At 41.2% G+C, this 144179-nt stretch overlaps 1 protein-coding gene across 1 annotated transcript; it reads left to right on the plus strand.

Annotated features, from left to right (window-relative positions):
- Positions 1–57024: 57024 nt before the first annotated feature.
- On the plus strand, positions 57025–94140 carry LOC126332585 (uncharacterized protein DDB_G0283697-like). Its single transcript, XM_049996620.1, has 4 exons — positions 57025–57063; positions 77222–78836; positions 81365–81429; positions 94042–94140. Exons 1-4 carry the CDS (start codon positions 57025–57027, stop codon positions 94138–94140), a joined length of 1818 nt encoding a protein of 605 aa, XP_049852577.1.
- The last annotated feature ends 50039 nt before the right edge of the window (positions 94141–144179 follow it).

Below are 144179 nucleotides of genomic sequence, written 5' to 3' on the forward strand. Positions count from 1 at the left end.
ACAACTAATTGTATCCTTGCAGGAAATAACTATATCTCAGCTATTTGTAGAAAACGTTGACCAGTCTGTGAGAACAGAATTTAAACTGCATCGGAGTTCAAAAGCTTTCTGACATGAGGAGAGAGGTAGGTTTTTCTGTAAAATAAATGCAAATCTGAAATCAAGAAGGATACAGACCTACATGGCACAGCACATATGGGAACAAACAGCAGACCACCTGCAACACCAAGCACTTTGCGCATTTGAGATTGATCTAGTCCTTGCTAGTGCTGCATTTGTCATGTGCCACTTGCCTCATACTTTGCAGAAGTGCAGAAAATTCAGGCAAGCCACATGTAGTGAACACAAACCTATTCTGATGCCCAACAAATTGTTTGCGTAATTGCTTAAAGAATGTTTGTAGGGCTTCTAGTTGCACATCTGTATGCTGTCACGCTTGTCAAAAATCACACCACAGAAATAAAACACACAAAATGGAAAAAGGTAGGGGACTGTCCTAGTGACACAAAATACAAACACAATGGTATACATCCATCAACTGCATTGTGTTATTGCTCACCTAAATCATACCTGGCAAACAAGTATTGCTTACAACAATGACAATATGGTTAAAAGATAGCAGTGGCACATGAAAAACTTATGCTCTCTCAGTTTCTGACTTGCAGACACGATTTATATCTCAACCATGTGCACAGTGCCTCTGACTTCACAAATGGCAGAGTAGAGCAAACTCCAAGAAACCGATGGAATTATACCAGAAACAAAACAGTGGATCTCTGTTCAAGTCGACTCCTGTATAAACATCTTTATTTTACCTTCTGTCTGTTTAATGTTGCTGGAGATAACTGACATCTCATCTCAATCCCAATGTCTCAGATTTGATGAGTATATAAATTGTTGATCCAGAATTTTGGTCACCTTGCAAGATCAACATGGTGTTGGGAGCAGAAGTTTGTCTGTACATTCAGAAGGCAAGGACTCTCTCCATAGTAACTGATCATCATGCACCTCAAGAGACAATTTTTTTTGGGTTATGTATGTCAAAGCAGTATCAATTGGTAGCCACAAAATTTAGTCAAGATAGCCATTCGTGTTGTGTTCTGTGAAAACTTAGGCTGTCTTTCTTGAAGTAACTGTGAAGGACAGAAGGATCAGATAATGTCTGAGCCACAATATCTCCAATCTCAGTGCACAGCATTCCACTTTCATCACTAACTACTTAAGTTGCCAATATTGATTTGATCACATGTTCCAAATTGATCGATGCACAAGTGCGATCGTGCATGTGTGCATGTGTGTCAGTTTGGTGGAGCCTGGAAAACGTTTGGCTGAAGGGCACGTGGCTGGCAAGTTGTTGCTTTTGGGGGACTTCCATTGTCCAGTGCAGGTCCCTAGATGCTGCTGAAGGTCGATTTGGTGAGGGCAAACTGGGCTGCATCACATGAGGACTGATAGCGGTGACCTGCATGAAGACATACGGACGTTGCGTGCAACATGCTTGACAAGTTACTGGCTTATTCTACAAGCTTAAATTTTATCTCTCCTTGATGATCACATGTGGGGGTACAATGCAATAATGCCTTGGTTGGAATCCTGCAAGGCACTGCTCCTTCACAACTAAGTGGAGTTTTAAGTTGTTTTGTTATATTTGAGTAAGGTCATGTCTGCATTACCTGAAACTGCATCTGTAATATTAATGCACCTATGGGTGATTCAGTGCATGATCATCAGTCAATGTTATTAATTGCAATTTGTGTTCTGGGTCATGCATCACGCAAGTGTAAGAGTATTCCGTGTTTTAAGTCTCATGATGGGAATCTACTCCAACACAATCTGTGTCGGAGGCAAAGCAACCTTGGTACATGTGTACACTTGAGCTAATATATCAGCAGGTGCTGAAATTTTTGCTTCTGAATAATACAGATTTTAAAGAGTATTAATTTGTATCTCTAGTCAGTTGTGCCAGACATTCACATTTTCTACTTCCTGGCCCTTATTGTATGAAGCTTTATTTGTGCAGAATACTGTTCCCACTGATGTGTGTCAGCAGGAAATGGTGCGTTCCAGTTACCTGGACCCAGAGCAGAGGTATGTTTACATTTTGCCATGGCGGCACTTCCGTCGTCACGTGGCACTCAGATTGACTGGTAGTCTGCTGCCCTTAGTAGTCACACTGTGGTGGCTCAAGGGAAGTGAAATTGCTAATTTGACATGTGCCCTTGTTGGAGTGTCACCTCTGGGCAGGAACCAATAGTCTGCTCTTTTTGGAGCATCTCTTGAAATTGGGAGATTAAGGAACATTTACCAAGCCTGAGGTTCCTCCACATTATACCTTTAACTACTTGCTTAAAATTTGATTTCTTACTACTAATTCTCAAGACGTAAACTTTAAACCCAGCTAGTTAAAAGTGTAAACTGTCAATCGTTAACCTGATGCATAGTGATTCACTAACTCCACTTGGGGAATTTGGCTGCTTGTTTCTTGTTGACTGTGATAGCTCTCTGCTGTAGCTCTCAGCTTGCTCTGAATTTTGGATGATGGTATATTTATAAAAAGTCATTTTTAATGTGTGTTTGCAATGCAATGTGTAAATTACTACTTAAGGGCTTTTCTTTCTTTTTCTTAAGTGTTATACATTGCTAAGAGCCCTTGCAACAGTTTCAATCAGTGGTGTGACTTGTGAATCTTCCTGTATTTGGAATAATGTTATTCAATTGTCTAAAAGTTGTAAAAGCTGCAAGTTGTTAGCTCATTTTCTGTCTGTCCTTGTAGTTCATTGGACTGATAAATTTTTTTGTTGAACCTGCCCAATCAGTGTGACCTTTCCTTGTTTTGTGACCCGTGTAATTCCAATTTCATGCTCTGTGCAAAATGGTACAATTGACAAAATACAGCTTCCAATTAATTAAGCCTGTTCAAGTTTTGACTGTGAGTATTGTGACTAAGTAGTTTATTAATTTGTAGTTTTAGTAGTAGTATTAATAATAATAACAATAATAATAATTAAAATAATAATAATAATACCCGTGAAGGACCGGGAAAAGAATTGGCCTCTGGTATGTTCAGCCAGTCAAAGGCATCGAACAGAACAAACCACTAATAGGGCTAACCTCCCTTTTAGTGTGATTAGTTGGTTCTGGACACAACTAAAGAAGCCTCGGACAAGCCCACAATGGTAACGACACTGCAAGCCAACTGGAAAATGATTTAAATCCAAATAGAGCTGTTTTCTAGGATATCTTACCTGCAACCACACTAGATGGAAAACAAAGACAGAGGATGAGATGGTCAGATGAAGTTAATCAACACCTCATGTTCTGTTATTACCAAGCAACAAAGATAGGAACAAACACAACTGGATACAGATCACAAGTATACACAACATTTACTACCAGATACCCCATAATACAATTCTTAACAGAACAATGACTAGCTGATCAGATTCGAGTAATGATCAAAAATAACAGGATACCACAGTCAGAATTAGAAAACATCAAACAACAAGTACAACAAATACTGGAACAAAATAATGTGCAATTAGAAGAAGAAGAAGAAAATACAGTAATGGCCTCACACATCCCAGAGCAAATAAACAAAGAACAACACACATCAATTAAACAATCAGAGGAAAATAAAATCTTAAGACTGCCATCAGAACAAGTACAAATAGAACACAAAGAGACGCACATGTTTGATATAGAAGAAAAATTTCAGCTGACATATATAGAATACAAAGACACAAATACAGACATTAGACAATTCTTGCATATACCGCCAAATAACCCACAAGTCGAAACAACAATAAAAACTATCAACACAATCATACACAACAAAATAAATGAAAACACAACTATGGATGAGTTAAAACTACTGGTTTATATAGGAGTACTCACTACACTAAATATACACACTAGGCAGAGATCAGAACCAACCAACCAAAACACAGAAGAAACGCACAACCCGGCATGCCCACACAGGCTACAGATCAGAATAGAAAAACTGATCAAAGACATTGGACAGCTAACACAATTTATAAGACATCAAATGTCAGAAAAAAACGAAAAAGGTTAGGTAAAATCTCACAACAAGAAGCGATAGAGCAATTAGATGAAAAGAAGCAGAAATTACAAGCATTGGCCAAACAACTTAGAAGATACAAAAATGTGGAAATAGAAGGAAACAAAACCAAACATTCAACACAAACCAAAAGATATTTCACCAGACAATAGATAACACACATTAAAATAGACAATCCACCAAACATAACAGACATGGAACACTTCTGGAGCAACATATGATCAAACCCGGTACAACATAACAGGCATGCACGGTGCATAGAAGTAGAAACAGACACATACAAGATGATACCACAAATGGCTGAAGTGATAATTTTGCAACATGAAGTCAACTGAGCAATTAATTCTACGCACAATTGGAAAGCCCTTGGAAAAGATAAAATAGCAAATTTCTGGCTAAAGGAGTTCACCTCAACACATTCACATCTAACTGAATTATTTAACAGTTACATTGCAGACCCATACAGATTCCCTGATACACTTACACATGGAATAATTTATATGAAACCTGAAGATCGAGTAGACACAGCAAACCTAGTGAAATACCACCCCATAATATGCCTACCAACAATATACAAAGTATTACCTTCAGTCATTACACAGAAATTAATGGCACATACAAAAAAGAACAAAATTATGAACGAAGAACAGAAAGGTTGTTGCAAAGGAGCATGAGGATGTAAAGAGCAACTGCTAATAGATGCAGAGGTGACATATCAAGCTAAAACCAAACAAAGGTCGCAACACTATGCATACATTGATTACCTAAAAGCTTTTGATAGTGTACCCCACTCATGATTACTTCAAATATTGGAAATATACAAAGTTGATCATAAATTGATACAGTTCCTAAACATAGTAATGAAAAATTGGAAAACCACACTTAATATCCAAACAAATTCAAATAACATCACATCACAGCCAATACAGATTAAGCGTGGAATATACAAAGGAGACTCATTATGTCCTTTCTGGTTCTGCCTTGCTATGAACCCATTATCCAACATGCTAATTAATACAAATTATGGATACAATATTACTGAGACATACCCACACAAAATCACACATTTGCTATACATGGATGATCTAAAACTACTGGCAGCAACAAATCAACAACTCAACCAATAACTAAAGATAAGGTAAGCATTCAGCAATGATATAAATATGGCTTTTGGAACAGTCAAATGTAAGAAAAATAGCATTGTCAAGGGAAAACACACTAAACAAGAAGATTACATATTGGATAACCACAGTGACTGCATAAAGCGATGGAAAAAACAGATGCCTATAAATATCTAGGATACAGACAAAAAATAGGAATAGATAATAAAAATATTAAAGAACTAAAAGAAAAATATAGACAAAGACTAACAAAAATACTGAAAACAGAATTGACAGCATGAAATAAAACAAAAGCTATAAATAATTGTGCTATACCAATATAGACCTACTCAGTTGGAGTAGTGATATGGAGTAATACAGACCTAGAAGCACTCATTACACTTACACAATCACAATGCCACAGATATAGAATACATCACATACATTCAGCAGCAGAAAGATTCACATTAAGCAGAAAGGAAGGAGGAAGGGGATTTATTGACATAAAAAACCTACATTATGGACAGGTAGACAATTTAAGAAAATTCTTTCTAGAAAGAGCATAAACTAGCAAAATACAGAAAGCAATCACTCATATAAATGCATCGGCTACACCACTGCAATTTCATAACCACTTCTACAACCCTTCAGATCACGTAACATCAACAGTTACAAAGAAAGTAAATTGGAAAAAGAAAACACTACATGGCAATCACCTGTATCATCTAACACAGCCACACATCGATCAAGACTCATCCAACACATGGCTAAGAAAAGGCAATATATACAGTGAGATGGAAGGATTCATGATTGCAATACAGTATCAAACAATAAACACCAGATATTACAGCAAGCATATTATTGAAGATCCCAGTACCACAACAGATAATTGCAGACTTTGCAAACAACAAATAGTTACAGTAGATCACATCACAAGCAGATGTACAGTACTAGCATATACACAACACCCCAGAAGACATGACAATGTAGCAAAAATAATAGATCAACAACTTGCCATCCAACATAAACTAATAAAACAACACGTTCCCACATACAAGTATGCACCACAAAATACACTGAAGAATGATGAATACAAATTATACTGGAACAGAACCCTTATAACAGATAAAAAACCACGACTTAACAAACCTGACATCATACTCACCAATAAAAAGAAGAAATTAACACAACTAATCGAAATATTCATACCCAATACAACAAATATACAAAAGAAAACAGGAGAAAAAATTGAAAAATACATCCAACCTGCTGAGGAAGTCAAGGATATGTATCATCAGGATAAAGTTGACATTATACCAATTATGTTATCAACTGCAGGACTCATACCACACAATATCCACCAGTACATCAATGCAATACAGCTACATCCAAACTTGTACATACAACTACAGAAATCTGTAATTATTGATACATGTTCAATTACCCGAAAGTTCCTAAATGCAATGTAACATATACCACACAGATAAAAGGAAGTCACACTTTATCAAGGTCTGCATCACTTTCCATTTTTAACCAGACATAACGTCTGAGAAAGGAAAGAAATAATAATAATGTTGGTAAGTAATAAAGTGTATTACATAAAACAACAAGGGACATAATATGCGAGTCCACATTCCTTTACTTTTCCTTAAAGCTGTCCCAACCCTAGTTGTGTGGTATCAATGTCTTAATGATGGAAGAAGAGCAGTGATGTGAGTCACACTTCCTGGAACACACAACTGAAGATTCAACAGACAGATTCACTGTTCGTCTTCCATTTCAGGAACAGCCGAGTTTGTTATGCAATTCTTTCCACAATGCAGCAAAATGATTCTCTTAAACCGAACTGAAACTAGCAAGACAATCAATGTTTGTGGTAAGCTACACAGAGTTTATGAGGAAGTATGAAGATTTAAGACATATGGTAATAGTAATCATTACAGATGCCATTTCATATTACACGCCAAATCAGCTATCTTTAAAAAACCAGCTCAACTACTAAAGCAAGAGTAATGTTTGATTGTCTTGCCAAATGAAATACGAATCTGTCACTTAACAGTCTCCCAATGGTAGGACCAACCATGAAATATTATTTGTACACCTTAAGGTTATGCTTCCAAATGCATCACGTTGTCTTCACAGTAGACAAGGAGAATATGTTTCGACAAGTTCTGGTAGTAGATGAAGATCACACTTTCCAATGAATGTTGTGGAAGAGTGATAGATCTGCACCACTTCAGGAATACCAATGAAGGATAAACACATACACAATGACTTGGGCCCCCTTACTTGCAGACGTGTGTCTGTCAATAGCTCACGAAGACAGGGAGCAGAGTTAGGCAGCAAACATTTTCACTAATCATTTCAATATGGACTACTGTATCTCGGGTTGTTATACAGTAAGGGCTGAAATTGATCTCCAGCAAGAACTTCTGAAGGTATTGATTAGAAGTGGATCTTCACTATGGAAATGGTACAACAACAGTGCCAAACTATTCACAAATATCCCCTCAGTGGAGCAAGAAACACAACTACTTTTACTGCTTGGTAATGATGAGGATATTAGAACACCTGGTTTATTCTAGCATCCAGCTAATGATCATTTTAAAATTGTAAACCAGCACCTAATATCTACAGCTTCACAAAACACACATTACTGTGCGACACGTCAAATATCTTTGGTCCTTTTTGATGTATTAGTTCAACTGTGATCACACTTAAAACATTTTTGCAATGTCTATGGCAGCGTAAGTTAATGTGGAATGAGCTCTTGCCCTCGGACTTGCATTCCTTGTGGCAGACACTATACAGTCAAATTCATATGACAGACAGCATGCACGTTGATCGTATAGTCATTGCAGGAGGGACACCTATCAGCATACAGAAGTCAGTACAAGATTTGGAAGACTATCCAAAGATTTATCATTTGATTCTATTTCATGTATCAGAGACCTATCTTAATATTACTGGAAGCAAATCCCAAAAAGCAAAAGCAGCTACACACTTACTTTTACTTCACTCAGCACAATCTGTGATACATGAGCTACCAAACATGAAGTTAGTTTTAATGTATAACTAAGCTACATGTGTTAAAATCTTCACACCCAGAGACAAGATGACCTCTGTATCAAAAACAAAAGATATCTATTTAACAGCCACGTAAATATTCTAAGAAGATTTATTGAAGTTTGTCTGGCTATGATAATAGCAAGAAGTGTGACTCTGCTATCATTTAGAAAGATACTTGATGGGTAATTGCAATAACTAAATATTTTAGACAACTGTATTTATCATATGTACTGTGGTGTAACCAATCACTTGGCTAAAGTTACATATTTCGCAGTGTTTATAGTACCGATGAATGATGGCTGTAGCAATAAAGTCATATTTTAGTTCAAACAGTGCATTTGAACTTTTATTTGCTTCAGGATTTTTTCTCTTGTGAATTAACTTCTTTAGATATGTATGAAGAATTTCCACAGAGTGGGACAATTATAGTTGCTTTATGAGACTTCACCGTACCTGCTGATTTTTGGCTTATTCCACGCTACCTCATTCTGGTTCTGTGGTGTGCCTAGTCCCTAGATCTGTGAGCACAGTGACAACTGTCATTACATCAGGACACAAACGTGAAGTTGAGCTGTCATTAGTATGTAAATATTGTTTGATAATTTTATTGGATTTTTACTGTAGACAAATTTTTGTGATAATGGACTTGATATAACATTTCAGTCACCAGTGTAAATGAAGTTGCATAGGTTGTGGGGACAGGAAGGAGTGGTGTACAAAAAACAATGAGAATGAAGTGGAGATGAATAGGGTACATAGAAAGGAGTTGATTAATTAAAATGAGGTTGTGAAGGGCAGCACACACAAGAGATGAAAACCCTTGGCTGATGAAATTAGTGAGCACCGTAGGAGGAGGCCAGGAAACTGTGTGGTGTTCATTACATGCCACAAAACCAAACTTGTTTCGCTACTGGTGAAACTCACCCATGCTCTGCCAATCTCACAGGTGCTACCCTCTAGTTTCACTCACCTGAGCAACAGGAGGTGGACCTTGCTCCTCGACAGGGCCTGATTGAGAGAAAAGAAATTGTGTGTTAATATAAAAACTACTTTATCTGCAAAGGTAAAACAAACAGGTGATTATATAAGAATGTTACAATATGACATGATAAAGAACAGAATTATTTCAGTCTTTTTACGTGCCTACTGATCAGTGAATAACTGACCATTGATCCACTCAATTATGTACGACAATGAACATTAGTAACCGATTCCAAGAAAGCCAAAACTTTATTCCATTTGGTGGGTGCTATCTGAAGACTGCACAAGGGCAAATAAATGTTTAGTCAACATTTCACATAATTAAGGACCAAATTTTACAATCCTGTAGTAATGTGCTTATTGAAACATACAAATTTATGTTACAGGATTAATTCACTGTGGCAAGAGGAACAGTTAGGAATTGTGTGTATGACTGCACACGCAGCTTCACTCACTGCTGGCATATGCAAACATTATATTCATCAAGTATTTTACAATGAGAGCACTTAGTGACTTGCAGAAACTTCACCCCCAATTTTAATTATGAATTTTTCTCAGGGATACCCCACACAAAGTAATAGCAAAAATGGTTATCACTTAACACATTTTTGCTGTTCATGCAGTCAAAGTGCCACATCAAATAAATAGAATGCAACACTCCTTTCTTAACTTAAAGATGGGTACATACAGCCACAAGAGGGTGTGGCAGATGATGTGGGGTATTTCTCAGGTGCTTTCTTCGTAGAGGTGAGGCGGGAAGTACTTTGATGGGTATGGCAACAGGATGGAGTAGGATACATAATAGGAATGAGGAGGAAGTGAGTGGTGTACCATCTGGATAGTACCTTACAATGCCTTCTTGTGGAATTCAACAGAGGGCTCTCTGTTGCTGGTATGTTAAGAGGCCTGACCAAAGTGAGTGCAACTCATCTTACACATGACAGCCATTGCATAGTGTCTGTACAGGGGCCCATAACACTGGACAATTTTCCAGTACCCCTGCAATGCACAGCCTTTATAGATCACTGCACAGTGGCTTACCAGCCAACCCAAGTCACAAAATCTACATCAACTATCTACTTCGGAGTGCCATGGCTATATTAATTAGGATGCAGCCCTCAATATTGGCATCACCAGTGCAACCTACACTTTAGGTGCCTACAGCAGTGGTTCTCAGTTGGTACTGACGGAGTGCTGAAATCGAGATTCAAGAATAGTACTCATTTAGCAAATATCTTTCAGTGGATCAGCACATTTTCTACCTCACCTTTTGTAGAAGTTTGTTTCATTAGCTGCATGTTGTTAAACACAATCTGTCTTGCAATGAAGACCTATTCCCCTTGGCTACTGAGGAACATCTCTCTTCTTTTGCTTTTTTCATTACTTCTTTGTCTCTGGAAACTTATTACCAGTGTCTTGTGTTGCATTGGGTAGCCTTTATCTCTGTGTCATTCCACCTCACCATCCTCCTTCAATGATCATGTAACCCGATTCCTGTATTATTTTTCAAGGTCTGTGCCTCCTGCATGGCACTGCCGTCGCCTCCATGAGGGTTACAGTCGTCATTTTTTACTGCAGTTACAGACTAGTTTTCCTCTGAGCACAACAACAACATTGGAATCTAGGACACCACCAGTGCAACTTGCAGTGCTCACCTAACACCTTAAAGAATGATCCTCATATTGGTGACAACCTTAGAGCATATCAGAACTATTTTTATGTTGCTTGCACTAAGAAGCTGCTTCACTTGCACAACATTATAATTTGCCTTCTGTGTTGCACTGAATTTCTAAAATGGAGGCATAACTTGCGGTTATTAGATATGATATAGACAGAAGCAGTGATGTAGCCATCTCTGAAGTGGATGACAATATCTATGAAGGTGGCTTGTTGGCTTGAGAAGGTCCAGGTGAAGCAAAGGGGGAGAAGCAGTTGCATTTCTGTGGGGTGTGGATAGGGTATCTTCACTCTCGAACCAGATCACAAAGATGTCTTCAGTGAACCTGAATGAGAGGAGCGGTTTAGTCACCACCACCACCACCACCACCACCACCACCACCACCACTGCCGCCACCGCCTACTCATACTCCAGTTCGGGCACAATCACCACCTATCCCATCAAAGCAAGGCTACCTAGGATATATAAGCTAAGATGCAACCATTGTGCTGCTTTCTATGTGGATACGGCAACAAACAGGCTGCCTGTCCACATAAATGGCCACCTACAAACAGGGCAAGAAACAAGTTTATACCCTGCTGCTGGGCAAGCTGCTTAACTCAACATCCTTCATTTCAATGACTGCTTCACAGCCTGAGCCATATAGATCATGCCCACAAACACCATCTTTTCCGAAACGTGATAGGTGGGAACCCTCCCTGCATCATACTTTATGTTCCTGCGACCCTCCTGGCCTCCACCTCCGTTAGTCACTTTTCTTATCCATCCATATCTTCCTATTCCATCACTGCTCATCCCTTATTCCACAATCACACCCAGTCTTCACTTTTCTCCTTTTCTGGTACCACCAACCACCTGTCCACAACACCCTCCTCCTCTCGCCCCCCCCCCCCCCCCCCTTTCACACAGCCCACCATCATGCGACTGCGCTCATCCGCCCTACTCTCTCCCCACCTCATCTGTGGGAGCTTTCAAGCAGCACTTCACTTTCACCCCACCGCTATCCTACCATCCTCCCTCATCCACCCCCCCCCCCCCCCCCTCAAACACGGCTCTTTAGTACCTCTACTTTTCACTTCAGTGCAGTGCTTCAGTTTTATGAGTCATTCACCCCAGTTGCATAGAGTCCCATTTTGTGTTTAATGAACTATTTCTCCTTTGCAATTTAATTTGATAGAGAAAAAAATTACTTGCCATGCAGCAGCAGAACATACACATGAAACAAGGTAATAGGTGATTAGATGTATTTATCTATCCAAATAAATTACACTGTTCAAGAAGGTTCTATTTCTGATATTTAAGTGTGTGCTTCTAACACAGTTTACCACAGGAAATTCAAATATGCAATCAAAATATCATCGTGTGGGATACTTTTTATGTAATATGTAACGATGTATATATCCATGATTCAAACACAGGGACGTTACAGAGAAAAACGAGTATGTTGCCGCATCCAGTAATAATGGAATATGACAATTGCCTGTTCAACAGCGTGTGAGAAGAATTGGATGTCATTGTGTTATCCCTCCCCCCCCCCCCCCCCCCCCTCGCTCATTTCCCCAATTCCCAGACCACTACAATCTCCCCAATGAAAAGAGTTACTACATCCATCACACCAGACCCCGAAGCTAACGATTCTACGGCACATCAGGCACTTTACATTCATGGTACAAATCGATTTTAGTGACAGAAAGACAATTAAGTTACCGGAAAACAATGAAAATACGTGTACAAAAAATTAGGCCTACTCGTGACAATGTAAACAATGGTTCAGAAGTTTGTTACTGGAAATTACTTAAGAGATGACGATACTCTACTGATATAAAGTGGCAGCAAACGTATTTGGCACACTAAACTACCAGTAAACGCACTTAAAACTGCGGTATGATGTTTAATCTGAAAGCTCAAAAATTTGGCCTGGCCGCGATATGTAAACAAAACGAACTTTGCTAGATTACTGTGAAAATATGCGAGTAAGACAAAAACTTTTAATGGTATGCTTGAAGAGCACTATAATTAACGTAAGAAATTAGTTTAAAGTGTTAGAAACAGTTTATTACTACAAAAATTACTTATCTTGTACGGGAGCTGTGACTCAGACGTCTGTATAGCAGGCGCAGGGCTACCAGATTGTTAAATTTGTCAGGTTAAACACATTCTGTGGTGTAGGGCATTTAGGATTATGTGAAATTATTCAGGTGTTTGATCATGATGTCTATTTAGCTAAAGTTGTTGGTATCAACTGACTAGAGAAGCGAATTACTACAAGCTCAAAATATTACCACTGATGTTGTGGTAAGACACTCGGAGCTTATGAAGTGACTTAAAATATTTTTATGAAAATTGGGGCCCCACTCCCCCTGGACTAAGTTTGCTGCCAGTGCAGTTAATATCAATCATGAATTTCACTAGGTGTTTCTTGATGAAACCAGGAACAGATTTATTCAAGATGAATATATATCTTATCTTATTGACAATCTAACTTTAAAGCCAATATGAAACAGTGAAAACTTTAGATGAAACATTTCCTGAAAGATAGGCCCACTAATTGTCATTGCCAGTGTAACAGGCAGAAGGCTATAATATGCTACCCACTGCACAAATAATGGTGATTTACATGAGAGTGCACTGTTTACTGAAATGTGTGGGCATGTTGGGGAAAGAACGGGGACTCAATACTCCACATCACACCAGGCATTTCATCATCTTACACATAAGTACAATATTTAGTAGTTTTTATAGTGAAGTAGTAAAAGTAATTTTAAAAACTAAATGAAATGGAGCATACATACATTTTACAATAATTCATTACTGAGCAGCATCTGAAGCTGAGCTTGTAAGTTTAGCAGTAATATTTGTTTTCTACCTCATCATGTAGCTCATGGTTGAGCTATCATTCTGTTACCTAACTGTGGTGGTCTCGGGCTCCTGAAAAACTGTCTTCCATCATTACTTTTCCAAATCATATGTTACTATTATTTCTGTCTCCTCCTCCATGAAGACATCACGGTGATAGTACTTTTTATCACTTGCCATGGTTTATCTAGTGTTTGTGCACTTTCCAAGCCACAGTGGGAAACTGGAGTTAGGGTTCATGATTACATTTTTGTTTTGCTATGTTCCAGATAATTTTAATTGTAATAAAATATCATACAAGATCTATCATAATAGCTATTACTAGTTTTCTGAAATAACAGAGGGCATTAAATTAAACATTTTGCTTAAAAATGCAATGTTCATTACTGCATTCTTTTTGTACTTATGCTGGGATTTAATGAAAGGGCTGGAAGTACTTCACAGCAAAGCAAATGAGATATTTAGAGCATCAACTTAGCAAAGGCTCATCATACAGATATGCTATTGTTTTATTTCTATGAAATCATCATAATTAAATACAACTAAAATTGCAAATACAGTTTTAAATGTTATTTAAATTTGTTCATAGCAACATCTAATTCTGACTGAAAATGTGTATGAGTACAAAAGTGTGAATGCAGAAAATGTGCTTGTAAAAAAAAAAAAAATAAATAAATAAATTACTTATTGGAGGCAGCAATTTTAGCTTTCATTGTCAGTTCTGTAATTAGGTCTCCCATCTTTCCATACTATGAGAAGGAAAGCTGCTGCACACCGCATAGTGGAGATGCTGAGTTGCAGGTAGGCACAACAGAGAGACTAGTGTTGATGAAGGCCTTAACAGCGTTTTATGTGGGTGTCTTTTTGTTCTGCCTATGTACGACTCAGCATCTCTGCTATATGGCGAATAGCAACTTTCCTTCTCATAATATTGTTACATTACATCCCAGATTTTCCATTGTTTCTCTTTTGTCTTTCCATACTTTCATAGGGAAACACTCAAGTATTTTTATGCCTGAAATGAAGTAAATAAAGTTTACATATAACACTAATTTCAGTAATTCCTTGTCTCTGTGGGAAGAAATACAGCTAAAGGAAAACATCTAAAATCCGAGTGATGAGCACTATCTCTTGCACAAAAAATGAAGCATTAGGAGACACTGTAGTATTGATTAGTAATGCTTACATCCCTGTCCTCTTTCCAATGAGAAGACTGTCCCACTGCCCACCAATATCTCCTTACCTTTCTTTTTAAAGAAATTTCCATCATTTGACTATTAATAGTTCATTTGTTTCACACAGTCATGATTTCAGCTGTATACCCATTCTCAAGCTCGTATTGAAATTTTGAGATATGTTTGACCTGTCTGTGAGTCATAGAAAAATTGTATTATTGGTCTTATGATGTGTTCTACTGCAGGATATGAGTACATGAGGAGGATATGTAAAATGGCTGTCATTGTGCACAGTTGAAAACCACAAATTAGCCTATAAAGATAGAAATACCTTTTTCCAATAACAGAACAACACAGCACGACAGACATATTAACATCTCAACATGCATCCAAGAATGGCTATAAAGATAATGGAATTATTGTGAAAAATAAAAGCACACTCTACAGTAAATTTATGGAAATTTGTTCTAAAAAATTCCCCACGCTTGTTCCCTCATGTCCATTCCACCATTGGGTAGCATTTGAATGCAATGGAGAACGTTCAACAATGCAGTTTATGAGTACCACAAGCCACATCAGAAAAATTACTGGTTGGCCTTATGTGCATTATCCACTTGCTTATCATCAATTAGTATGTGAACGCCACTGATCATTCCTATCCTGTTTCATTACTGATGACTAGAAAATTTGTCTTTATGTTAATCTAAGGGAAAGAATAGAAAGGTATTCTTTAGTCCAAACAAAGCAGCAATGCCACATAGAAATACTTGTTTGCATCCACATAAGATAGTGTTATGCATCTGGTTAAACAGTGGCCATGTGATGTACTATGAGTTCCTCGCAAAACAGACATCTTGCAGATGCAGTTCCAGAACAACAACCAGGAAGACTGTGCGAAGTGATGCTATTCCACAATAATAGCCACCGGCATTCTACTAGAAACATTATACAACAGTTGGGTTGGGACGTCTTTCTGCACCCACCTTTTTCCATCTGATCTTGCGCACTCCAGTTTCATCTTTTCTGCTCTCTGTTCGATGATCTTCACGTACTCCCTTTTGGAGTGAAAATACAGTTTGAACATGGCTCTGTGTGTTCTTTGCTGCAAAACTAAATGAATTCTACAGTTGTGGATTGAGAAAGTTACCCCTACACTGGAATATGGTAGTGAACAGTGAAGCAGATTACGTTATTTGTGATGACTTAAGTTTCCATTATGTATAGTCTGCGTTTTTTGAGCTTATTGTAAACACTACAGCTTTATTTATTGGACTAAGATGATCCATTGGTCATGAAAGGGTTAATCTGGAAACAAACAGTAAAAGGCTAAGTATGGAATAACATTTGCCACACTCAATCCCTCTGCCGATCAAATAAACAAGCAGGCTAACTGCATGAGGAGTTGTGGTGGACAGACTGAGTGAGAATGTCAGTGAGGGGATGGGGTGACAGAGGGTGTAATATAGGAAGCACAGGGACAGGGATAGAGTTATGCATGTGAAAGGGCAGCATGAGATGAGTATGTGCCAAGCAAGATGGTAAGAGATGGAAAAGAGTCACCATGGTACAACAACCGAGTTAGAAAACTGCTGCGGAAGCAAAGGGAACTTCACAGCAAACATAAACATAGGCAAAGCTTTGCAGACAAACAAAAATTACACAAAGCGAAATGTAGTGTGAGGAGGGCTATGCAAGAGGCGTTCAGTGATTTCGAAAGTAAAGTTCTGTGTACTGACTTGGCAGAAAATCCTAAGAAATTTTGGTCTTACATCAAAGCGGTAGGTGGATCAAAACAATGTCGAGACACTCTGTGACCAAAATGGTACTGAAACAGAGGATGACAGACTAAAGGCCCAAATACTAAATGTCTTCTTCCAAAGCTGTATCACAGAGGAAGACTGCACTGTACTTCCTTCTCTAGATTGTCGCACAGATGACAAATTGGTAGATATCGAAATAGATGACAGAGGGACACAGAAACAATTAAAATAGCTCAAAAGAGGAAAGGCCACTGGACCGGATGGGATAGCAGTTCGATTTTACACAGAGTACGCGAAGGAACTTGCCCCCTTCCTTGCAGCGCTGTACTGTAGGTCTCTAGAAGAGGGTAGCATTCCAAAGGATTGGAAAAGGGCACAGGTCATCCCCGTTTTCAAGAAGGGATGTCTAACAGATGTGCGGAACTATAGACCTATATCTCTAATGTTGATCAGTTGTAGAATTTTGGAACACGTATTATGTTCGAGTATAATGACTTTTATGGAGACTAGAAAAGTAGTCTGTAGGAATCAGCATGGGTTTTGAAAAAGACGGTCGTGTGAAACCCAGCTCGTGCAATTAATCCACGAGACTCAGAGGGGCATATATACGGGTTCACAGGTAGATGCCATGTTTCTTGACTTCCGCAAGGCGTTTGACACAATTCCTCACAGTCGTTTAATGAACAAAGTAAGAGCATATGGACTATCAGACCAATTGTGTGATTGGATTAAAGAGTTCCTAGATAACAGAATGCAGCATGTCATTCTCAATGGAGAGAAGTCTTCCGAAGTAAGAGCGATTTCTGGCGTGGTGCAGGGGAGTGTCATAGGACTGTTGCTATTTACAATATACATGAATGACCTTGTGGATGACATCGGAAGTTCACTGAGGCTTTTTGTGGATGATGCTGTGGTATATTGAGAGGTTGTAACAATGGAAAATTGTACTGAAATGCAGGAGGATCTGCAGCGAATTGACGCATGGTGCACGGAATGGCAATTGAATCTCAATGTAGACAAGTGTAATGTGCTGCGAATACATAGAAAAATAGATCCCTTATCATTTAGCTACAAAATAGCAGGTCAGCAACTGGAAGGAGTTAATTCCATAAATTATCTGGGAGTATGCATTAGGAGTGATTTAAAATTGAATGATCATATAAAGTTGATCGTCGGTAAAGCAGATGCCAGACAGATTCATTGGAAGAATCCTAAGGAAATGCAACCCGAAAACAAAGGAAGTAGGTTACAGTATGCTTATTTGCCCACTGCTTGAATACTGCTCAGCAGTGTGGGATCCGTACCAGATAGGGTTGATAGAAGAGAGAGAGAAGATCCAATGGAGAGCAGCGCGCTTCATTACAGGATAATTTAGTAATCGCAAAAGCGTTACGGGGATGATAGATAAACTCCAGTGGAAGACTCTGCAGGAGAGATGCTCAGTAGCTCGGTATGGGCTTTTGTTAAAGTTTTGAGAACATACCTTCACCAAAGAGTGAAGCAGTATATTGCTCCCTCCTACGTGTATCTCGCAAAGAGACCATGAGGATAAAATCATAGAGATTTGAGTCCACAAAGAAGCATACTAAGAGTCCTACTTTCCACGAACAATACAAGACTGCAATAGAAGGGAGAACCTCTAGAGGTACTCAGGGTACCCTCCGCCACACACAGTCAGGTGGCTTGCGGAGTATGGATCTAGATGTAGATGTAGGGGCTACCAACTACTGAGGGAGGAAGATTGTGGAACTTAAGAACAAGTTAATGGGAAATCCCATATGTTTAAGTTGGTGAAGCTGGTATGGGAGTGGAATGGGTGAGAGGACTGGAGATGGATCTCGAGGATGCTTTACACCTGTTGTGGAGCTATCAACAAGTCAGGCACCTTGTACTCAGTGACATGTTGTCATTAGGTAGTCAAGTACCCTCTTGGCAGACAAAAGATGCAAAATAACTGTGGCACCCAGATGGGCCAAGCTATTTCATATGTCCGTCAAGCGATAAATACCGCTTTGGGAGAAAAGAAGGATTACACAGACAATATTCTCCATTTCACAGCATGATGATGAGATTCCAGATCACTGGCTATGAATGTGGTTAACTTGTTCCAGTCCCCATTAACATTGGCATATTTTCCTCTTTAAGAAACTCAACTATGCTGAGTGATAGTTGTATACTTAAATATATTCATCTGAAGATGCTGATTTTAATATGACCATGACTATGGAATAAGGGGACTGTGGTCTAAACACAACTACAATTAGTAATGTTTGCTGACCTTTACAATGACTTATTTTGAAATGTCAATTTGCTGCTTAAATATTTGTCTTCTTCCTCTTTGATCACATTTCCCTCACAATCTATGACAATAAACATTTAATTGCTACTGCACATTTGTAACCAATCTTTCATAGTTATGATGACAATGAAAATTTTCAGTATGAATTATGTACTACATAATTAATATCCAGTGTCAAGTTCAAGTACACAATTTTGAACAACTATTTGACTAAAATGCTTTAGCATACCACCAATGAAGAATTAGTTTCAAAGAAAAAGATGAAAATAATGTACCACATAAGAAAATATTAAAGTGGCAACTTTAACGTATAATTAAGCTACCGACATAAGCAAAAAACCTCACCTGCTGACTGTTCCTCTAGGAGTACCTCTTGTGCCCCCTGCAAGAAAGTAAAAAAGCTGAATAACTTTACATCAACTTAATTTAAGTGCTAGTCGGACACCTTGAAACATGGCAGTGGTATGTCATCTCACTACACATACTCACCTCGGTGTTAATAGGTTGGTAAACTAAGATAATGATGGAGATTAGGAATCATGTACAGTGGCAAGTTGATAGTTATGAAATGTTATTGAAGTGAGAATGATTAAAACTGCATAAGTATCTAAGTGAAGAAGCACAAAATATTTGAATTTTAAATGAGCTTAACAGTCTGAATTCACTACAGCTGACATCTGCCACACAGCTTCCGTCAGAGAGCAGGACAAAGGTGCCCAAAAAATTCAAGTCAACAAGGATACTGCCAGTGGCCAAAACAGTAGGACAGCACAGTTTGGTGGAATGAACTCCCCTCAACTATTACCTGGTGGAGTAGTCCAAAGGATCATGGAAGGGGAAATGAATAATGCACCATTGCAAAATCACAAATTATAGAAACAGAGATCAAAATAAGGTCCATTTTGACTTCATCTACGTCTGTCATGCCAGAAATTGGAGAATGGTTCTCAGTCCCAGAGATCCAACTGAGGTTGGCCCACACAACAGAAAACTAGGTGGAATTGTTGAAACAACTAGCAAACGAAATCCAGTCAGTTTTTTGCTATCCTGATAAGATGTGACAACACTGAGTACAGAACTGTTTATAATGAAGATAGTTTGCCATTGCAGAATGATGGTTAAAACATTAAGAGCATATCTCTGTATGCGAGTTGGCTCGTGACATACCTCAGTCCACCAAGAGACCGGAACACACCACACTAAAATTGTGAGAGAATGTAACACTGTGGCGGTAAGAATAACATCTGTAAGATATTCTACCTGATCATCACAGATGGGGAAATGATGTCTCTTGAAGGGTGCCAGGGAGCAGTAAATCTCCAGTCATCCTTAAAAAGCTACCATTTGGGTGTTCTCGAGGGTGGGGTAGGAGTCAGAAAGTGGCCAGCAAATGGGAAATGGTTGTTTGAATACTTATCAGAGACAATGGAACATTAGAGATGATGGGCAAACTGGCCAGTGCCAGAGAGCTGTAGATGGGGGTAGGAGTGCACAGAGTTTAGAAGGAATGTGGGTGCTTCCATGGTAAGGCAAATGAGGTTAAGGTAATTGAGGATGTCAGCCAAGACGGCACCTATGACAGGTTAGTGGAGAGCCTAAAAGGGGATGGTGTGCATTACAGTCAATGAGCAGCAGGACGGGGTGAAGAAGATGCCTAATAAGCTGGAAGAAATCTGCCCATGACACTGAATGACTGCGGGATTTAAACAGTACAAATGGAGACGTTCAGGTACGGAAGTAAAATGAGCACTGGAATAGCTTGAAGCTGTGTGTCAGGGAGACTATGATCATCATCCTCAATAAGCAAAATCTGTCTACTACATTACGTATAAGAAGTGTTTGGGGGATGGGGGTGGATCTGAAAGCTGACTAGAAAGAAATGCGAGAGCTCAAATCAGTCATTAGTTTTGTTTTGTGTAGGCACAGAACAAGCAGAGGTTGTGATTCCAAGAGCAGATGGAAGTCCTCTTTTTGGATCAAAGGCCACAAACATTCCATTGGAAGAGTGTCATGATTAGGGAAGGGGAGAGGGGGAAGAAATGGAGGGGTGTCACCTCAGCAGCTATGGAGTGGCAGCTTTCGAAGGATCACTGCTAAAGGGCACAGAGGCTGGATTATACTCCTGTACAGAGTATTTGTCACTCTCCTTCTGTCTGTACTCAGAGTCCAGAGCAGAGAACAAGCAGAAGAGGTGGCATGGTCATTATTGAAACTGATGCAGCAGAGAGGAGAAGGCAGACAGGCTACACAGTTGGCTGGGTGTCGACACGACCTACAAGTGTGGTTGCAATGATTATACTCATAGCAGTGCAGTGGGTTCTGAATGTATTGTCTGACTAAGATATTTTGGGCAACATTTATGCAAATTATGGAATTGAGTGTGAGAGAAATGAAATTTCTGCCCTTTTTGCATATGGGCTTCACTCTTAGATTATTTTCTTAAAGTACCTGTAGCTAAAGTCATGAAAGTTATAATGTCTTGTGATAGAGAAAAGGCCACGGCCTTTGACAGAAGCACCACTCTAATAAAAGTGAGAAAAAGAGTGTGTGTGGTCTCTAACAATGCCTCTGATGATGATGACTGGTTTTCGGGGCACTGAACTACAATATAATCAGTGTCCATACAAAGTCCCAATTTTTACACAGTCCAATTTTTTTACACAGTCCAATCTGGAGACTGTCATGAATGATGATGATGATGATGACAACACAAACACCCAGTCCCAATAGGAATGCGTCTACTTTTTCATCAAGAAATCGACTGTGACGACACCCTCATTGGAGAGCTACGTTTGGATTTCTGCTTCGTTCAGACCATACAGTAGCCCAGTGTAAATAACAAGACATGAAGAATTCTACTTTTGATGGGGCTCAACAAGAACAGGATAGGCGTGGAGGACTGAAGCTGCAAATTTTTGTTGTGCCTGAGAATCTTAAGTAGTCTCCAGATGTGAAGAGCCATTGTGTTAATAGGAGCAGGATTTCACAGTGATGGCAATGACATCAACACCATTCTGAATAATAAATAGATTTACCGTAGCAAAGGACTGATCATCTACAGTTTGAGAAACCACAAAGCACCCTGCTGAAGCTGGGAGGGTTTCCAATCATTAAGCCCAATTCCGTTTATGTTTAGTAGATGCTTACTATGAAGATGATGACTGACTCATCTTAACAATATTCCACATGATCGCTAGCATCTCCAATGGCACAATACTTCAACAGGGGCCCCTCTCAGTGGGGAGCGCATCTGCCTTGTGTGATTGTTCACAACTTAAGTCACACCTCCTGAACACCTGACAGATGGACGGACCAATCTGTAATTTGGGAAGGTAGCAGCTGAGGCAATCACCGCTCCTTGGGCCTTGCCTGTCCTAGAATTTATGTGCAAACCTTACCTGTAGACCTGGGGCTGGGATATGGGTCAGAACATTGTGTTTGGTGGCGTGCTCAGCAACAGGGTGGTACAATCATTTCTTGGCCAAGGTTTATTAGTGGCCATTCATGCAGACAGGCAACTTCTTGTTTATCACCTCCTTGTAGAATGCAGTACATTGGTTACAGCCTAGCTTGTGGATCACATGACTGGTTTCCCAGGTTGCCCACCATTAATGGGATAGATTACGTTCATGACTTGACTTCAGTAGGTGGTCGAGATGGGAGGATGTGTGGCCAAGCCCTGCCTCTAGATCTATTACAAGGGCATGAGACATGAAGCAAGGGAGTTGGAAGCAGATATTGTGTAGGGATGGACAAGGGCACTGTAATAGCATTGGGGGGGGGGGGGGGGGGTTGTGGGAACCATAGTGGGTAGGAAATTTCACATTTCAGGACACAATGAAAGGTAGTCAGAACCCTGGTGGAGAATGTAGTTCACTTGCTTCAGTTCTGGGTGGTACCAAGTCACAAGTGAATGCTCCTCTGTGGCTGAACAGTGGGACTTTGTGAGGTGTGTGGTGACTGGAAAGAAATGCCACAATGTTGGAAGGGTAATTACTGTCTGTAAAGACATGAATGACACCCTTTATATTTTAAGGCTCTGAGGAAGGGGTTTCTTGGTATGGAATGAGTGGCAGGTGCCTATGAGGAGGTACTCCTAGTGGTTGGTAGGTTTGATATGGACAGACATACTGATGAAGTCATATTTCAGGTGGAGGTCACATTGAGGAAGGTGGCTGGTTGGGTAGAGTAGGATCACATGAAGCAAATGATAAAGGAGGTGCTGTGGTTCTGGAAGAATGTAGATAGGGTGTCTTCGCCCTCAATCCAAAGCACAAAAATGTCATTAAGGAATCTGAACCAGGTGATCAGTTTGAGGGTCTAGGTGTTTAGGAAAGATTCCTCTGGTGTTAGCTCTAATCCGAAGACTAACTTTGTTGTGTCTATCTGTGACTCAGAAACTTGACTACATGGTGAGTAGCAACTATCCTTTTCACAATATTGTTGCAAACAAATTTAGTGTTTCAGTCTAGTCCACAGATGTCTAACACTTTCAGACAAAGAGAACCTCGCCAAAGAATTACATCACATAAGAAAAGTGTTACAAAGAATGAGTAGCCACATGATCAAATTGAATGGGTGTTCCAGTCAAATTCAACAACAGCTGAATAAGAAATTGAGAATGAGAGTGTAAGAGAATCCAAAAACTACTCTTTTAGCTTATGTTGACCCAATATATGAGAAGATTGGGAAACTCCTATGGGTACACAGCATCCTGTGTATTTTTTTCTTTTCAGCTAGGATAAGAAGTCTCCTTTGTAATGTCAAAGATGAACTAGATAGAGCACCAGCAACACAACCAAGTGAAACAAAGAAGCAAATCAGATGTCACCAAAGTCTGCTCTGAATATAATCATGAAATGAAATGTGGTGAGACCATTTTCATGTTGGACACTTCAGATAGCTTGAACACAGTCATTAAAGCTCTAGTGGGTGCACCTACGTATAAAGTGCACCATCTGCAAATAACCTGTGAAAGAGAAGACCCAGAGTCTGAGATAGCAGCACAACCCCTTAATGAGGCAATTGCCTATGGGATAATTACTACTTGAATATATGTCTGGCTGGGATCTGATGCAACTGTGCTGTTTGATACTCTGAGTAGGTCATAATTGTGCAACAACACTCTAATGCGGCAACAGAGTTATACAATGAAGATTATTTTGTTATTGTTTAGTTAAAAAGTGACTCAGCTGATATAGCAGGGGTTTATTTTATCATTGCTTGGTTAAATTAAGATTAAACTGTCATTTTTCTCATAAGTGTTTACCACAGTAACAAGACAGCCACCCTTTACATGTGTATAAAGTACGCCACAAGCTTGCTCGTGTTACAAAAATCAGCACAACCGCCAAGGGTTAAGGAGTGTTGAAATAAATATGTCAAAAAATCTAATAAACATAAACAGTCATTTCAATTTAACAAGGCTTGGAGTGCAGTGTTGAATTTATTAAGCTCTCACTGCCAGCCAAATTCACCAGTGCTGAGATAAACACACAATAGTTGCATGTCATGGAATATCGGAGACGATTCCAAACAGTAGTACATTAAAGGGCATAGTGGATATGAGCAATCAAACTTTGTTGTTGGTCATGTACCACTATCAATAACAAAGGCTTCTTTGTCAGGTTGGATACCTAGCACTGAGTTCATGTAACTCCAGACATGCAGCACCTGAAAGGGCCTGCTCAATATGTCATCAAAATATTATGCATAAAATGTTAAAAACTTTGCAGGACTCCTGGAAGCACAGAATTAAACACTGACAAGGCTTCCCCATTAGATATTTTCAAGTAGGTGCTAAGAGATGCTTATGTAAAATTCACAATGTTTCATACTATATTTGTGACACTGCAATAGACTGCATCATCACTTTAAGTACTTGGTCTGGACAGGAGGAGGGGGTTATGCTTTGGAACTTCTGCCAAGGGTGCCACACTACCTTGATGCAGGTCTGTAAATAATGAACCATGCATACAAATTCAAGAACTTTTAGAATTTCCAGAAAATGTAACAAAGTAATTAGAAAATAATACTAAATGCTAGTGGTCCTCCTCAGCCAAATTACAATTTTCCAAAAGATGAAGGAAGATACTTTTCTTGTAATTACTGTAATGTTGGAACCGAACTGACCTCAAACTTCACAGTGATTTGTTAACATGTTCAGAGAAACAGCACATGTATTGACTGTATTGTCTATTCTGTGGATCAATGAAAACAGGTTTGTTACCTGTCTGACACATATTTTTATGTACTTGGTAAGGGCTTGATGCCAAAATCATGACAGTAATGAAAATAAAGAAAAAGAAGAAAAATTGATGAATGAAGTAGGGCATCACTCATCTTACAGAAAAACCAAAACAATTGGTGCCAATCATTTGAAACTAATGTCATCCTACCTTACGAAGCTCCCAAGGGAAGCTCCAAATGGGTATCTCAAAACACAATGTCCGGAAAAAACTGTAGATCTTGTGCTTATTCCACAAAGAAGTACAATGGGAATTATGAATTTGATAGTAGTAAGGAATGGTGAATTTGAAGTCCAACTCCTACCTAATAAAGAATGAAGAGAGACACAAAGGTCACTAAAATTAAATGCAGACAGACTCGTTATACCAAAAGAATCTGCTAAAAGCTATTAGCATGAAATTAAACTGACTAAACATGGCAGCTGGCAAAAAGATATCCACAGCAATCAATAATGGTGCACAAAAAATATTTCAATCTATAAAAAATTAAAGGAAAATATGGGGGAATGAAATATGCAAACAAACCATAGCAGAGGGGCCTAAAAGGCGAGAAACATGGAAAAGCTCAAAGGAAATTCAAGATTATGATCAATTTAAACAACAAAGAAAGAAAATAGCCAGATTAATCAGAAAAACCAATGAGCATTTGAAAATGAGAAACTTTTGCACATAGACAAAACTTTGTAAAAATTGTTCCCATGATATTTAACAAACTTTGAAGAACAAATGACATGGATACCAAATTTCAAATGTGTTTCTAAAATGGAAACGGCCAAACTGGGTTGAGCAATACTGGAAATTATGATATACTGGTAAGATATCATTATCAGCTTCTGAACTGTTCTGAACAAAGTCATACATCTGAATTATGAGATATTAATGAAAATTCTGAAGTTTTACCACCAGCTATGTAAGAACTGAAGAATTACTTAACATCCTCAAAAATAACACAGCTTGTGGAGAAGATTCTATTACAGCTGAACTTTTGAAGTGGTCTTTGCCAAATAAAGCAAATGAGCTAGATTTACTCTTTGATGAAACCTGGAAAAAAGAAAAAAATCCAGAGAATGGAGATTTGCCTTGATACATCCACTGCACATGGAAGATAATAAACAGGATGTAAACAACTACATAGTAATCTATTTACTGTCAGTAGCATCTAAGTATTTTCCAAAATTGTATTAAGCAAAATAACAACAACACTAGATGACCATTCAGGTGAATATCAAGGTTGTTTTAGGAATGGATGGTCATGGTCATAACAAATATTCAATCCCAAGGCAGTAATTCATCATCAGTTACTTAATTCAAAGGACACTGTAGTTATCTTGTGGATAACAAGAAGGCTTTTCATTAAGTTGACAGAATAACTATAGATAAAATAATGTGGCATCTACTACAACACAAATTTCTGTAAGAAATAGGCAGTAGAACTGGCTTAAAGACTTATATAGGACAAAAACAATTTAACAAATGTTAAGAAAGCTAGAAATCACTGAAAAGAGATGTCCAAATAGAGAGGGTAAGAAAAATTAAAATATGTAGGGGAGATAACACAAGAATGTGATTTACAAAATTATGCAGTACAAAAAAATTTGAATACATTGGGGAGAGCATAGATCATCACTAAAGAACTGTGGAATAAAAAGTGCCTCACAAAAATTGTAAAGATAAGGCATTACAACAACAGTAATGAAGTCACAATGCTTATATTCAAGTGAATGCCTAGCATTACACTGCAATTTAGATAAATTAGTAGTATTACAAAGGAGAGTTACAACGAAAATATTACGACCAGAAAACACAGCAGAAGGGTGGAAATTACAAATTAATGTTGATATACAATGTAATACGGAAAATATTTCAAATTTAGCTCAAACTGAAACATGGTCCTGAAATGGTCTATTCACAGGAAAAAAAATAGGTTATCCATGATCTTTATACAAATGTTCTTTTTTTTGTTTGTAAATCATTGTTTTCTTTGCTAAACAATGGAAAATCCAGGTGGAATGTAACACTATATGACAAAGGCCTTACTGGCCAAAAGCTATGAATGTGTGAATCTTTTTATTGTGACTATCAAAATCAGCCCCTCTGCTATACTGTTTTCTTTGTATTTCAAATAACCTGTTTCAGACCCAAGATGTTATAATCATATTTGAGAAAGTCAAATAGTGACAAAAGTAAGAAGATTATAGTTGAGAAGAAATTTTGCAGATTAATATGTGCCAAATTTTTCCCACGACAGTCCTGCGCCATACTGGAATGAAGCAGCATGCAGATTCAGCCAAAACATTCCCTCCACCACACACCGTCAGGTGGCTTGCAGAGTATGGGTGTAGACGTAGATATAGACCAAGAAGGAAGAAATATTCTCTAAGCCAAAGAGGGTGCAATTTTGGAATTACATAGAAGAAACATTGTGGGCACAGTATGTTGTTGCTGTGGTCTTCAATCCTGAGACTGGTTTGATGAAGCTCTCCATGCTACTCTATCCTGTGCAAGCTACTTCATCTCCCTAGTACCTACTGAAACTTACATCCTTCTGTATGTGTTTAGTGTATTCATCTCTTGGTCTCCCTCTACAATTTTTACCCTTCATGCTGCCCTCCAATACCAAATTGGTGATCCCTTGATGCCTCAGAACATGTCCTACCAACCGATCCCTTCTTCTAGTCAAGTTGTGCCATAAACTTCTCTACTCCCCAATCCTATTCAATACCTCCTCATTAGTTGTATGATCTACCCATCTAATCTTCAGCATTCTTCCATAGCACCACATTTCGAAAGCTTCTATTCTACTCTTATCTAAACTAGTTATCGTCCATGTTTCACTTCCATACATGGCAACGCTCCATACAAATACTTTCAGAAACGACTTCCTGACACTTAAATCTATACTCGATGTTTACAAATTTCTCTTCTTCAGAAACGCTTTCCTTGCCATTGCCAGTCTACAGTTTCTATCCCCTCTACATCAACCATCATCAGTTACTTTGCTCCCCAAATAGCAAAACTCCTTTACTACTTTAAGTGTCTCATTTCCTAATCTAATTCCCTCAGCATCACCCGACTTCACTCGACTACATTCTCTTATCCTCATTTTGCTTTTGTTGATGTTTGTCTTATATCCTCCTTTCAAGACACTGTCCATTCCATTCAACTGCTCTTCCAAGTCCTTTGTAATTCTGTCAGACAGCAATGTCATCGGTGAATCTTGAAGATTTTATTTCTTCTCCAAGGATTTAATACCTATTCCAAATTTTTCTTTTGTTTCCTTTAGTGCTTGCTCAATAAACAGATTAAATAATATCGAGGACAAGATACAACCCTCTCACACTCCCTTCCCAACCACTGCTCCACTTTCATGACCCTCGACTATTATAATTGATATCTGGTTCCTGTTCAAATTGTAAATAGTCTTTCACGCACTGTATTTTACCCCTGCCACTTTCAGAATTTGAAAGAGAGTATTCCAGTCAAAAGCTTTCTCGAAGTCTACAAATGCTAGAAACCTATGTTTGCCTTTCCTTATTCTTTCTTCTAAGATAAGTCATAGGGTCAGTATTGACTCAAATGTTCCAATGTTTCTAGGGAATCTAAACTGATCTTCATCAAGGTCAGCTTCTACCAGTTTTTCCATTCATCTGTAAAGAATTCGCATTAGTATTTTGCATCCGTGATTTATTAAACTGATTGTTCAGTAATTTCCACATCTGTCAGCAACTGCTTTCTTAGGAATTGGAATTATTATATTCTTCTTGAAGTCTGAGGGTATTTCGTCTGTCTCATAAATCTTGCTCACCAGATGGTAGAATTCTGTCAGGACTGGCTCTCCGAAGGCCATCAGTAGTTCTAATGGAATGTTGTCTACTCCAGGGGCCTTGTTTCATTTCAGGTCTTTCAGTGCTCTGTCAAACTCTTCAGGCAGTATCGTATCTCCTATTTCATCTTCATCTACATCCTCTCCCATTTCCATAATATTGTCTTCAAGTACATCGCCCTTTTATATACCCTCTTCATACTCCTTCCATCTTTCTGCTTTCCCTTCTTTGCTTCCATCTGAGCTCTTGATACTCATACAAGTGGTTCTATTTTCTCCAAAGGTGTCTCTAATTTTCCTGTAGGCAGTATCTATCTTACCCCTAGTGAGATAAGCCTCTACATCTTTACATTTGTCCTCTAGCCATGCCTGCTTAGCCATTTTGCACTTCCTGTTTATCTCATTTTTGAGACATTTGTATTCCTTTTTGCCTGCTTCATTTACTGCATTTTTATATTTTCCCCTTTCATCAATTAAATTCAATATTTCTTCTGTTACCCAAGTATTTCTACTAGCCCTCGTCTTTTTACCTATCTGATCCTCTGCTGCCTTCACTACTTCATCTCTCAAAGCTACCCATTCTTCTTCTACTGTATTTCTTTCCCCCATTCCTGTCAATTGTTCCCTTATATTCTCCCTGAAACTCTGTACAACATCAGGTTTAGTCAGTTTATCCAGGTCCCATCTCCTTAAATTCCCAACTTTTGCAGTTTCTTCAGTTTTAATCTACAGCTCATAACCAATAGATTGTGGTCAGTGCCCACATCTGCCCCTGGAAATGTCTTACAATTTAAAACCTGGTTCCTAAATCTCTGTCTTACCATGATATAATTTATCTGATACCTTCTAGTATCTCCAGGCTTCTTCCATGTATACAACCTTCTTTTATGATTCTTGAACCAAGTGTTAGCTGTGATTAAGTTGTGCTCTGTGCAAAATTCTACCAGACGGCTTCCTCTTTCATTTCTTAGCCCCAATCCATATTCACCTACTACATGTCCTTCTCTCCCTTTTGCTACTACCAAATTCCATTCACCCATGACTATTAAATTTTCATCTCCCTTCACTATCTGAATAATTTCTGGTATTTCATCATACATTTCTTCAATTTCTTCATCATCTGTACAGTTAGTTGGCATATAAACTTTTACTACTGTAGTAGGTGTAGGCTTTGTGTATATCTTTGCCACAATAATGCATTCACTATGCTGTTTGTAGTAGCTTACCCGTACACCTATTTTTTTTAAATTCATTATTAAACCTACTCCTGTGTTACCTGTAGTTGGTTTTGTATTTATAACTCTGTATTTGCCTGACCAAAAGTCTTGTTCCTCCTGACACCAATCATCACTAATTCCCACTATATAGAAGTTCAATCTATTTATTTCCCTTTTTAGATTTTCTAACCTATCTGCTAGATTAAGGGATCTGACATTCCACACTCCAATCCGTAGAATGCCAGTTTTCTTTTTCCTGAAACATCGTTCTCTTGAGTAGTCCCCGCCCGGAGATCCAAATGGGGGATTATTTTACCTCTGTAATATATTGCCCAGGAGGACGCCATCATCATTTAACCATACAGTAAAGTTGCATGCCCTTGGGAAAAATTACAGCTGTGGTTTCCCCTTGCTTTCATCCATTCGCAGTACCAGCACAGCAAGGTTGTTTTGATTAGTGTTGCAAGGCCAGATCAGAAAATCATCCAGACTATTACCCGTGAAACTACTGAAAAGGCTGCTGCCCCCTTCAGGAACCACATGTTTGTTAGTCCTCTCAACAGATCCACTGAGGCAATGGCAAGGTCCATGGTTCTTGGGAGAGAGGGAGGGGAAGGGGAATGGCACAGTAATAGGACAGCAATTCCAGCATATGTGAAAAGTAGCAAATATGAACCTAGGACAAGAGGGGCTTGATATTTAGGCTCATCACATTAAAAAAAAAAATCAAGAGAAATAGCTGATTGACGAAGTCATTTAACACATTACAATGACTATAAAATTAAAGACTTTTAGCCTTACCTGTATTTGAGCTACACAGCTCCCTCTACAATGAGACAAAGAGAAGATTTTTTCCAAGGTTTCTTAGAACTTATCTAACTTTTCCCTCTAATAAAAATAGGACCTTGGAATAACTGTCTCTTTAACAAGTAATGATGCCTTCTTTATCAAGTGCACAGAAGGTCATGAAATACACTTTTCTGAAGACAAACTGGATGCATTTCTGCAGCCACCAACCTTGAGACATTTCAGTAGTTTCTAGGAGCTTGCTTTGTCTGCATACATAGATAGTCTAAAGCCACACTGATACTGGTATAATTAATTATCCCTATAATTTCAGGAGTCGTCAGTTCACTCCCCCCCACCCTCTTTGTTAGACAACAGTAAGCAGTATGTGTCATTTTTTAAGATGATCAATTGTCGTGTTTAATGAGTATCAACTATGATGTAACCTATCTGTTGTGATAGTGCCACGACATTTAACAGTGCCGCCACAACAGTACGCACAAACGGCGATAGAGGCGCTCCGCAAATCGGATGAGCACGGGAGCGCCACCTAGCTACGAACGGCACCGGCCGCATGTCACGGCACAGCAGTCGAATACGAGAGACTGAGTTGTAATCATGTGATCAGCTATTGTTTCTAAGAGAGAGTGTGAAAATCCACGCAATTATTGTGATTAAAGGTTATAACACTTTTTGGCGACGAGGATGGGATATTTTCACCGCATTGTGGATTTGCGTGTTCGTAACGGGGCAGACATGGAACAGCTTATGTAAGTGCTCATTGAACAACAAACACAGATGACGGCAGCGATTCAGGCGTTGTCGACGTCGCTTACTCATCGTCTGTCTTCCTCTTCTCCGCCTCCATGCCCTCCTTACGACGAGGCCGCTGAAGACTGGGAGGATTATGAGAAGCGTTTGCGGCAACACTTCTTGGCTTTCGGCGTTGTCGACGCTCCTATGTGTAAGTCGTTATTTCTATCTTGGATTTCCCCTCGAGTCTATCAGCTGCTATCTCAGTTAGCCCCTCTGCGGGAACCAGCCTCCCTGTCCTTCCAAGAAATGTGTGACTTATTGTCTGCCTATTATCGGAAAAACACCCACGTCGTTGCCGCCCGGGTGGCGTTCTACCAGTGTCGTAAACAGCCCCATCAATCTTACCGGGCTTGGGCGGCGGAACTACACGGCCTGAGTAGGAAATGTCAGTTTGTCACGGACACTCATCACGAGTCTTATGCTGATTCAATGGTTAGGGATGCTATTCTACGGCTTGCTCCTGATAAAGAAGTTCGGCAACGTGCCCTACAACTGCCAAACCCGTTGTTGTCGGAAGTTCTAAGCATCGCTCAATCCTTTGAAGTGTCTCACGCTGCTGGCGCGCAAATAGACGCGTGGTGTGACGTAGGCGCTGTACAGTCAACTCTCGACAAGGACAATTTGCCTGTTGCACAGGAGAACGAATATGTGGCGGCGGTTCACTCGCGTAAACAACGTCGCGTTGGGCCGCAACGCTCGCAGCGAAACCAGCAACCCCAGAAGCCGGTTCGTTCCGCGCTTCCTTCTTGCCCCCGTTGTTTCGTACAGCACGACAGGGCAGCGTGTCCAAAACGTTGGGCCACGTGTAATTCATGTAGGAAAAAAGGCCACATTGCTTCTGTGTGTCAGTCCCATAAAGTTCCTGTCGACGAGGACGAGGCGTCGGACATGGATGTTCACTGTGTGCTTTCTCAAACAAATAAGTTGTTTGTTACTGTTCGTGTTCTGAATAAAGACATCCGCATGCAAGTGGACACTGGCTCTGCAGTAACTCTCATTAATTCTCGCACGTATTTGGCGTTGGGCTCCCCTCCTTTGTCTCCAGTTACGCGCAATCTGAGGACTTATAATCAACAGAAAATTCCTATCATGGGCCAGTTTGATGCTTCCACTACCTACAAGTCTGTTGTTCGGCCCCTCACGTTTTATGTGGTGGATCATGCGGGCACTGAAAACCTGTTCGGTTATGATGCTTTCCAGTTGTTCGGGTTCTCCATTGATGATGATGTGCACCTCATATCTGAGGACATTCCGTATCAACAGTTGGATGGATTGTGTTGTGAATTTTCGTCCGTGTTCTCTGCTGGTCTGGGTTGTGCCAAGGATTTTGCAGCCCACATTACTCTTAAACCTACGGCTCGCCCTAAGTTTTTCCGGGCACGCCCTGTTCCGGTGGCGTTGCGTGCACCTGTCAAGGCTGAGCTAGACAGGTTAACAGCTTCAGGGATTCTCCTTCCGGTTACCTCCAGCGAATGGGCATCGCCGATCGTGGTGGTTTCTAAACCAAGCGGGAGTCTGCGATTGTGTGGTGACTTTAAAGCCACTGTCAACGCTCAGAGCCTCATTGACACTTATCCTCTTCCTCGTCCTGAGGAGTTGTTTACCAAGCTCGCTGGGGGCAAGTTCTTTTCCAAACTTGACTTATCGGAGGCGTACCATCAGTTGCCATTGGACGCTCCTTCCAAGGAATTTCTCGTTATCAACACTCCTTGTGGGTTGTATCAGTACCAGCGATTACCATTTGGCGTCGCTAGCGCCCCGGCCATTTTTCAGCGGCTTTTGGAACAGCTCACGGCTTCCGTTCCCGGCTGCATAAACTATCTGGATGACATTGTTGTCACGGGAGCCTCCACTGCGGAGCACCTTCGTAATTTACGTTCACTGTTTCGGGTTTTGCATTCGGCTGGGTTGAGGTGCAATCTAGACAAGTCACAGTTCTTCCAACCCTCCATTGAGTATCTTGGTTTCCACTTGTCCCGTGAGGGCATATGCCCTCTCCGTGAGCACGTTGTGGCCATTAACGCTCTACCCCGGCCGCCTACGGTCAAAGAACTTCAGGCGTTTCTAGGCAAGATTGCTTATTATCACAAATTCATTCCATCTGCAGCAGCGGTAGCTTATCCTCTGCATCATCTGTTACGCAAAAACGTCCCCTTCTGTTGGTCCGATGGGTGTGAGCAGGCTTTTGTCCGCCTGAAGGCTCATTTGCAGTCTGCGCCTTGTCTTGCCACATTCCGTCCGGGTCAGCACTTGGTTCTGGCGACTGACGCGTCACAGTATGGCCTAGGGGCTGTTCTCGCCCATCGGTATGAGGATGGGTCGGAACGACCCATTGCCTATGCTTCCAAGACCCTCAATGAGGCGCAACGGCGTTACTCTCAAATCGAAAAGGAGGCGCTCGCTATCATTTATGCTCTAAAAAATTCAGCGTTTTTTTGTATGGTTCTTAGTTTCACCTCATCACCGACCACTAACCGCTGGTCTCTCTGTTCAGCCCCTCAGCGTCACTTCCGGATAAGGCAGCTCACCGCCTGCAACGTTGGGCCTTATACTTGTCTCGTTTTCATTATGAGATTCACTATCGCCCCACGGCCCAGCACGCCAACGCTGATGCATTGTCGCGATTGCCGATGGGCCCCGACCCTGTTTTCGATCGTGATCAACTCCTCTGTTTCCACATTTATGAGGAAGAACGTCGTGCAGTCGAGGGCTTTCCACTTACAGGTTCGCAGGTCGCGTCAGGTACTGCGCGGGACCCGGTCCTGCGTCGGGTGATCGGTTTGGTTCAACGAGGTTGGCCGGACAGGACCAGGGGCCGGGCATCGCATCCCCTTCGCAACTACCAAGCCTTGCGCCTTCGTCTGTCTGTTCATGATGGTGTTGTTCTTCTGGCCACGGATGGCGCGTCTCCACGGGTCGTGGTGCCAGCCTCTCTTCGCAAAGATGTTCTCAAACTATAGCACGGAGGCCATTGGGGTATTTCTCGGACTAAGTCCCTGGCCCGCAGGCACGTTTATTGGCCCGGCATTGATTCGGACATCGCCCATATGGTTGCTGCATGTGGCCAGTGCGCTCAACAACTGGCGGCACCTCGTACGATGCCCTCTCCGTGGCCTGATCCAGCTCAGCCATGGGAACGGGTGCACGCCGATTTTGCTGGCCCCTTCCTCGGTACTTATTGGCTACTGTTGATTGCCGCCTTCTCGAAGTTTCCATTTGTTGTTAGATGTCCGTCGCCCACCACTGTGGCGACGACGCTGGCTTTGTCCAAAATCTTTGCGCTAGAAGGTCTTCCATCCACGATCGTCACGGACAATGACCCTCAGTTCTCTTCGCAGGCCTTCCGTGATTTTTGTACTGGACAAGGGATTCATCATGTTACCGCACCTCCCTTCCATCCTCAATCGAATGGGGAGGTCGAGCGCCTTGTCCGCACTTTCAAATGCCAGATGAAAAAATCCCTTAGTGATTTTTCCACAGATGACGCCCTGCTGCAATTTCTGAGTTCTTATCGCTTCACGCCTCTGGGTGATCGCAGCCCTGCTGAACTCTTGCATGGCCGCTAACCGCGCACTCTACTGCACCTGCTTCACCCTGTCAGGCCTTGTACTGTGTCCTCTAGTGCGGGAAAATACTCGGTGGGCGCCGACGTGTGGGCACGAGGGTATGGATCTCGCCCTAAATGGATTCCAGGGGTGGTCAAGGCTCTTCGCGGCCGCCGGCTTTGTGAAATCCGTACGGGCGACGGCACGGTTGTTCGCCATTACGACCAGATGCACCCACGAGTGGTGGCCACGCCTGTGCCACCGCCCCATCCTTCGCCTCCGCCAGCCCGAGACGCCAGTCCTGTCGCTGCTGCCGATCTACCGTCTGTGTTGATGCAGCTGCTGTCGCTGCCGCTTCCAAGTACTCCGGAACCGGCCCCAGTCGCGACGCCGCCTTCTCCGGGATCCATCTCGCTGGAGCACACTCCCAGGTCAATGACACCTATGGATGCTGCTCCAGAGTTTTCACCCATCATCTCATCCAGGAGGCACGTTCCATGCACGAGCTTCCATCCTGGACATTTTCGACCATACTCTCGTGTCTCTGCGCGGGATCTCCTCGGGGCCTCACAAGAGGCCATGGATGTCTCTGCGCTGTCCATGTCTCCAAGGAAGTGAGTGTTTATTTTTTTCAAGGGGGGAAAAGTGTTGTGATAGTGCCACGACATTTAACAGTGCCACCACGACAGTACGCACAAACGGCGATAGAGGTGCTCCGCAAATCGGATGAGCACGGGAGCACCACCTAGCTACGAAGGGCACCGGCCGCATGTCACGGCACAGCATTCGAATACGAGAGACTGAGTTGTAATCATGTGATCAGCTATTGTTTCTAAGAGAGAGTGTGAAAATCCACGCAATTATTGTGATCAAAGGTTATAACACTATCACTCTGGAAAAATTATGTATCTGACAGTGTAATGTCTACAGTACTGATGAACAATGGTCACCACCAGAAAGTCATTTTTTAGTTGAAATGGTGCATTTAAACTTTTAATCACTTTAGAATCTTTCCATCTTGTACATGAAATCATGTACAGATTGATGCAGCATTTCTGCAGGGTGGGATAATGATAGTTGCTTTATTGTCCTTCATAGTACGTGATGATTTGAGTGACTTATTCCATGATAAAGATAAAGATATCTGGTTAGGGGGGCACTCAATTGCATGGTTATCAGCATCCATTCGAAGTCCCAATTTCTGCGTGGTCCAGTCCTGCCACTTTTTATTCCATATTGTCTCATTCTGGGTCAGTGATATGCCTTCCCCCTACATCTGTGATAACTGTGAACTATGCAATTACATCAGGAACGTGAAGATGAAGTTTAACTGTCATTAAGATTTTGGTTTCTAACCACTCACACACAACACAGCATTAATTATTAAGGAGAGTTGCTTGTTGTAAATTAAGAGCCAGTATGTGACTGGTCTTTGAGAAATGTTTTGGATCATTTAGCAGATAATTTAGACTTGAGATAGCATTTCAGTAACCAGTGCAATAGAGGTTAAAAAGTTTGTGGGGTCAGGAAACAAAGCAGCATGGGAGATGTAATTAGAATGGAATGGAGATGAATAGGATATGTAGAAAGGAGTTTACTTAATTAAGTCAGTAACATGTGGGAAGTATTGTAATGGCTCAAAGCCCTGAGCTGATGAAAGTTGTGAGCGCCCTGGAATGAGTCCAGGGAGGAGGATGGTGTTAATTACATGCCACAAAATTAACTTTCTGCCAGTGGTGAATCTTACCCTTGTTCCACTGGTCTCTAGAGTCCCCTCTTCAATTTCGCACTCTTCAGCAATAGGAGATAAGACACCTGAACATGATTGACAGAAAAAAATTCGAGTTAATATAAAAAATACTTAAATGCATAAGTAAAAAACAAACAAGTGATACACAAAGATTGTTTCAACATTACAGGATAAAGAACAGAATCAATTATTTCAATTTATTAGAGTGCCTACTGATCAGTAAATTACTGAGCATCTAATCTACTGAATTATGGACAACAGTGATAATTACTAACCTTGTTCCAGAAAGCCAGAACTTTATTTCAGTTGCAGGCCGGCTATTTGAAGACAGACTGGGACAAATAAAATTTTACTGTCAACGATTTACATAATTGACAAAATTTTAATATGTAAAATCCTTTAGTAATCTGCTTATAAAAACATACAACTTTATGTTACAGGATTAACTCACTGTGGCATGTGTAAAAGTTAGGAACTGTGTGTATGACTGTAAATGCAGCCTCACTAACTGCAGGCATATGCCAAAATTATATTCAGCCAGTATTTGACATTGATAGCACTTAGTGACTTGCAGATAACTTCACACATCATTCAAATTATCATAAACTTCTCTCAGGGTTACCCGACACAAAGTAATAGCAAAATTGTTTATAACATACTACATTTTTGCTGTTCATGCAGTAAAATTGCCACATCATAACACATACAATGCGACCCTCTTTTCCTTACTTACAGCTGGGTACACGAAGTCAGGAGAATGAATGGTAGATGAGATAAGGTGCTGTCTTTGTAGTGGTGAGGTAGGATGAAAAAATGATGGATACAATGACAGTATGGAGTAGGAGACATAATAAGTATGATGTGGAAGTGGGTTGTGTAGCATCTCAGTGGTGCCTTATGATCCTGCCTTCTGCCACACAATGCAGTGCTGTCTGTTGCTGGCATGTTAAGAGGCCTGAAACAAACTCAGTGCAGTTCATCTTGCCCAGACAGCCACTGCACAGTTTCTGTACAGGGACCATGTGATACTGGAAAACTTTCCAGTATACCACCACTGCACAGTCTTCATACGTCACTGTGCAGTGGCTCACCAGCCAACCGAAGTCCTAAACTTGACATCAATTATCTACTTCAGAGTGCCATGATTATATTACTAAGAATGCAGCCCACAATATTGTCATTTCCAGTGCAACATACACCAAATGTGCCTACAACAATGATTGTCAGTTGTTACACAGTGCTGAACTGGAAGCTTCAAGAATAGTACTCATATTAGGGACAATCTTTAAGTGGATCAGGATGATCTCTACCTTGCCTTCACTAGAAAGCTGTTTCATTTGCTGTGTGTTGTCACATACAATCTGTGCTGCAATGAAACTCTATTCCTCTTGGATACTCGGGAACATCTCTCTTCTTGTGCTTATTTCATTACTTCTTTGTCCCTGGGAACTTACTTCCAGTGTCTTCTGTTCCATTGGGTAGCCTTCACCTCTGAGTTCTAGTGCTTCTGCACACTTTTTGGATCGTTTTGCTTCATGACCAAAACAGTTTCCATTTCCTCTGAGTTGCAGATGGCTCTACATTTTTGTTCTTGCATGTTCTTTGATTCATTACCTTATTATTACTTGTTTTATCTTGTCTCTGTCTTGTACCTCTTCATTTCTTCATTCTGTTGTAATTCTGCCTGTACCACCCCTTGATCCCATTCCTCCTTAACAATGTCCTGGCCTGAGTGCTTGGCATCCCCAGCCTTGTCCTCTTGCTCGAGCTGCTGCCGTCTTTCAGCAGCTGCAGCTATACACACAGAGAGGAAAGTATCTTTTAATAACCTTATTTACTGCTTTAGTGAAATGCTGCTTCTACTATTTTGAAATTATAGCTGCAACAACTGGCATATATGCATCTTTTAACATACACAGTGCACATATTGAGCCTACTTCTAATCTCGGAAGGAATTACTAAGAAATAGAAAGCCACATACATGGTGTGTGTAAAAAGAAAATTTTTGACAGTGTCCATTGGAACAACTTTCATGGACCATGCTTATATAAACCACTTTGAAGGAGTGATGAACATACCGATGTCTCTTAACAAAGACTGACATTTTCAGAAAATATGTCACTAATACAGTATGAATAAAGTAACACAAAACAACTTGCCATACATACATACATACATACAAGTATCGTTCATTACATTTATTAGATTTATTTCCATTTTGTTTATGGTGAGTTACGTCAGGAGAAAATATGCACCTCCAGCATGGGACAGCTGTCACAGCAGCATTGCTTGAGAAACTATATGCTCAGCTGCGGAAATAGGTGTTCTGCGAGTCACCACACTGTCCTGCAGTCATATAGGTTTCCAAAGTGCAGTTATTTTAATAACTGGTACACTTTGTGAGACAGAGAAGAGGAGCCTTGGAAACATTGTAACCATCGCTCTTATACTAAATGAATGAAAGTGGGCTTAGTGAAAGGGGGGGGGGGGGGAGAGAGAGAGAGAGAGAGAGAGAGAGAGAGAGAGAGAGAGAGAGAGAGAGAGAGAACAAATGTGTAAAATGAGAAAACACTGTTTGAATTTCAATACTGAAGAAATTTTCATTTGCCACTATTCAGTTGTTCATTGCCCTATTCAAGTAGAAGCCAGAATTTTCCTTCAATAGATCTATATAGTATTTCAGTCCAAAGGCTTTCAACTTGTGTATAGTGCTTGGCTACATCCTGCAATGTCTTCTCATTTATGGCCGAGTAATCTTGCAGCTTGAGATAGCCAATGCAGTGTCGAGTAAGGCACAAACCAGTGCATACACATTGTGGAAGTAAATAGGGGGGGTTCTAATCAGTGAAGTGTAGAATTAATTTTGAAAATGCTATATATGCTTTCACTGATCAAATATTAAATGCTCTGAATAACCGGACATCACCCATTGGTATTTTTTGTGATCTCTCAAAGGCCTTTGATTGTGTAAATCATGGAATTCTTTTAGATAAGCTAAATCATTATGGTTTGAGTGGGGCAGTGCACAAATGGTTTAATTCATACTTAACTGGAAGAATGCAGAAAGTTGAAATAAGTGGTTCGTGTAATGTTAAAACAGCTGATTCCTCAAACTGGGGTGCTATCAAGCACGGGGTCCCACAGGGTTCGGTCTTAGGTCCTTTACTGTTCTTGATATACATTAATGACTTACCATTCCACATTGATGAAGATGCAATGTTAGTTCTTTTTGCTGATGATAAAAGTATAGTAATAACATCCAAAAACCAAGAACTAAGTGATGTAATTGTAAATGATGTTTTTCACAAAATTATTAAGTGGTTCTCAGCAAACAGACTCTCTTTAAATTTTGATAAAACACAGTATATACAGTTCCGTACAGTAAATGGCACAACTCCAGTAATAAATATAGAATTTGAACAGAAGTCTGTAGCTAAGGTAGAATTTTCAAAATTTTTAGGTGTGTCCATTGATGAGAGGTTAAACTGGAAGCAACACATTGATGGTCTGCTGAAACGTCTGAGTTCAGCTACGTATGCTATTAGGGTTATTGCAAATTTTGGTGATAAGAATCTCAGTAAATTAGCTTACTATGCCTACTTTCATTCACTGCTTTCGTATGGCATCATATTCTGGGGTAATTCATCGTTGAGTAGAAAAGTATTCATTGCACAAAAACGTGTAATCAGAATAATTGCTGGAGCCCACCCACGGTCATCCTGCAGACATCTATTTAAGGATCTAGGGATCCTCACAGTAACCTCACAGTATATATATTCCCTTATGAAATTTGTTGATAATAATCCAACCCAATTCAAAAGTAATAGCAGTGTGCATACCTATAACACCAGGAGAAAGGATGATCTTCACTATGCAGGGTTAAATCTGACTTTGGCACAGAAAGGGGTAAATTATGCTGCCACAAAAGTCTTTGGGCACCTACCAAACAGCATCAAAAGCCTGACAGATAGCCAACTAACATTTAAAAATAAATTAAAAGAATTTCTAGATGACAACTCCTTCTACTCATTGGCTGAATTTTTAGATATAAAGTAAGTAAAAAAAAAAAAAAAAAAAAAAAAAAAAAAAAAAAAAAAAAAAAACTTAATCATTAGTGTCATGCAATATTTTGTGTAATGTAATTTCTTGTACAGACATCTTTTATTAACCTGACACGTTCCACATCATTACGAAGTGTCGTATTCATGATCTATGGAAAAAGTATTAATCTAATCTAATCTAATCTAATCTGTGGATGGAAACAATAAGTCTAGTCAGTACATATTGCGCATATACTGCTTTTGCTTTATGGTGTTTCAGGAAACTCTCCTTTAAAGCAACCCATCTGTAAGGAAACCCACACTGTCACAGCTCTTTCAGGGATACTGGAAATAATAAACAACACTGTAACATGGAAGTGTGCTGCAATGTGAGCCAAAGACACAAATCATCCTAATGCTAATGGTGAAGGTTTCAAAGAACTAGTCAAATAATAAATAGATCTAGGTGAAAATTTCATAGTATTTCAGATGTACTGAATTCATCAGCACAACACTGCAAATATAAATTATACCTGCTATGTATTGCTGGGAAACAAACCTGTTCCATTCATTCATAGTACTTGCTGTTAGCAACATAGTGCTGATCTTTCTCTTCTCTTTGGAACTTGCATTCATGCTGCTCAGTTCTGTCTCAGGTTTGATTTTGCATCTCTATTAATTCTATGTGAACAATGATATTCAGAACTACAGATAGCGTAGCTCACTAAGAGACCCACCCCACCAGTGGCAAGGGGCAAGGCACCTCAGACAATGCAATTACATAAGCGTAACATACACTTTTTTTGGCAGTACAAGAAGTATGTATTTTAGACAAAAATGTTACAGAATTGAAAAACTACAGGCATTTTAGGGGTAATAAAGGATTAAAAATTATGAAAAAATGGGACTACCTGGTACTGTTTTCTATATTCAGAAAAATTTAGAAGATTATGTGACAATTCAAACTGATTAACACAGTGACATGAAAAATAAACAGGATACGATTGTTAATTGCCAAGTTCCAATTAATGATGACAATAAGAAAACTATGAGTGAAGTAAAAGCACTCTGGGAACTTTTGGAAAACACAATATAAAAAATTCCAAAAGCACGTAATGTGATAATGGTGGAGAATATTAAGACAATATCTAGCCCATAAAGGAACCAACCAGAAGAAGGTCAAGAATAATTAATCTTAGTAGAACAATTCAGTTGAAGTTAATGTCAACTTCTACCAAAAAATTTGAAAGTAACAAGAAAATGGGAAATTAAAGCTGATCATTATCGAACGAAAATTGACCTGAATCTTCTCCCTATAAAAATCAAAAGACACAGAAAACATTCATTGAATGTGTCACAGACAGGTTTAACAACACAAAGGAGACAGTAAAACATTTTTCAGAAGAAATTAAAACTGCTGAATCAGGAAAATTGAAGAATTATCCAAAGAAATGAATAGAGCAGTGAAGAATGCATTTGGATTAACAAAAATGGAGAAAAAAAGTCTATGAAGGTGAATGTTTTATGTTGAATTACTAATTATACAAACCTTATGTCCTATAATGATGAATCACTTGAAAAACACTCAGTTTGCTAAGAAATTCAGAGGTATAGATATTAAGGAGTAAAGAAGTAGTATACTGCAACATAGGACACACAACTGAATTGCTACAGGAGAGTTGACTGATATTTTTTGGCCATTTATGAAGAATGAACAGCAACAGGTTAACCAAACAGATTGTTAAGCATATTTGGGTCAAAGTGTCAACAATAGCATCGATACAAGAAGTTACGAAAGATTTCAAAAGAAATGCAAGAAATCTGTGCAGTAGAAAGGCAGATTTTCAAGAAGCAAGTTTTGCAAATGGAAGGTTTCCAAGGCAGGAGGAAGAAGAGGACAGGGTCATAATGGTCTGAGAAGAGAAAAAGGATAGATAGTGAGAAGATGAAAGAAACCTGGAAGAAGACGAAAGAGGAACAAAGGAGTATGCATTGAAATTAACATGTGGTCACTAGATGTCCCAAAGGCAAAAATAAAAAACCAAAAAAATTAGAAGAATTATGTCTGCAACATTATTATTACACAACATCAACACCAAGGGCCCAACACACTTCCTTGGAAAACATCTTAAGTTACTTCTAAAATGTTCTATGTAATTCTATGTAATGTCCTACCAACAGATATATCGTCAGCCTTGTCACTAGTTTCATTTCTTCTGTACATATCTTAGTGAAAGAACCAGTCAACATTTTGTGATGCTGGTACATTAGATGTTAGGAGCACAAATGAGAGACATCTTTATGCAGCTGATACCAATAATGGTAACAGTGAGCACACAATGCATGCATTTAGTCAGCCTTTCCCATCTTTGTGCTTTTTGTTGTTAGTGACATTACATGTGATCTAAGACAAGTTGATATGCCTAGAACCCAAAGGATACAGTCTGCTTTTTCACAATTTTTATGGAGTACACTACCTCATTCTCACCTAATGTGGACACATTCTTTTAGATAGTCAACCTATGAATATTATGTTGACACAAAGCATTAATAGACTTTAATTTAAAATGGCTAAATGGGCAAAATGAGAACAATGGTGCTTACAATAAGTGGTTTCAATGGCAAGTGGCAAAAATTCCTTTTAAAAGTAAATTTATTTTCCCTATGAAACCTAGCCACAAAAAATTAAAAATATTAGGTTGGAGCTCAAGTAGCTAGGGTTTTTTTGCATGTTGGTATTCTGGTTGCTATTGGTTTATTTATAAATTGTCATTTTGTATTTTAGTTCGCAGTAGCTATTCGATTTTCATATTGTCATTCTGTCATTTCGCATGAATGTGGTTAACTTGTTCCAGTTCCCAATAACGTAGGCAAGTTTTCCTAAGAAGCTCAACTATGAAGAGTGATTGTTGTATACTTAAATACATTTATCTCAAGATTACAATTTCAATATGTGCCATGTTAATCGAATAAAGGAATTGTGAGTTAAATATTACTACTTACATATTGTGCTAATTTGTAATGTTTGCTGATCTTTAAAGTGGAGTACTTTTAAATGTTAATTTGGTACTTAAAAATTTGTCTTCTTTCCCTTTGACCACATTTCCTTCAAAATCTACCACATTCCACATTTAAAATCATCTAAACATTTTCAACCAATCACTTTTATTTACGATAACACTGCCAATTTTCAGTATCATGTATGTACTACATAATTAACATCCAGTGTTAAGTCAAAGTATACAATTTTAAAAAACTGTTTTACTGAAATACTGTAGCACATCATCAATGAAGAATTAATGTCAAAGGAAATGATGAAAAATAATTTACCACATAAGAAAATATTGAAGTTGCAAATTTAAAGTGTAATTATGCTACGGAAGAAAGCTAAAAACTCACCTGCCAATAGCTGTGCCATTGGTAACTTCTGCAGAACCTGCAAAAAAAATTTACAAAGATGAATAACTTTACATCAACTGAATTTGAGTGTAAGTCAGACACCTTGAAACATGGCAGTGCTATGTCATCTCACTGCACATGCTCACCTCAGCTTTAATAAGTTGGTAAACTGAAATGATGGAGATAGGAATCAGGTGCAGTGACAAGTAGGTAGATGTGAAATTTTATTAAAGTGAGATTGACAAAAAGTGAATAATGATCCAAGTGAAGAAACACCAATCTTTTTAATTATAAAATTACAGACTGTCTCAGTTAGGGGGTAGGAGAAATTATGTCATGTATAATACTAACAGTGTTCTATAAGTTTACAGGTTACTGATCACAAACAGATCCCAAAATGTTGAGCCATGGTAGTTTGTAGTTCCATGTGGCAGAAATCTGGAATCATACGCCATGTAGTATAGCAAAGTTGTGGCAGTGACTCACTTTCTTGTGTATTGGCAGTGTGATGTTGATAGGATGCCGTAGAGGTCACAAAACCAGTGGGAATGCTGACTGAAGCACTTTGAACTTCTTGCAACTGTTGTAATGACGTATACCTACAAAACTGGAGGACACTGGCCTCAACAATACACTATGATTTTATGAGATTTGTCAATTTACGGGTGTACTAACCTGTCCCACAACATTGCTGCATTAGAATAATTTATCATCAGAGTTCATATCTTGGAATCCAACACAGTAATAGCTGCACTGGAGGTTAGGTCAAGGAAATTTAACATGTTGAAGATGTGCCCACGGATACTTAAGATGCAGGATCAGCAAGCACGTTTTCAATTTTATTCAGTCACGCAACCCTGTTGGGCAGCTTCTTACTTGTGCAGGTAGGTTGTTCAAGGTACATTGTTGGTTAGGTCTTGGATAGACATTTTCTCTCTATGTGAATCTACATAATTTGTGAAACTTCCTGGCAGATTAAAACTGTGTGCCTGACCGAGACTCAAACTCGGGACCTTTGCCTTTCGCGGGCAAGTGCTCTACCAACTGAGCTACCGAAGCACGACTCACGTCCGGTACTCACAGCTTTACTTCTGCCAGTATCCGTCTCCTACCTTCCAAACTTTACAGAAGCTCTTCTGCAAACCTTGCAGAACTAGCACTCCTGAAAGAAAGGATACTGCAGAGAGCACTTGTCCGCGAAAGGCAAAGGTCCTGAGTTCGAGTCTTGGTCGGGCACACAGTTTTAATCTGCCAGGAAGTTTCATACCAGCGCACACTCCGCTGCAGAGTGAAAATCTCATTCTGGAAACATCCCCCAGGCTGTGGCTAAGCCATGTCTCCGCAGTATCCTTTCTTTCAGGAGTGCTAGTTCTGCAAGGTTCGCAGAAGAGCCTCTGTAAAGTTTGGAAGGTAGGAGACGGATACTGGCAGAAGTAAAGCTGTGAGTACCGGACGTGAGTCGTGCTTCAGTAGCTCAGTTGGTAAAGCACTTGCCCGTGAAAGGCAAAGGTCCCGAGTTTGAGTCTCGGTCGGGCACACAGTTTTAATCTGCCAGGAAGTTTCATATCAGTTCACACTCCGCTGCAGAGTGAAAATCTCATTCTGGATACATAATTTGTGTTGATAAGCACATGGTCAGTTAGCCCAAAACTACAGTCAATAACTACTGCAGTTCACATGGCTACAGCAGACTGCAAACGTGATTGAAATATGGCTCTGTAGACATCCAAATAGCTATCACTGGCATTCTCCTGTAAAAAATGTGTCTGATACTACTGGCAACAGTGTATGAACCTCACTGACTTGTAGCTGTACACACAGAACAAGTGAGGCTGGTGTGTTTCATAGTGAACAAATTGTAGAAATCCACTTCATACTGTGGAAAGTGTTAAGGTGCTATGCGGAAATGTATGTCTAATTTACAAAGAAGGTAGTCTAGCTGTCTTGAAGTGGACTGCGTAACATTGGTATCAATGACATATGGCATCATAAAGCAAAAATACTATGACAGCTTAACACATATTCATAGCAACACTGCAGAGAGGAACAGTGACTGAGTGAAGAAACAACATACTCACCTGGGAGTTCCAACACATCCAAATTGTTTTATCCAGCAACCAAAGGAACCATATTTCAATGTGGATATGCAGCGTAACCAGCAAAACTATCATGAATAAGTGTGGCAATCCTTACAGGTACTGCTGTTACAACTTTTGCAAGAATCTAATAAAACATTTATACTAAATCCAACTGCAATGTCAATTTGGATTCTGTGACGGGCAAATGGTGAGTCTTACATCACATGGAGAGGAAAGGAAATGTTGAAACTGAAGGCTTTAAAATAATCAATAAGGGTACAGTTTGATAGAACTACAGACAATTCATCTGTACTCCATTTTTGGTGCAGTCGAGCATTTAATTGGGAAACTGTCAGAGCAGTGGCTGTGGACAATTTTTAAGCTTCTTTGTATTTTGGCCAGGTGTATCTCTGTAGTCATTGCTGTCTGAGATAGAAGCTGACATTATGATAGCAGAAACACAATGTGACTAAAGTGAACATGTTCAATAAAGAGGCCATTGCAAATTAGGGTCCCAATGGCATTCACAACAGCGTGTGGAGGATGGATGGTACGTATTACATAATGCAGAGTCCGCAGTTGCAATTTTTCTCCATTATAGGTAGAATGATGTCTGGAAACAGATCAATGCTGTAGTCCAGCATTGGACAAAATATGTTTGTTGATTGTCTCAACACAAACAAAATGCCATATTGTTTCTTATTCTACGTGAACCATGAGGGAACATGTGTGCTCCATTATACAAATGCAGCACACAGACAAATTTCAATATTTAAACACGATTAGAAACTACAAATTATCATAATGTCCTATTTTCTTATATGGGCATCAGAGACATTGCCATTTGGGAGGGAGAGAGAGAGAGAGAGAGAGAGAGAGAGAGAGAGAGAGAGAGAGAATATAATATTAGAAGGTATGTTTTGCACATTTCTAGACGAGTCCAATGGGTGGCAATAGAAGGGAAGTGTGAGATGATTTTGATGTAATGTGAAATAGCCTTAAAAATGGAAATCTGGATTTATTTGTCTTATGTATATAGGCAGGGAGCAAGTAAAGAGGATGTACTATTCAAAACATAAAATTACAAGAAATTTATTTCAGTTTCAAGATGAATGTTAAACAGAACTAGCTCAAGTTTTCTTATCTCATGTTCAGTATTTTTCATTGGCAATGGTTTTTGTGCTAGCTCTCACTAACAGGAAACTGAGCAGCAGAACAAAGAAAGTAAATTATTTTTAGGGCTTTATTTTTTATTCAGAATACCCCATTATTTCTAACTTCAGTCATGCACTCTGACACTAAATCTGTGAAGCACTGGCCATAATTGTCAGAAGAGCCAATTCCCTCCGCAGCTTCAATAAAGCAGCCCCAAAGAGCATCAGCTATAAATGGTTCGTTTCACAGCCAGTTCTCTGACAGAGTTCCTGCTACCTCCAAACACACATTTTACATTGCATTCATGTAAGCAGTCAGTCACAGCCAGTCCATTACATTTATGTCCATGTTGGACAGCTGCTGTTTAATGAAGTAGACTTGTACGCAAGTGAATGTACTTTTTGTAGCATTAATTCGTCTCATAAATATAGCATTCACACTACAGGCAGCACTACTTTCTTCAAAATGTTGGCATACTGCCTGCTATTGAGGAAGCATTCCTGCTCCTCTCACAGAAATCCAACACCTCCAGGAAAGTGACAATCTGCTAGTACTGCATGTTGTCACCCCTTTTTCTTCGTGATGTCTCAACCCTCAGGGCCATTAAACTACTCTTGGACCATTGTAAAACACCGTATCAGAGAAAAGTACATTTTCCCACACCTCATTCAGGTTGAGCTCTGTGACTGCCACTCAGCACAACACATTTTTCTCACTCAGTTCCTGTATCATAGTGGATATCAGTACATGCTGTACAGCTTTCCTCAGCCTTCAGTGAACTGTCTCATCATAACTGGCAAGTTGGTCACTCACTACAACTGCTTCATATCTAGGAGAGGGAGTTGTTAGCTCTTACATGCAACCTCCGTGTCGTCCTGCTGTGTGCTCAGTCTCTTCCTGCTCCAACCAGGAATTCTGCCAATATGACTCCTTCAACATAACTGTTCCAACATCTCTTTAGAGTAGTGAATGGCATGCCATACATCCTATATTCATCTCCAGTCAAAAACTTGTCTCCTTCAATCAGAATGTTGAATGCTTCTGGTGAGCTATCACAACTGACTGCTCCTGATGTTATTTCCTCTTGGTGCTCTTGTGCTGATGCCTGGGGAGGAAGTATACATTTTGCCATCAGGAGCGGCAGTGGCGACAGATGTATCACTAAGTCTTGACATAAACCTACGCAGCTCCAGCCTGTGGAGGTGTAGGGTGAGACATTTTAGGGGTCATAGATTCGAATCCCACATATTGCATGTATGATGTTACCTTGAGATTATGCTCATCTGTGCATACCTGTGTTTTTCCCTAAACAAAAAATTGTTAGCTAGTTCTTAACAAACTTAGTCAAATTTTAACAAATAATTGATAACTGTACTGTGCAGTTGCTGAATGCCAGTGGCTATAGCAGACATGTTGAAGTCTAATGTCTTTGAAAGATATATAGATAAAGGGAAAAAGTTTGTCTGGTTGACCTCTTGTTGCAGAGGGAACTAAGGTGAAAAGACAGAGGTTGTTAGTTTGAATTTGGTCCAGGGATGAACTATTTTAATAGGCATGTATCCCATCTTGAATTCTTAAGCAAAAGGAAGAAGAATAGAAATACACTGTCAGTAGAAGCATCTGGACACCTGGCTGAAAATGACATGTTCATGGCGCCCTCCATTAGTAATGATGGAATTCAATATGGTGTTTACCCACCCGTAGCCTTGACGATAGCTTTCCCTCTCGTATGCATATGTTCAGTCACTTACTGGGAGTTTCCTTGGGGAATGGCAGCCCGTTCTTTGTGGACTGCTGCACTAAGAAGATATATCTATGTCAGTTAGTGAGGCCTGGCATGGAGTTGGCGTTCCAAAACGTCCCATAGGTTTTCTACAGGATTCAGGTCAGGACTGTGCAAGCAAGTCCATTAAAGGGATGTTATTGTCATGTAACCACTCTGCCACAGGCTGTGCAATATGAACAGGTGCTCAATTGTGTTCAAAGATGCATGTCCATACCCCAATTTCTTTTCAATGGTGGGAAGCAAGAAAGTTCTTAAAACACCAACGTCGGCCTGTATGTGGAAGTGGCATGAAAAACAAGAAAGGGGGCAAACCCCCTCCATGAAAAACACAACCACACCATAATACCAGGATTTCTAAATTTTACTGTTGGCACTAGACACGTTAGCAGATGATGTTCACCAGGCATTCGCCATACCCACACCCCGCCATCAGATCGCCACATTGTATACCATGATTTGTGACTCGGTACAACATTTTTCCACTGTTCAGTTGTCCAATGTTTATGCTCCTTACACCAAGTGTGGCAGCATTTAGCATTTACTGATGTGATGTGTGGCTTTTGAAATCCCACTCACCTAACTTCATAGTACTTGCAGTGGATCCTGATGCAGTTTGGAATTCCTGTGTGATCGTCTGGATAGATGTCTGCCTGTTACACATCACAACCCTCTCCAAATGTCTGCAGTCCCTCTCAGTAAACAGATGAGGCCAGCCTGTACACATTTGTGCTGCACATGTTCCTTCACATTTCCATGTCACTATCACAACTGAAAGAGTGGATCTAGGGAAGTCTAGGTGTGTGGAAATTTTGCATACAGATGTACGACAAGTGACATCCAATTATCTGACCACACTTAAAGTCCACAGAGAGCCCCATTCTGCTCTCTCACAATCTCTAATGACTACTGAGGTTGCTGATATCGAGTACCTAGCAGTAAGTGACAGCACAATGCACCTAATATGAAAAACATATGTTTTGGGGGGGGGGGGGGGTCTAGATAGTTTTGATCCCATAGTGTAGCTACAGCAGACACTTTAGGTGTTGTGTGTCAGGCTGTTTGTTTGTTTGTCCTGAACACCATTCATTTACTGGATCCAGAGATCAAGTGTAGGGTTAGACTTCTGACATTCCAAAGATTCATCCATCACACAGGGTGATATTTAATCCAAAGTTCCCAGTACTAAGGTAACTTCCATTCCCATAGTCGCCCTTGAGGTGAATTTGTATAGCTTTAAAAATACATATTACTACCACTGAATAGTTGCCATATGAACACAGGAATGGGCAGTGTCTTTAAAGGAGGGTATATGATGGATATCAACAAAAGCAAAACAAGGATAATGGAATGTAGTCTAATTAAGTTGGGTGATGCTGAGGGAATTAGATTAGGAAATGAGACACTTCAAGTAGTAAAGGAGTTTTGCTATTTGGGGAGCAAAATAACTGATGATGGTCCAAGTAGAGAGGATATAAAATGTAGATTGGCAAAGGCAAGGAAAGCATTTCTGAAAAAGAAAAATTTGGTAACATCGAGTATATATTTGAATGTCAGGAAGTCGTTTCTGAAAGTATTTGTATGGAGTGTAGCCATGTATGGAAGTGAAACATGGACAATAACTACTTTGGACAAGAAGAGAATAGAAGCTTTTGAAATGTGGTGCTACAGAAGAATGCTAAAGATTAGATGGGTAGATGACATAACTAACAAGGAGGTATTGAATAGGATGGGGAGAAGAGGAATTTGTGGCACAACTTGACTAGAAGAAGGGATTGGTTGGTTTGACATGTTCAGAGGCATCAAGGGATCACCAATTTTGTATTGGAGGGCAGTGTGGGGGGTAAAAATCAGAGAGGGAGACCAAGAGATGAATACACTAAGCAGATTCAGAAGGATGTAGGCTGCAGTAGGTACTGGGAGATAAAGCTTGCACAGCAGAGAATAACATGGAGAGCTGCTGTCAAACAGCTTGTAAATAACTGCAGGTGCATCCAAAGGATATACAGTGCACTAGGACTCCCATTCAAAACGCACATTGTACAACGATAACCTGTATAATATCGTAAATCCCGAGAAGTAATTGAACCTTCTTTTTGCTGTAGAAATGTTTATGGAAGTGCACTTCACAGTGTCAACATTGTGCTAGATCATACACAAGCACAGCAATGGGAAGTGAAATTATAGTTTGGCACATGTGACAGATGATATGTGTTGGAATATGATCAAGTATCTTGTTGGAACACTTTGCTTACCTAGGCCAGGAACTGGATGATACTGTTAATTATTAGTTTTACTGTTTCTATTCTTTACATTGATGTTTGGTTTGCATTGAACAAGCTATATCAAACTTAAAGAAAATTCCACATTTAAATCAGCAAATGCATGCAAGTCAGTGCTTCAGAGGTGAGCATCCAAGATCGTATGCATCTGAAAGCTTTTGCTGCTGACTTTCATTTTGTCTAGTGGTTCATAATACATGTAATATATTACATAGTTAATATTTTCTCTGGCAAGTAGGTGACCCAGCAATGTTGCTTAAGTAATTTGATCATGTTACACATCCAATAGAGCTTTAATGGCTGCATGTAGGTGCACAAGTACATTGTTAATTGATCACACTTTCTCAAAGCATTCAGTCATTAATTTATTGAGAAAATTTAACCACAGATTTAAATATGTAAGTATTTTAAGTGTTATGTGCAGCTGTACTAATCTGTAACATTTCTTATGACAAATTGGTAATGGTTTCATGTATTTTGAAAAGAGCTCTTCAAATGCTTCTTTTGTGATTGACTATTTTCTCTATCACAAGACATTTTAACTTTCATGACTTTAGCTACAGGTACGTTAAGAAAATAATCTGGAAGAGTGAAGCCCATTTCCAAAAAGGGCAGAAATTTTATTTCTCTCACACTCAATTCCATAATTTTCATAAATGTTGCCCAAAATATCTCTCTCTCTCTCTCTCTCTCTCTCTCTCTCTATTGAATTTGTACAAAAATTAAAGAAATGGAAACCCGTAGCATTGAACTCTGCAACCTCAGGTTACCAAGCAATGCTTCTGTCATTACACTTTGAAGAATGGATGTGAGATGGACTCCACATTCTCACAGAAGGTAATTTTGTTGCCCTAACCTTTGTTCCAAAACATGCAAAGATATATTTTCAAGTTGCAAGAGATGAATATGAGTCACTGCAAAATATAGAAAACGTGTTGGTAAAATGTGTCTTCCATTCTTAGTCAACTGAATGGTAGAGAGTGAGCACTAACAAGCACACTCTTAGCCTTTCAGGGCCTCCATGCAGCATATTTATTGGCATTCATGACAGTCACCGACATGAAACTTCTGACAGTCAGGTCCATAATCCATGCAGTTAAGTAAGCAATCACTAGCACATGGGGGTAGAAGTGAAAACTGAGTTAGTATGAGATAGCTCACATTTACAGAACTGATGACCCTCTTCATTTCTACAAAATCACTCTCTGGTCCAGTTGTTATGGCACTATTGCCAAATGGTCTGATCTTTCATGCCTTTTGTCTGCTAAGGCACAATTTTTTGTTTGCTGATGAGTGTACACTGGCCCATACCTCTGCACCTCAATGTCTCAAGCCATCACAATCCTTCAAAAACAAATTCAACAATATTATGAAAAGGGTAACTGCTACTCACCATAAAGCAGAGATACTGAGTCACAGACAGACACAACAAAAAAACTGTCAGAAAGTGAGCTTTCAGTCAACAAGGCCTTCTTTGGAAATAGGTAACGCACACACACCCGCACACGTGTGACCACAGTCTCTGGCAGCTGAAGCCAGACTGGGAGAAACTGCATGTGATGGGACAGGCAACCAAGCAGGGTAAGGAAGAGGCTGGGACAGGGATGGTGAGGGATACCAGTGTATGGGTGGGGACAGTAAACTGCTAGAGATGACATGCGGGAGACAGAACATAATAGGATTAAAGGCAATAGTAATGAGGGCAACGCTCAGGGCAGTACCCTTAGGCACACTGTCTTCCTGATACAGGTGTTAAAACAAGACAGACCCCACACGTACCTTAGAAACTCCGTATATTAAAAATTCCTGAAGAAAATGGAACACGTGGCCTGTGAAGCCCCACATGTAAAGAGCATTGAGGATACCAATCCTTCAAGAGGTGTTTTAGGCTTTCTCCAAATTGAAAAACACTGCCACAGTTGCTATTTCCACAGAAAACCTTTCATGACACCGATTGATGAAGTGACGTGATGACTAAATGCAGAACGGCCTGCTCGAAATCCACACTGTGTAGTGAGCGGTAAAATGCCAGACTCTAGCCACTACACCAGCCAAGCATGAATTATATGACCTTGCAAACACAGCTCATGAGAGAAACGGGACAGTAACTAGAAGGAAATTGTTCGTCCTTATCGTGCTTGGGTATGGGTATGACAATGGATTCATGCTAGCATCTGGGAAACATGCTTTCTGTCCAGATGTGATTGTACATATGAAGCAGCAAGTGCTTGCACACAACGAAAAGGTTTTACAACATCTGAATGGGAACATCACCCAGCAATGGGGTGGAGGAATGGTAAGAAAATGGGGGCAAGAGCTTATCTTCTGCTGTCGGGACAGAAACTTGGGAATCCATCTTGGTCCCATAAACCCATCGGACATTGGCCCACACAACAGAAGAGGGAGTGGAACTGTTAAAACAACTAGCAAATAAAATACAGCCAATTTCTTGCTATTCTGAAAGCTGTGACAACATTGAATATGGGACTGTTTATTATGAAGACAGTTTGCCAATGCAGAATGAGGGGTAAAAACATGGAGAGCACATCTTTGTACAAAAGTCGGGTCACAAAACACCTCAGTCTACCAAGGGACCAGAACACGGCATGCAAAAGAAGTGTGAGAATGGAACACTGGTGGTGGTAAGGATAACATTTGTAAGATATTCTGCCTGGTCATCAAAAATGGGGAAATAATGTATCTTGAACATTGTCAGGGAGCAGTAAATCTCCAGTCATCCATTTGGGTGTGCATGTATGTGTGGTAGGAGGCAATAATGGATAGCAAACGGGAAATGGTCACTTGATTTTGTACCACACATAATAATGAGATCATCATCAGGGCAAATTTGGCGGTGCAGGAGAGGTCCAGATGGGGGTAGGAGTGCATGGAGTGTGAAAGAAATGTGGGTACTCCCACAGTAAGTCAAATGAGGTTAAGGTGACTGAGGAGGTCAGCTAAGAGGGAAGCTCTCTGACAGGTTCAGGAAGAGCCCCAAGGGGAGCAGCAGAAATGGGTGAGGGAGTTGGCCAGTAAGCTGGAAGCAGACTGTCCAGTGACTGAGGAAGGTAAACAGTACAAATGGAAAAGTCGAGGTGAGGAAGTTAACGGCAGACAGGAACAGCTTGAAGATGGGTTGTCAGGAAGACTATGAACGTCATCCTTCTTAAGAAGCCCAACTCCACTGCATGACATGTAATCTGTCCCCTGGGTGATGGTGAGAGGTTGGGGCACGTCAAAGCAGACTGGAAATAAATGAGAGAGTTCAAAGCAGGTCGTGAGCATGCAATTTTGTTTCCTGGAAGCAGAGAGAAAGTAGAGGCTGTGATACCAAGAGCAGCCATAAATTCTCTTTGTTGTATCAAAAGCCACAAACATTCCACTGGAAGAGTGCAACAAGGGGAAAAGGGAAAAAAAGGAAGGGTGTCACCTCAGTGGCTATCGAGTGGCAGCTCACAGCTATAGGGCAAAGAGGCTGGAGATTCCGCCTCTATGAGATCTACAGAGGTGTTGGCATTCTCATTCTAACCGTCCTTTAAGTCCAGAGAAGAAAAATGGCTGGAGGTGCATTCCGGCAACAAGGTGGTCAGCCAGCCAAGCACATCATGTGCTGACACCATCAAGGAGGATCTCCGAGCCAATAAAGATGATCGTTTCCCTTTCTTTGATTTCTTGGAGCCTTTCTGGTTGGCAGAGGAAGACTCAGATGTTTGTTGGCTGGAGGAACATGGAAAGTTTTTGTGGGAGTATTACTTCTACCCTTCCTGGCCTGTCAGTTGTGTAACATGTGACTTTCTCCTGTGAGACAATAGTTTGTGGCTTGATTGGAAAGGTTGGGGCAAGAGAAGAGGCTGTGGATTATTGACAAGGTGACAATTTGTGAGTGACCTGGTAAGGCATCTTTTGCCTTGACCTAGATTTCCTCGATGCCCGACCATCAAGGTACATGACACAACCTGGGGAGAAGGTGGCATGGTCACCATTACAACTTCTGCAACAGGGAGGACGAGGCAGCCAGGTTACACAGTTGGCTGGGTGTCACCATTACATTTGAGTGTGGTCATAATGAAGACACTGGTAGCAGTGCATTTTGTTCAGAATGTGTTGTTTTACTGATCTTTGATGGAAGCATCACTCTATCAAATATGAAAAAAAGAAAGGAAGACAAACCTGGCCCTCGCACAACAGTGTAGCCAGGGATGAAAGGTTGCTGGGTAATAAGAAGTTGCATTCAATGATTGTTCACCATTCATAGAAACGGCTGTTTGAGATCATTCAGAATTTTGCAGCTCAATAGATTTCATGCGTCAAGCAACCACCCCAATACCAGTCATTCTGACCAGGGGCTCTCCACAAGGGCGCCACCAAGCCAAAGCAAGGGCCGTCTGCCACACAGGGCATTTGAGATGAATCTAGTCCCTGCTAGTGCTGCATTTGTCATGTGCCACTTGCCTGATGCTTTGCAGAAGTGCAGAAAATTCAGGCAAGCCATGTGTAGTGAACACAAACCTATTATGATGGCCAACAAAGTGTTTGCCCAATTGCCTGAAGGGTGTCCATAGGGCTTCTAGTTGCACATCTGTATGCTGTCATGCTTGTCAAAAATGACACCATACAGAAATAAAACACACAAAATGGAACAAGGTACGACTGTCCTAGTGACATAAAACACAAACAAAATGGTATACATCCATCAAGTACATCCATCAAGTACATTGTGTTATTGCTCACTTAAGTCATCCCTGGCAAAAACAATTGCTGCTTACAACAGTAGCAATATGGTTAAAAGATAGCAGTGGCACATGAAAAACTTATGCTCTCTCAGTTCAGACTCACAGGGATGATTTATTACTGAAGCATGTGCACAGTGCCTCTGAATTCACAAATGGCAAAGTAGAGCACCCATTCAGGGAACAGATGGAAACATACAAGAAACAAAACAGTGCATCTCTTTTCAAGTAGACTCATGAATAAATGTCTTCATTTTACCTTCTGTCTGTTTAATGTTGCTGGAGATAACTGACATCTCATCTCTATCCCAATGTGTCGGATTTGATGAGTATAAAAATTATTTATCCAGAAATTTGGTCACCTTGCGAGATCAACATGATGTTGGGAGCAGAAGTTTGTCTGTACATTCAGAAGGCAAGGACTCTCTCCATAGGAACCGATCATCATGTGCTTCAAAAGACACAACTGTGTTGGGTTATGTATGTCAAAGCAGTACCAATTAGTAGAACACAAAATTTTGTCAAGGTATCCATTCGTCTTGTGTTCTGTGAAAACTTAGGCTGGCTGTCTTGAAGAAACTGAAGGGCAAAAGGATCAAATCATGTCTGAACCACAGTATCTCTAATCTTGGTGTAACAGCATTCCACTGGTATCACGAACTACTTAGGTTGCTGATATTGATTCAATCGGTTGCCACAAGCCAAGATCTTTGATTGATGCACACATGCAATTGTGCATGTGTGCATGTGTGTCCCAAGATGCCGCTGAAGTTTGAATTGGTCGGGGCAAACTGAGCTGGATCACATGAGGACCAATAGTGGTGACCTGCATGAAGACATACAGACATTGCATGAAAACTGATTGGCAAGTTAATGGCTTACTCTACAAACTTTTATGACTCCTCGACAATCACCTGTGGGGCTAGGATGCAATAATACCCTGGCTGGAATCCTGCAAGGCAATGCTCCTTCACAAATGAGTCGAGTTTTGAGTTGTTTTGTTATATTTAAGTAAGGTCCTGTCTGTGTTATCTAGAATTGTGTCTGTAATAATAATGCACCTATGAGTGATTCAGTGCATGACCAATAGTCAATGTTATTAATTGCACTTTGTGTTATGGGTCATGCGTCATGCAAGAGTAAGAGTATTCCATGTTTTAAGTCTCATGAAGGGAACCCACTCTAACACGATCTGTGTTGGAGGCAAAGCAATCTCGGTACATGTGTACACTTGAGCTAATGTATCAACAGGTGCTGATATTTTCTACTTCCTGGCCCTTATTGTATGAAGCTATGTTTGCGCAGATTACTGTTCCCACTGACATGTGGCACCAGGAAATGGGTGTCCCAGTTCCCTGGGCCTAGAGTAGAGCTATGTTTGGATTTTGCCATGGTGACACTTCTATCATCCCGTGGCGCCCAGATTGACGGGCAGTCTGCTGCCCCTACTGGTCACACTGTGGTGGCTCGAGGGAAGTGAAGTTGCTCATTTGACATGTGCCGTGGTGGAGTGTCACCTCTGGGCAGGAACCAGTAGTTTGCTCTTTTTGGTGAATTTATTGAGATCAGCAGATTAACGCATATTTACCAAGCCTCAGGTCCCTCCTTATTATACCTTTAACTACTTGATTAAACCTTGTATTTTTATTACTAATTTTCAACACATTAAGTTTAAATCCTGTTAGCCATCACTATAATCTGTGAATTGTTACATCAGTGAATAATCATTAGCTAACTCCACTTGGGGAATTTGGCTGCTTGTTTCTTGTTGACTGTGATAGCTCTCTGCTGTAGCTCTCAGCTTGCTCTGAATTTTGGATGATGGTATATTTATAAAAGGTCATTTTTAATGTTTGTTTGCAATGTATGAATTACTACTTAAGGGCTTTTCTTTCTTGTCTTAAGTGTTATACATTGCTAAGAGCCCTTGCAACAGTTTCAATCAGTGGTGTGACTTTTGAATCTTCCTGTATTTGGAATAATGTTATTCAATTGTCTAACAGTTGTAAAAGCTGCAAGTTGTTAGCTCATTTTCTGTCTGTCATTGTGGTTCATTCGACTGATAATTTTTTTTGTTGCCCAATCAGTGTGACCTTTCCTTGTTTTGTGACCTGTATACTTCCAATTTTATGCTCTGTGCAAAATGGTACAATTGACAAAATACGGCTTCCAATTAATTAAGCCTGTTCAAGTTTTGACTGAGTATTGTGACTGTAAGTAGTTTATTAATTTGTAGTTTTAGTAGTAGTATTAATAATAATAATAATAATAATAGTAATAATAATAATAAATAAAATAATAATAATAATACCCGAGGAGGACCGAGAAAAGAATTGGCCTCTGGTATGCTCTGCCAGTCAAAGGCATCGAAAAGAACAATCCACTAATAGGGCTAACCTCCCTTTTAGTGTGATTAGTTGGTTCTGGACACAACTAAAGAAGCCTCAGGCAAGCGCCGTCACGGTTGGGGGCAACGCTTGAACCCTATGCCCACCCAAAATGGAAACGACACTGCAAGCCAACTGGAAAATGATTTAAATCCAAATAGAGCTGTTTATCAGGGTATGCTTCCTGCAATCACCCTCGAAGGAAAACAAAGACAGAGGTTGAGATGGTCAGATGAAGTTAATCAACACCTCATGTTCTGTTATTACCAAGCAACAAAGATAGGAACAAACACAACTGGATACAGATCACAAGTATACACATCATTTATTACCAGATACCCTAAATTACAATTCTTAACAGAACAACGACTAGCTGATCAGATACGTGTAATGATCCAAAATAACAGGATACCACAGTCAGAATTAGAAACATCAAACAAGTACAACCAATACTGGAACAAAATAATGTGCAATCAGAAGAAGAAAATACAGTAATGGACTTACACATCCCAGAGCTAAACAAACAAAGAATAACACGCATCAATTAAACAAACAGACAAAAACGAAATCTTAAGACTGCCACCAGAACAAGTACAAATAGAACATGAAGTGACACACATTAGATCTAGAAGAAAAATTTCAGCTGACATATATAGAATACAAAGACACAAATACAGAGATTAGACCATTCTTGCAAAGACCGCCAAATAACCCACAAGTCGAAACAACAATAACAACTATCAACAAAATCATACACAACAAAATAAATGAAGACACAACTATGGAAGAGTTACCACTACTGGTTTATGTAGGAGCACTCACTACACTAAATATACACACTAGGCAGAGATCAGAAGCAACCAACACACAGAAGAAACCCACAAAACCAGCATGGCAACACAGACTACAGATCAGAATAGTAAAACTGAGAGAAGACATCAGACAGCTAACAATGTATAAGACATCAAATGTCAGAAAAAAACAAAAAAGGTTAGGTAAAATCTCACAACAAGAAGTGATAGAGCAATTAGATGAAAAGAAGCAGAAATTACAAGCATTGGCCAAACGACTTAGAAGATACAAAAATGTGGAAATAGAAGGAAACAAAACCAAACATTCAACACAAACCAAAAGGTATTTTACCAGACAATAGATAACACACACATTGTAATAGACAATCCACCAAACATAACAGACATGGAACACTTCTGGAGCAACATATGGTCAAACCCAGTGCAACAAAACAGGCATGCACAGTTCATAGAAGCAGAAACAAACACATACAATGTGATACCACAAATGCCTGAAGTGATAATTTTGCAACATGAAGTCACCAAAGCAATTAACTCTACTCACAATTGGAAAGACCCTGGAAAAGATAAAATAGCAAATTTCTGGCTAATGGAGTTCACCTCAACACATTCACATCTAACTAAATTATTTAACAGTTACATTGCAGACCCATACAGATTTCCTGATACACTTACACATGCAATAACTTATATGAAACTTAAAGATCAAGCAGACACAGCAAACCCAGCAAAATATCGCCCCGTAACATGCCTACCAACAATATACAAAATTGTAACTTCAGTCATTACACAGAAATTAATGACACATACAACAAAGAACAAAATTATAAATGAAGAACAAAAAGGTTGTTGCAAAGGAGCACGAGGATGTAAAGAGCAACTGATAATAGATGCAGAGGTGACACATCAAGCTAAAACTAAACAAAGGTCACTACACTATTCATACATTGATTACCAAAAAGCTTTTGATAGTGTACCCCACTCATGATTACTACAAATATTGGAAATATACAAAGTTGATCATAAATTGATACAGTTCCTAAACATAGTAATGAAAAATTGGAAAACCACACTTAATATCCAAACAAATTCAAATAATATCACATCACAGCCAATACGGATTAAGCGTGGAATATACCAAGGAGACTCATGTCCTTTCTGGTTCTGCCTTGCTCTGAATCCACTATCCAACATGCTAATTAATACAAATTATGGATACAATATTACTGGAACATACCCACACAAAATCACACATTTGCTAGACATGGATGTTCTAAAACTACTGGCAGCAACAAATCAACAACTCAACCAATAGCTAAAGATAACCGAAGTATTCAGCAATGATAGAATGCATAGAAGAGATGGAAAAAACAAATGCCTATAAATATCTAGGATACAGACAAAAAATAGGAATAGATAATGCAAATGTTAAAGGAGAACTAAAAGAAAAATATGGACAAAGACTAACAAAAATATTGAAAGAGAATTGATAGCAAGAAAGAAGACAAAAGCTATAAATAATTATGCTATACCAATATTGACCTACTCATTTGGAGTAGTGAAATGTAGTAATACAGACCTAGAAGCACTCAATACACTCACACAATCACAATGCCACAAATATAGAATACATCACATACATTCAGCAACAGAAAGATTCACATTAAGCAGAACGGGAGGAGGAAGGGGATTTATTGACATAAAAAACCTACATTATGGACAGGTAGACAATTTAAGAAAATTATTTCCAGAACGAGGATAAACTAGCAAAATACACAAAGCAGTCACTCATATAAATACATCGGCTACACCACTGCAATTTCATAACCACTTCTACAACCCTTTAGATCACATAACATAAACAGATACAAAGAAAGTAAATTGGAAAAAGAAAACACTACATGTCAAGCACCCGTATCATCTAACACAGCCACACATCGATCAAGACGCATCCAACACATGGTTAAGAAAAAGCAATATTTACAGTGAGACGGAAGGGTTTATGATTGCAATACAGGATCAAACAATAAACACCAGATATTATGGCAAGCATATAACTTAAGATCCCAGTACCACAACAGATAAATGCAAACTTTGCAAACAACAAATGGAAGCAGTAGATCACATCACAAGCGGATGTACAATACTAGCAAATACAGAATACACCAGAAGACATGACAATGTAGCAAAAATAATACATCAACAGCTTGCCTTACAACATAAATTTAAACAACATGTTCTCACATACAAGAATGCACCACAAAATGTACTGGAGAATGATGAATACAAATTATACTGAAACAGAACCATCATAACAGATAAAAACACCACATAACAAACCTGACATCATACTCACCAATAAAAAGAAGAAATTAACAACTAATCGAAATATCAATACCCAATACATCAAATATACAAAAGAAAACAGGAGAAAAAATTGAAAATACATCCAACTGGCTGAGGAAGTCGAGGATATGTGGCATCAGGATAACGTTGACATTATACCAATTATACTATGAACTAAAGGAGTCATACCACAGAATATTCACCAGTACATCAATGCAATACAGCTACATCCAAACTTGTATATACAACTACAGAAATCTTTAATTATTGATACATGTTCCTAAATGCAATGTAACACATACCGTACAGTTAAAAGGAAGTCACGCTTGATCAAGGTCCTCATCACTTTCTACTTCTGACCAGACATAATGTCTGAGATAAGAAAAAAATAATAATAATGTCTGTAAGTAATCAGGTGTATTACATAAAATAACAAGTGAAAAAATATGTGAATCCACATTCCATTTCTTTTCCTTAAAGCTGTTCCAACCCAAGTTATGAGGTACCAATGTCTTTATAACAGAAGAAGAGCAGCAATGTGATTCACACTTCCTGGCAAAAAACAACTGAAGATTCACAAGATAGATTCATTGTTCATCTTCCTGAAATAGAAGAGCTGAGTTTGTTATGCAGTTCTCTCCACAATGAACCCAAATGCTTCTCTTAAACTAGCAAGACAATCAAAGATTGTGGAAAGCTACACAGAGTTTATGAGAAAGTGGGAAGTTTTAAGTCATATGGTGATAGTAGTCATGACACATGCAATTTCATATAACATGCCACATCAGCTATCTCTTACAAAACCCATCTCAACTACTACAAATTTGTCACTCAATAGTCTTCCAATGGTAGGACCAACCATGAAATACTGTTTGTACTCCGCATGATTATACTTCAATGTGCAACACACTGCCTTCACAGTAGACACGGAGAATATGTATAGACACATTCTGGTAGTAATTGAAGATCACACTTTCCATTTTTCTTTCTGTTTTGTTTTAGGGCGCACAACTACAATGGTCATTAGCGCCCTGACTAAGTTAGGAATACACCGCGAGGCACAAGGTTAAGACAGCAACTAAAAGGGACAACACTATAAAAGAAAGATTAACAGGCATAGGATTAAAAAAAAAAACAGCATAATCAAACGTCCTTAGACAGGTGTGTCAAGTTGATAAAACTAAGTACACGAAGAGCAGCTCCTGGGTCATCCACTGAAATGGCATCCAGAGTACATGGCAGACCAAGGTCAAGACGCAGTGCAGTAAAATCTGGTCAGGACGTTAAAATGTGGTGGACCATCAGTAATTGCCCACATGAACAGAACGGCGCCGGCGCAGCCGTCAGCAGATGGCGATGGCTGAACCCACAGTGTCGAATTCATAGCCGGGCCAAAACGACCTCCTCCCACCAAGAAGGATGTGAGGAGGATGTCCAAGCTACGGGAAGAGGTTTCAAGGCCCGAAGCTTGTTGTCCGTAAGTGCAGCCCAATCGGCACGCCACAGTGATAAAACGCGCCGACAAATGACCCTGCTACAATCTGATTAAGGGACACAACAAGAAGCCGTCCAAGGATGGAGAACCGCAGCCTTGGCCGCGGCATCTGCAGCTTCATTTCCAGGGATGGCCAGGAACCCGAATAAAGCTACCTGGAGACCCGTCGTCCACCAGCTGCTGATGAGAGCTTTGGATCCGGTGCACGAAAGGGTGAACTGGATACCGATCACTGAGGCTCTGGATGGCGCTCAGAGAATCAGAGCAGATGACATAAGCAGAATGTCGGTGGTGGCAGATGTAAAGAACAGCCTGGTAGAGGGCAAAGAGCTCATCTGTGGAAACTGAACAATGGCCATGTAGCCAGTATTTGAAACTTTGTGCCCCGACAATAAAAGAACACCCGACCCCGTCATTGGTCTTAGAGCCATCTGTATAAATGAACATCATATTAATGAACTTTGAATGAAGTTTGACAAAACGGGAATGGTATACCGAACAGGGGGTAACCTCCTTTGGGAGTGAGCCGAGATCAAGGTGAACACGAAGCTGAGCTTGGAGCCAAGGTGGGGTTTGGCTCTCTCCCGCTCTAAAGGTTGCAGGGTGCAGGGAGTGAATAATCAAGATGATGAAGGAGGCGACGAAAGCTAACTCCAGGGGGTAGCAGGGCAGAGACATACAACCCATATTGATGGTCGAGAGAGTCGTCAAGGAAGGAAAGATACGTTGGGTAGTCAGGCTTTGACAGTAGCCGACAGGCATAACAACAAAGCAGTATATCGTGCCGGTAGATGAGTGGCAATTCACCGGCTTCAGCATGAAGACTCTCGAAGGGACTAGTATAAAATGCTCCAATCGCAAGCCGTACACCCCGATGTTGTATGGAGTTGAGGCGGCATAAGATGGACGGCCGTGCAGAGGAGTATTTGAAGCTCCCATAATCCAACTTGGAGTGGACGATTGACTGATATAGGTGAAGTAGGACGGTTCGATCTGCTCCCCACAACATACCTCTCAGAACACGGAGGACATTTAGAAAATGGGTACAACGGGCAGCCAAATATGATACATGTGGAGACCAGCTAAGTTTCCTGTCAAATGTAAGATCTAAAAATTTTGTTGTCTCCACGAATGGGAGAGCAACGGGACCGAGTCTTAAGGATGGTGGGTGGAACTCTTTGTAGCGCCAGAAGTTAATAAAGATCGTCGACTTGGCAGAAAACTGGAGCCATTGGGGACACTCCAAGAGTAAAGACGGTCAAGAGAATGCTGAAGACAGCGTTCCAGGAAACATGTATGCTGCACACTACAATAGATGGTAAAATCGTTCACGCAAAGGGAGCCTGATACATCAGCTGGGAGGCAATCAATTATTGGATTGATCACTATGGCAAAGAGAGCGATTTCAAAACTGAGCCCTGTGGCACCCCATTCTCCTGGCGAAAGGTGTGTGACAACAGAACCTACACGTACCCTGAACTGTCGATCCTTTAAAAAGGAACGAATAAAAAGAGGGAGGCGACCGCAAAAGCCCCATGTATGCATGGTGCAGAAATGCCCGCCCTCCAACAGATGTCGTAAGCCTTCTCCAAATCGAAGAACACAGCTGCGGTCGGGCGCTTCCGCAAGAAGTTATTCATAATGAAGGTCGACAGGGTAACCAGATGGTCAACAGAAGAGTGGCGCCTACGAAATCCACATTGTACATTGGTAAGTAGGCTTCGAGATTAGAGCAGCCAAACCAACCGAGAGTTAACCATTCGCTCCATCACCTTACAGACACAGCTGGTAAGCGAGATGGGTCGATAACTGGAAGGCAAGTGCTTGTCCCTCCCCGGCTTAGGAATCGGTACAACAATAGACTCGCACCAGCATGCAGGAAAATGTCCCTCAATCGAGATGCGATTGTAAGTACGAAGACAGAAACCTTTACCCGCAGGAGAAAGGTTCTTCAGCATCTGAATATGTATAGAATCAGGCCCTGGAGCTGAGGACCGTGACCGGACAAGTGCATTTTCAGGTTTCCGCCCAGTGAATGGGGCATTGTAACTTTCACGATTCGAGGAGTGGAAGTTGGGTGGCCGAGCCTCCTCTCCCTGTTTTCAGGGGAGCAAGGCAGGGTTGCAATGAGCGGAGCTAGAAACCTCTGCAAAAAAGCGGCCGAAGGCATTGGAGACACCCTCAAAGGCCACAAGGACGTCATTCAAGTCCTTCAAGCCAGAAACTGGTGAGTAGACCTTAGTGCCAGATAGCCAGTTCAGGCTACCCCAGACAACAGAAGAAGTAAAACTGTTTAAGGAGCTTGTGAAAGCAGCCCAGCTGGCTTTCTTGCTTTATTTAATAACCAGACGACACTGCGCACATAATAGTTTGTAATTGATACATTTGCCACTGTAGGGTGGCATTTAAAGGTGCGTAAAGCACATCGACGAGCACGTTAAGTGTCTCTACATGCTGCGGTCTACCAGGGGACCGTTACGCGACATGGAGTAGAAGTAGTGTGAGGGATGGAATATTCAGCAGCAGTGAGAATGACTTCCATGAGGTGTGTGACCTGACTATCGCAGCCTGTGAAGGTTTGATCCTGAAAGGTCGCCCTGGAAGAGAAGAGCCCCAAGTTTGCTTTGGAAATGTTCATACTAGTTGAGCACGGAGAGGGGGTATGATGCAGGAGATGGATAACACATTGGAAGTGGTCGCTCGAATATGTATCAGAAAGCGCATACTACTCAAACCGGCGTGCAAGTTGGGTAGTACATATAGAGAGGTCTAAATGGGAATAGGTGTGAGAGGTGTCAAAGGAAATTAGGGGCGCTAGTATTGAGGCAGATAAGATTGAGCTGGTTGAAAACTTCTGCTAACAGGGAGCCCCACGGACAGGATGCTGGAGAGCCCCAAAGAGGATGGTGAGCATTGAAGTCTCCAGTTAACAAAAATGATGCAGGGAGCTGAGCAATAATTTGCAGCATGTCTGCCCTGATAACAGCAGACAATGGAGTTTCTCGGTACAAATGGAAAATTGAAAACTGGGGAGAGTAATGCGGATGGCAACTGCCTGCAGGCCGGTGTGCAATGTGATGGGATCATAGTAGATATCATCCCGGACCAGCAACATAACCCCTCCATGAGCTGGAATACCTGCAACAGGGGGTAGGTCAAAACGCACAGAGGTGTAGTGTGCCAACACAATGTGATTGCATGGGAGTAGCTTCATTTCTTGGAGGGCTATGACGAGCGGACGGTGCAAGCGGAGCAGCAATTTCAAGTCCTCTCGGTTGGAGTGAAAGCTGCGAATATTCCAGTGAATAAATGCCATCGTGAGAAGAAGACAATGCAAGAAGGGGTCACCTCGAAGGCCGCTGAGGGACAGGCATTGAGCGAGCCTTGCCGTCGCTAGCAGTAGGTGGACAGTCATCGTCCATTTGTTCATTTGTTCTTTAGGTTCATCAGCCATCTTGTTAAGATAGCCGGCAGGGGAAGCTTCCTCTGCTGGTGAACTGACAGATGTTTAGCTACCTGCGGTGCGGCCAGGCGAAACGGATGACAGCCTGGGGCTGCAACCGCTGGGTGGCGCAGGAGAAGAAGTGCACCGTGGTGGGGAAGGAGAACTGTGTCTCCTATGAGCCTTCTTGAAAGGCCGTTTTGTGGAAGTATTGGTTGATGGCTGCGAATTCGAGGTATGTAAGAAGTCTGCACGAGACTGTTCCTTCTTGAAGGCCCATCCATCGGACTTCTGGGTCTTCGTCTTGGCAGAAGCTGATTAAGGTGCTTGTGTCTTAGGGGTGATGGGAGGAAGAGGAGACGTTGACCAGGCGACCTTAGCACTGGCTGAACAGACGACCGTAGTGCTGAAGGTCAGATCGCATGTCTGCGTCGCCACCTCCTTGTAGTCCAAGGAGAGGCAAGGACAGTACCTTATTTCCCTGCTGGGAGCAGCGTGGGCTTCATACTAGCAAATAGCTTGCGAGCAGCCGAGGTGGAGACTTTCTCTTTGACCCAAATTTCTTGGATACAGCGTTCTTCCTTGTAGATGGGACAGTCGTGGGAGGACGCTGCATGGTCACCCTGACAGTTCACACAACGAGGGGATGGAGGTGGACAGTCACCCTCATGGGCATCCCAGCCACAAGTGACATTTAGCCACATTGGAACAATACTGGCGCGTGTGATTAAAACAGTGACACTGGTATCAGCGCGTAGGTGTCGGGACATAGGGGGGAACAGAAATAACCTCGTAGCCCGCTTTGATGCGCGACAGCAGCTGAACACTATCGAAGGTCAAGAAAAGTGTCCGGGTCGGTACAAGGTCATTGTTGACCTTTTTCATGAACCTATGGACAGCGATCACGACCTGCTCAGCGAGGAAATACTGAATCTCCTCGTCAGTCAATCCATTGAGAGTCTAGTATATACCACACAACGAGACGAATTTAAAGTGCGGTGAGCCTCCACCCGGACAGGGAATGTGTACAAGGGTGTGGCCCGAAGCAATTTTTGTGGCTGAAAGGTGCTCTCAGTTTCTAGTAACAAGGTACCATTATGCAACCTGGTACAAGACTTGACCGATCCTGCTATGGCATTTACGCCCTTCTGGATAACGAAAGGGTTGACAGAGGAAAAATCCTTTCTGTCCTCAGATTGAGAAACTACGAGGAACTGTGGGGCAGGCGGTAGTACTTTTGTCACTGGTGCCTGGTCAAGTTTTCGTTTGTGGGTGGAAGTCAAGAGAGAAAAGAAGGGATATCCATTGGGCAGTAATCCCCCATGATTGCCAGCATCGCCAATGGCGCATTCCTTCCTTGTGGGGACCCAATCAGAGGGCACTCCCACCTTAGGTGATTGTTCACACCTCAGGTCACACCTTCCGAGAAACAGATGGAGGAACCAATCAACATAGAAGGTATCAGCTCCACCAATCACCCCTCCCTGGGCCTGGACTTTACCAGGGGGTACGTGCGTGACTTACTTGTCTACCCAGGGTGGAGAATTATGCATAACCCGTCACCAGCAATGCATGCGAATGTGTGGTTCAGCCTTCAGTCAAGGACAGGGGGAAAGAAAGGAGAGACTGTCTGGCGGCACGGAGAAGGAGGGGCGGCACGGAGAAGGAGGGGCGGCACGGAGAAGGAGGCAAGGAGAAGAGTAAGGAAGACAGTGAGATGGAGAACAACAAAGAAAGGTAGCAACCAAAGGAAGGAAGAAACCAGAAGTGAAAAACCAAAATGACAGCAAATAGGTCGTGGAACCATCTGTCTCTGAACGCAGGTGCTAAGTACCTCTTATGACAGGCAGGAGTACCTCAGGCCTATTCTAACCCCCGGACCCACAGGTGGGTCACTTTCCAGTGAATATTGTGGAGGAGTGAGATCTGCATCACTTAAGAAATACACAATGACTTGTGGCCCCTTCCCTCCAGCACAGTGTCTATTATGATTAGCTCACAAACAGAGTGAGCAGAGTGAGGCAGCAAAAATTCTCACTAATCTTTTCAATGTGGACCACTGTGTCTCATGTTGTGATACAGGAAGGGCAGAAATCGAGCTCCAGCAAGATCCTGAAGACATCGATCAGAAGTGGATTTTCACTATGGAAATAGTACACAAACAGTGCCATGGTATTCAGAAGTATTCCCTCAGTGGAGCAAGAAACACAACTACTTTCACTGCATGATTAAGGTTGAGGATATTAGAACTTAAGGTTTATTCTAGCATCCAGCTGATGATCATTTTAAAATTGCAAACAATATCAAACCTAATATCCACAGTTTCACAAAACACTTACTACTGTGTGCCACAGCAGACATTTTTATCCTTTTGGATTAATTAGTCCCATTGTGATTACATTAAGGATATTTTTGCAATGTCTATGGCAGCATAAGTTAATGTGGAATGAGCCCTTGCCCTAGGAGTTGCATTCCTTGTGGCAGACACCATACAGTCTAATTCTTATGACAGGCACCATGCACATTGATCATACAGTCATTGCAGGAGGACCACCTATCAGCATACCGAAGTCAGTACAAGATCTGTATGATTCTCAAAAGATTTATAATTTGATTCTATTTCCTGAATCAGAGACCTATCTGAATATTACTGGAAGCAAATCCCAAAAATCATAAGTAGCTACACACGTACTTTTACTTCACTCAGCACAATCTGTGAACATGAGCTACCAAACAGGAAATTAGTTTCATTCAATTATTAAGCTACATGTGAAACAGAGACAAGGCGACCTCTCTATCAAAAACACAAGATATCTGTTTAACAGCCACAAAAATATTCTATGAAGATTTATTGAAGTGTGTCTGGCTATGATAATAGCAAGAAGTGTGACTCTGCTATCATTGTAGAAAGGTACTTGTTTTGTCGTTGCAACATGTTTGACAACTGTAGCTATCACATCTACAGAGGTGTAACATATCACTTGGGTGGTTGTTGTTGTCGTGTTCAGTCCTGCGACTGGTTTGATGCAGCTCTCCATGGCACTCTATCCTGTGCAAGCTTCATCATCTCCCAGTACATACTGCAGCCTACATCCTTCTGAATCTGCTTAGTGTATTCATCTCTTGGTCTCCCTCTACGATTTTTACCCTCCATGCTGCCCTCCAGTAAGAAAATTTGTGATCCCATGATGCCTCAGAACATGTTCTACCAATCGATCACTTCTTCTAGTCAAGTTGTGCCACTAATTCCTCTTCTCCCCAATCCTATTCAAATACCTCCCCATTAGTTATGTGATCTACCCATCTAATCTTCAGCATTCTTCTGTTGCATGAAGTTACATATTTCGCAATGTCTATAGTATCTATGAATGATGGCTGTAGCAATAGGGCCAGTCAGCGAGTTTAAACTTTTATTCACTTCAGAAATGTTTCTTCTCTTGTGGATGAACTCTGTTGAATATGAACGAAGAATTTCTACAGAGTGGGACAACAATAGTTGCATTATGAGGCTTCACCGTACCTGCTGATTTTTGGTTTGTTCCTTGCTACGTCATTCTGGTTCAGTGATGTACCTAGCCTCTAGATCTATGAGCAAAGTGACAACTGTCATTACATCAGGACACAAACATGCAGTTACGCAGTCATTAGCCAGTATGAAAGTATTGTTTGAGAATTTTTTGGATTGTACACTAGACAATTTTAGTGTGATAATGGACTTGAGATAACATTTCAGTTAACAGTGTAGACGAATTTGCAAAAGTTGTGGGGCCAGGAAGAATTGGAGTGCAAAAAACAATCAGAATGAAGTGGAGATGAATATGATATGTAGAAAGGAGCAGATTAATTAAAATGGGGTTTATGAAGGGCAGTGCACAGAAAGGCTGAAAACACTGGGCTCACAAAATTTGTGAGAACCCTTAGGAGGAGGCCAGGAAACTGTGTGGTGTTCATTACATGCCACAAAACCAAACTTGTTTCGCTACTGGTGAAACTCACCCATGCTCTGCCAGTCTCACAGGTGCTACCCTCTAGTTTCACTCACCTGAGCAATAGGAGGTGGACCTTGCTCCTCAACAGGGCCTGATTGACAAGAAAAGAAATTGCGTGTTAATATAAAAATTACATTACCTGCAAAGGTAAAATAAACAGGTGATTCACTAACAATGTTACAATATGACATGATAAAGAAAAGAATTATTTCAATCTTTTAATGTGCCTACTGATCAGTGAATAACTGAGCATCTGATCCACTCAATTATGTTCAACAATGAACATTACTAACCGATTCCAAGAAAGCCAAAACTTTATTCCATTTGGTGGGTGCTATCTGAAGACTACACAAGGGCAAATAAATGTTTAGTCAACATTTCAGATAATTAAGGACCAAATTTTACAATCCTGTAGTAATGTGCTTATTGAAACATACAAATTTATGTTACATTCACTGTGGCAAGTTAGGAACTGTGTGTATGACTGTATATGAAGCATCAGTCACTTTAGGCATATGCAAACATTATATTCATCAAGTATTTTACAATGAGAGCACTTAGTGACTTGCAGGAACTTCACCCCAAATTTCAAATTATCATGAATTTTTCTCAGGGATACCCCACACAAATAGCAAAAATGGTTATCACTTACCACTTTTGCTGTTCATGCAGTCAAAGTGCCACATCAAATAAATAAAATGCAACACTCCTTTCTTTACTTAAAGATGGGTACATACAGCCACAAGAGGGCATAGCAAATAAAGTGGGGTATTTCTCAGGTGTTTTCTTCATAGAGGTGAGGCAGTAAGAACTTTGATGGGTATGGCAAAAGGATGGAGTAGGAAACATAATAGAGTGAGGTGAAACTGGGTGGTGTACCATCTGGTTCGTACCTTACAATGCCAACTTGTGGAATTCAACAAATGGCTCTCTGTTGCTGGCGTATTAAGTGGCCTGAAACAAACTCAGTATAGCTCATCTTTCCTATGACAGACACTGCATAGTTTCATACAAAGGCCCATAACGCTGGACAATTTTCCAGTATTCCTGCACTGCAGAGCCTTCATAGATCACTGCACAGTAGCTTACCAGCCAAACCAGGTCACAAACTCTATATCAACTATCTACTTTGGAGTGCCATGGCTATTTTAATAAGAATGCAGCCCTCAATATTGGCGCCACCAGTGCAACCTACACTCTAGGTGCCTACAGCAGTCCTTCTCAGTTGTTACCGACTGAGGGCTGAACTGGAGATTCAAGATTAGTTCTCATAGTAGCAAATATCTTTCAGTGGAATGGGGCATTCTCTATCTTGCCTTCACTAAAAATCTGTTTCCTTAGCTGCATGTTGTTACACACAATCTGTGCTGCAATGAAGCTCTATTCCACTTGGCTACTCAGGAACATCTCTCTTTTTGTGCTGTTTTCATTACTTCTTTGTCTCTGGAAAATTATACCTCTGCCTTGTGTCCCATTGCATAGCCTTGATCACTGTGTCATTTCACCTCACGATCCTCCTTCAATAATCATGCGGCCCGATTCCCATATTATTCTTCCAGGTCTGTGCCTCCTGTATGCTACTGCCATTGCCTCCATGAGGGTGACAGTGGATATATTTTTTGCTGCTGCATAGAAAACTTTTCCTCTGAGCACAACAACAACATTGGAATCTGGGATATCACCAGTGCAACTTTGCAGTGTTCACCTAACACTTCAAAGAATGATTCTCATATTAGTGACAAGCTTAGTGCATATATGAAGTATTTTTATGTTGCTTGCACTAGGAAGCTGCTTCACTTGCACAACATTATCATGTGCCTTATGTGTCACAACCAAGTTCTAACGTTATGGCTATCTGAGCAACATTTCTCTCCTTGTGCATATGACCACGAGTATGGGTGGTAGATAGCAGTTCCATGCTGGACTCCCAGTACAGAGGTGAGGCATGAATACAAACAGATTGGTCTGGGAACAGACTGTAGCAAATATCTTAATGGGAAATATTTTGCCAACAAAGGGACAGAGAAACTGTACATACATTACCTTTGGATACTTATTATCAGTCATTCTCTCCACGTGTGTGAAAACATTTCTTCTATGGAGACGTGGAAAGGTCAGAATGGGTGAGGAAACTGACTACGCAAGGTTGAGGCCGGGAGTGTTATGGGAACAAAGGATATACTGCAGGCAGGATTCCCACTTGTGCAGTTCCGAAGGATCCATAATGGCACAGGCTGTCAAGCAATCATTGAAGTGAATGATGTGATGTTGGCAGCTTGCTCTGCAACAGGGTGGTCCACTTGTTTACTGGCCACAGTTTGTAAGTGGCCTTTCCTGCAGACAGACAGCTTGTTGCTTGTCAGTCCCATGCAGATAGCAGCACAGTGGGTGCAGTTTAGCTTGTGATTCACGTGACTGGTTTCACAGGAAACCTTGCCTTTGGTGGGTATGTGATATTTGTGACCTGACGGGAGTAGGTGACAGCGGAAGGATGTATGGGACAGTTCTTGCATTTAGTTCTGTTACAGGGATATGAGCCATGATGTAATGGGTTGGGAGCAGGGTGTGTGTTCAGATGGCCAATTATATTTTCTAATTTTGGTGGACAGAGCAATACCACAGTGGGAAGGGTGGGAAGGATGGTAGGCATGGAATTTCAAATTTCAGAACACAATGACGGGTATTCAAAACTTTGGTGGACAATGTAATTCAGTTGTTCCAGTTGTGGTTGGTACTTAGTTATGAGGGGAATGCTCCTCTGTGGAGAGACAGAGAGATTTGGGGGAGACTGCAAATATAAGGCACAGGAGATTTGTTATTGTACGCTTTATTCAGTCCCCCAGTAACTTTGAGGAGTAATGCTCATGAACTGTGGGTGGATAAGCTGTATGGAAGGAACTTCTAGGTATGGAATGGCTGGCAGTTGTCAAAATGGAGGCATCACTTGTGTTTAGTAGGTTCAATATGGACAGAAGCAGTGAAGAAGCCACCTTTGAAGTGGATGTCAACTACTATGAAGGTGGCTTGTTGGCTCGTGAAGGTCCAGGGGAAGCAAAGGGGGAGAAGCTGTTGAGGTTCAGTGGGATGTGGATAAGGTGTCTTGAATCTCAATCCTACTCGCAAGATGTGCTCATTGAACGTGAACGAGAGGACGGCTTTAGGATTCTGAGTGTTTAGGAAGGATTTTCCATCCATTACCTCATCACTCATATCCATGCAACAGACCTAGCTACAAGACCTGTCCCATACATCCGACCACCACCACCACCACCACCTACTGCTCCACACTGGTCCCATTCAGCAGCTGTTCCATCAAGAGCAGGAGTACCTGTGAAACCAGCCATTTTATAAATAAGCTAAGTTGCAACCATTGTGCTGCATTCTATGATGGCAGGACAACAAACAAGCTGTCTGTCCACATAAAGGGCCACCTACCAACAGGGCAAGAAACAAGTTTGCGGGATGCTCAACAAAACATCCTTCATTTCAATTACTGTTTCACTGCCTGAGACATACAGATGATGCCCACGAACACCATCTTTTTCGAAATGTGAAGGTGGGAACCCTCCAGGCAATATATTATATGCTCCTACAACTCTCCACCTCAGTTATTCACTTTTCTCATACATCCATACCTTCCTATTCCAGCACTGCTCAGTGCTCAGCCCTCATTCCACCAAAGTAGCCAGTCTTCACTTTTCTCCTCACTCACACACACACACACACACACACACACACACACACACACACACACACACACACACACACACACACGAATTATGTACCTCGTAAGTAATATCCAGTTTCAGGTTCAAGCATAAAATTCTGAACAACCATTTCACTGGTAAAATTTATATTTTACCTCACCACCAATGAAGAACTTATGTCAAAGAAAAAGATGAAAATATATGTGCCACACAAGACAACATTAAAGGGATAACTTTAACATGTAATTAAGCTACTGAGGAAAGCGAAAATCTCACCTGCTAATTCCTCCTCTGCTTGCACTTGTTCTGGCTCCTGCAAAAAAATTAAAAAGCTGAATAACTTTACATAGACTTAATTTAAGTGCAAATCAAAAACCTTGAAACGTGGCAGTGGTATGTCATCTCACTGCACATGCTCATCTAAGTGTTAATAAGTTGATAAATTAAATAGTGATAGCAATTAGGAATCAGGTGCAGTGACAAGTAGATAGATATGTAATTTTATAAATGTGAGATTGATGAAAACAGCATATGGATACAAGTTAAGAATCACAAAATATTTCAATTTTAATTGAGCTTAACAGTATGAATTCACTAGAGCTGCCAGCTGCCACATACAGCAAGTGTCGCAGAGGAGGGCAAAGGTGCCCACAAAACGCAAGGAGGCAGATTGGGAATTCAGATCATAGCTGATGGATGTTTGAAGGCTGGTGTAAGGATACTGCCAGTGACCAAAACAGAGGTGGAGCATAGTTTTCTGGATTGAACACTCCTCAACTATGACCTGTTTTAGTATTCAAAAGGATCACGGAAGGGGAAATGAATAACAGATGTTATAAAATCACAGATCGTAGAGATAGTGATTGGGTCCATCATGGCTACATCTGCTGCTATCGGGCCAGGAATTTCTGAATGGATCTTGGTCCCACAGAGCTATCTGAGGTTGGGCCACACAACAGAAGTGGAAATCGAACTGTTAAAATAACTAGTAAATTTAATCCAGCCAGTTTTTTGGTATCCTTAAGGGTGCGACGACACAAAGTGTGCAACTGTTTATAATGAATGTTGTTTGCCATCATAGAATGGTGGTTAAAAACATGGAGAGCACATCTCTGCATGTGAGAAGAGCCCCAACACGGCTCAGTCAACTGAGGGACTGTGAAATCGCCCAGTAAAGTTGAAGTGCAAAAATGGAACATTGTTAGCAATGATGATTACATTTGTATGTGGGGAAATAGTGTTTCTCGAAGGGTGACAGGGAGCATTAAATCTCTAATCATCCTTAGAAAGCTGCCATTCGGGTGGGCACTTAGGTGGGGTAGGAGTCAGAAAATGGATGGCAAATGGGAAATGGTAACTTGATTTCGTACCATACATAATGATGGATCATCATCAGGGCAAATTCAGCAGTGCAGGAGAGGTCCAGATGGGGGTAGGAGTGCATGGAGTGTGAAATAAATGTGGGTACTCCCACAGGAAGCTAAATGAGGATAGGGGTGACAGGAGGTCAACGAAGAGGGCACCTTTCTGACAGGTTCTGGGAGAGCCCCAAGGGGAGCAGCAGAAACAGGTGAGGGAGTTGGCCAGCAAGCTGGAAGCAGACTGTCCAGTGACTTAGGGATGTAAACAGTAGAAATGGAAAAGTCAAGGTGAGGAAGTAAAAGGCAGACAGGAATAGCTAGAAGCTGAGTAGTCAGGAAGACTATCAACTTCATCCTTAATAAACAGCATGACTCCACTGCATGGCATGGAAACTTTCCCTGGGTGATGGTGTGAGTTTGGGGGGATGTCAAAGCAGACTGGAAGTAAATGAGAGAGTTCAAAGCAAGTCATGAGCACGCAATTTTGTTTCTGGGAAGCAGAAAACAGGTAGAGGCTACGATTCCAAGAGCAGCCATAAATTCTCTTTGTTGATTCAAAGGCCACAAACATGCCACCAAAAGAGTGCCATGATAAGAAAGGGAAGAAGGGGAAAAAATGGAGAGGTGTCACCTCAGTGGCTATCGAGTGGCAGCTTTCGACGGCTCACTGGAGCAGGTCACAGAGGCTGGAGAATCCACCTATGAGGTCTACAGAGGTGTTGGCATTCTCATTCTGTCCATCCTTGGAATCCACAGCAGAAAAATGGCTGGAGATGCATACCAGCAACAAGGAGGTCAGTCAGCCAAGGATATCATGTCACAACACCACCAAGGAGGATCTAAAAGCGGATAAATAAGCAGATCATTTGCCTTTCTGTTTGGCAGAGGAAGACTCAAATGTTGGCTGGAGGAACATGGAAAGATTTCATGGTAGTGTTCCTTCTATCCTTCCTGGCCTGTCAATTGTGTAGCAAATGATTTTCTCCTGTGAGGCGTAAGTTTTTGGCTTGTTTGCACAGGGGGAGGAGGAGTAGGAGGAGCAGCAGGAGGACGACGAGGAGCAGCAGAATGACGACGAGGAGCAGCAGAATGACGACGAGAAGCAGCAGAAAGACGACGAGAAGCAGCAGAAAGACGACGAGGAGCAGCAGAAAGACGACGAGGAGCAGCAGAAAGACGACGAGGAGCAGCAGAAAGACGACGAGGAGCAGCAGAAAGGCGACGAGGAGCAGCAGAAAGACGACGAGGAGCAGCAGAAAGACGACGAGGAGCAGCAGAAAGACGACGAGGAGCAGCAGAAAGACGACGAGGAGCAGCAGAAAGACGACGAGGAGCAGCAGAAAGACGACGAGGAGCAGCAGAAAGACGACGAGGAGCAGCAGAAAGACGACGAGGAGCAGCAGAAAGACGACGAGGAGCAGCAGAAAGACGACGAGGAGCAGCAGAAAGACGACGAGGAGCAGCAGAAAGACGAAGAGGAGCAGCAGAAAGACGACGAAGAGCAGCAGAAGCAGAATGACGACGAGGAGCAGCAGAAGCAGAATGACGACGAGGAGCAGCAGAAGCAGAATGACGACGAGGAGCAGCAGAAGCAGACGGACAAGCGGAATGAGACGGACAAGCGGAATGAGACGGACAAGCGGAATGAGACGGACAAGCGGAATGAGACGGACAAGCGGAATGAGACGGACAAGCGGAATGAGACGGACAAGCGGAATGAGACGGACAAGCGGAATGAGACGGACAAGCGGAATGAGACGGACAAGCGGAATGAGACGGACAAGCGGAATCAGACGGACAAGCGGAATGAGACGGACAAGCGGAATGAGACGGACAAGCGGAATGAGACGGACAAGCGGAATGAGACGGACAAGCGGAATGAGACGGACAAGCGGAATGAGACGGACAAGCGGAATGAGACGGACAAGCGGAATGAGACGGACAAGCTGAATGAGACGGACAAGCTGAATGAGACGGACAAGCAGAATGAGACGGACAAGCAGAATGAGACGGAGAAGCAGAATGAGACGGAGAAGCAGAATGAGACGGACAAGCAGAATGAGACGGACAAGCAGAATGAGACGGACAAGCAGAATGAGACGGACAAGCAGAATGAGACGGACAAGCAGAATGAGACGGACAAGCAGAATGAGACGGACAAGCAGAATGAGACGGACAAGCAGAATGAGACGGACAAGCAGAATGAGACGGACAAGCAGAATGAGACGGACAAGCAGAATGAGACGGACAAGCAGAATGAGACGGAGAAGCAGAATGAGACGGAGAAGCAGAATGAGACGGAGAAGCAGAATGAGACGGAGAAGCAGAATGAGACGGAGAAGCAGAATGAGACGGAGAAGCAGAATGAGACGGAGAAGCAGAATGAGACGGAGAAGCAGAATGAGACGGACAAGCAGAATGAGACGGACAAGCAGAATGAGACGGACAAGCAGAATGAGACGGACAAGCAGAATGAGACGGACAAGCAGAATGAGACGGACAAGCAGAATGAGACGGACAAGCAGAATGAGACGGACAAGCAGAATGAGACGGACAAGCAGAATGAGACGGACAAGCAGAATGAGACGGACAAGCAGAATGAGACGGACAAGCAGAATGAGACGGAGAAGCAGAATGAGACGGAGATGGGCTGCTACTATGACCCTGGGTGATTTTGCAACCATAGTGCTGTATTTCTCATCACATGTCTGGATGGCCATGTCCTTCATGAACTGAGATGTAGCAAAGAAAATACTGGAACTGCCTGATAGTAGAACACAGGATTACTGAGATGCCGACAATTTGCAAATGACCTGGAAGGGCACCTTTTTCCTTAAACCAGATTTCACGGATGCCCTATCATCAAGGTACATGGAAGGAGGAGATGGCATGGTCACCATTACAACTTTTGAAGCAGGGAGGAGGAGGCAGCCAGGTTACACATTTGGCTGGGTGTCACCAGGACATTAGAGTGTGGTCATAATGATCACACTGGTAACAGTGTAGTGTGTTCAGAATGTGTTGTTTTGCTGATGTTTGACAGAAGTATCTCTCTATCAATTGTGAGAAAAGGTAGGGAAGCCAGGCCCTACTCCAATGGTGTTGACAGAAAATGAAAATTTGCTGTCTAATATGAAGTTGCATTCAATGATTGTTCACAATTCATAGAAATTTCCATCTGAGATCAGAAAGACCTTTGTAACTCAATATGCTTCATGCGTCAAGCATCCCCCCAAATAGCAGCCACTCTGACCATGGGCTCTCCACAAGAGCTTCACCCAGCCACAGCAAGGGCCGTCTGACACGACGGCTGCTGCCAGGTTTTCCAATCCTCCGAGTGTGAAATAAAACACTACTTGCCATACATGTGGAGTGAACAACTGAGGAATCAGGAGTGTGATCCCTGTGTTGTCAGGGGGCTCACCCAAATGGGTACATAACAGCCACATCACTCTGGTGACTGAGCAGGATGAAAGCAGGCTCCAGAGGGGAAGGGCGAGGGAACGAAGGAGGGGGGGGGGGGGGGGGGGGGGGGAGGAATCCACACCACAGATGCCAGGGAGGGAGTTGTTCCTTAAGTGGCTCTCACTAAAAAACAGGAAATTTTGAAGTGGAGGTCAAACCTCAAGTTGGGACCTAAACACCAAAAAGTATGAATGAACAGGCAAAAGGAACAAAATTATGAACAATACAGGAAAGCAGGTGGATAGCCAAGCCAATTTGAATCTGAACACTGAGAAAGGAGAAGGAGGGGGCATCGGAGAATGAGCAAGGATAGAGAGGGAGAGGAGGTTGACAAATGCAGGCAGTAAAGAAGAACTGGCTGTATTGCTCCATCTGCACCATGTGTGAAGTCACTAAACAACTGTGAGATCCCAGCGAGGGATCTGACTTTAGTGCATCAGACTGTACCATCAAGTTGCCCATCATAAAATTGCCATCATGCAAAGGTTATATAAAGCAGTGCAGGCATTTTTGTGACATTTGTGAGTCTTGTGGTAAATAATGAGGAATTATAAGACACTGCTAAAATAACCATTTTCTTAATTCAATAATATGTGCTGCTCACAATATAAACACCCATTTTCTGGTGACTAGCATTAATTTTAATCCAGCTTTTGATACGGTTTGCAATACATAGAATAACCCTAGATTGATTGTGGGAGCACATCTGGAAAACCTGTTGGTGCTTCCTTTAGTGAATGGGAATGGTGCAAGTAAACTTCATGGACTACTTCAAACAATGTTCATGTGCTGATGGCATTACAACTAATTGTATCCTTGCAAGACATAATTATATCTCATCTATTTGCAGAAAATGTTGACCAGTCTGTAAGAACAGAATTTAAATCCCACTGGAGTTTCAAAAGCTTTCTGACATTAGGAGAGAGATATGCTTTTCTCTAAAATAAAAGCAAATCTGAAATCGTGAAGGCTACAGACCAACATGGCACAGCACACATGGGAATAAACATCAGACCACCTGCAATGCCAAAGCACTTTGCCCATTTGAGATGAATCTAGTCCCTGCTAGTGCTGCATTTGTAATGTGCCACTTGCCTGATACTTTGCAGAAATACAGAAAATTCAGACAAGCCATGTGTAGTGAATAAAAAACCTATTATGATGCTCAACAAAGTGTTTTGCCCAATTGCCTGAAGGATGTCCATAGGGCTTCTAGTTGCATATCTGTATGCTGTCATGCTTGTCAAAAATGACACCACACAGAAACAAAACACACAAAATGGAACAAGGTACGATTGTCCTAGTGACATAAAACACAAACACAATGGTATACATCCATCAAGTACATTGTGTTATTGCTCATTTAAGTCATCCCTGGCAAAAACAATTGCTGCTTACAACAGTGGCAATATGGTTAAGAGATAGCAGTGGCACATGAAAAACTTATGGTCTCTCAGTTCAGACTCGCAGGCACGATTTATATCTGAAGCACGTGCACAGTGCCTCTGACTTCACAAATGGCAAAGTAGAGCACCCATTCAGGGAACAGATGGAAACATACAAGAAACAAAACAGTGCATCTCTGTTCAAGTAGACTCGTGAATAAATGACTTCATTTTACCTTCTGTCTGTTTAATGTTGCTGGAGATAACTGACATCTCATCTCAATCCCAATGTCTCAGATTTGATGAGTATAAAAATTGTTGATCCAGAATTTTGGTCACCTTGCAAGATCAACATGGTGTTGGGAGCAGAAGTTTGTCTGTACATTCAGAAGGCAAGGACTCTCCATAGGAACTGATCATCATGCGCTTCAAAAGACAAAACTGTGTTGGGTTATGTATGTCAAAGCAGTATCAATTGGTAGAAAAAAAATTTTTGTCAAGGTAGCCATTCGTGTTGCGTTCTGTGAAAACTTAGACTGTGTTTCTTGAAGAAACTGTGAAGGACAGAAGGATCAAATCATGTCTGAGCCACAATATCTCTAATCTCAGTGCACAGCATTCCACTGGCATCACTAACTACTTAGACTGTTGATATTGATTCGATTGAGTGTCACAAGTGAAGATCTTTGATCGATGCACATGTGCAATTGTTTATGTGTGCATGTGTGTCCCAAGATGCCGCTGATACAATAATACCCTGGTTGGAATCCTGCAAGGCTCTGCTCCTTCACAACTGAGTCACATTTTGAGTTGTTTTTTTATATTTGAGTAAGTTCCTGTCCATGTTGTTTAGAATTGTGTCTGCAATAATAATGCACCTGTGAGTGATTCAGTGGTTGATCATCTGTCAATATTATGAATTGCACTTTGTGTTCTGGGTCATGTGTCATGCAAGTGCAAGAGTATTCCATGTTTTAAGTCTCATGAAGGAAATCTACTCCAACACAACCTGTGTCAGAGGCAAAGCAATCTCTGTACATGTGTTTGCTTGAGCTAATGTATCAACACTTGTTGAAATATTTGCTTCTGAATAATACAAATTTTAAAGAGTGTTAATTTGTATTGCTAGCCAGTTGTGCCTGTCTTTCACATTTTCTACTTCCTGGCCCTTATTGTGTGAAGCTTTATTTGTGCAGATTACTGATTCCATTGATATGTGTCAGCAGAAAATCATGATTTTCAGTTCCCTTGGCATAGAGCAGAAATATGTTTGCATTTTGCCATGGTGGCACTTCCTTTGTCATGTGGCACCCAGATTGACCGGCTGTCTACTGCCCTACTAGTCACCCCATTGTGGCTCAAGGGAAGTGAAGTTGCTCATTTGACATGTGCCATGGTGGAGTGTGATCTCTGGGGTAGGAACCAGTAGTCTGCTCTTTTTGGTGAATTTATTGAGATCTGCAGATTAAGGTATATTTACCGTGCCTGAGGTTCCTCCTCATTATACCTTTAACAACTTGATTAAACCTTGTATTTTTATTACTAATTCTCAACACATTAAGTTTTAAACCCTGTTAGCTATCAGTATAAACTGTCAATTGTTACCTCTGTGAATAGTCATTACCTAACTCCACTTGGGGAATTTGGCTGCTTGTTTCTTGTTGACTCTGATAGCTCTCTGCTGTAGCTCTCAGCCTGCTCTGAATTTTGGTAGATTGTATATTTATAAAGGTCATTTTTAATGTTTGTCTGCAATGCATGGGTTACTTCTTATGGGCTTTTGTTTCTCTCTCTTAAGTGTTATACATTACTAAGCAGCCGTCCAAGAGCTACAACCAGTTGTGTGACTTGCGAATCTTCCTGTATTTGGATGAATGTTATTCAGTTGTGTAACAGCTACAAAAGCTGCAAGTTGTTAGCTCATTTTCTGCCTGTAATTGTAGTTCATTTGACTGGTAAAATTTTTTGTTGAACCTGCCCAATTGGTGTGACGTTTCCTTGTTTTGTAATCTGTGTACTTCCAATTGCAAGCCCTTTGCGAAATGGTACAATTGACAAAATATGGCTTCTAATTAATTAATCCTGTTCAAGTTTCAACTGTGAGTATTGTGATTTTTAAAAAGTTAGTAAATTGTAATAATAATAATAATAATAATAATAATAATAATAATAATAATAATGGTAATGGTAATAATAATAATTTCGGTATGTAATAAAGTGTATTACACAAAGTAAGTGACAAAATATGCGAGTTGACATTCCATTTCTTTTCCTTAAAGCTGTTTCAACCCAAGTTATGAGGTATCAATGTCTTTATAACAGAGAAGAGCAGCAATGTGATTCACACTTCCTGGCAAAAAACAACTGAAGATTCAAAAGATAGATTCATTGTTCATCTTCCTGAAATGGAAGAGCTGAATTTGTTATGCAATTCTTTCCACAATGAATCAAAATGCTTCTCTTAAACTGAACAGGAACTAGCAAGACAATCAAAGTCTGTCGAAAGCTAAACAGAGTTCATGCGGAAGTATGAAGATTTAAGACATATGGTAATAGTAATCGTAACAGATGCCAGTTCATATTACATGCCACATCAGATATCTTTAAAAATCTAGCTTAACTACTAAAGCAAGAGTAATGTTTGATTGTCTTGCCAAATGGAATACGAATTTGTCACTTAACAGTCTTCCAATGGTAGGAACAGTGTCGCCCTAACCGCCATCTGCTTCACGTCTGCTGTGCAGCGAGCTACCTTAATTCAAGTATTAACTGTATTTTTCTTACTTGTCACTACTTCTTCGGTGTGTTTTTGCTTTTAAGAAGCTTTAATTGTCGAGTGCTAGTAACAGTGTTCCATAGATTTCGTGTTTGTTTTGAATACAGTCAGAGAGAGTCCCTTTAGTCAGCCATAGTGAGAGTAGTGCTAGTGTTTGTTTTCAATACAAGTCAGAGACAGGTAGTGCTATTTTCATTGTTTTCTACAAGAAGTGTCTAGCAATCACAGTTTAGTCAATAATCAGCTGAATTTAGTGAATTAGCAGTCTCGTTAAAAGTTGATTAACTCTCTTCAGTAAATTGATTCCTTAGGATGGATATGATGTGTGACTGCTGTGTACGGACGCAGGACGAGCTGGCCACTCTTCGCGAACAGCTGGGCATGTTGATGGCCACAGTCAGCCGTTTTCAGGCTGCTGCCTCTGAGTGTAGCGGCAGTGGGGAGTCTGGTGCGTTGCAAGGTACACCCCAGGTGTTACATGCTCCACACACTGTCTCTGCTGTCGAGACAGCTTTGCGGGTACCGGGCGCGGTTGGGCCACCCTCTCCCCAAGGGGCGTGGCGGGTTCAGCAGCGTTCACGGCGCATGAGGCGGAGGGTCAATGTGGAGGCTGGCCGTGTGGCATCGCCCACTGTGCCTGTGAGTGGACATGTGGCTGAACCTCCAGCAAGGTCCGAACAGGCACACGGGTGGAGGGGTTTATTAGTTATTGGGAGCTCCAACATTACGCGGGTGATGGAGCCCCTTAGGAAAATAGCGGACAGGTCGGGGAACGAGGTCAGTGTTCACTGTGTCTGCTTGCTGGGGGGTCTCATCCAAGATGTGGAGGAGGCCCTACCAGCGGTGATAGAGAACATTGGGTACATCTGACTACAAATTGTTGCTCATGTCGGCACCAATGACTCCTGCCGTCTGGGTTCAGAGGTCATCCTCAGTTCATACAGGTGGTTGGCGGAGTTGGTGAAGGCGGAAAGCCTTGCTCACGGGGTGGAATCAGAGTTAACTATTTGTAGTATCGTTCCCAGAACCGATCGCTGTCCTCTGGTTTGGAGCCGAGTGGAAGGCTTAAACCAGAGCCTCAGACTATTCTGCGGAGAGCTGGGGTGCAAATTTCTCGACCTCCACTATCGGGTGAAGAAATGTAGCGTCCCCATGGATAGGTCAGGCGTGCACTACACTCCGGAAGCGGCTACGAGGGTAGCGAAGTACATGTGGAGTGCACATGGGGATTTTCTAGGTTAGAGAATTCCCAACAAGAAACCACCTGAGGCGCGGCAAGGCAGGAGTAGGCAAAATGCAAATGTGCTAACAGGAAACTGCAGGAGCGTCTATAGAAAGGTCCCAGAACTGCTTTCATTAATAAACGGTCACAACACCCATATAGTACTAGGGACAGAAAGTTGGCTGAAACCACATGTAAACAGTAATGAAATCCTAAACTCAGATTGGTATGTATACCGCAGACACAGGCTGGACAGTGAAGGGGGAGGCGTGTTTATAGCAATAAGAAGTGCAATAGTATCGAAGGAAATTGACGGAGATTCGAATTGTGAAATGATCTGGGTGAAGATCACAATTAAAGCAGGCTCAGACATGGTAATTGGATGTCTCTATACGCCCCCGGGCTCAGCAGCTGTTGTGGCTCATCACCTGAAGAATAATTTGGAAAATATTTCGAGTAGATTTCCCCACCATGTTATAGTCCTGGGTGGAGATTTTAATTTGCCGGATATAGACTGGGAGACTCTAATGTTCATAACGAGTGGCTGGGACAAAGAATACATTGAAATTTTTTAAAGTGCTTTAACAGCTCCCAGTAGTTTTCAGATACACAGAGAACCAACTTGTGGCAATAACATGTTAGTCCTTTGGTGACAAACAGACCCGAAGCATTTGAAACAGTTAACGCAGAACAGGGAATCAGCGATCACAAAGCAGTTTCTGCATCGATGATTTCAGCCGTAAATAGAAATATTAAAACAGGTAAGAAGATTTTTCTGTTCAGCGAAAGTGACAAAAAGCAGATTTCAGAGTACCTGACAGCTCAACACAAAAGTTTTGACTCAAGTACAGATAATTTTGAGGATCAGTGGACAAAGTTCAAAACCATCATCCAATATGCGTTGCATGAGTAAGTGCCAAGCAAGATCGTAAGAGATGGAAAACAGCCACCGAGGTACAACAACCGAGTTAGAAAACTGCTGCAGAAGCAAAGGGAACTTCACAGCAAACATAAACATGGCCAAAGCCTTCCAGAAAAACAAAAATTATGCGAAGCAAAATGTAGTGTGAGGAGGGCTATACGATTGGCTTTCAATGAATTCGAAAGTAAAGTTCTATGTACTGACTTGGCAGAAAATCCTAAGAAATTTTGGTCCTATGTCAAAGCGGTAGGTGGATCAAAACAAAATGTCCAGACACTCTGACCAAAATGGTACTGAAAAAGAGGATGACAGACTAAAGGCCGAAATACTAAATGTCTTCTTCCAAAGCTGTTTCACAGAGAAAGACTGCACTGTACTTCCTTCTCCAGATTGTCGCACAGTTGACAAAATGGTAGATATCAAAATAGATGACAGAGGGATAGAGAAACAATTAAAATTGCTCAAAAGAGGGAAGGCCGTTGGTCCTGAATGGATACCAGTTCGATTTTACACAGAGTACGCGAAGGAACTGGCCCCCCTTATTGCAGCAGTGTACCATAGGTCTCTAGAAGAGTGAAGCATTCCAAAGGATTGGAAAGGGCACAGGTCATCGCCGTTTTCAAGAAGGGACGTAGAACAGATGTGCAGAACTATAGACCTATATCTCTAACGTTGATCTGTTGTAGAATTTTGGAACACGTATTATGTTCGAGTATAATGACTTTTATGGAGACTAGAAAAGTAGTCTGTAGGAATCAGCATGGGTTTTGAAAAAGACGGTCGTGTGAAACCCAGCTCGTGCTATTCATCCACGAGACTCAGAGGGCCTTAGACACGGGTTCTCAGGTAGATGCCGTGTTTCTTGACTTCCGCAAGGTGTTTGACACAGTTCCCCACAGTCGTTTAATGAACAAAGTAAGAGCATATGGACTATCAGATCAACTGTGTGATTGGATTGAGGAGTTCCTAGATAACAGAACGCAGCATGTCATTCTCAATGGAGAGAAGTCTTCCGAAGTAAGAGTGATTTCAGGTGTTCCGCAGGGGAGTGTCATAGGACCGTTGCTTTTCACAATATACATAAATGACCTGGTGGATGACATCGGAAGTTCACTGAGGCTTTTTACAGATGATGCTATGGTGTATCAAGAGGTTGCAACAATGGAAAATTGTACTGAAATGCAGAAGGATCTGCAGCGAATTGACACATGGTGCACGGAATGGCAATTGAATCTCAATGTAGACAAGTGTAATGTGATGCGAATACATAGAAAGATAGGTCCCTTATCATTTAGCTACAAAATAGCAGGTCAGCAACTGGAAGCAGTTAATTCCATAAATTATCTGGTAGTATGCATTAGGAGTGATTTAAAATGGAATGATCATATAAAGTTGATCATCGGTAAAGCAGATGCCAGACAGATTCATTGGAAGAATCCTAAGGAAATGCAATCCGACAACAAAGGATTGTTCGCCCACTGCTTGAATACTGCTCAGCAGTGTGGGATCCACACCAGATAGGGTTGATAGAAGAGATAGAGAAGATCCAACGGAGGGCAGCGCGCTTCGTTACAGTATCATTTAGTTATCACGAAAGCGTTACGGAGATGATAGACAAACTCCAGTGGGAGACTGCAGGAGAGATCCTCAGTAGCTTGGTACAGGCTTTTGTTAAAGTTTCGAGAACATACCTTCACCGAAGAGTCATGCAGTATATTGCTCCATCCTACGTGAGGCGAAGAGACCATGAGGATAAAATCAGAGAGATTAGAACCCACACAGAACCATACCGACAATCCTTCTTTCTATGAACAATATGAGAGTGGAATAGAAGGGAGAACCAATAGAGGTACTCAGGGTACCGTCCACCACACACTGTCAGGTGGCTTGCGGAGTACGGATGTAGAATAACCACGAAATATTATTTGTACTCTGTATGACTATACTTCCACATCAAACGCATTAACTTCACAGTAGACATGGAGAACATGTATCGACAAGTTCTGGTTCTAATTGAAGATTACACTTTCCGATGAATATTGTGGAGGTGTGACAGATCTGCACCACCTCAGGAATACCAATGAAGGACCATCACATACACAATGACTTGTGCCACCTTCCTTGCAGCACAGTGTCTGATACGATTAGCTCACTAAGAGAGTGAGCAGAGTGAGGCAGCAAAGATTCTCACTTATTTCCATATGGACCACTTTATCTCAGTTTGTGATACAGTAAGGGCTGAAATTGAGCTCCAACAAGATCTCATGATGATATTGATCAGAAGTGGATCTTCACTATGGATATGGTACAACAACAGTGCCAAACTATTCAAAAATATCCCCTCAGTGGAGCAAGAAACACAACTACTTTTTCTGCTTGAAAATGATGAGGATATTAGAACTTCAGGTTTATTGTAGCATCCAGCTGATGATCATTTTAAAATTGTAAACAATGTCAAAGCAGCACCTAATATCTACAGCTTCACAAAACACACACTACAGTGTGACACATCAAACATTTTTAATTCCTTTGGATTAGACACATTGTCATCAGATTTGAGATATGTTTGCAATATCTATGGCAGCATAGGTTAATGTGAATTGGGCCCTTGCCCTCAGAGTTTCACTCCTTGTGGCAGACACTATATAGTCAAATTCATGACAGACAGTATGCACATTGATCGTATAGTCATTGCAGGAGGGACACCTATCAGCAAACAGAATCAGTAAAAGATTTGGATAATCATCTAAATATTTATCATTTGATTCTAGTTCATGTATCAGAGACCTATCTGAATATTACTGTAAGCAAATCCCAAAAAACAAAAGTAGCTACACACTTACTTTTACTTCACTCAGCACAATCTGTGATACATGAGCTACCAAATATGAAGTTAGTTTTATTGAATTACTAAGCTACATGTGTTAAAATCTTCACATCCAGAGACAAGATGACCTCTCTATGAAAAGCACGAGATATCTATTAAATAGCAACAAAAATATCCAAAGAAGATTTTTTGAAGTTTGTCTGGCTATGATAATAGCAAGAAGAGTGACTCTGCTATCAATGTAGGAAGGTACTTCTTGTGTAGTTGCAATAACTAAATATTTTAGACAAATTAGTTATCATATCTACTGCTGTGTAACCTAAAACATGGGTAAAGTTACATATTTCACAATGTCTATGGTACCAATAAACAATGGCTGCAATAATATAGTCATATTTTAGTTCAAACAGTTGATTTAAACTTTTATTCACTTCAGAAATTTTTTTTCTCTTGTGGATGAATTCTATTGCAAATTTATGAAGAATTTCTACAGAGTGGGAAAACGATAGTTGCATTATTAGGCTTCACCGTTCCTGCTGATTTTTGGTTTATTCCTTGCTACCTCATTCTTGTTCAATGATGTGCCTAGCCTCTAGATCTATGAGCAAAGTGACAACTGTCATTACATCAGGACACAAACATGCAGTTAAGCAGTCATTAGCCAGTATGAAAGTATTGTTTGAGAATTTTTTGGATTGTACACTAGACAATTTTAGTGTGATAATGGACTTGAGATAGCATTTCAGTTAACAGTGTAGACGAAGTTGCAAAGGTTGTGGGGCCAGGAAGAATTGGAGTGCAAAAAACAATCAGAATGAAGTGGAGATGAATATGATATGTAGAAAGGAGCAGATTAATTAAAATGGGGTTTATGAAGGGCAGTGCACAGAAAGGCTGAAAACACTGGGCTCACAAAATTTGTGAGAACCCTTAGGAGGAGGCCAGGAAACTGTGTGGTGTTCATTACATGCCACAAAACCAAACTTGTTTCGCTACTGGTGAAACTCACCCATGCTCTGCCAGTCTCACAGGTGCTACCCTCTAGTTTTACTCACCTGAGCAATAGGAGGTGGACCTTGCTCCTCAACAGGGCCTGATTGACAAGAAAAGAAATTGCGTGTTAATATAAAAATTACATTACCTGCAAAGGTAAAATAAACAGGTGATTCACTAACAATGTTACAATATGACATGATAAAGAAAAGAATTATTTCAATCTTTTAATGTGCCTACTGATCAGTGAATAACTGAGCATCTGATCCACTCAATTATGTTCAACAATGAACATTACTAACCGATTCCAAGAAAGCCAAAACTTTATTCCATTTGGTGGGTGCTATCTGAAGACTACACAAGGGCAAATAAATGTTTAGTCAACATTTCAGATAATTAAGGACCAAATTTTACAATCCTGTAGTAATGTGCTTATTGAAACATACAAATTTATGTTACATTCACTGTGGCAAGTTAGGAACTGTGTGTATGACTGTATATGAAGCATCAGTCACTTTAGGCATATGCAAATATTATATTCATCAAGTATTTTATAACGAGAGCACTTAGTTACTTGCAGAAAACTTCACCCCCAATTTCAAATTATTATGAATATTTCTCAGCAATACCTCACACAAAGTAACAGAAGAAATGTTTATCACTTACCACATTTTTGCTGTTCATGCAGTCAAACTGCCACATGAAACAAATACAATACAACCCTTCATTCTTTACTTACAAATGGGTACATACAGCCACAAGCAGGCATGGCAGATGATGTGGGGGATTTCTCAGGTGCTTTCTTCATAGAGGTGAGGCAGGAAGTACTTTGATGTGTATGGGAACAGGATGGAGTAGGAGACATAATAGGAATCAGGAGGAAGTGGGTGGTGTACCATCTGGATGGTACCTTACAATGCCTTCTTGTGGAATTCAACAAAGGGCTTTGTTGCTGGCATGTTAGGGGGCCTGAAACAAACTCAGTGCAGCTCATCTTGTCCATGACAGGCTTCGTATAGTTTCTGTACAGATGCCCATAACACTGGACAATTTTCCAGTATTCCTGCATTGCAGAGCCTTCATAGATCACTGCACAGTAGCTTACCTGCCAAACCAGGTCACAAACTCTATATCAACTATCTACTTCGGTGTGCCATGGCTGTTTTAATAAGAATGCAGCCCTCAATATTGGCGTCACCAGTGCAACCCACACTTTAGGTGCCTACAGCAGTGTTTCTCAGTTGTTACCGACCGACAGGGCTGAACTGGAGATTCAAGAATAGTTCTCATTGTAGCAAATATCTTTCAGTGGAACAGGGCATTCTGTATCTTGCCTTCATTAGAAGTGTGTTTCATTAGCTGCATGTTGTTACTCACAATCTGTGTTGCAAAGAAATACTATTAAATTTGACTGCTCAGGAACATCTCTGTTCTTGTGTTATTTTCGTTACTTCTTTGCTTCTGGAAACTTATTACCAGTGTCATTCCATCTCACCATCCTTCTTCAATGATGATGTGGCCTTATTACTGTATTATTCTTCCAGGTCTGTGCCTCCTGGATGGCACTGCCATATTTTTTGCTGCTATACAGACAACTTTTCCACTGAGCACATCAACAACATTGGAATCGAGGACATCACCAGTCCAATTTGCAGTGCTCACCTGACACCTTAAAGAATGATTCTCATATAAGTGACAACCTTAGATCATATAAGAACCATTTTTATGTTGCTTGCACTAGGAAGCCGATTCATTTGCACAACATTATCATGTGCCTTCTGTGTTGCAACGAAGTACTAACGTTATTGCTACCTGAGCAACATTTCTCCCCTTGTGCATGGATCATCCACATTAGGTGGGACATATGACCATGAGTTTGGGTGGCCAATAGCAGCTCCCTGCTGCACACCCTGTAGAGAGGTGGAGCAGGAATACAAACAGCTCTAACGAATTTCGACCGTAATAAGTGCAAAATATGTTCAAAAAGAGTTATACGAGGTAGTCTGTGTATTAACTGTAATTACTGGTACCACGAAAAATGCATTAAAGTTAACCTGAAATACTTTCACAGAGAAGAACAGTGGACATGCGAGCAGTGCATCATACTAGCAACTGAATCCAAAGTAAACAATACTCTAAAAATGCAGGATCATATAATTACGTCGCTGAAACAAGAAACAATTGACCTCAACCACAAGGATAAAAGCCTACTGGTTAACTATCATGAACTATTAAGTGTAATGAATTTGAAGTGGCAGTAACCAGTAAATACACAAACAATGAACTCTTTATCCGCACCTTGAATGTAAATATCGGTAACAAAAACTCGCGTTTGACAGGACAGCATAGTACGAGAAATAGTCAGGCTGTTAATCATGCTCAGAATGCAATTCTCAGAAATCATGTGTTGTCTAGCACCACATGTGATCATAGCTCTGTAAAGTTGCATGTAAACAAACTGCAATGGAAAACTAAGCTAATGTGGGGCAGACCTATGTGAAATGGATCCAGAAAGTGATTTTAGAAGTGTAACTTCTGATAACCACCTGGTGCAAGATGCTAGAAAGATCAATTTACAGTCTAACGTTGCATAATATCTTACACGAAAATTAACCCAAAGTGAACAATATGCCACAAAGCATACGAGTAATCCAGTGATGAACAGTTTCTCAAGCACCAATGTATGTGCAGGACAAAAGTGAAAGACATTCCAGAATGTTACAGAGCAAGAAAATTTCGGAAAAAATGAAAGTAATAACATTAAGTGACAGTGATGGAGGAGCCTGTGCTCAAATACTGTAAGACAAACTAGGGCCCTTGTATCAGGTAAAAAGAATAGTAAAACCTGGTGCCCCACTAAAAAGGTGATAAAAACGCAGAAAATTTGACAAGAAACTTCAGTACACATGATACGAGGTCTATCCCCAAAGTACATTATAATTTGGAATTAAAAATAAAGCATTGGAAATTTTTTTATTATATACAGATGAAAGCCACACTTAAATACTACTATTCTACTTAGTTGCCATTTAAATTAAGGAACTTGTAGCGATGGACAAGCTTGGACATTCCCTCGTCGTAAAATTCGGCCGCCTGCACCTTCAAACACGAGGTTACCTCTTCTTGAAGCTGTGCGTCGTCATCAAAACACTGCATAGCCAACCAGTTCTTCATTGCTGGCTCAGTGCCAGGTTTGGACTGTCAGGTGGATGAGGAAACAAGTCCCAGTTAAAAGATTCGAGAACTTCATGAACGACATTTGCCATGTGGGCCCGGGTGTTGTCATGAATCAGCAAGATCTTTCAGCCCAACTTTCCCCTGCGCTTGTTTTGTATTGCTCTTTCTGAGGTTGTGCATAGTTTGGCAATACTTTTGAGAGTTTATTGTAGTGCCTCTTTCTGGGAAATCCACAAAAATCACACCTTTTCTGTCCTAAATGAGGTAACTACGTGGTAGAAGGCGCAGGTGGCCGAATTTTATGACTAAGGAATTTCCAAGCTCGTCCCTCGCTATGATAAGTGCCTTAATTTAAATGTCAACTATGTAGAGAAGTAGTATTTGAGTGTGGCTTTCATCTGTATATAATAAAAAACTTTTCTAGTACTTTATTTGTATTTAATTCCAAAATGTAATGTACTTTGTGGATAGCCCTCGTACTTTGAGCATAATAGGGGGTTCTAACGACATAGACAAACCTCTGAATCTAATGTTGAAACATGTGGTAGAACCATTGGCACCAATACTCACTCTAAGTCACAAAATGAATATCATTATCCATTCTATACCCAGGACATATGATGTTCGAAATTTAAGTAGTAAAGTTGATACTGCAAACCTCCACCTGAATTTAGAAAAACATGCATACAAAAGAAGAACTGCTGCAAACTTTGAAATAGAGAGAATAGCCAGAAACCACTTCACAACACATGGTTTACACCTAAACAAATGTGGCAAGGAGATTACCTGCAGTAGACTGGCCTTCCTGACAACTATGGGGGACAATAAGAAACCAAAATTCAGAAACCATAAACAGATGCTAATAAGCAATTGGATGAAGACAAACAAGATGGGAAATAAAAAGAGTAATAGCGACCATAATGTTCAAACTTCACTAAAATGGGTCATGAAGTCACAGAGATGAAACACAAAACCCCCTGGTGCCTCAAAAAGGATCAATAATGTGATGGTGAATATTATGAATACGTCCCTCCAAAATGTCAATGTGATGCCTCAGCAGTGTGAAGTGCATGTGGACACTTTTCAGGCCCACCTGGAAGATGAGTCGGCTGCCAAGGACAACCAACAGAACCAGCACAGCTGCTCAGATGTCAACATACCTGGAACACAGCACAATTTAAGCTAAAGGTCAGTGACACAGTAAATATGACTTCGAGCCCCTCTGAGTAAAACCCACTCAGACCTGAAAATCTGTTATCACAATGTACAATCCTTGAGCAACAAAACTGATGACTTAAGCATTTTGCTGTCCAGTGAACTCAGTGATATCTCAGTAGTATGCCTAGCAGAACACTGGCTCTGAACTCATGTAGTTAAGTAAATCTCACTACCAAACTTCAAATTGGCTTAACACTACTCCAGATCAAATGAAGGACATGGTGGTGTTGCCATTTCCATCAATCAACACATTGAATATAGCCCACTTCCTACTTTAAAGGAAATAGGAACAGACAAGATCTTTGAATGTGCAGCCATAATGCTTACAAATCTAAATCTAATTGTAGCTACAATTTACTATCCCCCTTCCAGTAGTATTAATGATTTTCTGTTACAAAATGGACTTGTTTCTATCCAAAATAAGTCAGTGGAAACAAGATGTGATTATATCTGGTGACTTTAATATAGACTTTCGCACTCACAACAGACACAGGGAAACATTGATTAACAGTGCAAAAACTTTTAAAATGCATGGCCTTGTCAATGAGCCCACTAGAATAACACCCACATCCAAGACAGCTCTAGATCAAATTTTTGCAAATAGAAATAAACTTAACCCAACTCTACGAGTATAAAATGCAGGATTCAGCAACCACCAAGCTGTCATTCTAAAGGCTGATGTGAGCAAAGATACCTCATACCCAGTCCCACCTAAAACTTTAAAGTTTTTCACCCAAGAGAACTTCAACAAACTAAATGCCCTCCTTGGTAAAGAAAAGTGAACAGATAGGTACACAGCCAATGATGTCAACATGAAATTCAACACATTTCTTGACAAAATGATCCACCACTTTGAAGAGGCCTTTCAACAAAAACCAGTAAGAACAAATATAAATAATAATAATAATAATAATAATAATAATAATAATAATAATAATAATAATAATAGAAACAAGAGTTGGTTTACACCAGCTATAAAAATCTCTTGCAAACACAAACGAATACTCCATATGTTATGAAACAAAGTAGTGACTCTCGAACTAACACAATATTATAAAAGCCAAACATTTATTCTAAGAAGAGTGATAGGACAAGCAAAAAAGATGCAAAATGATGAGTACATTGACAAATCCAGCAATAAAGTGAAAGCAATGTGGAATATCATAAAAAGGTAAAGAGGGGAAATGAAAGCTTCACACACTAACATAGAAATTAAAGTCAACAATGAATCTGTATCTAATCCCAATATTTTGGTGAACTCTCAACAATTTCTTTACGAGCATAGCTGAAAAATTGTCAAATAATCCTAACACAAATTACCAACCAGCAAACCAAAAATATCACACATGTGCAGAGTCAACTTTAATTACCAAAGTCACTGAAAATGATGTTGCAAAAGCCTCCAGAGAGTTAAAAAAATTCATATTCAGCTGGAATTGATGGTATCCCAGCAGCTGTAATAAAAAATTGTGAACACACAATTGCTGAACCATTAACTCACCCCTGTGGCTGTTCTTTCCAGGCAGGTATCTTCCATGAAGCTCTGAAACTTTCTAAAGTAATTCCTGTCTTCAGAAAAGGTGGTGATAAATACATGAATAACTACAGGCCTATCTCAAACTCATACTGATTTTCTATAGTTTTTGAAAAAATAATGTACAAAAAAAAAGATGAACTTCAATGAAAAACAAACAAACAAACAAACAAAAAGTTTATTAAGTATAGCTCAACATGGGTTCTGAAGCAACAAATCTACTGAAATTGCAGTATGTGATTGCATAAATACGCTATTAGAACTGTTAGATAGAAAACAACCCATAACAGGCAGATTTCTGGATATTCCAAAGGCTTTTGACACTGTTGATCACAAAGTATTACTGGAAAAAATAGAAAACTATGGTATCAGAGGAATTGCGAACAACTGGATTGCTACATTCCTAACCAATCGGATGCAGAGAGTCAGCATGAAATACACTAATAGACAAAGCAACTCAATAATAAAACTGTAAAGCAAGATGTTCCACAGGTCTCAGTATTGGGATCTCTAGTTTTCCTCCTGTATATTAATGACTTGAGCCTGAATGTTGACGCACACAGAACAATAATATTTGCTGATGACACAACTGTACTCCTCAAAGGGGAGAATACAGAGGCTGTGCAAAAAGCTGAGAACTTGGCCACTGAACAACTCAACAATCAACAGATTAACTATTAATACCAAATAGACAGATTCCATGAACTTTCACCCAACACAAAGCACAAATTCCTCTCAGACATTTGTCACTGTAAATAACCAGCAAATATATACCAACACTGTTTTGAGATTCCTGGGTCTGTGGGTTCAAGATAACCTGAAATGGAATACACATACAGGAGAGGTAAATGCCAGGATTTGTACTGGCTGTTTTGCATTGAGTGTACTGAAAAAGTGCGAGCCTGAAAACATTAACCAGCACGTACTGTGATTACATACGAGCCTACCTAAAATATGGTGTAATAATCTGGGGAAATTCTCCAACTGCTTGGAGCACATTCAGAATCCAGAAGAGAGCAATGAAGATTATTACTGGGAGCAAACCCAGAGACTCCTGCAAACCCAACTTCACAAAGTTGGAAATCCTTACACTGCCTTGCCTCTATATTCTCGAGACTCTAAAATTTTTCAGAAACCACATAGTGCCAACTGACCCCAGAGTCGTAAAAAATAATGAAATACATGAACACAACACCGGGAAAAATGCAAATCTGCATGTTATACGTACAAACACTTAACTGTGTAAAAAGGGAGATTTCCACATGGACCTCCAACTGTTCAACAATCTACTCACAAGTGTTAAGTTCATCGAAGACAACATAAAATTTAGCAAAGCTGTGAAGTAATATTTGTTGTGTCACTGTTTTTACTCTGTAAATGAATACTTAGAACAGTAATCTTGCTATTTCTATTAAATTGAAAACATTGAGCAATATAATACATTAGGATACTATGGGCCCATGTTAATATATGTTAACAACGTTAACTCACATTTTCCGACATCTGCAACACACTGTGTACCATCAGATCACCCAGAGCAAGTAAATAAAACAAAAACCGATTGGTCTGGGAACAAACTGTAGCAAAAATCTTAATGGCAAATATTTTATGAACAAAGGGATAGTGATACTGTACTTACACTATTGTTGGATACTTATTATCAGCCATTCTCTCCACATGTGTGAAAACATTTCTTCTATGGAGACAGGGAAGGGTCAGAATGGGTGAGGAAACTGACTACGCAAGGTTGAGGCCAGGAGTGTTATCGGGACGAAGGATGTACTGCAGGCAGGGTTCCCACTTATACAGTTCAGAAAAGCTGGGGTTGGTGAGAAGGATCCATAATGGCACAGGCCCTCAAGCAGTCATTGAAGTGAATGATGTAATGTTGGGCAGCATGCGCAGCAACAGGGTGGTCCACTTGTTTACTGGCCACAGTTGGTAAGTGGCCTTTCCTGCAGACAGACCACTTGTTTCCAGAATGAGATTTTCACTCTGCAGCGGAGTGTGTGCTGATATGAAACTTCCTGGAAGATTAAAACAGTGTGCCCAACTGAGACTCAAACCCGGGACTTTTGCCTTTCACAGGCAAGTGCTCTGCCATCTGAGCTACCGAAGCACGACTCACGCCCCGGTTCTCACAGCATCACTTCTGACAGTACCTCCTCTCCTACCTTCCAAACTTTACAGAAGCTCTCCTGCAGAGTGAAACTCTCATTCTGGAAACATCCCCCAGACTGTGGCTAAGCCATGTCTCCACAGTATCCTTTCTTTCAGGAGTGCTAGTTCTGCTTGGTTCGCAGGATAGCTTCTGTAAAGTTTTGAAGGTAGGAGATGAGGTACTGGCAGAAGTAAAGCTGTGAGAACTGGTTGTGGGTCGAGCTTTGGTAGCTCAGATGGTAGAGCACTTGCCCACCAAAGGCAAAGGTCCCAAGTTCAAGTCTCGGTCGGGCACACAGTTTTAATCTCTCAGGAAGTTTCAGGCAGCTTCTTGCTTGTCAGTCCCATGCAAAAAGCTGCACAGTGGTTGCAGTTTACTTTGTAAATCAAATGACTGGTTCCACAGGAAACCATGCCTTTGGTGGGTAGGTGATGTATGTAACCTGATTGGAATGGTGGAAGGATGTATGGGACAGATCTTGCATTTAGTTCTGTTATAGGGATATGAGCCATGATGTAAGGGGTTGGGAGTAGGGGCTGTGTTCCGATGGCCAATTATATAATGTAGGTTGATGGATGGAGCAAAACCACTGTGGGAGGGGTGGGAAGGATAGCAGGCATGGCATTTCAAATTTCAGAACACAATGACAGGTAGTCAAAACCTTGGTGGACACTGTAATTCAGTTGTTCCAATTCTGGATGGTACTGAGTTACGAGGTGAATGCTCCTTTGTCGACAGACAGACAGACTTGGGGGGTTGTGGGAGACTGCAAAGATAAGGCACAAGAGATTGGTTTTTGTAAGCTTTATTGAGACACACAGTATATTTCACGGAGTAATGCTGATCACTGTAGATGTGAGAACTGTGGGTGGATAGGCTGTATGGAAGAACTTTTAGGTATGGAATGGGTGACAGTCATCAAAATGGAAGAATAACTTGTGGTTAGTAGATGTGATATAGACAGAAGCAGTGATGTAGCCATCTTTGAAGTGGATGTCAACTTCTATGAAGGTGGCTTGTTGGCTTGGGAAGGTCCAGGTGAAGCAAAGGGAGAGAAGCTGTTGAAGTTCTGTGGGATGTGAATAAGGTGTCTTCAATCTTTATCCAGATCACAAAGATGTCTTCAGTGAACCTGAACGAGATGAGTGTTTAGGAATTATTTTCAAACCATTACCTCATCACTCATATCCATGTAACAGACGTAGATGCAAGACCTGACCCATACATACCACCACCACCACCATCACCACCACCACCTACTGCTCCAGTCCGGGTTACATTCACCACCACCACCACCACCACCACCACCACCACCACCACCACCACCACCTACTGCTCCAGTCCGGTCACATTCACCACCTATCCCATAAAAGGCAGGGCTACCTGTGATACCAGTCATGTGATATATAAGCTAAGATGCAACCATTGTGCTACGTTCTCTGTTGGCATGACAACAAACAAGCTGTCTGTCCATATAAAGGGCCACCTATAAGCAGGGCAAGAAACAAGTTTGCAGCAAGAAACAAGTTAATACCGTGGTGCTGGGCAGGCTGCCCAACACGACATCCTTCACTTCAGTGACTGCTTCACTGCCTGAGACATACAGATCATGCCCACAAACACCAGCTTTTCCGAAATGTGAAGGTGAGAACCCTCCCTGCAAACATATTGTATGTTCCTATGACCCTTCTGGCCTCCACCTTGGTTATTCACTTTTCTCATACGTCTATACCTTCTTATTCCAGCACTGCTCAGCCCTCATTCCACCATCACTTCCAATCTTCACTTTTCTCCTTTTCAACCAAAACAGGTCTTGAGAATGCAGTATACATATTGTGGAGCTACCAACAAGTCAGGCACCTTGTACTCCGTAGCATGTTGTCATTTGGTAGTCAATTAACCTCTTGGCAGGTGAGGGATAACTGTGGCACCCAGATGTGTCAGGCTATTTCACACATTAGTCAGGTGGCAAAATATGACTTTGGGAGAGAAGAAGCATTACAGGTGCAATATTCTTCATTTCAAGACATGATGATGAGGTTTCAAATCACTGGCCATGAGTGTGGTTAACTTGTTCCAGTCCCCAATAACATTGGCAGTTTTTCCATTTAAGCTCAACTATGTTGAGTGTTAGTTGTATACTTAAATAGCAGCCCCATCAGTCTTACCGGGCGTGGGCCGCTACCCTGCACAATCTTTGTCGCAAGTGTAATTTTGTCACGAAGCAGTTGCAGAGTTGTATGCCACATTATGGTGCGCGACGCCATTGTTCATTCAGCCCCTGATAGAGAGGTCCGGCAATGGGCCCTGCAGTTAGAAGACCTTCTCCTTGAGGAAGTCCTGTCCATTGCTCAATCTTATGAAGCCTCTCATGCTGCAGGTCAACAGTTTGAAGTGTCATGCGGCATCGCGGCGGTTCAGGATGGCGTGCACGAGTCCACTGCGTCCGAGATGGCGACGTGCGAGCGGTACAATCCAGCCGTTACGGCCGCTGCCCCATGGCGCGTGCACAGAGTTCCAGCCGCCGGCTCCTGTTACTGTACTGTGCGTCGTGATATATACATCATGATCTGTCAGAGAGACCCAGCATTAAGCCGTTTGTCACAGATGTAATAAAATTTCTAAGGTTTGCCACTCAACCTCAAAAGAATCGAAGGAAGCGAGTACAGAGGACACGGACGTTGACATTCATGAAGTTTCATCAGGCCAGGCTCCCGATGCATCGGCACACAAACTCTTTTTTGAGGTGTTGGTTTGATCTCACCCATTATAACTGCAAGTAGATATGGGGGCGGCAGTTACTATGTTGAATGCACAGACTTACTCCAACCTTGGGTCGCCTCCATTGGCACCAGGTTACCAGTGTCTACATGGTTATGGTAAACAGTTCATTCCCCTACTGGGTCAATTCACTGCCAACGTGAATTACAAATCAGTTACTCGGCCTATTACTTTTATTGTTGTCAGTGATGCGATCTCTGCTAACCTTTTTGGTTTGGATGCCTTTCAAGCTTTCGGTTTTACTATCACTGACACCATACAGTTGGTCTCCAAAGACGTTCCCTATCAATTATTGGGATCTTCGATCTAGGATTTTCTGGATATCTTTGAGGAGGGCCTGGATTGTGTTTCAGACTTTGAAGCTCATTAACATTTTCTAATCTCAAGGAAGATCCCCTTGGCTCTCTGCACTCAGGTAAAAGAAGAGCTAGACTGGCTGACAGCCTTCAGGGATGTTCTTCCCATTTCTTCTAGTGAGTGGGCTTCGCCCCTCATTACTGTCAGAAAACCCTCAGGAAAATTACATATTTGTGGCAATTTCAAGGCCACCATTAATTCCCAATTGGTGGTGGACACCTGTCCTTTGCCTCATGCTGATGAATTGTTCTCCACCGTTGCCGGAGGCCAATATTTTTCGAAAATCAATCTTTCGAAGGATTATCAGATACCACTTTATGAGGACTATAAACGGCTGGAAGTTGTCAACACCACGTTTGGCCTTCGGAATATCCAGTGCCCTGGCGATATTCCAGCGTTATCTTGAGCAAGTCACGTCGAAAATCCCTCATTGTATCAATTATGTAATTGTCACAGGCCGCAGCATGGGGGAGCACCCGCACAACCTTCTTACCCTCTTTCTCAAATTCAGGTCCGTGGGCTTGCGTAAGTCGAACTTCTTCCAACCGTCCATTGAGTATGTGGGCTACACCATCTCTTGGCACAGTGTCCAGCCTCTAGAAAGTTTAGTCCAAGTTGTCATCGACCTTCCAAGGCCCGCTTCACTGAAGGAGTTACAAGCATTTTTAGGCACGACTGCCTATTACCACCGGTTCATTCCCAGGGCTTACACCATAGCCTGCCCCCTGTACTGCCTTCTGCACAAGGGTGTTCATTTTGATTGGTCACCTGCATGTGAGAGCATTCACGTCATTGAAAGGCCTTCTCACGTCAGCGTCGTGTTTGGCTACTTTTGACCCCCATAAGCCATTGGTCCTGGCTACAGATGCTTTGCAGTATGGGGTTGAGGTGGTCCTGGCCCATTGAAACACGAATGGTTCTGAGCAGCCACTGGCGTTTGCATCTAAAACTCTTAATCTCGCACAGGCCCATTACTCCCAGGTGGAAAAATAAGTTTTGGCCATTGTCTATGCTGTTACCAAGTTTCACCCTTTTTGTATGGCATGAAGGTTCAGTTAATCACTGACCATTAATATCATTATTTGGCCCTGCCTCTCATATTCCGGATAGGGCAGCCCACAGACTACAGCGCTGGGACTTTTTCCTCTGTAAGTACCATTATGACATTCATTTTTGACCTACCGGACAGTATGCCAACGTAGACGCTCTTTCCCATCTTCCGGTGGGCCCGGATCGTAAGTTCGTACGAGAGAAGATTATGTGTTTTCATTTGGATGTGGCTTCCTTCTGAGCTGTATATGGCTTCCCAATCACTGGTTCTAGAGTCGCCAGGGAAACGGCAGCTGACCCAGGTCTCCAGCAAGTAGTTCACTTCATTTAGCAGGGGTGGTCATCTCTATCTCCAGGCCGAGTCTCGGACCCTCTTCGTAATTATTTTGTTCTATGAGACTGCCTCTGTCTTGGAAGGAGTTCTCCTTCTAGGTACCTGTGATACAGCTCCTCACATGGTGGTTCCTGCAAGTTTGCGAAGGTCTGCCGACAGGCATCTCCCAGGTCAGCGTTCTCTTCATGGCTGCCTGTAACCCAGGAATGGGAACATGTTCACATCAATTTCGTGGGCCCGTTTGTCAACGGCTTTTGGCTCGTTGTCATTGATGCTTACTCCCTATTCCGATATGTGGTTTGCTGCTCCTCAACCACTTCATAAGTTGCAATCCAGGCACTGGCAAAAATCTTTTCTGTGGAAGGTCTGCCAGTCAACCTGGTTTCGGACAATGGTCCTCAGTTTATTTCGCAGACCTTCCAGGATTTTTGTAGGAACTTTGGTATTCGGCAAGTTTGCTCTCCCCCGTTTCATCCACAATTGAATGAGAAGCTGAGTGCATGGTGTGCACATTTAAGACACAGATGAAAAAGTATGTGCGCAAATTTCCTGCGGAGGAGGAGTTGACATCAGCTACGTCCATGTTTGGGCACCCACCCTACAACTCCTCATGCACTGGCTTCCCCATTGCTGGCAGCTATGTTGGTTTCTCAGGGGACGCTACCACCCCTCCCCCCGTGACTCCACCACACTGCGATGGTTCTCAGCCTTGGCAGCCTCCAGTAGCTCAAACACCGCCACAGCCATCATTCAAGATCCCTAGTGAGAGCCGGCCCCCCTCGCAGACCTGGTTTCTCAGGACGATGGATCACCTGTGGTCGTCCATTCCCCATCATCCCTGCCACTGGGTCTTGCCCCTCCCGAGGTGGACCAGGATCCGGAATTCGACAGCTTGTCTCCAGTTCTGTCATGGGTTCCAGTGGTGGGATGACGGGGGCCTCTTCATGTGGGTCACTTCCAGCCATATTGGAAGGTTCCAGCTCAAGGGTTGGCAGATCCCCTAGACTCCAGCCTTCTGATGGACGTGGAGGTCATCACTCCTGCACAACGCTCCACCTTAGACACAGTGGCTTCACCCCCTGAAGGAGAAGGAGTGCAGTAGCCACCAAAAAGATCGCGGGCGTGTTATGGACAGTAGTTGCCACAAGTAGAGTCTCATCCATCAGAGGGCACACAAGAATTTGGCAGCGACCTCTGCCGGCGGAACAACAACAACTCAGGCAGCACGGGCTGTGCCCAGTCAGTTCACATTGTGCATGCCTAGGAGACAGTTCCCAGTCTACTCTATGTGAAATGCAATGGAGAACGTGAACCATGTTACTACTATATTCATCCAAGGATGATGCTTTTAATATGAGCCATGACTATGAAATAAGGAGACTGATCTAAACATTAGTACTTATTGCGGTGTGCCAATTTTTAATGTTAGCTTACCTATACAATGACTTATTTTTAAATGTAAATTTGGTACCTAAAAATTTGTCTTCATTCTTTTTTATCACATTTCCCACACAATCTACCAAAGTACACGTTTCAAACACAACTGCATATTTGTGACCAATCTCTTGTAGTTACAAAGACAGTGCCAATTTTCAGTATGAATTATGTACTACGTAATTAATATCCAGTGTCAGGTTCAAGCATAAAATTCTGAACAACCGTTTCACTGATATACTTTAGCACACCACCAATGAAGAATTAATGTCAAAGAAAAAGATGAAAAAATGTGCCACACAAGACAACATTAAAGTGATAACTTTAACATGTAATTAAGTTACTGAGGAAAGTGAAACTCTCACCTGCTACTACCTCCTCTGCCTGCACCTGTAGTGGCTCCTGCAAAAAAATTAAAAAGATGAATAATTTTACATCAATTAATTTAAGTGTCAATCAAACACCTTGAAGTATGTCAGTGGTATGTCATCTCACTGCACATGTTCATCTAAGTGTTGATATGTTGGTAAATTAAATGTTGATAGCGATTAGGAATCAGGTGCAGTGACGAGTAGATAGATAAGGAATTTTATTGATGTGAGACTGATGAAAACAGCATAACGATCCTAGTTAAGAAACACAAAATATTTTAATTTTAATTGAGCTTAATGGTATGAATTCACTAGAGCTGCCAGCTGCCACATACAGCCACTGTTGCAGAGTAGGACAAAGGTGCCCACAAATTGCAAGTCAGCATGGTGGGAATGCAAACCATAGCTGCTGGATGTTTGAAGGTTGGTATAAGGATACTGCCAGTGATCAAAATAGGAGTACAGCATAGTTTGCTGAATCAAACATGCCTCAGCTATGACCTGGTGTAGTAGTCCAAAGGATCATGGAAGAGGAAATGAGTAACATACCATTATAAAATGACAAAATAATACAAATGGCTCTGAGCACTATGGGACGTAACTGCTGAGGGCAGCAGTCCCCTAGAACTTAGAACTACTTAAACTTAACTAACATAAGGACATCACACAAATCCATGCCCATGGCAGGATTCGAACCTGCGACCATAGCGGTTGTGCAGTTCCTGACTGTATCGCCTAGAACCACTCTGCCACTACGTCTGGCATAAAATCACAGATCATAGAAATAGTGATTAAGTCCATCATCACTCCACCTGCTGCTATCAGGCCAAGACTTTGTGAATGGATCATGGTCCCAGGGAGCAATCTGATGTTGAGCCACACAACAGAAAATGGAGTAGAACTGTTAAAAGAACTAGTAAATTAAATCTGGCCTTTTTTTCCATCCTGAAGGGTGTGACGACACTGTGTGTGCAACTGTTTATAATGAATGTTGTTTGCCATCATACAATGATGATTAAAAACATGGAGAGCACATCCCTGCATGCGAGTTCAGTCCTAACATGACTCAGTCAATTGAGTGACTGTGACACGGCATGGTAAAGATGAAGTGAACTTTGTTGGCAGTACTGAATACATTTATAACTGCAGAAATAATGTTTCTCAGCAAGTGCCATGGACCATAAAATCTCTAGTCATCCTTGGAACGCTGCCATTTGCATGTAGGTGGGGATGAGACAGAAAATGGGTAGCAAATGGATGTAGACTGTCCAGTGACAGGCATGTGAACAGTAGAAATGGAAAAGTCCAGCAGAGGAAGTAAAAGGCAGACAGGAATAGCTTGAAGATGGGTTGTCAGGAAGACTATGAAAATCATCCTTAATGAGCAGCATAACTCCACTGCATGAATGGAATCTGTCCCTGGGTAATCGAGTGAGGTTGGGGGCATGTCAAAGCAGACTGGAAGTAAATGAGAGAGTTCAAAGCAGGTCGTGAGCATGCAATTTTGTTTCCTGGAAGCAGAAAACAAGTAGAGGCTGTGATTCCAACAGCAGCAATAAATCCTCTTTGTTGGATCAAAGGCCACAAACATTCCACTGGAAGAGTGCAATGATTAGGAAAGGAAATAATGGAAGAGGTGTCATCTCAGTGGGTATCGAGTGGCAGTTCACTGCAACAGGGCAAAGAGGCTGCAGATTCCACCTCCATGAGATCCACAGAGGTGTCAGCATTCTCATTCTGTCTCTCCTTGGAATTCAGAGCAGAGAAATGGCTGGTGGTGCATATCGGCAACAAGGTGGTCAGCCAGCGATGGATATCTTGTACTGACACCATCACGGAGGATCTCCGAGCTGATAAAGAAGCATATCATTTGCCTTTCTTTGATTTCTTGGAGCCTTTCTGGTTGGCATGGGAAGACACATCTGCATCTACACCTACACCTACATCTACATCTACATCCATACTCAGCAAGCCACCTGACAGTGTGTTGCGGAGGGTACCTTGAGTACCTCTATTGGTTCTCCCTTCTATTCCAGTATCTTATTGTTCGTGGAAAGAAGGATTGTCTGTATGCCTCTGTGTGGGCTCCAATCTCTCTAATTTTATCCTCATGATCTCTTCGCAAGATATACGTAGGAGGGAGCAATATACTGCTCGACTCCTCAGTGATGGTATGTTCTCGAAACTTCACCAAAAGCCCACACCAAGATACTGAGCATCTCTCCTGCAGGGTCTTCCACTGGAGTTCATCCATCATGTCTGTAATGCTTTCACGTTTACTGAATGATCCTGTAATGAAGTGGGCTGCTCTCCGTTAGATCTTCTCTATCTCTTATATCAGCCCTATCTGGTATGGATCCCACATTGGTGGGCAGTATTTAAGCAGTGGGCGAACAAGCGTACTGTAACCTACTTTATTTGTTTCCGGATTGCATTTCGTTAAGATTCTTCCAATGAATCCCAGTCTGGCATTTGTTTTACCAATGATCAACTTTATATGATCATTCCATTTTAAATCACTCCTAATGCATACTCCCAGATAATTTATGGAATTAACTACTTGCTGACATGCTATATTGTAGCTAAATGGTAAGGGATCTTTCTTTCTATGTATTCGCAGCACATTACACTTGTCTACATTGAGATTCAATTGCCATTCCCTACACCATGCATCAACTCGCTGCAGACCCTCCTGCATTTCAGTACAATTTTCCATTGTGTACCACAGTATCATCTGCAAAAAGCCTCAGTAAATCTGATATCATCCACAAGGTCATTTATGTATATTGTGAATAGCAACGGTCCTACGACACTCCCCTGCGGCACACCTGAAATCACTCTTACTTCAGAAGACTTCTCTCCATTGAAAATGACATGATGCGTTCTGTTATCTAAAAACTCTTCAATCCAATCACACAATTGGTCCGATAGTCCATATGCTCTTACTTTGTTCATTAAACGACTGTGGGGAACTGTATCAAACACCTTGCAGAAGTCAAGAAACATGGCATCCACCTGGGAACCCATGTCATTGGCCCTCCGAGTCTCGTGGATGAATAGCACAAGCTGGGTTTCACATGATTGTCTTTTTCAAAACCCATGCTGATTCCTACAGAGTAGATTTCTAGTTTCCAGAATAGTCATTATACTCTAGACCTGTATCTCTAACGTCTATCAGTTGTAGAATTTTGGAACACGTATTATGTTATAGTTCTACACATCTGTTCGACGCTACGCTCTTTTAGAGACCTACGGTACACCGCTGCAAGAAAGGGGGCAAGTATCTTCGCGTACTCTGTGTAAAATCAAACTGGTATTCCATCAGGTCCAGTGACCTTTCCTCTTTTGAGTGATTTTAATTGTTTCTCTATCCCTCTGTCATCTATTTCTATATCTACAATTTTGTCATCTGTGCGACAATCTAGAGAAGGAAGCACAGTGCAATCTTCCTCTGTGAAACAGCTTCGGAAAAAGACATTTAGTATTTCGGCCTTTAGTCTGTCATCCTCTGTTTCAGTACCATTTTCTGCCATATCAGTACATAGAAATTTACTTTCAAATTCATTGAATGCCTCTTGCATGGCCCCCCTCACATTAAATTTCACTTTGCATAATTTTTGTTTGTCTGCAAGGCATTGGCTATGTTTATGTTTGCTGTGAGGTTCCCTTTGCTTCCGCAGCCGTTTTCTAACTTGGTTGTTGTACCATGGTGGCTCTTTTCCATCTCTTGTGATCTTACTTCGCACATACTCATGTAACACATATTGTACGATGGTTTTGAACTCTGTCCACTGATCCTCAACACTATCTGTACTTAAAATAAAACTTTTGTGTTGAGCCATCAGGTACTCTAATATCTGCATTTTGTCACTTTTGCTAAACAGAAAAATATTCCTACCTTCTTTAATATTTCTATTTACAGCTGAAATCATTGATGCAGTAAGCGCTTTATGATAGCTGATTCTCTGTTCTCCATTAACTCTTTCAAATAGTTCAGATCTGTTTGTCACCAGAAGGTCTAATATGTTATCGCCACGAGTTGGTTCTCTGTTTAACTGCTTAAGGTACTTTTCTGATAAAACCCTTAAAAAAAATTCACTGGATTCTTTGTCCTTGTCACCACGAGCATTTGAGTCTCCCAGTCTATATGAGGAAAATTAAAATCTCCACCCAAAACTATAACATGGTGGGGAAACCTACTTGAAATATTTTCCAAATTATCCTTCAGGTGCTCAGCCACAACAACTGCTGAGCCACGGGGCGTATACAGACATCCAAATTTCATGGCTGAGCCTGCTTTAACTGTGAGCTTCGCTTAAATTATTTCACATTTCAGATCTCCAATTTCCTTCGATACTATCACACTTCTTATCCCTATAAACATGCCTTCTCCTTCACTGTCCAGCCTGTCTCTGTGGTATACATTCCAAAAAGAGTTTAGAGTTTCATTACTGTTTACATCTGGTTTTAGCCAACTTTCTGTCCCTAGTACTATGTGGGCACTGTGACCGTTTATTAGTGAGAGCAGTTCTGGGACCTTTCTATAGATGCTCCTGCAGTTTACTATTAGCACATTAATATTGTTATTCCCTGTTTCATTTTGCCTACTCCTACCATGCCGCGTCTCAAAGGGAGTCTTGTCAGGCCAAGGGAGGGAATTCTGTAAACTAAAAAGCCCACTTCTGTCCTCCACACATACTCCGCTACCCTTGTAGCCACTTCCTGCATGTAGTGCGTGCCTGACCTATTCAGGGGGCCACTACATTTCACCACACGATAGCAGAGGTCGAGAAATTAGCACCCCCAGATCTCCACAGAATCGTCTGAGCCTCTGGTTTAAGCCTTCTACTTGGCTCCAAACCAGAGGACCGTGCTCAGTTCTGGGAACGATACTAAAAATAGTTAGCTCAGATTCCACTACGCGAGCGAGGCTTTCTGCCTTCACCAACTCCTCCAACCGCCTGTACAAACTGAGGATGACCTCTGAACCCAGTGCTCACTATCACCGCAGGCAGAGCCTCCTCCACATCTCGGATGAGACCCCCCGGCAAGCAGACAGTGTGAAGACTGGCCTTCTTCCCCGACCTTTCCACTATTTCTGTAAGGTGCTCCATCACCCGCGTAACGTTGGAGCTCCCAATCACTAATAAACCCCTCCTCCCATGTGCCTCCTCGGACCTTGCTGAAGGATCGGCCACATGTCCACTCACAGGCAGAGTGGGCAATGCCACATGGTCAGCCTCCACATTGACCCTCCGCCTCGTGTACTGTGAATGCTGCTGAACCCACCATTTACCTTGGTGAGAGGGTGGCCCAACCGCACCCAGTACCCACAAAGATCTCTCGACAGCAGGGATAGTGGGTGAGCCATGTAACAACTGGGGTGTACCAGGTGGCGCACCGGACTCCCCACTGCCGCTACACTCTGACCACACACAAGGAAACTGGGCATAGAACATGGCTGCTAGCGGTGCAAAAGATCTGACAACATACAGAGCTGTCATCTGTGTAGAAATTCCATCTGACTATACTCATTTACTCAATAGGCACAGTTCATGGCTAAGAATTGTGGAAAATCATCATTTACTGTCACTGTTTGCACAACATTCCACATTTACGTCTCAAATATCCTGACATTCCACTCAACCTCCGAGTTCAATATTTGATGGAAGATAGTGGTGGCCAGGGGCTATATAGCACTGCAGTGAATGAATGCATCAAACCTTGGGTGTCAGAGTAGCATAGCTGGTGCACCCTCTTCTTGCTGGTAGATCTCACTGTTGTGTGCTGTTGTTGTGCACATCCATGCTGTATAGGGGAAGTAGGACTGGAGGTCCACCAGTATCAACCACATTTTCCAAGGAAAGGTAATAGAAAATCGGTGTGTGAGCCAGTTGAGTGCAAGGTGAAAACTTCCTGGGAGTGGTCACTGAGTACCATGAACAAGTGTGACACAGCCTAACCTGACATTCAATACAGCAGCATACCTCAGGCCAATATATGTGCCATCAAGCTAATGCTTTCATGCGTGTCACACTCCAGTGATAAGTGTGCAGCAACTGGAGGATGTGTGGACAAGGTGAAGGTGAAGGTGGAACTACAATGTGACATTGATCATCCATTGCAAGCAACAATATTGCCTGACAGACGGATTCTCTGTTTCATACTGCAACAAGGTAAAAAATTGCGATGTGCTTCCTTAGGCAGGTGAGCAGGTCATGACAATTGATCTGCAACAACAATACTGCACAACACTGAGCTATGACTTGTGTCTACTGATACTTCTTTGGTGATAAGTATTTCAATGTTGTTTATAAAGTATTGTCAATGACAAAACCAATATTTCTTCCCTATCAAACTCCGTATCAGGACCCACGAGCAACTAGGACAACGTATTGGCCTTAGCGTGCTGGTTGGTGGGCCAAAAACAGGTATCATGAAAACAATTGTTGACAAATATTCTGAACATGTTCAGGAAGTCTAGCCTTATGTTTCAACAATTATACCAACAGTTTATGATCTGTGATCAACTGAAATTTGGAGCCATACTGGAAAACTTGAAACTTTTTGACACCTTCTCTATCTGGGAGTGGATTCGGTGAATGTCAGAATACCACTGTTTGAGGAGTTTGTAGGCCATAATAAGATGATGTTGAAACCATAGAGTATGTGATTCAGTTGTTCCAGTCCTGGGTGGTACAGAGCCTCTGTGGCTGTACGGTGCAACTTTAAGAGATGGTGAGGAACTGGAGACATCTCCTGTGCCACATCCCTTCCATCACCCACCACCTCGAGAAGTCCCAGGGGCTTTCCCCTTGTGACTCAGTACTGTGCAACAACTAAATCGTATTCTCCACCAGGACCTCTCGTCATGACTTGAAATGAGCTATTTCCTACCCACTCTCCTTCCCACCCCTCAAACAGTGGCATTCTTCCTCCCACCAAACCAGCCCTAGGCAACCCCTGCTCCCAACTCATTGTCTAATGGTCCATATACCTGGATGCAAGACCTGTGCTGTACATACTCCCACCACCACCACCACCACCACCACCACCACCTACTGCAGTCCTGTCAGAAGCATCACATACACAACTGAAGGCAAGGCTAATGGTGGACCATGTCATGTGATATACAAGCTAAGCTGCAATAAATGTGCCGTGCTCTACTTGGGCATGACAACTGACAAGTTTTCTGCAGGAATAGCTACCATCCAACTAAGCTGAAAAAACAACTGGATCACATAGTTTTTGAGCATGCTGCCCAACACTATGTCCATCACAGCATTTGCCATATGCATCCTACCAACTCTAGGAACTGCAATCAGAACAGTAGCAAGAGGCTGACTAGCTGAGGGTGCTGATAGTGAGTCCCCCAAACCCATAGTAACACAGCTACAGACAACAAGAACAAGAACAGCAACCACAAGCACATGCAGAAAATGACAACAATAGCAACAAAAACTATGAATGGATATGAAACTAGACAAGTCCACAGAGTAAACCAGATCGAGGGCAAATATGTGGCAAGACTCCTGAACTGACAATAATGTGGAATGTATACAACACAAGTGCTCAGTCGGAACTCGACTGACACAGAGCCCCTCCACTGCCAGCTTTAGAGGGTCCCTACGAGTACCAATAGTCGTCGTGGTGACGGCAGCGTTCACTAGTAACAGGGGTGCCATGTAATAGCTGCCATCCATGTCCTTGCCTTCTGGCAAGCTATCCAAATTGTCAAATCAGACACCACATGCCTCCTCCCAAAATGGTCACACAGGGATCGAACGGTCCCGGTCGATGCCTTGTGAGGTGCACAGATTGTATGCTGTCAGTGGATGCCACCAGCTGGGAGAAAGAACGTGGGAAATTGGGCACTGCAATGGGAAATGGCAGTATGACGGATGACCGAGGCACAAACTGAGGCAATCGTGATGTTCCGACCTCCGTATCTCGGTGTACGGGAGCTACTGTCCTCGAATGGAAATAGCACATGTGAGGAGGAGCAAAGTGTGAGGGCAGGGACACCAACTCCTCTGCTGAAGGTGTAGGGTGGAGGGTGGAGGAGGGGCTGGAGCCGGTCAATGCACTGACACACCAAACGTCTCTGGGTATCGACCATTTTAAGGGGCCACCCGTGAGCTGCCACCACCACAGCTGGCATCCACAAGGGATTTGTCCCATTGCAACATGCCTTAACGGCTGTACCAGGAGCGTGTCATCCAATGTGTAAGGTCTGGGGTTCTTTGGTTTGGGGTGCCAGGAGATGGAGGAGAATACACAGCTGACAACCGTTAAGGAGTTCTGCTAGGCTGTGGCCATGCATAGGAGTGGACCTGCTAGTGCTCCGGAACATTTTGAGAGATGCTATCTTCCTAGATGCAATCACTGCCTTCAACATTTGCTGCTTAAGTGTGCGTGCCATCCGCTCTGTGTTTCATTAGAGGAAGAATGAAATGAAGGTTTACACAGGCGTTTGATGCAATTAGTGGTACAGAACTGTTCCCATGCTGTAGAAGTAAATTGGGCCCATTTTCAGTGACAATGGTGCAGAGAATCTGTTGAAGGGTACTGGGCATGGCCACAGTGGTGGTGGACACCTTGCTGGCCATGTAGGGGTAGTCAGAATCGAGCTGAGGAATGGGCCAGTGAAATCTAAATGAATGCCATCGCACGGGTGACAGAGTGAGCCAGAGGTGAAAGACTGGAGTGGAGCAGCCTGTTGGTTAGCAGAGGCAGAACAGCAGTGCACCACAACCTCCACATCCTCTGTCAGACCTGGCCAACAGGCACATCACCTGGCACAGGCTTTCATCTGGAACAAAATGGCTCTGAGCACTATGGAACTTAACATCTGAGGTCATCAGTCCCCTAGAACTTAGAACTACTTAAACCTAACTAACCTAAGAACATCACACACATCCATGCCTGAGGCGGGACTCGAACCTGCGACCGTAGCTGTTGCGCTGTTCCAGACTGTAGGACAGAGAACTGCTCGGACACTCCGACTGGCATCTGGGACATACCTCAGTGTCCACGATGGAGGAGTTCCCAGACGTGAGTGTGTAAGGTAGTCGGAATGACAACATGAGGAGTACTGAGCCTCTCCATCCACCAGGAGCATATCAGAGATGATGGGAAAACAGACCGGTGAGCCCAGGTCCAGGTCCAGAGCTTGTAAGCAGCAGAGTTGGAAAAATAAGTTGGCTACCTATTAAGGACATAATGTATGACATGCTGCAAGATAGAATTGTGGTGTGTGTGTGTGTGTGTGTGTGTGTGTGTGTGTGTGTGTGTGTGATAGTGCTACAAGCAGTTTATGGTCTGTAACGAGTGCAAATTGGGACCCAAAGAGATAAACATGAAATTTCTTCATAGCAAAGATGATTGCCAACATCTGTTTCTAAGGTACGGGAATAATTATGTTATGCAGGCATCAGTGTTTTGGATACATGAGGGATGGATTGCTCTGTACCATCATCATTATGGTGTGGCTGCACTGCACCACTGCCATAGTGAGAAATGTCCACAGCTAAAACAAGGGAGCATGACAGAGAGAAGATTGTAATGGAGAGTGCCCAATTTAATATATGCTTCAGCTTTGTTAAGGCCTGCTCACAGGATGCTGACAGTGAAACAGAATTCCTTTTCTTCCACAACTGGTTGAGAAGATGAATGATGTATGCTGCTTACAGAAGGAACTTTGAGTAATAATTCACTTTCCCAAAAAAGCCTGTAATGGTTGGCAGTTTTGTGGACACAGGACAGAATCAGTAGCAGAAACATTAGAATCAGCAAAGTGAATCCTGTCCTTGCTGAGAAAGTGTTCCTGGAAAAACTGGCATTTGTGTAAACATCAGTTGACCCCTGCATCATGCATTGTAGAAAAGAGGTTATGTAGGTGGTCTTGGTGCATAGCACCCATAACAATTAAGTTATCCAGGTAACTGGAACAAGCTGGGATTGACACAGTATACTGTACCAGGTATCTCTGGAAGATCACTTGAGCAGAAGAGATACCAATAGGCAAACTCTTGTATTCATATAAGCCAAAAGGCATACTGATGACAATGTATTGTGCTTCCTCATCGAGTAGAATCTGTAAACAAGGATCAGCAAGGTCTATTTTAGAAAAGAAAATCACCTTCAACAAGCTTTGAGAGGAGGTCCGCTTGACATAGTATGGGGTTGGTTTCCATCAGATATTGGGCATTGTTTATCAAAGTAAAATCTTTGCACAGCCAGAGGGAACCATTTGGCTTCTGGACTACAACCAGAGGAGTGGCCAAAGCACTAGATTTGACAAATTCTAGGATCCCATCATCTTTAAGGTGATGGAGTTCTAGCTTGACAGGCATCCATTAGGAGACTGGAAGATGATGTGCACAACAGGCACTACATCTGGATGTAAAGAAATCTGTGCCACACACTAAGCCAGGCTCAAACAGGTGTGAAAGCACAAAGGTCATGAAGTTCCTGGAAGGGTTAGTCAGTTGGTTTAAAAGTGGGGAAAGGGACCGAACTACTCAGTCATCGGTCCCTTGTTCCTGTTAAAACAATCCCACAAGGGAAAGAATAAAACAAACAAGATAAGCAGCACAATACTGCAAGGAAGGAAAAACCAAAAGAACCACAGAAAGACCTCCAGCCTAAAAACACCAGAGTGGATGACACAGAGGGACAAAGGATGTGTTGAAACTTAGAACAATAAAAAAAACCTCACTTATAAAACTTAAAGCTAACTCAGCTCATGAGCTGTTGTCTGCTAAAATTAGCTACAACCAGTCTGGTAAACAAAGATTACGATGCAGGCAGCCAAAGCAGGATAGCTCGACAGCATATGGGCCACTATTAACCGGGCACCGCACCAACACTGATTTGGGTCTGTGTGGCACAGGATATACCTATGGATCAACTGATGATGGCCAATGTGGAGCCAACAGAGAACCAAGGAGTCCCTGTGAGAGGACCGCGTGGAGGACTTCCCCACATTTGTAGTCTACTTAGTGGCACACAGTTTGTCATGTGTACTGAGGTTATGTCATTTCGTCTCAAAGCCCAACAACCTCGTGGTGAAATGCTGAACACATTTCAGTTTCACAGATGCCCTTCTCCATAAGCAGTTTCCACATAGCCTGCTTGGCCAGCCCATTTGGTCAGCCTGTCGACAAGTTCGTCACCTCAGATTCCGTCATGTCCCAGGGTCCAGACATACACCACTGAATGAAAGGACTATTCCAGGGTATACGTGGGCACCTGGATGGTTGCTACTTAGCTTGTGTGCTGTTCAGGGAGTCAGTACAGAGAGGAAATGACTCACCGTGACCAGAACAGATGCGCTCAAGAGTATGAGATATGGCCACCAGCTTTGCAGTGAAAACACTGCAGCCATCTGGCAGTAAGTGCTGTTCAATATATCCTCTGTGAACACAGGTGAAGGCAACATGACCATCACCATTAAGCTGTCTCTGTAAACCACTTCATAGCCCCAGGACATGTCAAGAATCAAAAGGAAGTTAGAGCAGAGAGCCATGAGGTTAACTGAACCCTTAGGGCCATACATAAGTTCCAGACGAAGCTTTGGCCTAGGTTTACATCATGGAAAAGTACACAAATGGACCACGAGGAGAGGTAGTAAGGGGAAGGACTCCAATTCAGAGAGAAGTTATTGGACATGAACAGCAATCTTAAGCCCCAACCTGGGTTGCTGATGCGGTAGATGAATCACAGTGGTTGGGAAAAGGAGACGGTAATTCTGATGCTCAGGAGAGCTACGAATATGTGAAATGTAAATGGCGAGCAGTTGCGCATGTCTGATCTAAAATGGAGGGACTCCAGCCTCCACCAGTACACTGGTCACTTGACTCATCCTAAAAGCTACTGTCGCTAGTCTAATTCCGCAGCGCTGCACCGGGTCAAGTAAACACAATGCTAAGGGTGCCGCCAAAGAATAAACCACACTCCTGTAGTCAAGGCAGGATTGAACAAGGGATCTATAGAGCTGCAGCAGCGTTGAACGATCTGCACCTCAGTTGGTGTTGCTCAGGCAGTGGGGAGCATTGAGATGCTGCCAGCATTTCCACTTGAGCTGATGAAGAAGAGGGATCAAAGTCAACTGGGTGTCGAAAACCAGTCCTAAGATTCGATATGCCTCCACTACTGTGAGTGGATCTTAATTTTGGAGAAGTTCTGATTCAGGATGAATGGTACGATGCCAACAGACATGCAGGACACAGGACTTCATGGCTGAAAACTACAAGCTTTGATCTAGAACCCATTACTGCGCCTTTTGGATGGCTCCCTGTCGATGCTACTCAGCAGCACCAGTACTGGAGGAGCAGTATAAAATGCTGAAGTGGTCTGCATGCAGAGAAGGTGAGACTGATGGACCTAAAGCTGTTGCTAGGCTGTTAATGGCCACTAAAAATAGACACACATTCAATACGAAGACCTGTGGGACTACGTTTTTGTTGATATGGCGGAGGGGGGGGGGATCTATTGAAGGCCCCAATTTGGACACATAAATGCATGGAGTGACCGGAAGTTTTGGATAAAAATCTGGAGTGGGCCCTGGAAACCCCACTCGCATAAAGTGGCAAAGATATGATGTCACCAGGTCGTTTCGTATGCTTCTCATAAATCAAAAAAGACAGCAATCAGGTGTTGCCATCTGGAAAAGGCTGTTCAGATGGCAGACTAGGGACACAAGATTATCAGTGGTAGAGTAACCCTGCTGGAAACCGCCCTGGAATGGAGCCAGTAGGCCCCATGACTCCAGGAGCCAACCCAAGTGCCGACTTACCACGCATTCTGACAGCTTACAAAAAAACATTGGTGAGGCTGATAGCTATCCACGTCTAATGGGTTTTTACCCAATATGAGCACCAGAATAAAAGTCCTCTCCTGCCATTGTGATGGAAAGACACAATCGCACCAGATCTGGTTGAAAATGACTAGGTGTCCCTTGCAATCCGATGAGGGAGGTGTTATCATCTGACTGTGGATCCAATCTGGCCCAGCAGCTGAGTCAGGGCAATGTGCAAGGGCGCTGAGAAGAATCCACTCTGTAAATGGAGCATTATAGGGTTCACTGTGACGTTCAGTGAATGACAGGACATTCCCCTCCATCTATCGTTTGAGGGTGCGAAAGGCTGGGGGGGTAGTTCTCTGTCGCAGAGGCTCGGGCATAGTGCACAGAAAGGTGCTCAGCAATGACATTTGCATCAGTAGATAACACGCCATTGACGTTAAGGCCAGTGACCCCAGGCCACCTCCCCCCCTCCCCCCCCCCCCACCCTACCAGCAATGGAGCAGGTGTAGTCTTATGGCTCTGGGAGCTAACAGGAATTGGCAGAACTAATGGGGCTAGAACTGTTCTCATAGTGGTGGCATAAGGGGATGTCATATGCACAGAATGCAGGCATTCAAATTTCATCTTAGCCTCAGTGTAGGTCAATTGGTCCTGTGTCTCGTATTCCACAATTTTCCTTTCTTTCTGGAAAATCCTGTAGTCTGGCGAGCTAGGACCACAGTGCTCTCTTCAGCTGACACAAATGGAAGGTGGGGCACATGGAGTGTAGGGATGTGAAGGATGTCTACAATCTCGACAGGTGATGTGGGAAGTACTGTGGGAAGACATGCTCAAACCTCCTGCACTTAGTGCACTGCATTGGGGTAGGTATATGGCTCGACATCATAGTGATAGACCATCACCTCAACCTTCTCAGGTAATGTGTCATCCTTGAAGGTTGAGGTGGAGGCACCGGTGGCAACCTGATTATCCCTCAGACCCCAATGGACCCACCACATGAAATTGACACTTTACTACTCTAAATTGGTGCACAGCCCAACATTTGACTGCAAAAGACTGTCCCTGAGCAATGTAATACCCTGCACCATATTTAATCTCTTATGGGGCCCAATGGTAATAGAAACATCCCCAGCTTGTCACAGGTGAGTAATGCCTGTGACTGGGAAAATGATGCGGGTTTTATCGAGACTGACCCAGATCGCATTTTTTGATAAGCCCTCCACCTCCCTAAAATTGTTCTCTAAATGCTCTACAAAAAACAAGCTTTTTCAACATGAAGGATTCCCCATCAGCTCTCATACATATGAGGTACCAGTGTGAAGTAGGTTCACTGCCATCCTTAGCCTAGCATTCCTCTCATGGTGTGGCCAGGGAGGGGAACAAGTTTGGATCACACTTCCTTGCATTAAATTGAGACCTGGAGTGCTTAGAGACTGCTGGTGTTTCATCACCAGGAAGTGATGACGTGGTACACTTCACGGCACGTCATCTGCCCTGACACCACCCACTCCGACCAGGGCCCTCCCCAAGGACACCACCCAGCTGCAGGATGGCCATTGTCGGGAGTCCCGATAATGCCCCAGGGACAGGTTCATCTACTTCTTGGTCTACATGGGGAGTTAACAGCACAGGCAGCATCAGAGCAATCCCTATGTAGTTAGGAGGCTACAACCAACAGGGTACATGGTGGCCCCACCACAATTAACTGACTACCTTGCTAGATATGAGGTGCAAAGAAGTCCACCGTCGCCAGTACAGAAAGCGGCACTGCATAGTGGATGGAGGAAATTGCACACAGGAAGGTACCCTCACCCAAAAGATTGAGTGTGAGCAGAACTGCAAAGCTGTGATGATAAGGAATGATGAAAGCACATGATGCACCAGATAAGGCGCCCTTCTCCTATTTGCTTGCTCTTTGGGAAAATTTGGAAAAATGGAGGTCATGTCAGAGAAAATCTGAACTTCATTTGCGATGTAGAATCCAAACAGCAACAAAGTATCCAGGCCAAAAATGTTGCCAGCAGATTGACTATTGACAACTTGCAGTGTCAGCGGCCATGTAATCATCTTACAAGGTGTACATAACATCCGGGAACACTTTCAATTATTTATTGCAGAAGAACTAAACATTGCACAGTTGTCATACATACTGCATTTTGAAGAGAAACTATGATTTTTTTAAAAAAAATTTACAGACATTTGATACGCAAACCACGAGTGACTGAGCAGACATCAATACAATAATCTAATTCTTGGCATAGCCATCCCAGCATGGTATTGTTGACCTTGGCAGCCACCTCCGTATTTTCTCAGAGAGCCTTGCTACATCATGTGATAGAGACAGCACATACACCAAATCTTTAATGCATGTACGCGTGCACATCCGAGCATGCATGTGTGCACGGTACTTCATAAGATGGCCTTCTGGCCAGAAGCTTCTGGGTTTTGTAGTTTTTTATTGTGCATTACTGCGACTCAATATCACAACTGTATGGTGAGTAGCAATTTATACTTTTTATAATATAGTCATTACCCAGTTCTGGATTTCCACTCTCTGAAAAAATTTTCTAATTGTTTTTGTTGCCCTTTGTAGTTTGCTGACCATTGTTTGTGCGACTATCTTTTAATCAATGAGACCTGTTTCAATGTAGGTACTATACAAAGTGTTGTTATTACAAGACCCTATCACTGTAATAATTTTGAACAAAAAATAATTTTAAATGATATTACTGTATCCGTACAACTCAAACCATTGTAACAAAGCTTGCAACAATTTATTATTGACCAGCTTCATAAACATGTCTTCTGTTTCTTGGAGATTTCTGGCTCTTTGGTGAAATAAAATGTCAGTACTATATGACAGTTTCCCTCCTTTCCCATTACAATAGGTTCCTTCCCATCAACATCCATTAAATGGCAATTTTAGGAACATTGAACTGGTTTACAACATTTACAACTGTGCAGTGGCTTAGCATGAGGGGAAACAGACTCAGTCTCCCCTGTAATCCTGCTTGAAAAATATGCAGTAGTAATTCATAACAAAAATATAAATTATTTTCTACTAATAGCTCTAAACGTGCAAAGACATCAGTTTTGTAGCCCGTGCCACACCTCGAGTATTGGTGTATTTGCCTGCTTGAGACTCTGCTGCTCCCAGTCTCTATCTCCCTTCCCTTACGTGGCTGTGTGCACCTGAGCATTCTCCACTCCCTCCTCTTCCCCTTCCACAAAGGCCAGTGCTCTGCACTTGCTAGCAGGTATCGAGACTAGTCTCTGCCGCTTCTATGCTGGCTTTTAACATGAAAGTGAACGGTCATGCAGTTTGTGTTCTTTGTCATTCTTGGGTGATTTTAGTGCATGTTTTCATTGTGTCGCCAACATGAGTGAGCCAGCAACTGAACACCTTAGAGAATTTTTATTAAGAATGCCTTTTTCTACACTTATGTATGAAATAAAGTGTGAATTGAAAAACAAATGACCTACTCCTATACTCAGTGTAGTTTTGAGTGAAGCCAAACAAAAACGCACTTTTCTGGCAGCCTGGTATGAAAAGTATACTTGGCTGACTGTGAATGCAGTTAGCAACAGATTATATTGTTAAATATGTCTTCTGCTCGGTGGTGAAAAGGAATGGTGCAGTGAGGGCATTTGTACAAAAAAGAACTTTGACAGTAGAGCACAATAGCATCAGATATCAAAATGTGACCTGCAGAACAAAGAATCATTTCAGTTATTGGTCAAAAGTAGAATTGAGCACGCCCTTTCTGAAGCTGCTCGTCTGCCGGCAACGAAATAGAATGAAGTACTTGCATCCAACAGGAGAGTATTGGCTCATCTTATTCAGAATTTTTTATTTTTTTGTGAACAAGATCTAGGCATTTGCAGCCATGGAGAAGACGAATCCTCTAGCAACTATGGTAACTGACTGGATTGTTGGATTTACTAGCTTAAGGAGAGCAGTTAACCTGAGACCACCTTTCATTATCTTCATCCTTTAAAGGAACTTCTCCAGATATACAGAATGATGTAATAGAAATGATAACTTTGGCAGTTAATGAGAAAACATGATCTGAAATTCAGAACTGCAATTTCATTTCGATTCAGGGTTATGAAACATTAGAAACACATTATGCAAGAGTCAAATGATTATAATATTCAGGTACTGTATTGCAGACAAAACTGAGGAAAGATTGATTGTTTTTTACAATGTTTCTGGAGATAAAACTGCTGAAGGTCTATCAATCATTATTCATGCAGTATTGAAAGAATGGAATGTGGAAGGAAAAGTGGTTAATCAAACAGATGATGGCGCATCAGTAATGGAGGGCAGAGGAAGATGACTACAACAATTGGTAAGTAGTTCTGACTCCATGCACTGTTTATTCATTGTTACACACATCATCTGAATTTGGTACCTCCAAAATCTTATGACAAATACACATGTTTGTTAGCTCTAAATTCCACACTTCTTCAGCAAATCATCAAAATGAACTGTATTGCTAACTGAGAAAGGATTTAAACTGCCATACGTGAGCAACACTCACTGGAACTTTCATTCCAGGGCAGTTTCAACAATATCTATTCATTTCTCAGAGTTATATGGTACTTTTAATTATATAATTAATGATACAGACTCTCAATGGGACCCAAAATCTTTGAGCTGTTCTGCTGTAAAGAAATGACGAATGAATGATCCTACGTTTGTCTGCTTGCTTTGCTTCTACCAAGGGTGCTTTGCTTATGTAGATCATCTCTTTAATGTTCATCAGTCAAAATCTGTCAGCATAATTGCTTGCCACAATGAAATAAGAACTGTTGTGAGAAACTTATGACAATTAAGAACAGAAACATTCGTTGATGAATGCATTAAATACAGCTTGTGTTTGAATGGCATCTTATCATCCTGTGACAGTCAAAAGACACCTCTCATTGCATTAACTTACGAGATAATGGATTTGCATATTGTTCAGATGGAAAGAAGATTTAAAGACTTTATCCCTACTTCAGTTTGTTGAACTTCTGAATGAAAAGTGTTTCCCTAACTATCAAAAAGAATTTCCAAAATTGAAACTGCTCCAGTTATTAGAACAGTATCCTTTTTACTAACAAGAACAACTTGAGCATGAGCTGTGTAACATATATGCTGCTGAGAAAAAACACTTACCTCCAAGAATTCTCTGAAAGTACATTGTCAACAATGATTTAAACTCTGTGTATGAAGAAACAACGAAGTTCCTGCTTTTGGTTTTGACCCTACCCACAATTATAGCAAGCATAGAAAGAAGCATGAGTACTCTTAAATGAGTGAAGAATTATTTAAGAAATTCAATGTCCAACACCCGTCTGTTGTGTTAGAGCACTGTAGCAGTAGCAAAGACACTACTTGTAGCACTATCCAGTTATCAGATCTTTGTAGATCGAGTTATAAACTTATTCATGTAAAGAAAAGACAGGCACATTGCACTTGTGTATAAGAAAATATAAGTGCTTTTTCTCTTGCTGCTGGAGTTGTACAAATTCGTCATCCTTTCTTGAACAAGATAGTTATTATTATCAATATCATCATCATCATCATCATCATCATCATCATCATCATCATCACTGGTGGTGGTAGTGGTAGCTGTAGCAGTAGCAGTAGCAGTAGCAGTTTTTGTTGTTTTATTTGATGCATTTTGTTTCTTTTGTTTAAATTATTGTTTACTGTACTATTTTGTCTCCCTATAATAACTGTAAGGTCTCCCCAACCTTTAAAACCATGCTACACCACTGCAACTGTGATTCTTTTTACCTGAAATACCCACGGTTACACAGTGAATACATCTTTGCTACTTTTTGATGTCGTGTAAACTGTCATAACACACAACATGTATGTCACCTTTTTTTTTTTTTTACACACTTTCTTTTCAGTTCAAGATATTTGTACTTGAAATCTTTTAACAGTTCATGATAGGATGAACACTGTAAGGAAACTTTGATAGAAAAATGACTACTGAATAATAGATGTAAAATAAAACAGTATTGTAGACAGAGAGAATCTGATGGGAGCACATCCACCTCTCAAAATGGCAACACATGAAATATACAATCACTTATCGTCATTAGTCTGAAGATTGGTTTGATGTAGTTATCTGTGATGGTCTATCCAGTGCACTCCTCCTCATATTTGTGAAACTTCCAAAACCTACAGCAGTGGAACCTGCTTACTGCATCCAAGCCTTGGACTCCTCCTGCAACTTTTATCCCCTCACACTTCACTTCCATCTGACAATCCTTTGATGTCCCACAATGTTTCCTATCAACTGACCCCTTCTTTTAGTCAAATTATACCATAAGTTTCATTTACTCAATTCAATTCAGTACTTCATTTGTTATTCGACCTATTCATCTAATTTTTAGCATGCTTATGTAGGACCACATGTAACAACCTTCTGATCACTTCTTGCCTTAACTGCTTATCATCCACATTTCCATTTACTTCAGAATAGTACCTTCACAAAAGTCCCTAACAGTGAAGCTGACATCAGCTGTGAAGACATTCCTTTTTTTCACAAATGCTTACCTTGCAATTGCCAGTCTGCATTTTATATCCTCTCTACTATGGTCATATATTTTTCTGTCAAAATAGTTAAACAAATCTAGTACTTTTAGTATATTTTTTCTAATCTGATTCACCCAACATCACCTCATTTCTGTTGTTTAACTTTTGTTGATATTCAACTCTCAATCTCCTTTTCAAGAACCTATATATTCCCTTCAACAGCTTCTTTAAGTCCTGTGCCATCTCTGACACAATAAGTGTGTCATGTGCAATCCACCATTTTTATTTTTTTTATTTTCTTGTTTCTTTCCTCTGAACTTTAATTTCCTTTCCAAATTTCTGGTTTATTTCCTTCATAATTTCCTCAATGTACATTCATTTGTTGTAATCTTATAACATGTTGTGACTTACATAATTATTAAGTATTTCTAACAGAATTATCTCCTTTATGAAAATCAGCACAGATTCCAAAAACAGTAATCATATGAAACCAGACTCACAATTTACTCTATCAAGATACTGAAAGCCAAGGATCAAGAAAGTCAGGTAGGTGCAGAATTTGTGATTTTCTGAGAAGTGTTTGACTTGATACTACATCTAAGCTTAATTAATATCGAAGCATGAACATGGGAGGAACTGAGCAAAGTTAACAACTGTATTTGGATTTTATGGTAGGTAGGACACACCAAGTTAGCTCAGGTGAGAGTCACTGACAGATGTGAAACTAACTTCAGGTGTGTCCCAGGAAAGGATGTTAACAAATTTGCTGTTAATGTTGTATCCTAATGAACTTTCAGGTGGTAATATTAATAACCTCTGATTATGTGTTTGTCTTTAGTGAAGTACAGTCTGAAAGAAGCTGCACAAATAGTCATACCCTGAATTTTTTTCAAAATGGTGAAACGTTTGGAACATACTTTGAATGTTCGATAATTCAAAATTGTGCACAAAACCACCAGGAGAAGCAGGGTATTCTATATATCAATGACAAAGTGGGGATCTGTCAACTCTTCTGGTCACCTGGGTGTAACAATTTTCATGGATATGAAACCGAACCCATCAGAGGTAAAGTAGGAGGCACAATGCAGTTCATTGCTAGAATAACAGAAATGAAATCAGTGCACTAAAGAGACTGCATGAAAAAAAAACTGATGTGGTCCATCCTAGACAGACCAGTAAAAACCCTTTTAAAATGTTACAGCCCCTTACATATCACTTCCATAGGAATCATGAAGATGAAGTTAGACTAGTTCAAATAAATGCACCGAATTTAAGCAATCATTCTTTACATGATCTATACACATACAGAATAGGAAAAAAAATCCTACATATGATACAGTGGAAAGTACCTTCTATCATGCACTACACATTTTTGCATTTAGTCTAACTGTAGATGTATACTGAATGACATTCAGGATAGGCTATAGTCCTGTCTCCCTCTCTTATGATGTACGATGTATAATGTCCCTTTTTGTGTCCTCTTGTAACCATGGTATGTTTCCCAAATTGCAAACCAATTTTTGCTCTATGTATTTTATGCATGCCACATTCAAAATTTCAAAGAGTTGAGTCCAATCCACATTTTTTTTCCAAGCTATCACTAGATCTATAAATGATAAAAGTGTCGATTTGCCTTTCTTCAAGGTACTTTCTTGGTCAAGTTCTAAGCTCAGCACTGACATTTATCCAGAACCAAAACTAACCTTCTCAGAGATAATGTTCTGCCAGCTTTTGATTCTTCTGCACATAATAATGGACTTACTTTCTAACTGTGGCAGAGTAACGGCTCAGTATTATTCACATGTGTGAGCATACAACTTTCTTCGAATTGGAATTTTTGCATTCTGACATACATCTGAAGATATTTCCCCCATCTGTCATTTTGCACAGAACGAGAAATAATTTTGACGCAGCTGGCTCTCCTATGTGTCTCAATAATTTGCATTGACTGTCATCTACTCCAGGAACTTTGTTTCCACTTAGGTCTGTCCGTGCTTTGTCAGACTCTTCTAGCATCATCATATCCCTCATCTTATGTTCACCTGCTTCCCTCTCTTCCTATAACATAACCCTCTCTTTTCGTCGTACCTTCCAGCTTTCTCTTCTTTGCTTATTACTGGCTTGCCATCAGAACTCTCTGTTCATTCAGGTGCTCCTCTTTCCTCCCAACATTTCTAATTTTACTACTGGAGGTCTCTGTCATTACCATAATTATGCACACTCCTTTGGCCATGCATAGCCATTTTCCACTTTTTGTGAATATTTTCTACAAATTTCTATTCATTTCACCTGCTTCATTTTAATGCATTCTCTTTTCATCATAGCCTTGTTTTCACCTATGTGACACTCTGCTACCGTCATTATTTCACTTCTCAAAGCTAACCACTTGTATTCTACTCTTAATTCTGCCTCTCCTCCCACAACCAATGCAGTGCATGATAAAAAGTGGTACTGGTGCTTTTTTACAATGCACTGTTTCCCAAAAACACAAAATATATGTTAACTAAAAATTAATTGGGTGCTAATGGGTTAAGTTACACAGTAGAGCTACACAGCCACAAGAAAAAGGAATGGCTGTAGTTTCCCCATGATTTCAGCTGTTCGTGGGACCAGCACATCGAGGCCGTATTAGCATATGTTACAAGAACAAACAAGTCTTACAGGCAGTTGCCACTACAACTACTGAAAAGGAAGCTTCATTCTTCGAGAACTTCAGGTTAGTCTAACATCTCCAGAGATACACCCATGTTGTGATTGTACATATGGTACAGATATATGTATTCCTATATCATCTAAACCACCTCGGCTAGGCACGGTCCACGGTTCGTGGATTGTTGAGTCTTCAGTGACCACCATAGCAGGATCTTAAGTCATTTCACATACACACACACTATCTCTGGCTGCTCAGGCCAGAGGTATGTCAAACAGGAGGAACGATCCATAGTGGAGCAGGGCAGGGAGAGGGACAGCCCAGCACGGGTGGAAGAGGAGGAAACAGTGCAACCTGGTGGTGTGTGCGGGGACTAGAGGTGGCTGACAAGGCTATCTGAGGTAGCATCAGGAGACTGTGAGGGAGGAAGCGGAGGGAAAATAAAACTGAGCACAAAGGAGAGGAGCACAGAAAAGTAGAAGGGACTTGTTGGTGCACTTGCGGAGAGCTGTGCACAGTGGGGATGCAGGGATGTGGCTCGAGGAGGAGGTGGTAGGACAGTGGGGGGAGGATGGCAGGGGACTGTCTGGCAGATGATGTGGGGACAGTAGTTTGGGATAATGCCAATCTTCACAGTTCAGAAAAGCTGGTGGTGTATGAGACAATGCAGTGGGCCTGGGTTGTGAAGCAACCACTGAAATTGGGCATGTTATGTTTATCTCCATGTTGTGCAGGGTGCTCCACTTTGCTGTAGGCCACATGTCATGTTTATAATGAGCAGCAATCTATCCTTTCTATAACTGATGGCATTATGAAGTAAGGAACTTGATGCTAGTACATCCTGAATCTTAAATTTAGAAATTCATGGCAATCCTTCTATGGTACTAGACAGTCAACTTATTTCTCTAAGATGGGTAAAAATGGTAGATTATGAATTTCATAGTTTTTCTGATGTAAATGGCTAAGAGTTACTCATCAAGTGGCCCTTATTTAATGAATACAAAATTCAGTTAAAACTTTCAGAAAAAAATAATTAAGCAAACAAAACAAACGAAACTTTCAGGTTAAGTTGATAACGCAATTTTCAACTTCATTTTACAGGTCATCCACATAATCAGGACAAATGGCTCTGAGCACTATGGGACTTAACTTCTGAGGTCATCAGTCACCTAGAACTTAGAACTACTTCAACCTAACTAACATAAGGACATCACACACATCCACACCTGAGGCAGCATTCGAACCTGCGAGCGTAGCTCTCGTGCGATTCTGGACTGTACCGCATAGAATTGCTCGGCCATTTCAGCCAGCTAGCACAAATGAAGTTTCCATATTTTCAGAATATAAAGCAATAAATCTTGAAATTTGGTGCTTATCTCCCTTGGGTACCATTTGGTCCTAGTTAGTTTTTCAAGCAGTTTCTCTCATTAGGTTGAGGAGTTTTGTTTCTGTGCTTGGCACATATTTTGGGTTTTGCTTTGAACCACGAGTTTGTTGATGTTCATTTTACTAGTAATAATGACTTCAAAATAATTTTGTCCTCTGTGTTCTGAGCACTGTGCTGAAGTAGTTTTCTTTTTCTTTTGTTTTTGCTGTAGTTGTCGATTAGATAAAATACCGAGAAATTCTCTAATACTTGTACTAAACAGTGAGGATGTTTATCTGTCATTCTTTGGTTGTGATCCCTGAACATTCCTGATCAATTCCTCTAGATTAGACGAATAACTTGGGGGGGAACTGTCAATTGCTGAATCATCACATGATAAGTTAGATGCATCACACCTGAAAGTTGTTTCAATAGCATGCTCAGTGAACACTGAAGGTGCAAATCTAGACTTGTGAATCCCTTAAGGATTGGAAGGAAAGATTCCTGTTTCTTTGAAACAGTAGTCAGCCTCACTTGTGTCATTTCTCTCAGCCAGGCACGTAACAAATATCACATCTGAGACAGTTCTAACTCTTCCAGTCTAGTCCAGTAATTAGGTCAGCAACATCCCAAAATATTCAAATGTTTTAAAAACTCTATTATCAAGTGAAATACCTTCACTTTTAATTCCTTTGTAGGCAATAGAATATTTTGTTGTTTTCTTAAGCAGCAGAAAAAATACTAGCCATCCAGATGTGATTTAGTTGAATCAACAGTGAGGAAGGTTTTGCGTGGATACTGGCTGTTAGCCAGCCATTTCTGTTATTTCAAAAGAAGTGTCGTCACATAAATTTTAATGTTTTTCATCTTCACACATCTTTCTTCTGAACAAAATCATGGGTGGGATACTTTTGATTACAGCATTTCCACATTTGACTATTGTTAGATTCTACACATGATCACAGGATAGTCTAAACTCTACTTGTCTGTTAAAAAGAGTCTTGTGGCAATCCACCTTTTCCACACTATATGTATTTTAGTGTTTACCCAGAAATCCATTTAATTTGCAACATGGGCCAACGTTTTGCAGTATCAGTGTAAGAAACATTCTCAACCAAGTCCTGCAAGCCAGCTTATTTATGTTTTGAAGGGTATTTAAAAGTTATTAGCAAAAGCTAAACAATCTGCCGAAAAGATAAGTTCTGCAACCGAAGTTTATATGGTGGGTCTACCCATTTTGCATTCACAGTTTAAACTTTGACTGTGATTGCACAAAGTACTTTGAGGTATTCAGAATTCAGGAGTTGTCACACTCATTCCACCTACAATCCCATCTAGTGCCCTCCCTAAAAATTCTTGAACTCACTACTCATGCTATTTGGCTTTCTAAAGATCACCTATGAATTCTTCCCAAGAGGAGGAGCAAATAATCTTTAATTTAGGTTTAACATAAATTTAATTCATAATTTCTACTTATAATAACCTGCTAATCAAAAGGGTGTTCACAGGTGCCAGCATTCACACATCAATATTTGATTACGGCAGAGCACAGTATCATGAGATCCTCAGTAAATGAAATGTAGCTCCTCTTATTACAACAAAAAATGTACGAAAAAAAGAACCACTGGGGTCTTGTTAGAGATTTACTTTCCTTCATTCAGTTACTCACTATCTTCACATCACTAAAAATTTTGCCAATTTAATAACAAAGAAATGAGCATTTGAGCCATACATAACAGATACAATTCAAATTATTTCAGATATCTAAAAGAAAGTCACATTCTCTGAGACTGGTCAAGTGTAGCACTCTAAACCAATATTACTTCAAAATGGGTGTGGGAGGCAAATCACAGCTGAAATGTATTACTAGTGCCATCAAAAACATGCTAGCAGAATATTCAATACAACCTGTGACCTTTCATTTATCACTCATGCTTCCAGCATTGTGAGCTCTGGGCTATACTTGAAACTGAAATTTTGATACATAAAATTTTCCTGAGGGCATGCAGCTTTACTGTATGGTTAAATGATGATGGCGTCCTCTTGGGTACAATATTCTGGAGGTAAAATAGTCCCCCATTTGGATCTCTGGGCGGGGACTACTCAGGAGGACGTCATTATCAGTAGAAAGAAAACTGGCGTTCTACGGATCGGAGGGTGGAATGTCAGATACCTTAATTGAGCAGGTAGGTTAGAAAATCGAAAAAGGGAAATGGATAGGTTTAAGTTATATATAGTAGGAATTAGTGAAGTTTGGTGGCAGGAGGAACAAGACTTTTGGTCAGGTGAATACAGGGTTTTAAATACAAGATCAAATAGGGGTAATAAAGCAGTAGGTTTAATAAAGAATAAAACAATAGGAGTGTGGGTAAGCTACTACCAACAGCATAGTGAATGCATTATTGTAGCCAAGATAGACATGAAGCCCACGCCTACAACAGTAATACAATTTTATATGCCAACTAGCTCTGCAGATGATGAAGAAATTGAAGAAATGTATGATGAGATAAAGGAAATTATTCAGGCAGTGAAGGGAGGCAAAAATTTAATAGTCGTGGGTGACTGGAATTCAGCAGTAGGAAAAGGGAGAGAAGGAACCTTTGTAGGTGAATATGGATTGGGGCTAAGAAATGAAAGAGGAAGCCACGTGGTAGAATTTTGCACAGAGCACAAATTAATCATAGCTAACACTTGGTTCAAGAAAAATAAAAGAAGGTTGTATGCATGGAAGAAGCCTGGAGATACTGACAGGTTTCAGGTAGATTATACACTCCTGGAAATTGAAATAAGAACACCGTGAATTCATTGTCCCAGGAAGGGGAAACTTTATTGACACATTCCTGGGGTCAGATACTTCACATGATCACACTGACAGAACCACAGGCACATAGACACAGGCAACAGAGCATGCACAATGTCGGCACTAGTACAGTGTATATCCACCTTTCACAGCAATGCAGGCTGCTATTCTCCCATGGAGACGATCGTAGAGATGCTGGATGTAGTCCTGTGGAACGGCTTGCCATGCCATTTCCATCTGGCACCTCAGTTGGACCAGCGTTCGTGCTGGACGTGCAGACCGCGTGAGACGACGCTTCATCCAGTCTCAAACATGCTCAATGGGGGACAGATCCGGAGATCCTGCTGGCCAGGGTAGTTGACTTACACCTTCTAGAGCACGTTGGGTAGCACGGGATACGTGCGGACGTGCATTTTCCTGTTGGAACAGCAAGTGCCCGTGCCGGTCTAGGAATGGTAGAACGATGGGTTCGATGACAGTTTGGATGTACCGTGCACTATTCAGTGTCCCCTCGATGATCACCAGAGGTGTACGGCCAGTGTAGGAGATCGCTCCCCACACCATGATGCCGGGTGTTGGCCCTGTGTGCCTCGGTCGTATGCAGTCCTGATTGTGGCGCTCACCTGCACGGCGCCAAACATGCATACGACCATCATTGGCACCAAGGCAGAAGCAACTCTCATCGCTGAAGACGACACGTCTCCATTCGTCCCTCCATTCACGCCTGTCGCACCACCACTGGAGGAAAGCTGCACGATGTTGGGGCGTGAGCGGAAGACGGCCTAACAGTGTGCGGGACCGTAGCCCAGCTTCATGGAGACGGTTGAGAACGGTCCTCGCCGATACCCCAGGAGCAACAGTGTCCCTAATTTGCTGGGAAGTGGCGGTGCGGTCCCCTACGGCACTGCGTAGGATCCTACGGTCTTGGCGTGAATCTGTGCGTCGTTGCGGTCCGGTCCCAGGTCGACGGGCACGTGCACCTTCTGCCAACCACTGGCGACAACATCGATGTACTGTGGAGACCCCACGCCCCACGTGTTGAGCAATTCGGCGGTACGTCCACCCGGCCTCCCGCATGCCCACTATACGCCCTCACTCAAAGTCCGTCGACTGCACATACGGTTCACGTCCACGCTGTCGCGGCATGCTACCAGTGTTAAAGACTGCGATGGAGCTCCGTATGCCACGGCAAACTTGCTGACACTGACGGTGGCGGTGCACAAATGCTGCGCAGCTAGCGCCATTTGACGGCCAACACCGCAGTTGCTGGTGTGTCCGCTGTGCCGTGCGTGTGATCATTGCTTGTACAGCCCTCTCGCAGTGTCCGGAGCAAGTATGGTGGGTCTGACACACCGGTGTCAATGTTTTTTTTTTCCATTTCCAGGAGTGTATAATGGTAAGACAGAGATTTAGGAACCAGGTCTTAAATTTTAAGACATTTCCAAGGGCAGATGTGGACTCTGACGACAATCTATTGGTTATGAACTGTAGTTTAAAATTGAAGAATCTGCAAAAAGGTGGGAATTTAAGGAGATGGGACCTGGATAAACTGACTAAACCAGAGCTTGTACAGAGTTTCAGGGAGAGAATAAGTGAACAATTGACAGGAATTGGGGTAAGAAATACAGTAGAAGAAGAATGGGTAGCTTTGAGAGATGAAGTAGCGAAGGCAGCAAAGGATCAAATAGGTAAAAACACGAGGGCTAGTAGAAATCCTTGGGTAACAGAAGAAATAGTGAATTTAATTGATGAAAGGAGAAAATATAAAAATGCAGTAAGTGAAGGAGGCAAAAAGGAACACAAATGCACGTGACAACATTTTGTTAGATGGTGGATCTGACTTTAGTGCATCACAAAATTCCATCAAGTTCCCCATCACAGAGCTGCATTTAATGATGATGCAATACAGTTCAGGCATTTTTACAAGATTTTTGAGTCTTCTTGTAAATAATGAGGAATTACAGGGCACTGCTAAGTATTATCATTTGCTTACCTTAGTAATATGTGCAGCTCGCAATGTAACTGCTGAGCTTCTACACACTAGCACTTATTTTAATGTGGCCTTTAATATGGTTTGCAACAGATACAGTAACCCTTAAGTAACTATCGACACATGTGAAGAAACTTAACACTCCCATCAATAGAAAGGGCATGTCCAAGTGAACTTCATGCACTGCTTAACATGGCAGCAAGCAGTCTTGGCATTACAACTATATGTATCCTAGCAAGATATTATTTCATAGCTCCTGAAAGGAAAGATTGATCAGTCTGTAAGAACAAAATCTGAAGCCAGTCTGAGTCCCAGTAGCTCCCTGTCATCTGAAGAGTCTGTGCTTTCCTCAAAAATAAATGTGAATCATTGTGAATCAATGTGGGAGACACTATATAGTGAAATTTGTATGACATACAGCAATTGTGTTGATCATAAGAGTCATTGCTGATGGTACACCTGTCAACATAAAGAAGTCAGTACAAGATAAGAAGGATTGTCAAAAGAATCATCATCTGATTCTGTTTCATTTACCAGAGACCTATCTGAATATAACTTGAAGTAAATCCCAAGCAGCAGAAATAGCTACACAGTTACTTTTACATTACACTGCACAAGCTGTGATACATGAGCTTAAGAACATGAAGTCAGTTTTATTGAATTACTAATCAATGTGTGTATGAAACTCTTGATATCCAGAGACAATGAGACCTATCTATGTGGTGTATGTGATATGGATTTAAAAAACCAGTGAAGTACGTTAAGAAGATTTTAAGAAATTCATATGGCCACAACTGTAGCAAGAGAAGTGGCTCTTCTATCATTTTAGAAAGGTACTTGGATGTGTAATTGCAATACACATAAATATTTTTGACAGCTCTAAGTGGTAATTGGCATGTTTAATGAATACTAACTAAGATATGACCTATTATTTTGGTAACATTATGTATTTCACAATGTCTACATTATGTATGGATGATGGTGGCTACCATAAAGTTATTTTATAGTTCAAATAAAGGATTTACATTTTATATGCTTTAGGAGTTCTCTCTCTTGTGCATGAAATCTGGTGCACGTGAATGAAGCATTTCTGCAGGGTGGGAAACAATAGCTGCTTTATCACGCTTCACTGTATTGGCCAATTTGAGTCGTTTAGTGCATGCCACCTGATTCTGGTTCAGTGATATGCCATGCCCTTAGATCTGTGAGGACTGTGAGAACTGCCATTACATCAGGAGAATGAAGATGAAGTTGAGTGTCATTAGGGATCTGTATACTATCTGCTAACCCACATACAGCATTTAGTTATTAAGGAGAGTTTCTCTTCTAAATGAATAGTTAGTATGTGAGTATTCTTTGATAAACATTTTGGATTGTTCGACAGAGAATTTAGACTCGAGGTAACATTTCAGTTACCAGTGCAGAAGAAGTTGCAAAGGTTGTGGGGTCAGGAAACCAACTGGGGTGCGGGACATAATGAGAATGAAGTTGTGGTAAACAGGATGTGTAGAAAGGAGTTTATTTTATCAAGTTGGAAGTGTGCAGGGCAGCACACAGAAGGAGGAAGTAATCTAATGGCTGAAACCCTGGGCTGATTAAACTGGGGAGCACCTTGGAAAGAGGCCAGGAAGGAATGTGGGGTTAATGATACACTACAAAATGTAACTTTCTTGCTACTGGTGAAACTCACACTTGCACTGCCAGTCTCAGGGATGTCAGCGGCAGGAGGTGGGCCGTTGTCCTCAATAGATCCTGATTGACAAAAAAAAGAAATTTTGAGTTAATATAACAAGCATTTTATCTGCAAAATTAAAACAACTAAATGAGAAACTAAGATTGTTTCAACATGACATGAAAAAGAACAGAATCAATTATTTCCATCTTTTGGAATCCCTACTCATCAGTGAACAACTGAGCATCTAATCTGCTCAATTATGTATGAGAATCAACATTATTAACCAAGAGTCAGAAAACCAGAACTTTACTCCAGTTGTATGCCAGTTATCTAAAGACTGTCAGGCGCAAATAAACATTTATTGTCAACATTTCACGTAATTGTTTATTAAATTTTAAAATTGTAAATCCTGTAGTAATTTGCTTATTAAAACATACAATATTATGTTACATAGTTAACTAACTGTGGCAAGTTTTACAGTTACAAACGCTGTGTATGACTGTATACACAACCTCACTCACTGCAGGAATATACCCACACTATATTAATCCCATATTACTTAAAGAGAGCACTTAGTTGGAAATTATTGGTGACGTTTTCCTGCTAGCAACTATCATGAATTTTTCTCAGGTATACCCCACACAATATTACAGGAAGAACTTTTGTCACTTATTACATTTTTGCTGTTCATGCAGTAACATTGCCACATCAAACACATATATTGTAACACCCCTTTCTTTGTATACATTTAGCCAGGAGAATGCAGGGCAGATGGGGTGGCGTATTACTCAGCTGGATTCATTGTAGAGGTGAGGCAAGAAGAAAACCTGATGGGTATGATAACTGGGTTGAGTAGGAGACACAATAAGAATGATGTGGCAGTGGGTAGTGTAGCATCTGGCCACTGCCTTGAAATCCAGTTTTATACGACACTACCCAGGGCCATCTGTTGCTGCCATATTAAGAGGCCTGGAACCCAAACTCCGTGCATCTCATCTTGCCTGTGATGGCTGCTGCATAGTTCCCATCATGATCCATGTGACACTAGACAAGTTTCCAGTATTCCTCCACTGGTCAGCCTTTATAGGACACTGCACAGCAGCTCACCACGCAGTCCAAGTTCCAGACTCAACATCAACAATCTACTCTGTAGTGCTGTGACTATATTCCCAGGAGTGCGGGACTGGATGTTTGAAGAATATTTCTCATATTAGAACAATCTTTTAGTGGGTCAGGACAATGTCTACCTTGCCTCCAGTAGAAAGTTGTTTCATTTGCTGCATGGTAACATGTATAATCTGTGTTGCAATGAAGGTCTCTTATTTTTGGGTACTCAGTAAAATCTCCCTTCTTGTATATTTTTTATTACTTTTGTCACTGGGAACTTATTCCCAGTGTGTTGTGTTCTATCAGGTAGCCTTCCTCTCTTTGTTCATGTGCTTCCAAACAGTGTTTGCAGGCTTTTGCTCCATGTTCAAAAAACAATTGCTTCTGTTCCCTTTAGGTTGCACATGACTATTCACTTTTGTTCTCATGTTCTGTGATTCTTTGCTTCAGTATTACTTGAATTATCTTGCCTCTGTCGTGTGCCAGTCACTGCTGTTATAGTCACAACTTTTCCTTCGAGTAGAACACACAACATTGGTACCTGTGACATTACCAGTGCAACCTGCACCGTCAAGAATGATCATCATATTAGTGACAACCCTACAGCATATCAAGACTATTTTTACATTGCTTTCACTGGGAAGCAGGTTCACTTGCTCAGTGTTATCATGTACCTTCTGTGTTGCAATGAAGTTCTCATGTCCATGGCTACCTGGACACATTTCTCTTCTTGTGCATGTATTACCCACAATAGGTGGTTCATAGGACCATGAGAGTGGTTGGCAGGTGGGGCAAGGGAGTTCCCTATTACACTCCCTATGAAGAGGTGAGGCAGAAAGACAAACAGATTGGTCTGGGAACAGACTTTAGTGAAAGACTTAATGAGAAAAATTTTATGAGCAAAGGGAGTGGCATCCAAGATAAAGCAAGAGAACAAGAATTCATACAGTATGTACATTACCTTTGAATACTTATTATCTGCCATTCTCTCCTCATGTGTCAACACATTTATCATGATAATTCAGTTGTTACCACTATACTATTTACTCCCAACATCTTCATTTCAGAGGTTAACAGCCCTCATGTATCATAAATTACATCTCAGAAATCTTATTTCTGCTGACTGGATTCTTCATAACCTCTCTCACCCCTGATTCAAAGGAGTGCTCCATAAAGGATTGTCAAGTCTCAAGCGATTCCTAAACAACTTTCAAAACATCCAAGAGATAATAAAAGAAACAATACCATTGTCTCCAGTACACCATCACATAAGATCGAACAAAAATAGTACATCAGTGAACAGTATCCGTACATTTGTGAGGTTCAAATGACTGAGCACTATGGGGCTCAACATCTGAGGTCATAAGTGCCCTACAACTTAGAACAACTTAAACCTAACTAATCTAAGGGTGTCACACATATCCATGCCCAAGGCAGGATTTGAACCTGCAAGAGCAGCAGTCACACTGTTCCGGACTGAAGTGCCTAGAATTGCTCGTCCACAATGGCTGGCCCATTTCTGAGGGCTAATATGAAGCTACAATCAGGATTTCCACATGGTTTTCATTAATAGATACACAGGTTAATTAGCAAGGTTGGTTTTTATAGACTATTACTGCAATGCCATGCATGTCCAACCACAGACACGTAGTGTTAGCTGTGGTAGTTATTATACATATAGAAACAGAGTTTTGAATGTAAAGAAATGATCAAAATGTAAATTTTTATGAACACACTAGTTACGAGATAGTGATATCAGCTCTCTGCAAGAATAATGCACCAGTGTTTATGCATGTTAGAGACTATGTATGTAGCAAATGATGTAATATAATATCTTCACTTATTTTGAAACCCTCTAGAAAGCAAAAGATTGGAACTCCTTCTACAAAACTTACTGTACTCACTTCTGTACCAACAAAGGAGAAATATATATTTCTAGTGCCAACTGTCAGCCTCTGTGTTCAAATAGTATGAAAACTCAACAACACATCACAGAACCACACAGAAATTGGACTTTCAGACAGTTGTGGGGACTCTAAAACCAACATGTTTGCAGGACCCTCATGTTAAATTGTTCACAGAATGGTTAAGAGAAAATCTGAAAATGTTAGTTCCAAGTATTTCATATGGCATTGTTGACTTCATCAGCTATGGCTAGTTATGAACTAGGTCGACACCCTAGTATTTCATTTCAGTTACTACCCTAATAGACTGTACATAAACGTTCATTTTTCAAATTAAAATCATCCTCCATTTTTCTACTCAAATCATCAATCATTGGAGCCCCACTGTTGGACAAAGCCTCCCCCCCTAGACTTCCAGTATTCCAATCTCGAGCTACAGGCATGCCCACTTCCCATCTCTCGGCTGATTATCACCTCCGTTTTTCTCCTCATCACTTCTATAGAATGTAATTCTGTCCCCCCATCTTCCACCCATTCCCCTGACTACATGCCACACCTATCTCCACTTGCATCACTCCACTGTTATATACACAAACTCCCAGTTTTTGTAAGTCAGTATCTACCTGCCCCAGATTGAACCTCTCAATATTCACGAACATCACTGTTGTAAAATATATTGTAATTTGTGGATTCTAATTTGTCTGAATGTGTTGGAATGACTAAGGGTTACAGAAATCAGACAAATGAGAATTATCAATACATTATGTGATGAAAGTACCTGGACAGCCTTATATAATGCAGAATTTACCACTAGACCTACCAAGAGGTGGACCCTACATGGCAGATGGTACTGCTTTATCAGCAGAGAAGAGGCAATGGCAGAATGGGCAGTCATGAGAACTCGGCATATTTAACATGGACTTGCCTTTGGATGTCCCCTGAATAATTAACACAGGGAGTCATTTCAACCACCTAAATTTGTCCAAGTCAGCTGTCAGTGATGCGACAGTGAAGTGGAAATCTAAAGGAACAATGAAGGCTAAATGAAGTCCAGGCAGGCCTAATGTGCTGATGGACAGGGATCACTGAGCATTGTGGATGGTGGTGGTAAAAAATAGCATACAAAAGCTGATGCAGTCACTCTCCTGGTTTGAAGTTCTGGAAGCAGTCCCACTAAATAAATGTCTGCACACAGTGTGTTATGAAAATTTGTTACAATTAGGCCCCTTGATGGAGTAGGATTGAGGGATTGCCGGCGAGGGGGGAGGTGGGCTAGGAGTGCAAGAATCTTGGGGCCAAAGCTTCCATGGTGCATTAAATATTTATTTATTTACTCGTCACATTCTGTAGGACCAAATTGAGGAGCAAATCTCCAAGGTCGTGGAACGTGTCAGTACATGAAATTACAACATAAACGTAATAACAGATAAAAATAAATGTTCATGAACCTTAAAGAAAGTCAGTCCAAAAGTTTAAGTAAACGCTATCAGCAATACACTAAAATTCAGCTTATTTTTTCAGGGAACTCCTCGACTGAATAGAAGGAGTGACCTTTTGCACAAGAGTTAAGGAAGTCTGATTTCTGCTGTATATTAACCAAGTAAATGCTGCTTATTCTTGGGAATAAACTAATATTGGTAACAAAGAACAATGATAAGGAATAGAAGTATTAAAAGGCCAATGTTAAAATACCCAGACTTGTGAACAGAGGTCAACAAGAGGATCATGAACTAACACCGCTTACTGCTTGAACCACCCGTTTCTGAGCCAAAAATATCCTTTTAGAATGGGAAGAGTTACGCCAAAATATAATACCCTATGACAACAGAGAATGAAAATAAGCAAAGTAAACTAATTTTCCTGTCGAACATTCACTCACTTCTGATACCGTTCGAATAGTAAAAATGGCAGTATTAAGTCTTTGAACAAGATCCTGAACATGGGCTTTCCACGACAGCTTACTATCTATTTGAACACTTCCAAATTTGAAACGGTTCAGTTTTACTTATCATATGCCCATTCCGTGAAATTAAAATGTCAGGTTTTGTTGAATTGTCTGTTAGAAACTGTAAAAACTGAGTATTACTTTGATTTAGCATTAGTTTATTTTCTACAAGCCATGAACTGAGGTCATGTGTTGCAATATTTGAAACCGAGCCAATGTTGCACACAACATCCTTTACTACCAAGCTAGTGTCATTGGTAAACATAAATATTTTAGAGTTACCGTAATACTAGAGGGCCTACCATCTATGAAAATAAGGAACATGAATGGCCCCAACACTGATCCCTGGGGCACCCCCAAATGACTATACCCCACTCAGACCTCACAACACAGCCATTATTCACAATGTTGATAATGAACTTTTGCTGTCTGTTGCTAAACTAAGAGGTGAACCAATTGTGAGCTACTCCCCGTATTCTGTAATGGTCCAATATGGAATACGGAGAGTAGCTCACAATTGGTTCACCTCTCAGTTTAGCAACAGACAGCATTCAGGAGATATAAAATGATCAATTGTCCTTACATACATGGCCTTTTCAATAACTTTTGCAAACACTGATGGCATAGAAATAGGTCTAAAATTATCTACATTATCCGTTTCTCCATTTTTATAAAGCGACTTTACTACTGAGTACTGTAATGGCTCAGGAAACTAACCGTTCCTAAAGGAAAAATTACAAATATGACTAAATACCGGGGTAACATGTGCAGCACAGTACTTTAATATTCTGCTAGACACTCCATCATAGCCATGAGTGTACTTAGTCTTCAGTGATTTAATCATTGACTATCTCCCTCTTGTCTGTACCACTGAGGAGCACTTCAGACATCAATCTCAGAAAGGCATTTGCCAAGAAAGTTATACAATTTCCTGTAGAAACTAAATTTTTATTTAATTCACCAGCACTGCTCAGCAAATGATTGTTAAATAGCATAAATATATCTAATTTGTCAGTAACAGAAATATTTTTACTGGGAACTGACTTTGTATTGTCATCCTTGTGCTGTTGACCAGACACTTCCTTCACAACAGACCACATGGTTTTAATTTTATCCTGTGAATTAGCTATTCTGTTTGCATTACACATTCTTTAGCTTCCTAATAACATTTTTAAACACCTTAAAATACTGTTTGCAATGGGTTACTGTAGCTCAATTGTGACTACTTCTAACATTTTGATATAATTCCCGCTTTGTTCTACATGATATCCTTATCCCGCTAGTCAGCTACCCAGGCTGCCCATTACTGCTAGTACCCTGTTTAGAATGTTCTAATGGAAAGCAACTCCCAAGGGTTCAGATCCCTCAGGGACCTAACTTAGTAAATAGCACGCTGCTACTATAAAATAAATTTTGTATCTCATAATAACTAAAAGAACATAATTCCAGCACCAGCACAACTAATCTTCCTTCCACTTCAGTTCTTCAGTTTTACAAGTAACTACCCAGTTGTGTAAATTTCTATTTCATGTTAAATCTTTAGTACACTATTTATTCTTTGTAATTTGACTGGCATAAAATCTACTCGACTAGTGGTACAAAAATGCAATGCTCAGTAATGCATTCTTTTGTATGATGGTAGAAACTTAAACAGTTGCAACTGTTTATTCACAACCAATAGAAAAGAGTTGCGAGTTTGCCCCTATTACTGACCTTTAAAGTAGTCACCAGCATTGTGTAGAACTTTTTGCCAACGATGCGGAATGCATAGTATACCATAGCAGAGCACGTTGTGTCGATGGTGCAAATGGAGCTGTCTACTACCTGTCAAATCTCTGGAACAGTTCTGAAATGAATGCCACAAAGTGGTTCCTTCATCTTTGGAATCAAATCAAAGTCACAGGGTCTTAAGACTGAGGAATATAGTAGATGGTACAGTACGTCCCAGTTCCATCGACTTATCAGAGCAGCCACAGCTTTTGCTCTATGCACCTGCGCATTGTTGTGCAAAATGATGTGTGGGTTGTGCACAGAAAGTGTCGCCACTTCTTTCACAAAGCTTGTTGCAGGTTATGCTCCAAAAACAAACAGTAATACTGTGCCAAAACTTTCTGTATTAGTTCTGTAATTGGGAATCTCTTAATTCCTTACTTTCATAGAAATACATTGTTGTGTATTTTAATGCCTGAAATGATATAAACAAATTTCATGGAAGAGAGACCAATATTAGTAATTCTTTGTTTCTGTGGGAAGAAACACAGTTGAAGTAAAAGCATAAAAGCATCTAAAATCAGGGGTGATGGAGAGGGGGTGGGGGTGAGCACTGGATTTTGCACAGAAGATGAAGCATTAGCAGAAACTGTACTATTGATAAGTAATGTTTACATTCCTGTCCTCTCTCCAATGGGAAGATTATGAACTTAAATGTTCACATGTTCCGCAATACAGGATAGCATTGCATGCAACATAAGTTAGCACTGCCAGTAATGGGTTGATGACACACATTTGTATACTACCACATTCTCTGAATCAGCCTGCTGTATCACAAACAACTGTTAATTTGCTCGAATTTTGCCAGCAGTATCTCGTGCAACAAATAGTACCATAGAATAAAACAGCAGAAAAATGCTCCTGCTGGTGCACATAAAATATGAATATGTTCCTCTTTGAAATACTGACAGAAGATTGGGAACCAGCTGCCTCAGTCTATGTTATGCCTTTGTCACCAAAAGTTTTGGTCTGCAAACATACTTCCACTGTTTTAACACAAAATATTCTAGATTTTTTTACCTGGTCTCTCTTTGTAATGAAGCCTTTGTACTCACCATCTCACTCTCACTGTCACTGTTTATGTCTCTTTCCCACAAGCTCATTTTCTCACACTGATTTACTGTATATCCCACTGCCACTGTCACCTCTCTCAATTACACTGTCATTTTGTCTTACTTTGATACTCCCACAGTCTCCACAACACATGAACAGTTCAAAAATTCTGAGGCATCCAAGTTGTTTTTCCTCTTAGGCCAAAGTGTGTAAAATTTCAGTCCAAAATTTACACTCTCCCACACCTGTGTGTTCAAGCCCACTGATCTTGGAGGGTCCAGACTCCGCCCCTCTCTAATCCACTGAGTCTGTGTATCATGTCCACACACATCTTTTGTTTTGTGTACACTGCCTCCTCTCTCTCTCTTTCTCCCACTGATTCTTCTTCAGGTATCTCTCCTCCTCCTCCTCCTCCTCCTCCTCCTCCTTCTCCTCCTCTACTGCCACTGCCCCACTGACCACTAATACCTCCTTTTCCACTTTTTAAAAGAAATTTCCATCATTTGACTATTAACTGTTCATTTGTTTTACACAGTCGTGATTTCAGCATCATAGCCATTCTCAGTATCGTGTTGAAATGTTAAAATATGTTTTACCTGTCTACGACTTACCAAAAAAACAATTTTGGTCTTGTAAGTTTTATTGTGGAATATAAGTACATGTTGAAGATATGGAATATGGTTGACACTGTGCACAGTTAAAAAACCAGCTGGCTATGAAACTAGAAACATGTTTTTTCAGTGATGGCATGTCACAGCAGGAGACACATATTTTAACATTTCAACATACACTCAAGAATGACTATAATCCCAAAGCCATTGTGCAAAATAAAAGCACACTCAGAAGTCAACTGCTGGACATTTGTTACAAAAAATATTCCATGGTTGTGGTCCTGATGAAGGAAAGATCATAACTTCTCTCTTCAGTGCCCACTGCTACTGTCTTCATCCATATCTCTCTCTCTCTCTCTCTCTCTCTCTCTCTCTCTCTCTCTCCATGTGATCCATAAAGAAGTATCCAAAATGTAAATTTAACAACCAATCAGTTATTTCACTTTTTTCTATTATTTTGCTCATCAATTGCTATTCATTGAAAATGTCGGGCTTATGTTTTGTATCATAAGAGTAAAACAGTTTGAAATATTTTACTGAATTACCAGTGTTCCCAGTCTTACAAGATTTTTTCCTTCTTTTTTCTTTCCACGTATATTAAGTTCTTTGTTAGCTTATTTTTTGTTGTGGGAATTCCACTTTGGACGTATTTGTATAGGTATAATGTACCATTTGCATAGAGTGAGTGAACGTAAAGCTCCACTGGTGAAAAAATTCTTACTAAAAACAACTTTGTGATCTGAGAAATGTTTGATGACCTTAGAACACACAGCTCTTTCAAATGTAGGGGTACTGCATACTGTCACGCATAAACTGATTGCAATTGTAAAGATGGGATTAGTGATAGGAAATTACATTTACTCTGTATTTTATCTTGATGAGCACTTTTTGTTTATCTCCAATATTCACCAAACTGTTATGTTTCATATCAAATCACCTTTGAAATAACAATAAAATTGGTTTAGCATAACAGTACAATGAAAATCAATTTTTTGGCAGTCTAACGTAATTCGATAGAAAAAGAAAAATTTACTCACCAGGTGTTGACAGGAGAAAAACACACACACACACACACACACACACACACACACACACACACACACATTTTAACTTATGCAAGCTTCCAGAGTGAGACCAAGTACATTAGATTGTCAATAATATTCGGTTGCTATATTTCCAGTTGGGGTCCAGGCTGTAACATGCTCCATGGGCAGTCCTCACTATCAGCAGCCCTGGATATGATGGCTGAGCAGCTTCCACATACTACATGTTCCTGTTCTTAATATTAAGCAATGCTGAAGTTCACATAATGAGCAATATACACTTGATAGTGGACAACTGGAAGCAAGGTATTTGGAGTGAAGTGGCAAATTGTTCTGTACTACATGGCAATTTGATGGTAGGATTCTGATTTGTGAAATGCTATGTAAATGTTATCTACTGTCATCTTAGGGCCAACAGTGACACACACAGGTGACAGTCTCACTATTTGCCATTCCTCCTCGTTAACTAGTTCTCCCTATATTGCACTTTATAAAATGCTAAATGCGTATATTTGAGAGCACTGTGTACTGTCTACAGCAGAGGGAGTCTGCAGAGAGAATGACTCTTTGAATCAGTTCAACAATGCCACATGTCATGAAGCAGAACTCTGAGGGAATGGTTTATTGACAGTGCAGTCCTGAATTGTGCCTGTCTGCCCGTGTTCCAGCATGAAGGCAATAGTTCGCCTTAGGGATGAGCTATAAAGGTGGCTTCACTCCAAACA

Source organism: Schistocerca gregaria, chromosome 2, assembly GCF_023897955.1.
Source record: "Schistocerca gregaria isolate iqSchGreg1 chromosome 2, iqSchGreg1.2, whole genome shotgun sequence".
NCBI lineage: Eukaryota > Metazoa > Arthropoda > Insecta > Orthoptera > Acrididae > Schistocerca > Schistocerca gregaria.

Excerpts from the sequence above, each read along its gene's own strand:
- LOC126332585 (XM_049996620.1), top strand. The coding sequence starts at position 57,025 with ATGATGTTGGGAGCAGAAGTTTGTCTGTACATTCAGAAG. Across the intron at positions 78,837-81,364 it reads GCAGAATGAGACGGAGATGG|AATTTTGGTCACCTTGCAAG; the intron begins GCTGCTACTATG and ends TTGTTGATCCAG. Across the intron at positions 81,430-94,041 it reads TTTGTCTGTACATTCAGAAG|GCCCACCTGGAAGATGAGTC; the intron begins GCAAGGACTCTC and ends GACACTTTTCAG.